At 43.8% G+C, this 144179-nt stretch overlaps 3 protein-coding genes and 2 long non-coding RNA genes across 7 annotated transcripts; 3 read left to right on the plus strand and 2 right to left on the minus strand.

The window, feature by feature from the left end:
- The first annotated feature begins 42271 nt into the window (after positions 1–42271).
- On the plus strand, positions 42272–92160 carry LOC114445435 (transcription factor 7-like). Of its 3 annotated transcripts, XM_028420501.1 has the most exons (5): positions 42272–42689; positions 42870–43023; positions 43297–43404; positions 91928–91976; positions 92059–92160. In XM_028420501.1, the coding sequence occupies exons 2-5, from the start codon at positions 42934–42936 to the stop codon at positions 92106–92108; spliced, it is 297 nt and encodes a 98-aa protein (XP_028276302.1). In that variant the 5' UTR covers positions 42272–42689; positions 42870–42933; the 3' UTR covers positions 92109–92160. The 3 variants fall into 3 exon arrangements, with proteins under 3 accessions (XP_028276302.1, XP_028276301.1, XP_028276303.1); XM_028420500.1 differs by lacking the exons at positions 91928–91976; positions 92059–92160 and adding an exon at positions 43494–43750; XM_028420502.1 differs by lacking the exons at positions 42272–42689; positions 42870–43023; positions 43297–43404 and adding exons at positions 91411–91457; positions 91731–91838.
- Positions 74886–94220, minus strand: LOC114445443 (uncharacterized). The gene is made up of 3 exons (XR_003671643.1): positions 94210–94220; positions 86711–86716; positions 74886–74979 (listed from the first exon to the last, which is right to left on the minus strand). It is a non-coding gene; the product is annotated as an uncharacterized LOC114445443 (long non-coding RNA).
- LOC114445440 (uncharacterized) lies at positions 77192–78826 on the minus strand. Its single transcript, XR_003671640.1, has 4 exons — positions 78589–78826; positions 78206–78242; positions 77723–78126; positions 77192–77654 (listed from the first exon to the last, which is right to left on the minus strand). It is a non-coding gene; the product is annotated as an uncharacterized LOC114445440 (long non-coding RNA).
- A 3923-nt stretch (positions 94221–98143) lies between the features above and the next one.
- On the plus strand, positions 98144–100835 carry LOC114445429 (dehydrogenase/reductase SDR family member 13-like). The gene is made up of 5 exons (XM_028420489.1): positions 98144–98287; positions 98371–98489; positions 98612–98735; positions 98864–99190; positions 100253–100835. The coding sequence occupies exons 1-5, from the start codon at positions 98161–98163 to the stop codon at positions 100510–100512; spliced, it is 957 nt and encodes a 318-aa protein (XP_028276290.1). The 5' UTR covers positions 98144–98160; the 3' UTR covers positions 100513–100835.
- A 1140-nt stretch (positions 100836–101975) lies between these two features.
- LOC114445430 (dehydrogenase/reductase SDR family member 13-like) lies at positions 101976–104674 on the plus strand. Its single transcript, XM_028420490.1, has 5 exons — positions 101976–102171; positions 102543–102661; positions 103122–103245; positions 103354–103680; positions 103784–104674. The coding sequence occupies exons 1-5, from the start codon at positions 102045–102047 to the stop codon at positions 104041–104043; spliced, it is 957 nt and encodes a 318-aa protein (XP_028276291.1). The 5' UTR covers positions 101976–102044; the 3' UTR covers positions 104044–104674.
- Positions 104675–144179: the final 39505 nt, after the last annotated feature.

Raw genomic sequence — 144179 nt, forward strand, 5'->3', positions numbered from 1 at the left:
AAACCTCAGCGAGGTCATGATATTCGGGGGGAACGGAAGTAAGATTAGGCGATGGGATCGGTTTGCAGCCGGAACGGGAACTAGGCGGAACGGCCGAGCGGAGGCAGTTAGTGTGACACCGAGGACTCCAACTGAGAATGCGGTTATTATCCCAATCAATGTGAGGGTTATGACTCGAAAGCCAGGGGTAGCCAAAAATGACGGGGGAGTGAGGAGAGCGGATAATGAAGAATTCAATCCGCTCGTGGTGGTTGCCCGAGGTAACCACCGCAAGCGGAACCGATAGTCGAGTTACCTGGGTAATGAGGCGGCCGTCAAGGGCAGTAGCGCACACTGGCTCCCCCAGCGGAGTGGAGGGGATATTACACCGGTGCAGGAACTCGGAGTCAATAAAATTACCGTCTGCCCATGAATCTACCAAGGCGGTCACTGGGAAGGAAGCAGAATCGAAAGTTAAAACAATAGAGAGAGAACATCTGGAGCCAAGAGAGAGATTAGCTTGACCCACCCGCATCTCCAGAGCTACGGATGGGCGCCGTCTTTTGGGCGAAGAAGACATGCGGCGACGGAGTGACCCTTACTCCCACAGTACAGGCACCTACCCTCCCTGATCCTACACTCCTTCTCCTCCAGGGTGAGGCGAGTCCTGCCCAGCTGCATCGGCTCAGAGGTGGACGGCAGAGCCGGGTAAGGGGAGGGCTCGGAGCTGGAGCTAGGGTGGCGGCCAGAAGAGGGCGTGGGTTGGGGCCGAAAAGGCCTCTCGCGACGTCGGGGCCGGAGACGGTTATCCACCTGAATGGCCAGTGTGATGAGGGCATCCAGAGTGTCAGGGGGGCCCTGACGGATCACCTCCTCCTTTACTTTGTCATTGAGCGCATTCAGGAACACACCTCTTAATGCAACCTCATCCCAACCGGCCTCTAATGCCAGTGTGCGGAAGCGGATGGAGAACTCCGCCAGGGGGTCCGAGCCTTGCGAGAGCTGGAGGAGGCGCTGGGTGGCATCACCAGCGCTGTCGGGGATCTCAAAAACACTCCGGAAGCGTTCCAGGAAGTCCGCGTGGGGTTGAAGTGCCAGGGGTCTGGCGGCGTCCTCTGCCTCGGCCCATGCCAGGGCCTGGCCGCGCAGTAAGCCCACTACATACAGGTTTCTGGCCCGGTCTGAGGAAAACCCGGCGGGTTTTAAGGCGAAGACGTTGGAGCACTGGAGCAAAAAACCTCGACAGCCCCCCACGGTGCCGTGGAAGGGTTCCGGGTCGGGGACGTGGGGATCACGGGGCTGGACCGCCGGGATCGCCGGGGCTGCCGAGAGGACATGGGCGGTTAGCTCGTCAAACCGAGTTCGGAGGTCGTGGATCAGGGCCTCTTGTCTCCTGTTGTCGACTTGGAGGGCGCGAATCGCTTGCTCGTGCTGACCCAGGAGGATTCCCTGGTGAGTGAGCGCTGGGCTTGATGGTGGGGGAGAGTCCGCTGGATCCATGTGTGACCAGTTCTTCTGTTATGTGGAATAAAGGAAGGGATCCAAATGCAGACCTCGAGGTTAGAGTCTTTATTACAAAAGGTATAACAAAAAACTTCCACTGAGGAGGAAAAACGCTCGTAGGTGCAGGTGCACGGGGAGAAACGGGTTGCTGGGTCTCACCGGGCTGGCGGCCTCCTGAAGGGGAGAAAGACAGGCGCGTTAATTCTGTAAGACAGGTTCAAAAATATTTCTAGGAGCTCAATCAGCTTACGACGCAGGGCAACTGAAGAACTGGTGAAGGTGGTAGAGGAGTGAAGGGCTTAAGAGCTGTCCAAGGAAGGTGGGGTAATTGAAGACAAGAGGCAATCAGCCACGGCAATCAGCCACGGCTCCACCCAGCAGCCCAGACAACCCCGTAGCACCTGAGGAGAGAAAGCAAAACAAAAGCAGCCAGATGGAAGAGTACCAAAAAGGGTCCCTAGAGGGAGATGATGTCTCACCACACCACATTGACTCAATAACAGTCATAACTTTGGAACTGAAACTGTTTACAAGGTCATCACCAGGAGCTGTGGGCAGGGTTGGTGATGGTACAAAAGCCTGTGTGAACAGTGCACAGGTGTTATCATTAATGTGACGCTTTCTGATCACCTTTCCTTCTACCTTGTTGGGATTAGCAGGGTTGGTCGTTTTAAACACAACACAGTAATGATCAGAAAGAGCAACATCGGTCACCACAACCTCAGAGATGTTCAGACCTTTGGAAATAACTAGATCCAGTGTATATATATATATATATATATATATATATATATATATATATATATATATATATATATAGTATATAGTATATCCAGGATCCTTGTCATGTGTTGAGTCTGTTACATGCTGTGAAAGCCCAAAGCTATCTAGGATGTTAAAGAGTTCTTTGGCACTTCCATCATTAGGATTATCAACATGAATGTTAAAGTCACCCACTAAGACAACACAATCAAAGTCAATGCACATAATAGACAATAGTTTGGCAAACTCATCAAAGAACTTTGCATTGTATTTCAGGGTTTTGTAAATAACTGCAAAGGTTGCTTGACAGGAGGATTTTAGCTGAAGAGCAACATATTCAAAAGTCAAACTTTCCATAGGATACCTTTTTGCACTGGATGCAGTCATTAAACAAGTTGGCGACTCCTCCTCCTTTCTTGTGCAATCTTGCTTCACTCGTGAAACCAAAGTTAGGAGGGGTAGACTCAATAAGAACTGCTGCACTATTGTCTTGCCCCAACCAAGTTTCAGTTAAAAACATAAAATCCAGATGGTGCTTTTGAATAAAATCATTAATTAAGAACGATTTGCCTGCTGAAGACCTAACATTTAAGGGAGCTAAATTTAATGCATTAAAATCCATGTCCTGTTTATGTTCAGGGACAGACTGTGGCTGACATTGAACAGATTTTAAATTTGATAATACAAATTACTTTTCCTTTTACTTATCAAAACATGAATTGATGAAGCTACGCTGTGGGGGAGTGCTCTCTCCCTGGGCCTCAGGTTGTTAGTGGGATTATTATGGGTACAAGTCCTCAAACAGCAGAAGCCCTGGGTGTCCTAGTACCTGATTGCAGTCTTGGTGCTGTTAAAGGCCTTAGAGGCCAGTGCTCTGGGTGGTGGCTGGGGAGGCTTAGATGGTGTGCTTAGGGGAGTGGAAGAGGGAGGGGTGGGTTGGATTGACCTCAGATGCATAATCTGGGGGGAGGATGGACTTTTTTCATTTCCAGGGCAAAAATCTTTGCTTTAAGCTCTGTGATTTCCTGAAGATAATTCCAGCAGTTTTGGCAGCGTAAGCTTGTTGTGGTTGTTGTCTTCACTAGGCTGATGAGTAGACAAAGTGAGCTGCAGCAGGTCTGTTGATTTGTTTAAAATCCAAACATCCAGTGGTACAAAACGTATCATGGGTAAAAAATTGAACTGTAAAATCTTTGGGGGGGGGAAAGAGTGAAAGATAAAAAGGTAAAAAGTAAAGTAAAGGCAGGCAGAGCAGGAGCAAGCAGAAAAGACTCTGCACTCTTCAGAAGCAAGGTCAGCAACCTGAAAAGAAGGGGGGAGAAATCAAAACACATTAAATTATCTCTCACACTTCTACATAGACAACGGGTTAGTGAGTTCAAAGTCAGCTTTATTGTCAACACTGCCATATGTGCTGGACATCAGAGAAACGAGTCAGCAGAGGTCGGGAGGCGGAGTACATGAGTGTGGTGGACTGCTTCATGGAGTGGTGTGGACAAAACCACCTGCAGCTCATTGTCACAAAGACAAAAGAGCTGGTGGTGGACTTCAGGAAGCACCAGACACTCCCAAACCCGGTCAGCATCAAAGGTACCAATGTGGACATTGTGGACAGCTACAAATACCTGGTTGTCCACATTGACCGCAAACACAGAGGCAATATACAATTAAAGCTGCAAGCAGCGATGACGGGATGAGTGCGTAAAAGTGCGGGGAGTGAAAACTGCAAAATGGCGCAGTTTTTTCAAAATGGCGGACTTCCTTTGCGTTTTAGAGGATACCTCCAAGAGTGCACCAATTTTCAGCCGTATCAATCATTTTAAATTTAAATTTAAACTTCACCTCCCTTCTATCATCATCTGACTTGTTTTTAAGTTTAGAGAGATAGACGGTGTGACAGTTTGTTTGCATTCAGGATCACACTCTCAGGTCCTTAATCCAGCATCGAGCACTTTTCAGGAACCTGCTTGCAGGACTTGATGCACGTCTGAAAAATCTTGCTTTTGTGGGTGTTTGAGATGTGGGGTCTAGATGGAGTTTCACATACACCACAACAGCGTCACCAAAATCTGGGTTTGATGCCAGTGCATGTAAAAGCAGCGTTTCAGGAGAGCCAAAATCTCTCTGAAGATCTTTAACGATTGCTTTTGCAAGTCGTTTAATGGTGTCGATGTCCAATGTGTCTGTGAAAATGACATGTTCCATCACCTTGTCTGACAGACTTTTGATCATCCTATTGATCTCTTTAGCTGGCAGACATCTCTTGTATTCCTGGTAGGCTTTCTTGTAGATCCTTATTATCACAGCAGTGACAAGGTTGTAGGTCGACCTCTGAGTTGAAGAAGACTTTGCTGCTTGTGCCTGCTGCCCAACCTGAAGCACTTCACTGTCTGTTTCAACGTCTGTTTCAAACGATGTGCCCGCAAACATGTGGTCATCATTGCTGGGGGCTGGTTGAGGTTGATGGTCTTGTTCAGAAGATGTGTTCGGCATGTGGTCATCCACAATCAGAGAAGAGGCAGCATGAGAATCAACGCGATCAATTTTCCGCACTGTTAATTCTAAACCAGAATCATCTGACCGGCTGTCGTCATCTTCTCTTTCAGGAGGCACGAGGGAATCATTCTGTTCCGGACCGGTCATTATTTTGTCAAACAAGTTTTGAATTCCTGCCAGTACATTAGACATGTCATCCCTGTAATATGAGATGTCCCTTGGTACTTTCTCCTTCCAGATTACAATCTGCTGCAAGAACTTTCCCACTGCATCCTCTGCCATGGTATACAGAACTTCAGGAGACAAGTGCTGCTGAGAAGGGCCGTTCAGTTTTCTCTTCTGAGATATGACGGTGTCGGAAACACACTTTGTCAGTGGAGTCACAGGAACTTCATATGTCCTGCTAGTCATGATGTGATTATACATCATATCCGTCAGTTCATTTGAAAACTGCCTGACTTCATTCCTGTACTTGTCCTCTTGTTTGACCAGGTCTAATTTATGAAGCAGGTCGTTGATCTTGGGCATGATGCTCTCAAAGTCACAGGAAAAGTGAGTTTTCATCACATTGATCCAGGGCACTGTGCCACTCTGATTGCCCGTTTTAGGCAATTCCGGACTTCTAACTGATGCAGAAGCCTCTGGGACATATCCGGGTAACATGTCTGCGGAAGTGTCCTCTCGATTTTGTGTCTGAGTCCGTTCCCTGATGTTCACCAAAAACTGCGGGAAATCTGTCTGAACAGCTTTCTTCAGATGCTCTTTCATTTTTTCAAAGTTTTGTTGGGCAAACTTTAAAAACTGGTCCGTTCTCTGGGGTGGGGGTGTAGTTTGTGTGTCATCTGTCTGGGTCATCTGTGAATCTAGAAAGTGTTCTACCTTGGAAACTACTTCCGTCATATCACAGTGAGGTCTGAGTGGTGTTGCATTGTCAGCTGATTCTGAAACATCTGAATCTGAATAATGCACATTGTTAATCATGGCATCGACAATATCAGCTGCTACATCCTGAATATCTGGAGATATTAAAGGTGTGGTATCAAGCTCTTCTTCAATGTCTGGTGATTTTCTGACATTTTGCATTAGAATCTCACTAACAGCTGTTATCATATGCTGGTCGGAGAGCACCCCTCGTGGGGTTTCAGGTCCGAGTGAGTGTGTGCACTCTTCGTCATCACTGAAACATAAAGGAGAGGCAGATTTTGATCTGCTGCTGCCTGATATCTCTGGTTCGTCTGTGACCACTCCTGTTGCTGAGACAGTTTCTGTATTTGCGGATGTAGAGGAGTTCTTCTCAGAGGAAAACTTCTTAGACCAACATTCCATACACTTGGTTTTCAAGTTACCTAAATATCTTTTCAGACATCCTGCAGTATGGTGCAGCATGCTTGTAATAGAGTCGCGGCAAGACATTAAGCCGCTGACATAAATAGCAGGCTCTAATGGCAGCACAGGGCATTCAATGACAATAGATAGGACATATTTCACTTTCTTTGAAACTTCCTCCTCCATCAGTCCTCCTAACTGTTCTGTACTTTCAAAGTTCTCCTGAGGGACATCCAAAGCAGATGCAAAGCTGGCAGAGATGGCGTCGCGTACTGATATGTTTAGGTCCGCAATGGTTTCAGGGTGTAAGCAAGCGTAAGCAAGCGTTAAAATGTTTCTTACAGCATTTGCAGAAATAGTCTGCACAATCTCAACGATCATGTCAGTCAGGAAAGCCCGTGTGTCCCTGTCGTAGGTTCCCGATGCTAGCATGCTCCACTGTGATGGAGAAATCCTGCTGAAAAAATCTTTCATAATGGGCAGAATTTCTTCTACCGTCGCATTGAAAGTGTTAACAATATTGCTACAAGCCATCGCAAACAATTCTTCTTTGCTTTTCTTAAAATCCTTTATAGTCTTTACGTTTTGGTAATCCTGTGGATAAGTGTCACTAAGTAGAAAACTAGTCCAGTTGCTATCAACATATGACATCATTGCTTTATGACATCATAAGAATGATGTCATAAGAAGGCCTTTATACTGATGTATATACTGATGTCATTAGAATGCCTTTATAATCTGATGACATTCAAATAACCACGCCCACTTGGGTGGCTGTCATAGTCACTAGCCAATCATAGCTTAGCAACCATATCCAGGCGTCATGCAAGCTTTCAGCGAGGTAAGCAGTGTTTGTGCAAATCAGACCAGTGTCTTTTCATTGTACTCGTTTCATCAGTATGTGTAAATCAAAATAACAGAAAGATGAAACAAATCTAAATCAGATTAGCCCCCCCTATCTGTCAACCCTAGTGACGTCCATGGTACTCCAGATCTAGCCTTACAGTTGTGGGCAGTGGTTAAATGTAATTGTAAGCCAAGTGGTCAGAGTCTTTGTGATCACAAAAATAAATCCTTCACGTAGTGTGCTTGTCATTGTTGCTGCACTGAGGACTACACAGGCATTGGAGACTTAGAGGACGCTTTGTGCACATAGAGGAGGCCATGTAGACTTTATTGCTACATGGTTTGATATTTTGATGTTCACACGCAGACGACATGTTGCACTGATGACAAGCATTGTTGGCTCCAACTGAAATGTAGTTTATACTTTTGTACATTTAATTTTGTACATTTTTTGTACATTTTCATTTTAATTTTAATTCACACACTTGCTCCTGCTTCAGTGTGTGTGTGTGAGAGAGAGAGAGACAGAGCTGCTCCATGCCACACAGCCTTCAGAGCAAATTCTCTGCTATCAATAAAGTCAAAGCCAAACAATACTGCGGCCTTTAAGGATTTCATGGGACTTGTGACTGGGTTTCAGTAGCTACCTCACCTGTGAGCACAGCTGGTTGAATGCTCACTGTCTCATAGTGCTAGTAACACTTCATATACACAGTAACAAGGCTTTGAAATATAAGAATTTACAGTTGTCTCCTAAGAAGTAATGTATTACTCATTCTCATTCTTCTGAGTTAGTGACACTTGTTAACATCATCTTGAGTCTGCCTGTAGAATGGTTGATTGACATAAGGGGCTGTGTCACACGTTCCACAGCAAGAATGCTGTACTGCCTGCAGATGCGTCTGTATATTAATCAGTTGAATATTCTTTGGCGTTGACCGATGCAAATTATTTTTAAAAATGACCAATAACTGGTTTGATTCATCGGTCGACCTCTAATCTAGAGTCCTCAAAAACTCATGGTAGGCTTCTGTCCTACCATGAGCCCTACAAATGAACTGGGAATCTTCATTTTTATTTTGAAGTCAAATCTGATTGGCTGGATTGTGGATTTCACATCAGATAGGTCTCGGCGTGTTAACTCGTTTCCCACAGAGCTGTGTCCTCTTACCTTCATTTTTAATTCTAAACACTAGTGACTGTAGGAGTACTTATGATCAGAGGCTTCTCTTTAAAGTGATCGTGGCTTCTAAAAAACGATGAGGTTGATCACAGTCTGTTTAGTGCAAAGATGCTACTAGTGCTATGCATACAAGTCATCCAGGGGAAGGATGTTGAAATTGTTCCCAATATAAAATGTCTACCTCATAAACAGCTAATAGGTCTTTTATTTATTTATTGAGTAGCTCAGTTTACTCAGCTAATGTGTTTTTTATGCATTTACTTGCAAGATGTGTTTTCAGATGTAGCATATTTTGGCTGTGTGTCTTTTTAAATTGATCTGTTGCTGTCACATAGCACTTTTTGGCTTGACTTGACACTCTATTCACTCCACTGTTTTTTAACATCTTAGTTTCTGATCCAATGTGTTGGGAGCACCTTTGTTTTCTCAGGGTTGTGGAATTTTTGTTTGTCTGTTCTATCTTGATGGAACCTGATAGCTAATGTCTGCTGCAGATCATATTGCCTTTGGGATAATAATAAAGTTCAAAATTGTTTTACACTTACCTCGCTTTGTGTTTGCTTTAGAAGACATCTGGTAAATCTTCTCCTCCTCTGGCGACAGATTATCGCCGCAATCTAATTGGTTGTTGTCATTTGAAAGTACAAAGCGGGAATCTGAACTGACTCTGCTGCTGATATCAATAACCTCTTGTGCAGCTCTGACAGGTCGTTCAGGGCTTCTGCTTCTTCTTCTTTTTGCCCGTCTCTCCTCTTTGTGGCTTTCAGCCTTCCTTTTTTCAAATTGTTGACGCTTGTTTGGGTCTGATTCTGGGCTGCGTTTCTGACTTTGTTTGGTGGTGGTCTTGTTGGGGTCGCAACGTCTTCTTCTCTTGGGTCCAGAATCTGCAATATCACCCTCTGCCTTTCTTTTTTCAGTACGGGTGTGGTCCGGCTCGTTGCTGTAGGCGCTTGAGGAGTGGCTCATGTTTTGTTTTGACATGTTTTTTTCCTGAAATGAGGGAAAACAATGTGTACTTCTGCTTTATTTTTTGTAATATTAAAAACGACATAACTACAGCTTTGATGTCTTATCATTACAGTTTCTGGCTCAGATTGGCTCACACATGGCCTCACAAAGGGAGATGTACAGTCAGTGTCATATCACAATATCATTTACAACAGGTGCACAATACAGCTCTCTGAAGCCAGAAGTGTTATTAGATTCAAACAGTAGACTATGAAGATATTCAACTCTTAAAGTCACAGCATAAATATAATATTTAAACACAAAAGATGGTAGAAATTACAGACATTGCAGATCAGTTTTAAGAAATTGTGTAAAAACATGCTTCTTCAACTGAAAGCCATTACCTGTTAGTATGCAGTCGAAAGGATGCGCTCGTAAACTCTTCGAAAATGTTGACTTACGCTCTTGTGGTCTCAGACGTGACGAGAAAATGTAACTGTGATAACGTTTGTACTGTTGCTAAGTGACGTGCAATGATCAAAGATCAAAGCCAACATTCTACACAACATTCCATACATGTTCATATATGGACAATTGCACTGATGATGATATATTTTTGATTTATTATGTTCATATCTGACTATAAATATGATAACATTACACACAAAAAACAGTTTGACCTACAAAGTGCTCACAAACTTACTGCAAACAAGGTGTTGCACTGTAGCTATAGCTAAATAGCTTGTGTCATTTACAAAGTGTTAACAGTGTCATGCAAAGGTCTCTCACCCTCAACAGCGACAGACCAGCGGCAATAACTTTTTTCCAGCTCTTATGTATATAGTGTAAATTGTCACCATACCAGTGTTCCCTTGTGTAGTAGCAGTGTATATTCTTTATGTGTGGAAGTTCACAGTTCTCCTCGTGCCTGCGTGGGTTAAACCCCGGGTGCTCCAGCTACCTCCCACAGAGATGCTTAATTAGCTGAATTGGAGCTTGGTTGGAGGTTCCAGCCTGTTTTGTAAACTCATTTTTATATAGATATATGTAAATATTTGAGTGCATGTAAATAAAATGATCAATGAAAAATCAATAAATGCAATTCTGTACCGAAAATTCACGAATGAATATAATTTTTGTAATGTAATGTAATTCTGTAGATAAATATACATTTCAATTGAAAAATTAACTTCTGGCTCTTTTTCCTTTTCTTGTTGAAACCATGGTCTGATGTTTATAGAAACTAACCAAGAGGTGGCAGAGATGTGTAGATGTAATCAATGCACTCAATAAAAGTAGTTTGCACTTTAGATCAGAGGCACATTAAAAGTGCAAATATTTCAATAAACATAGGTGTACTTCCTGTAAAGCATCATTGTGAGTCTTTACTGTTATAACTGGGTTCAGCAAACAAAGCCTCTGCTTCAGTGGGAACACTGCAGCGACTAGTTAGAAGAGGAACTTCCTGCGTGTTTTTAAATCATGTCAATCATGGTAAATGTGAGGTTTTCACAGTTTATGAGGCAAAAAGAGGATGATGGGTCATGTGTGTCCTCTAACACTGTCTTCAGATGGTGGTGTGTGTGTGTGTGTGTGTGTTGTTGCGTTTTTGTACATAATCTGTACATAACCAGCATTTATATGTAGGGGCCCCACATGGATTAAGAGAGGGCTGTAATGAGCTCTGAGAGGGATCTAAACACTAGTTAGTGTAGCCAGGTATAAAAAGACCCATTAATAATATAATAATAGTTAACTGAGTTCACTAAAAGAAAGAGACTGTTCATTTTCTGTATCTTTATTTGTTCACATCGGCAGATTGTTAGTTCTCCAATTGCATTTGAATGCACCACACGGTTCACGTTTTACCACGTGGGGGTACGTGGTCTCAGCAGTCAATCAGAGCTTACGCAGGTCACGTTCAACGTGTCGACGAAGGGCGGCGTTAGTTAAGGTAGCTGTGTGCTAGCAAGGAGACAGAAAACGGGACAAAGCCCTGGAGTCTGCCTGCAAACAAAATATTTCGCATATGCCTTGGGCCGGGCCTGGTCCGGAGTCCTGTTACAGAACGAAAGACAGAAGTTACATTGGTAAGATCAATTAAAAAAACGCTTGTTCATGCTAACCGTAAAAACCACCGCTTGTTCATGCTAACCGTAAAAACCACCGCTTGTTCATGCTAACCGCTGGCGGCCATATTAACAGGCTGCTACGAAGCTGCTGCGAAGTCCGACCCGCTGTGCTTGGCTTTGATCTACACAGAGCAGGTGAGAAATGTGCCATTTTATTATCTCTTTGTTTTTCCATGTGTTGAAAGATGGAAATGGTGATATTGGTGTGATAAGTGAACTGAAGGAAATAATGGTGCAATGTTTTGAACATATTTACGGTGTGGCTGTTTATGCAGATGTAGGTGTGTATAATTAAAAGGGGAAGTGTTTCCTTTCCTAATGCCAGTTTAATGGGAAAAGAGTTTGTTTGTGTTCTGATGAATGTAAAACGTTTTACTTGAACACAGTTGTGCTGCTCAGCTGAGTTTAAAGTAACTAGAGGGTCATTTTTAGTGCATTTCTCTCTCATGAATAGGTGTTAGAGTAAATGAAGCTCACTGCTATACTACTCTAAACCTGAACTCACAATGAGCACTGTTCTGTTATTTGCACATGGTTTGGATGTTATGATAAATTGTGTTTTGAATGTTAATGGTTACTTACACAAGTGTTATTGAACCACTGTTCACACTTACATTACAACACGAGCGTCCTTGGAATAAGGTGAACTGCAGGAACTCTACAACAAATGCACCTGAGACCATTTTTATTTTGGTTTAAGGGCCCCAACGGACATTCTTTTATTTTCTAGTGTGCACACTACTTCTTTTATTTTTCTAACGTTTTTGTTAAGTTAAAGGCTAAAAGGCAGTGAAATGAACAGTCGGTGTTTTCATCAATACAACAGAGGAAACAGTAACAGTAAAGGGAAACTGTTGTACATAGGAGCAGTTATGGCCGTACATGTAAAGTTGATATGAGGAATGTTGAGCCATTATTTTTTAACCTCAGCTTTTTATCAAATTGTCATTACAACAATGTGACTTCTGCATGAGGAGACACTGAAAAAAGCAGAGTGCAACAAGGCTGTGTTAATTTATTGATTCATTGATTTCAGTTTGACCTGATACTCTTTTTCAAGCATGTGCACTAATGCTAATAATATCAAAGTCAAAGTCAGCTTTATTGTCAGGGTTTTTGTAGGTAGTGGGGCACAGCAGGGAGAGACTTCAGCTTGTTGACAGCCTGGTGGATGAAGCTGTCCCTCAGTCTGCTGGTTCCTGATGGCAGCAGACTGAAAACGCAGTGGGAAGGGTGGGTGGGGTCTCCTGTGATGCAGAGGGCGGAGGGAGGGGAGAGGGACGCCGATGATCCTCTCAGCTGCTCTCACTATGCGATGAAACATCATCCTGCAGGTGGCGGTGCAGGCTCCGTACCACTCAGTGATGCAGCTGGACAGGATGCTCTCAACAGCCCCTCTGTAGAAGGGGCACAGGATGGAGGGAGGGGCTCTGGCTCTTCTGAGCTTGCGGAGGAAGTAGAGGTGCTGCTGTGCCTTTTTGGTCAGGGATGCAGTGTAGTTAGTCCAGGAGACCTCCTCAGTGATGTGCACACCCAGGAAGTTGTGGTGAGTTTGTAGACTGTGGTCAGGAAGTGAGTCAGCTGGTTTGTTTGGGTTTCTTGTTTTCCTGCAGGTTTTCTCAGCTCTAAATCAAACCTGTTTGTATTTTTGCAGGTCGCTCATGAGTTCATCACAACCTTCATAGAGCAGATCAGGAGTCTGGCTTCACCACTGCAGAATCTGCTGGGGGCGGACCGATGGGAAACCTGGAAAGAACTCCCTCAGTCTGTTACACAGTACATAACTGACAGCATGGTGTCCCTGCAGGAGGTCGAACTGGATTTCACCTGTGGCTGTGGCGGGAAGAAGTCAGGACAAGAATCCACCTTCAGGACCCTGCCGAGGTCAGTGACAACACATCCATCAGAGTTTGACATACTCAGATGTCCTCTGTACAGTCTGAGCTTCTTGTTTATGCTGCAGACCCAGTCAGTGAGTGCCATCCAGCCTCTCACTGCTGTTTTCTTTTCTGTCTGCAGATTCCTGGTGCTTCACCTGAGAAGGTTCAGGATCAACCAGTTCCTGCAAATAGTCAAGCTCCATGACTCAGTCAGCCTCTCCAGGAAGCTTGTGTTGACGTCCGGTCAGGTAAAACCATCACACACCTGACAACAGAGCAAACATGTGGACAGTGTGTGCTGGTATTAGTGTGTGTGTTGTGTTGAAGCTGACTGCTGTTCTCTGTGATTGTGTCTCAGGATGAGTCTAGCTACTTGGGCCCTGGAGGATGCTGGTAAGTTCACATCAGAGGAGACGCTAACCTTTCTCACATGATGACTTTGGAAAGTTTGCTGCTGTTCTTCTCCCTTCAGTTAAGTTTCATGACCTCCAGCTGATATAACTGTGTTTCTTCTCCTGTTAGGGCACTACGTCAGTGATGGAGGCCACCCGGAGGAGATGCTGGATGGTGAGCGGTGGCTCCACTATGATGATGCCCACGTCATCGAGACAAGCAGATTCTTCACCTGCAAAAAGCTGCAGAGAACTTTCTACATCCTGTTCTACCAAAGACGGGTAAGAGAACAGTGGGACAGCCAAGGAGACGTCACACAAACTGTGACACTGTTTAAAGTGTGTGTTTGTCCACAGTCAGTCTGCTGATGATTTAATGTCTGTGTTTAGATGTAGGTCTGTCTTGGTGGTTCAGTCTGTGGTTTCCAGCAGGAGGAGGTCTGTCAGCCCTCAGGAGGAAGGGTCCCCCCAGAGTCCTGGGTCCTCTCGAGGTTTCTTCCTGGTAAAAGGGAGTTTTTCTCCCTTTTAGAGAATGTTATGGTTGACTATCTCACAGACACAGAGACATCGGAGAGAGAACCTGCTTTTAAACTCCAGCAATAAAACAACAAAGAACAACCACCAAACTAACAAAGAAGAAGAACCCTTCATAGAGACAGCAGCTGACTTTGGTAAATACTAACAGGTAAGACACAAAGAGGAGGTCAGGGACAGGGACAAAAACACCTGACCCACACAAATCTGAATTTTGACCATTCAGTTATTTCCACATCAAAATAAGGCAGAGTCTGAGTGTGTCATGTCTGCTCAATCCTCCCTGTCTCTCTGCAGTACCATCATGAGTCCCCTGCCCCCTCCTGCAGCAGCTCCACAGCAGCAGCGGAGGCTTCACCCAGAAACACAGTAAGACCCTGGATAAACACACTATTACATGTTGTTTGGTTGTTGGAAACAGCAGCATCAGACAAGAGGAAGGGCTGAGTATAAAACACAAAGTACACAAGTTAGGAAGCAGACACAGCTGGACCTCATGAGGACGGAGTATAAACCACAAGAAGCAGAGCAAAGAACTCCAGAAGTACAAACAGCTGATCAAATGCCCGACCAGAGAGGAGAACACACTGGATCACTGTTACACCACAATAAACGAGGCATATCGGGCAGTGCCCCGTGCTGCTCTTGGACTATCTGACCACGTGATGGTCCATCTGATTCCTGCGTACAGACAGAGGCTGAAGCTCTCCAAACCTGTGGTGAGGACATCTAAAAAGTGGACCAGCCAGGCTGTGGAGGAGCTTCGCTCCTGTTTTGAGACAACGGACTGGGAGGTGTTCAGGGCTGCCACTGATAGTCTTGATGAGTATACAGACACTGTGACGTCATATATACAGTACTCTGAGGACAGTATTGTGCCAACATGCACCAGGGTGAGTTATAACAATGACAAACCCTGGTTCACAGCTAAACTCAGACAGCTGAGGCTAGAGAAGGAGGCCGCTTTCAGAAGTGGGGACAGAGACTGCTACAAACAGGCCAAGTACAGGTTTAGCAAGGAGGTGAGAAGTGCTAAATCACTGTACTCTGAGAAAATCCAGCAGCAGTTCTCTGCTAACGACTCTGCCTCTGTGTGGAAAGGACTGAGGCAGATCACCAACTACAAGCCCAAAGCCCCCCACTCAGCTGACGACCTGCAATTAGCCAACAGTCTGAACGAGTTCTACTGCCGCTTTGATGGACTATCAGCCAGCCCTGACACCTCTCCACACACCTCTCCACACCCCATCAACACGGACATCCACATCAAAGATACCCCATCAGAGTCCTCCTTACCCCCTCCTCCTCCCCCTCAGCTGCCCTCTCAATCCTGGAGGAGGATGTTAACAGGCTGTTCAGGAGACTGAACCCCCGCAAGGCTCCTGGACCTGATGGTGTGTCCCCCTCCTCCCTAAGACACTGTGCAGATGAGCTGACTCCAGTGCTCACAGACATCTTTAACACCTCTCTGGAGTCATGCCATGTGCCAGCCTGCTTCAAATCCTCCACCATTGTTCCAGTTCCCAAGAAACCAAGGATCACTGGTCTTAATGACTACAGACCTGTGGCACTGACGTCTGTAGTCATGAAGTCCTTTGAGCGCCTGGTACTGTCCCACCTCAAGACCATCACAGCCCCCCTCCTGGACCCCCTGCAGTTCGCCTACAGAGCTAACAGATCTGTGGACGATGCTGTCAACCTGGCTCTTCACTACATCCTGCAGCATCTGGATTCCCCGGGAACCTATGCTAGGATCCTGTTTGTGGACTTCAGCTCTGCTTTCAACACAATCCGCCCAGCTCTCCTCCAAGACAAGCTGTCCCTGCTGCATGTTCCAGACTCCATCTGCCGGTGTCTCGAAAACAAGGACCATCAGCACCGGTACCCCCCAAGGCTGTGTACTTTCCCCTCTGCTCTTCTCCCTGTACACCAACTGCTGCACCTCCAGCCACCAGTCTGTTAAGCTGATTAAGTTTGCTGACGACACCACCCTCATTGGACTCATCTCAGACGGGGATGAGTCTGCCTACAGGATGGAGGTGGACCGTCTGGTGTCCTGGTGTGCTGACAACAACCTGGAGCTGAATGCCCAGAAGACAGTGGAGATGACAGTAGACTTTCGGAAAGTGCCAGCTCCATCACCCCCCCTCACCCTGACAGACACCTCCATCTCCACAGTGGACTCTTTCCGCTTCCTGGGTACCACCATCACCCAGGACCTCAAGTGGGAGCTCACCATCAGCTCCCTCATCAAAAAGGCCCAGCAGAGGATGTACTTCCTGCGGCAGCTGAGGAAACTCAAGGTGCCAGCCAGGATGATGGTTCAGTTCTACACGGCCATCATTGAGTCCATCCTCACCTCCTCCATCACAGTGTGGTACGCTGGGGCCACTGCCAGGGACAAGCACAGACTGCAGCGTGTTGTGCGCTCTGCTGAGAAGGTGATCGGCTGCAGCCTGCCATCTATCGAGGACCTGTACGTCTCCAGGACTCTGAGGCGTGCAGGTCGGATCACAGCTGACCCTTCTCACCCTGGACACGGACTCTTTGAGCCACTCCCCTCAGGCAGGAGGTTACGGTCCATTCGGACCAGAACCTCACACCACAAGAACAGCTTCTTCCCCTCTGCTGTTGGACTGTTAAACTGTAATTAATGCACTGCTCTGCACTGTCTTCAGAAGGTCACTTTAGTATAGTCACTGCACAATGATGACTATTTGCACTGTTTACTCCATCTTGCACTACTTGCACACGAGTACCACCTCACCGATCCATGTGGTACCTGTTACATTATTACATTATTACACTGTTCCATTCGATCATATAAGGGTCTATGTTTACCATTTCATCTGCACAGTATTTTATGTTCTGTTCATTGTATGTCTGTCATGTAAATTTAGCCTTACTTTAGTTTATTTACTTAATTTTATCTTAGTTTTTATCTTATTGCATGTTAATTGTCATATGTTCTTTGTATGCACCAATCACTAAGGCAAATTCCTAGTAATGTGAACCCCCTTCACTTACATGGCAATAAACATGATTCTGATTCTGATTCTGAGTAACACACAGTCTGATCACAGACCCACAGAGGCTGATCATGTTAACAGTGACTCAGATTTACAGTTGAATACACACTCTCTGAGCCTCAGCAGGATCCTTATGACACTTTAGCAGACAGAGGACAACAACTTGTCTAATCACCTCCACATTTGTGTCCTCAGGTTCAACTTCCAGTGGTGAAGCTGCCGGACAACATCGTCCTGGTTTCTGTTATTGAACCGTAAGTAAATCACACAAACAAAGTATGAATAAACATGGCTCTTCCTCGCAGAGCAGAGGCCCAAAGTCTCGGCTGAGAAGGGCATGAAGGGCAGTGCAGCTGTGAATGCAGCTGTGGGTCAGAAGGTAAGAAACACTCTGGATCAAGAGTTGGTTTGAACTGCTGTCATCCACTCAGACTGCGTTTTGGAAGCTATCAGCCAGCACTGATCTGACACTACGAGCCACAGAATGCTGACTGCAGTTCAATTAATGGCCACAGGCACCAATATTAACAAGGCTTTTCTGATTTTGTGACACACACACTGCAGAAACACACATCACTGTGACTCTGTGTTCTACCAGCCTGCAGTTGTGTTTTAGTACATGTGCTGACAGTGAGTTGTCGTCTGTCCACAGTGGAACGCACTGTCAAAGGAGGAGCAGGCCAGATATTATGAGGAGGCAGAGGCAGAGCGGCGGCTCCATGCCCAGCTGCACCCAGGATGGTCGACAGCAGACAACTATGTAAACACACTCTGCTCACACACAACTACCACACAACTCCTCCACAGACAGTGCAAACAGAGTGTGATGTGTGATGTGCTTGATTTTAGGGCAAAAAGAGGAAAGAGGGTCAGGAGGAGGGCTGCAGCTGCAAGTAGAGGTAAACATGCTGTTTGATGCAGGTGGACACACACACAAAGTGTCACAGAGGACTGATCATGTTTGTGTTTGTGCTTCCACAGATCAAGATGGCAGACTGCTTTCTCCTGTATATACTGTGATTTTCTTGTAAATAGTTTGATTTTCTTGCTGGTATTTTTTTGTCAATAGTTTTATTTTACTTCATTATTATTAATTTATATTTATTAATAAACTTCTTTATTAAATTCACAAATGCTCTTTATTTGCTGATGAATGAGACATCTTTACAACAGAACAAATATTGTAACCATAAAGCAGACAGCCACGTTTTTTTAATTTAGAAAGTTTCAATTCATTAACTAGATGAAATATGAGTTTATGTGCAACGATACACAATAATACTATCTTCAAATGTCACAGCACTGTAGACACAGACACATTCTGATGGTAATGAGCTGTTTGCCATTAAAACAGTAGTACACTTCTAAAAACAAGCACTCTGGGAAAATGTGTCATTTTGCATGGTTATATTAAACCTGTCACTACTGTGTGGTTACATGTCTTTTCCACTAGAGGGCACTCCTCCCTAACAGTCTGAGTGAGTCCCTGTCCTCTGAAAAATCCCAGGACTGGTTAAACTGCTGTAATGCAGACTTCATGTGCCACATCCTGCCAACAATTCACTGCTCGGGTTTAAGCCACAACAATTCTTAATCTGCTGAGGTTGAGAAGAGAAAAACATTAGTGTGTGGCTCAGTAGCACAAAACCTTTGACCACAGGCCTCTCCATGTTAAATTATGGGAAAAACAAAATACATTTACAAACCTATGTACCCTATTTTCTATAGCCATCTTCTCTTCATGCCTTCACCGGCACTTGGTCAAAAAAGCAGAGAAATAAAAACTTTGTCTTACCTGTCAAAGATTTCTCTAGGAGGAATACATGTGATTGTATCAACACTGATCAAAGCTGGTGTGTGTGGCAACTGAGTGTGTGTGTGAGGGAGGTTCTTGTGGAGCTATCAATGTCAAACAACTTGGGTAGTTTGGTTTTGTTTTTTCATAGCTTTACAAGGTTTGTGTGTGAGCAGGAAAAGTGAGAAAAGAAAAAAAAAGAAATGGGCACAGAGGCCAGGACGGAGGACAGCAAGAGATCAGAGGCCAGGACGGAGGACAGCAAGAGATCAGAGGCCAGGACGGAGGACAGCAAGAGATCAGAGGCCAGGACGGAGGACAGCAAGAGATCAGAGGCCAGGACTGAGGACAGCAAGAGATCAGAGGCCACTGAGACAACTCCTGCTACACATTGTCCACATTCAGTTTAGTGTTCACCAGTGGATTTTACACTGTGGATAGCCCACTTCACACTTCACTAGAACAGGAAATATTCTTAAGATGCTATGATTATCTAAACATATCCGACCATGCTAAAGTAACTAAATATCCCACAGTGTTTACAGTTTTTTTAAAGAATTACACCTAATAATAACTGAATCCATTTGTTTAACTGAGCGAAACCGTTTGACCTTTACTTAACACACTCATCTATGTGGAGCTAACAGAGATAACCATCTTTAACAGGAGGCTGCCATCGTGTTCACATGGGAGCCGCCATTACGATGGACTACAAAGTTCAATTCCAACATAAAACGATGGCTTTCCTCATCAAACCTTCATTAAACCAAGATCTGTTAGGCCCCTGCTGACCTACTGCAACCGGTGTCTCCCTGGGCCAACACTCCCCCCTGTGGCGCAATCATGAAACTGCATGTTATTGTACTGCTGAGTCAGCACTGTCTGTGGAACCAGGAGGAAGAGGAGTAAATGAGGGATAATGGAAAAGAAGGGGGGAGAAATCAAATGATATTTTTTAGCACTCGGTGGTCTCCAGCGTCATCTTCTACGCTGTAGTGTGCTGGGGAAGCAGGATGAAGACGGCCGACACCATTAGACTCAACAAGCTCATGAAATGCCGCTGCATGAAATGACATGAAAACCCTGAAGTTTTATGAAAAGTGTTGGTCTGTGTACTGACAGCGTCACAGTGAGGGATAATGGAAAAGGCAAGGCAAGCTTTATTTATATAGCACCATATGTAGCAAGATGAAAACACAGAATGAAAACATTTTAAAACATTATATTAAGAAGGAAATTTAAATCATAAAAGGAATAAAATCATAAAAAATATCAAATAAAATCAGGATGATTAAATGAGGAGAGTGCAGTCAAGAAATTAGGAGAACGCTGCAGTAAACAAATGTGTTTTCAGGCCTGACTTAAATGAAGTGACCGTCTGAGCAGACCTCAGGTGTTCAGGAAGGCTGTTCCACAGGTGAGGGGCAGAATAACTGAATCCTGCTTCACTCTGTTTGGTCCTGACCCTGGGTACACACAGTAGGCCTGTCCCTGATGATCTCAGGCGTCTGGATGGTTCATAGGGAACCAGTAAGTCCAGGATGTATTTTGGTCCAAGACCATTCAGTGCTTTGTAGACCAGGAGTAAAATTTTGAAACGGATCCTTTGACTCACAGGAAGGCAGTGCAGTGATTTGAGGACCAGTGTGATGTGGTCCATTTTCCTAGTGTTACTCAGAACTCTGGCAGCAGCATTTTGGACCAGCTGCAGCTGCCTGACTGATTTTTTGCTAAGACCTGTGAGGACGCCGTTACAATAATCTAGCCTACTGAAAATAAATGCATGAATAAGTTTTTCTGTGTCTTGTTTGGACAGAAAGCCCTTGATCCTAGCAATGTTTTTCAGGTGGTAATAGGCAGACTTAGTAATAGCTTTTACATGGGTGTTAAAGTTCAGGTCTGAGTCGAGTATTACACCGAGATTTCTGGCTTGGTTTGTGACCTTCAGTGACATGGAGTCAAGGTAAGCACTGATCTTAGCTCTTTCATTTTTGGGGCCAAAAACAATCATCTCTGTTTTGTCAGCATTGAGCTGGAGAAAGTTCTGGCTCATCCACTCATTGATTTGTTGAGTACACTTACTTAGTGAGTGTAAGGGACTGTAGTCATGTGATGACACTGATATATAAAGCTGTGTGTCGTCTGCATAGGTGTGGTAGGAGATGTTGTGCTGTTCTATGATCTGAGCTAGGGGCAGCATGTAGATGTTGAATAGAAGTGGTCCAAGAATGGACCCTTGAGGAACCCCGCATGTGATCTTAGTTCGGTCAGACTCATAGTTACCAATTGACACAAAGTAGTCCCTATCATGTAAGTAAGACCAGTTTAACACAGTGCCAGTAAATCCCACCCACTGCTCCAGCCTGTCGAGCAGTATGTTGTGATCAACTGTATCGAATGCAGCACTAAGGTCCAGCAGTACTAAGACGGAGACTTTGGATGCATCGTTATTCTGATGTATGTCATTTAAGACCTTAATAAGTGCAGTCTCAGTGCTGTGGTGCACTCGAAATCCAGACTGAAATTCATTAAAAAGATTGTTTGGCACCAAAAATGCATGCATTTGTTGAACAACAGCCTTTTCAATGACCTTTCCCAGAAAGGGAAGGTTAGATATTGGCCTGTAGTTATTTATTGCTGAAGCATCCAGATTTGATTTTTTGAGTAGAGGTTTGATTAATGCAGTTTTCAGTGCCTGGGGAAACTGCCCTGACTGAAGAGAATTGTTAACTATCTGCAACACATCTGACGATATGCAGTTAAAAACGTTTTTAAGAAAATGTGCAGGCAGATTGTCAAGTGAGCATGTTGTGGGATTTCACTGTTTCTGTCAGTACTGTATTAGATGAGAAGGCACAAGTGACATTATGGTTTTGCCAGAGCTAGAGCTACAGACTGTTTGTCTTATTTTTAACACTTTATCTGTGAAAAAAGATGCAAAGTCATTGCATGACTTTTTAGACAGCAGTTCAGGTGGGACTGATACTCCTGGGTTTGTTAGTCTGTCTATAACAGAGAACAATGTGCGAGCATTGTTGCTGTTCCTATCGATGATCTCTGAAAAATAGGATTGTCTTGCATTTTTTAGTTCCTGGTTGTAGTTATGTAGGCTCTCTTTGTAAATGGTATAATGAACCTGGAGTTTAGCTTTTCTCCATCTGCGTTCTGCCTGTCTGCAGAGCTTTTTTGAGCTTTAACCAGTGTGGCATTTCTCCAAGGTGACTTTTTCCTTCCTGGCAGAACTTTGGTTCTGATTGGGGCAATTGACTGTTATGTGGAATAAAGGAAGGGATCCAAATGCAGACCTCGAGGTTAGAGTCTTTATTACAAAAGGTATAACAAAAAACTTCCACTGAGGAGGAAAAACGCTCGTAGGTGCAGGTGCACAGGGAGAAACGGGTTGCTGGGTCTCACCGGGCTGGCGGCCTCCTGAAGGGGAGAAAGACAGGCGCGTTAATTCTGTAAGACAGGTTCAAAAATATTTCTAGGAGCTCAATCAGCTTACGACGCAGGGCAACTGAAGAACTGGTGAAGGTGGTAGAGGAGTGAAGGGCTTAAGAGCTGTCCAAGGAAGGTGGGGTAATTGAAGACAGGTGAGGCAATCAGCCACAGCTCCACCCAGCAGCCCAGACAACCCCGTAGCACCTGAGGAGAGAAAGCAAAACAAAAGCAGCCAGATGGAAGAGTACCAAAAAGGGTCCCTAGAGGGAGATGATGTCTCACCACACCACAGTACCCCCCCCCTCAACGGGCGCCTCCTGGCGGACCCCCAGGTCTGTCTGGGTGTAGGCAATGAAAGTCCTTCACCAGGGCTGGGTCGTAGATGGCCGAACGGGACACCCAGGTGCGTTCCTCCGGACCATAACCCTCCCAGTCCACCAAGTACTGGATTCCCCTACCCCGACGTCGGGAGTCCAGGAGACGGCGGACGGTGAACGTGGGAACCCCGTCAATGATGCGAGGGGCGGGAGGCGGGGTGGAGGGAGGCTGGAGGGCGCTGTCGGAGGCCGGTTTGATGTTAGAGACGTGGAATACTGGGTGGATCCTCATGGAGGAAGGCAGGGACAGTTTCACCGTGACAGGGTTGATGATGCGCAGGATCTTGAAGGGCCCGATGAAGCGGGGGGAGAGTTTGCGGGACTCGGTCCTGAGGGGAACATTTCTGGTGGAGAGGAGAACTGGCTGGCCCACACGGTAGGCAGGGGCAGGAATCCGGTGCCGGTTAGCCAGGCGCTGATTCCGAGCCGTCGAACGGAGAAGCGCCTCTCTCGTACGTCTCCAGATCCCGCGGCAGCGGCGGAGGTGATGCTGCACGGAGGGGACAGACAGCTCCGTCTCCTGGGAGGGGAAGAGGGGGGGGATAACCCAGAGAGGCCTCGAAAGGGGTGATGCCAGTTGCTGCGCTGCGCTGGGAGTTATGGGCGTATTCAACCCAGGGGAGAAGGGCGCTCCAGGTGCGCTGGTTGCTGGCAGCCACGCACCGCAAGGCGGACTCGACGTGCTGGTTGGCCCGTTCCGTCTGCCCATTGGACTGTGGGTGGAACCCGGAGGAAAGGCTCACCGACGCTCCCAGTGCCTTACAGAAGCATTTCCACACCGCGGAAGAGAACTGAGGGCCCCGATCAGAGACGACGTCAGAGGGGATGCCGTGCAGGCGGAAAACGTGCTGAACCAGCAGATCGGCCGTCTCCGAGGCAGAGGGTAACTTGGGTAACGGGATGAGATGCACTGCTTTGGAAAAGCGGTCAATAATGGTGAGAATGATAGTGTTACCGTCAGAAGGAGGGAGGCCAGAGATGAAGTCCAGAGCGATGTGCGACCAGGGACGCCCAGGTACCGGGAGGGGGTGGAGCAGGCCGGAAGGAGGGCGGTGGGAGGCTTTACCGCGGGCGCAGGCAGGGCAGGCGGCGATAAACTCCCTGGTGTCAGCCTCCAGCGACGGCCACCAAAAGTGCCGCTGGAGTAGGTCCACCGTCCGCCTGACTCCGGGATGACAAGCCCACCGGGCAGTGTGGGTCCACTGCAACACCTGGGAGCGTACAGAGGAAGGCACAAACAGGCGGTCAGGAGGACCGTTACCTGGGTCCGGCTCCGACCGTTGGGCCTCCTTGACCCGGGACTCAATCTCCCAGGAGAGGGATCCGACGATGATGGCCGGGGGGATGATGGCCTCCGGTTCCGTGGGGGCCTCCGAGTCGGGAAACAGTCGGGAGAGGGCGTCAGGTTTAGTGTTCCTGCTGCCAGGGCGATAAGTTAGGGTAAAATTAAATCGGGTGAAAAACAGTTGCCAGCGTGCCTGGCGAGAATTGAGTCTCTTAGCTGACTGGATGTAGGCAAGGTTCTTGTGGTCCGTCCAAACGACAAACGGCAGCTCCGACCCCTCGAGCCAGTGTCTCCACTCCTCGAGTGCCAGTTTCACAGCTAGCAGCTCCCTGTTGCCGACATCGTAATTTCTCTCAGCGGGGGACAGGCGTCGGGAGAAGAAGGCACAGGGATGGAGTTTACCATCCCTCTCCGCCCGCTGGGACAGGACCGCACCCACCCCGGAGTCAGAAGCGTCTACCTCCACTATAAACTGTCTGGTGGGGTCAGGTTGAACTAAAATAGGAGTGGAGGTGAAGCGGGCTTTGAGAGAGGTGAATGTCTGCTCGGCTAGGGGTGACCAGAAAAAGGGGCGAGCAGGTGATGTAAGCTGAGTGAGGGGGGCGACAATCTGGCTATAATTGCGGATGAACCGGCGGTAAAAGTTAGCAAACCCCAGAAAGCGTTGAAGCTCTCGCCTGGAGGTGGGTTGCAGCCACTCCACTACCGCTCTGACCTTAGCCGGATCGGCCCTGATCTGACCTGCCTCAGCAATAAACCCCAGAAAACTAACTGATGGGGAGTGAAACTCGCATTTCTCTGCCTTCACGAACAGCCTATTCTCGAGGAGGCGTTGGAGGACGGCTCGGACATGCGAGATGTGTTCCTGAGGGTTGGCGGAAAAGATGAGAATGTCATCTAAATAAACAAAGACAAAACGATAAAGAAAGTCTCGGAGGACGTCGTTAATGAGGGCCTGGAAAACGGCAGGAGCGTTGGTTAGACCAAAGGGCATGACGAGATACTCATAGTGACCTAGAGCGGAATTGAACGCGGTCTTCCACTCGTCCCCCTCACGGATTCTGACCAGGTGGTAGGCATTTCGTAGGTCTAATTTGGAAAACACCCGAGCCCCCTGAAGTAGCTCGAAGGCCGAATTCATGAGGGGAAGTGGATATTTATTCCGGACAGTGATTTTATTGAGCTCCCGGTAGTCGATGCACGGACGAAGAGTGCCGTCTTTTTTCTTAACGAAAAAGAATCCTGCTCCCAGGGGAGAGGAGGACGGTCGGATGATACCGGAGGAGAGAGATTCGCCGATATACTTCTCCATCGATCCCCTCTCCGTAGGCGAGAGACTGTAAAGTCGGCTCGAGGGTAACGGGGCGCCAGGGAGGAGATCGATGGAGCAGTCATAAGGGCGATGAGGAGGGAGAGATAACGCCTTTTCTTTACTGAAAACCTCAGCGAGGTCATGATATTCGGGGGGAACGGAAGTAAGATTAGGCGATGGGATCGGTTTGCAGCCGGAACGGGAACTAGGCGGAACGGCCGAGCGGAGGCAGTTAGTGTGACACCAAGGACTCCAACTGAGAATGCGGTTATTATCCCAATCAATGTGAGGGTTATGACTCGAAAGCCAGGGGTAGCCAAAAATGACGGGGGAGTGAGGAGAGCGGATAATGAAGAATTCAATACGCTCGTGGTGGTTGCCCGAGGTAACCACCGCAAGCGGAACCGATAGTCGAGTTACCTGGGTAATGAGGCGGCCGTCAAGGGCAGTAGCGCGCACTGGCTCCCCCAGCGGAGTGGAGGGGATATTACACCGGTGCAGGAACTCGGAGTCAATAAAATTACCGTCTGCCCCTGAATCTACCAAGGCGGTCACTGGGAAGGAAGCAGAATCGAAAGTTAAAACAATAGAGAGAGAACATCTGGAGCCAAGAGAGAGATTAGCTTGACCCACCCGCATCTCCAGAGCTACGGATGGGCGCCGTCTTTTGGGCGAAGAAGACATGCGGCGACGGAGTGACCCTTACTCCCACAGTACAGGCACCTACCCTCCCTGATCCTACACTCCTTCTCCTCCAGGGTGAGGCGAGTCCTGCCCAGCTGCATCGGCTCAGAGGTGGACGGCAGAGCCGGGTAAGGGGAGGGCTCGGAGCTGGAGCTAGGGTGGCGGCCAGAAGAGGGCGTGGGTTGGGGCCGAAAAGGCCTCTCGCGACGTCGGGGCCGGAGACGGTTATCCACCTGAATGGCCAGTGTGATGAGGGCATCCAGAGTGTCAGGGGGGCCCTGACGGATCACCTCCTCCTTTACTTTGTCATTGAGCGCATTCAGGAACACACCTCTTAATGCAACCTCATCCCAACCGGCCTCTAATGCCAGTGTGCGGAAGCGGATGGAGAACTCCGCCAGGGGGTCCGAGCCTTGCGAGAGCTGGAGGAGGCGCTGGGTGGCATCACCAGCGCTGTCGGGGATCTCAAAAACACTCCGGAAGCGTTCCAGGAAGTCCGCGTGGGGTTGAAGTGCCAGGGGTCTGGCGGCGTCCTCTGCCTCGGCCCATGCCAGGGCCTGGCCGCGCAGTAAGCCCACTACATACAGGTTTCTGGCCCGGTCTGAGGAAAACCCGGCGGGTTTTAAGGCGAAGACGTTGGAGCACTGGAGCAAAAAACCTCGACAGCCCCCCACGGTGCCGTGGAAGGGTTCCGGGTCGGGGACGTGGGGATCACGGGGCTGGACCGCCGGGATCGCCGGGGCTGCCGAGAGGACATGGGCGGTTAGCTCGTCAAACCGAGTTCGGAGGTCGTGGATCAGGGCCTCTTGTCTCCTGTTGTCGGCTTGGAGGGCGCGAATCGCTTGCTCGTGCTGACCCAGGAGGATTCCCTGGTGAGTGAGCGCTGGGCTTGATGGTGGGGGAGAGTCCGCTGGATCCATGTGTGACCAGTTCTTCTGTTATGTGGAATAAAGGAAGGGATCCAAATGCAGACCTCGAGGTTAGAGTCTTTATTACAAAAGGTATAACAAAAAACTTCCACTGAGGAGGAAAAACGCTCGTAGGTGCAGGTGCACGGGGAGAAACGGGTTGCTGGGTCTCACCGGGCTGGCGGCCTCCTGAAGGGGAGAAAGACAGGCGCGTTAATTCTGTAAGACAGGTTCAAAAATATTTCTAGGAGCTCAATCAGCTTACGACGCAGGGCAACTGAAGAACTGGTGAAGGTGGTAGAGGAGTGAAGGGCTTAAGAGCTGTCCAAGGAAGGTGGGGTAATTGAAGACAGGTGAGGCAATCAGCCGCGGCTCCACCCAGCAGCCCAGACAACCCCGTAGCACCTGAGGAGAGAAAGCAAAACAAAAGCAGCCAGATGGAAGAGTACCAAAAAGGGTCCCTAGAGGGAGATGATGTCTCACCACACCACATTGACTCAATAACAGTCATAACTTTGGAACTGAAACTGTTTACAAGGTCATCACCAGGAGCTGTGGGCAGGGTTGGTGATGGTACAAAAGCCTGTGTGAACAGTGCACAGGTGTTATCATTAATGTGACGCTTTCTGATCACCTTTCCTTCTACCTTGTTGGGATTAGCAGGGTTGGTCGTTTTAAACACAACACAGTAATGATCAGAAAGAGCAACATCGGTCACCACAACCTCAGAGATGTTCAGACCTTTGGAAATAACTAGATCCAGTGTATATATATATATATATATATATATATATATATATATATATATATATATATATATATATATATATATATATAGTATATCCAGGATCCTTGTTATGTGTTGAGTCTGTTACATGCTGTGAAAGCCCAAAGCTATCTAGGATGTTAAAGAGTTCTTTGGCACTTCCATCATTAGGATTATCAACATGAATGTTAAAGTCACCCACTAAGACAACACAATCAAAGTCAATGCACATAATAGACAATAGTTTGGCAAACTCATCAAAGAACTTTGCATTGTATTTCAGGGTTTTGTAAATAACTGCAAAGGTTGCTTGACAGGAGGATTTTAGCTGAAGAGCAACATATTCAAAAGTCAAACTTTCCATAGGATACCTTTTTGCACTGGATGCAGTCATTAAACAAGTTGGCGACTCCTCCTCCTTTCTTGTGCAATCTTGCTTCACTCGTGAAACCAAAGTTAGGAGGGGTAGACTCAATAAGAACTGCTGCACTATTGTCTTGCCCCAACCAAGTTTCAGTTAAAAACATAAAATCCAGATGGTGCTTTTGAATAAAATCATTAATTAAGAACGATTTGCCTGCCAAAGACCTAACATTTAAGGGAGCTAAATTTAATGCATTAAAATCCATGTCCTGTTTATGTTCAGGGACAGACTGTGGCTGACATTGAACAGATTTTAAATTTGATAATACAAATTACTTTTCCTTTTACTTTTTTACTGATGATTTCCTTTAAAACATGAATTGATGAAGCTACGCTGTGGGGGAGTGCTCTCTCCCTGGGCCTCAGGTTGTTAGTGGGATTATTATGGGTACAAGTCCTCAAACAGCAGAAGCCCTGGGTGTCCTAGTACCTGATTGCAGTCTTGGTGCTGTTAAAGGCCTTAGAGGCCAGTGCTCTGGGTGGTGGCTGGGGAGGCTTAGATGGTGTGCTTAGGGGAGTGGAAGAGGGAGGGGTGGGTTGGATTGACCTCAGATGCATAATCTGGGGGGAGGACGGACTTTTTTCATTTCCAGGGCAAAAATCTTTGCTTTAAGCTCTGTGATTTCCTGAAGATAATCCCAGCAGTTTTGGCAGCGTAAGCTTGTTGTGGTTGTTGTCTTCACTAGGCTGATGAGTAGACAAAGTGAGCTGCAGCAGGTCCGTTGATTTGTTTAAAAAGATAAAATCCAAACATCCAGTGGTACAAAACGTATCATGGGTAAAAAATTGAACTGTAAAATCTTTGGGGGGGGAAAGAGTGAAAGATAAAAAGGTAAAAAGTAAAGTAAAGGCAGGCAGAGCAGGAGCAAGCAGAAAAGACTCTGCACTCTTCAGAAGCAAGGTCAGCAACCTGAAAAGAAGGGGGGAGAAATCAAAACACATTAAATTATCTCTCACACTTCTACATAGACAACGAGTTAATGAGTTCAAAGTCAGCTTTATTGTCAACACTGCCATATGTGCTGGACATCAGAGAAACGAGTCAGCAGAGGTCGGGAGGCGGAGTACATGAGTGTGGTGGACTGCTTCATGGAGTGGTGTGGACAAAACCACCTGCAGCTCATTGTCACAAAGACAAAAGAGCTGGTGGTGGACTTCAGGAAGCACCAGACACTCCCAAACCCGGTCAGCATCAAAGGTACCAATGTGGACATTGTGGACAGCTACAAATACCTGGTTGTCCACATTGACCGCAAACACAGAGGCAATATACAATTAAAGCTGCAAGCAGCGATGACGGGATGAGTGCGTAAAAGTGCGGGGAGTGAAAACTGCAAAATGGCGCAGTTTTTTCAAAATGGCGGACTTCCTGTGCGTTTTAGAGGATACCTCCAAGAGTGCACCAATTTTCAGCCGTATCAATCATTTTAAATTTAAATTTAAACTTCACCTCCCTTCTATCATCATCTGACTTGTTTTTAAGTTTAGAGAGATAGACGGTGTGACAGTTTGTTTGCATTCAGGATCACACTCTCAGGTCCTTAATCCAGCATCGAGCACTTTTCAGGAACCTGCTTGCAGGACTTGATGCACGTCTGAAAAATCTTGCTTTTGTGGGTGTTTGAGATGTGGGGTCTAGATGGAGTTTCACATACACCACAACAGCGTCACCAAAATCTGGGTTTGATGCCAGTGCATGTAAAAGCAGCGTTTCAGGAGAGCCAAAATCTCTCTGAAGATCTTTAACGATTGCTTTTGCAAGTCGTTTAATGGTGTCGATGTCCAATGTGTCTGTGAAAATGACATGTTCCATCACCTTGTCTGACAGACTTTTGATCATCCTATTGATCTCTTTAGCTGGCAGACATCTCTTGCATTCCTGGTAGGCTTTCTTGTAGATCCTTATTATCACAGCAGTGACAAGGTTGTAGGTTGACCTCTGAGTTGAAGAAGACTTTGCTGCTTGTGCCTGTTGCCCAAGCTGAAGCACTTCACTGTCTGTTTCATCGTCTGTTTCAAACGATGTGCCCGCCGACATGTGGTCATCATTGCTGGGGGCTGGTTGAGGTTGATGGTCTTGTTCAGAAGATGTGTTCGGCATGTGGTCATCCACAATCAGAGAAGAGGCAGCATGAGAATCAACGCGATCAATTTTCCGCACTGTTAATTCTAAACCAGAATCATCTGACCGGCTGTCGTCATCTTCTCTTTCAGGAGGCACGAGGGAATCATTCTGTTCCGGACCGGTCATTATTTTGTCAAACAAGTTTTGAATTCCTGCCAGTACATTCGACATGTCATCCCTGTAATATGAGATGTCCCTTGGTACTTTCTCCTTCCAGATTACAATCTGCTGCAAGAACTTTCCCACTGCATCCTCTGCCATGGTATACAGAACTTCAGGAGACAAGTGCTGCTGAGAAGGGCCGTTCAGTTTTCTCTTCTGAGATATGACGGTGTCGGAAACACACTTTGTCAGTGGAGTCACAGGAACTTCATATGTCCTGCTAGTCATGATGTGATTATACATCATATCCGTCAGTTCATTTGAAAACTGCCTGACTTCATTCCTGTACTTGTCCTCTTGTTTGACCAGGTCTAATTTATGAAGCAGGTCGTTGATCTTGGGCATGATGCTCTCAAAGTCACAGGAAAAGTGAGTTTTCATCACATTGATCCAGGGCACTGTGCCACTCTGATTGCCCGTTTTAGGCAATTCCGGACTTCTAACTGATGCAGAAGCCTCTGGGACATATCCGGGTAACATGTCTGCGGAAGTGTCCTCTCGATTTTGTGTCTGAGTCCGTTCCCTGATGTTCACCAAAAACTGCGGGAAATCTGTCTGAACAGCTTTCTTCAGATGCTCTTTCATTTTTTCAAAGTTTTGTTGGGCAAACTTTAAAAACTGGTCCGTTCTCTGGGGTGGGGGTGTAGTTTGTGTGTCATCTGTCTGGGTCATCTGTGAATCTAGAAAGTGTTCTACCTTGGAAACTACTTCCGTCATATCACAGTGAGGTCTGAGTGGTGTTGCATTGTCAGCTGATTCTGAAACATCTGAATCTGAATAATGCACATTGTTAATCATGGCATCGACAATATCAGCTGCTACATCCTGAATATCTGGAGATATTAAAGGTGTGGTATCAAGCTCTTCTTCAATGTCTGGTGATTTTCTGACATTTTGCATTAGAATCTCACTAACAGCTGTTATCATATGCTGGTCGGAGAGCACCCCTCGCAGGGTTTCAGGTCCAAGTGAGTGTGTGCACTCTTCGTCATCACTGAAACATAAAGGAGAGGCAGATTTTGATCTGCTGCTGCCTGATATCTCTGGTTCGTCTGTGACCACTCCTGTTGCTGAGACAGTGTCTGTATTTGCGGATGCAGAGGAGTTCTTCTCAGAGGAGAACTTCTTAGACCAACATTCCATGCACTTGGTTTTCAAGTTACCTAAATATCTTTTCAGACATCCTGCAGTATGGTGCAGCATGCTTGTAATAGAGTCACGGCAAGACATTAAGCCGCTGACATAAATAGCAGGCTCTAATGGCAGCACAGGGCATTCAATGACAATAGATAGGACATATTTCACTTTCTTTGAAACTTCCTCCTCCATCAGTCCTCCTAACTGTTCTGCACTTTCAAAGTTCTCCTGAGGGACATCCAAAGCAGAGGCAAAGCTGGCAGAGATGGCGTCGCGTACGGATATGTTTAGGTCCGCAATGGTTTCAGGGTGTAAGCAAGCGTAAGCAAGCGTTAAAATGTTTCTTGCAGCATTTGCAGAAATAGTCTGCACAATCTCAACGATCATGTCAGTCAGGAAAGCCCGTGTGTCCCTGTCGTAGGTTCCCGATGCTAGCATGCTCCACTGTGATGGAGAAATCCTGCTGAAAAAATCTTTCATAATGGGCAGAATTTCTTCTACCGTCGCATTGAAAGTGTTAACAATATTGCTACAAGCCATCGCAAACAATTCTTCTTTGCTTTTCTTAAAATCCTTTGTAGTCTTTACGTTTTGGTAATCCTGTGGATAAGTGTCACTAAGTAGAAAACTAGTCCAGTTGCTATCAACATATGACATCATTGCTTTATGACATCATAAGAATGATGTCATAAGAATGCCTTTATACTGATGTATATACTGATGTCATTAGAATGCCTTTATAATCTGATGACATTCAAATAACCACGCCCACTTGGGCGGCTGTCATAGTCACTAGCCAGTCATAGCTTAGCAACCATATCCAGGCGTCTGGCAAGCTTTCAGCGAGGTAAGCAGTGTTTGTGCAAATCAGACCAGTGTCTTTTCATTGTACTCGTTTCATCAGTATGTGTAAATCAAAATAACAGAAAGATGAAACAAATCTAAATCAGCAAACAAATGTTATGTGAGTAGTACCATCATGCTCTGTGCGAGCGCTTCACAAAAAGCCTAATTAGTTTGATTGCTGCTAGGCTTTTTCTAGCTACCTCTGAGTGAGTGAGTCTCCTCTGCAACAGAAGGGAGGGGGCGGAGGGGGGCGTTTCCATGGTAACCTCCACAGGTGTTCAACTGACTTGGAGCCTTCTCTGATTACATCATCTAAGATGGCCGCTCCTATTAGCAATGACTTGGGTTATTGGACAAGAGGGACGGACCGCACTGATCCAGCACCGACCTCCTTTGCTGTATCACTTCGGTCCACATAACTACAGGATTATTCTGAATGTAATATTACAACAAATACAACACATTCCTCACCCCCTGCTGTGCACTTATCAGTCAGTCCTTTTTGTTTAAAGTTCTAACAACTTGCTGTTTGTCAACAACCTGTTTTGGGGCATTTCAGAGAGAGATTAGGAGTAAGTAGAACAAATGTTATTGTCAACATCATTCAGTTTATTTCTTTCATGAGAAATGAAAGCTTAGCACTCAGACCGAAGTGATACAGCAAAGTCGGTGCTGGATCCTAGAGAGTAAGACTATGGTACTCCAGATCTAGCCTTACAGTTGTGGGCAGTGGTTAAATGTAATTGTAAGCCAAGTGGTCAGAGTCTTTGTGATCACAAAAATAAATCCTTCACGTAGTCTGCTTGTCATTGTTGCTGCACTGAGGACTACACAGGCATTGGAGACTTAGAGGACGCTTTGTGCACATAGAGGAGGCCATGTAGACTTTATTGCTACATGGTTTGATATTTTGATGTTCACACGCAGACGACATGTTGCACTGATGACAAGCATTGTTGGCTCCAACTCTGTAAAATGTAATTTATACTTTTGTACATTTAATTTTGTACATTTTTTGTACATTTTAATTTTAATTTTAATTCACACACTCGCTCCTGCTTAAGCGTGTGTGTGTGTGTGAGAGAGAGAGAGACAGAGCTGCTCCATGCCACACAGCCTTCAGAGCAAATTCTCTGCTATCAATAAAGTCAAAGCCAAACAATACTGCGGCCTTTAAGGATTTCATGGGACTTGTGACTGGGTTTCAGTAGCTACCTCACCTGTGAGCACAGCTGGTTGAATGCTCGCTGTCTCATAGTGCTAGTAACACTTCATATACACAGTAACAGGGCTTTGAAATATAAGAATTTACAGTTGTCTCCTAAGAAGTAATGTATTACTCATTCTCATTCTTCTGAGTTAGTGACACTTGTTAACATCATCTTGAGTCTGCCTGTAGAATGGTTGATTGACATAAGGGGCTGTGTCACACGTTCCACAGCAAGAATGCTGTACTGCCTGCAGATGCGTCTGTATATTAATCAGTTGAATATTCTTTGGCGTTGACCGATGCAAATTATTTTTAAAAATGACCAATAACTGGTTTGATTCATCGGTCGACCTCTAATCTAGAGTCCTCAAAAACTCATGGTAGGCTTCTGTCCTACCATGAGCCCTACAAATGAACTGGGAATCTTCATTTTTATTTTGAAGTCAAATCTGATTGGCTGGATTGTGGATTTCACATCAGATAGGTCTCGGCGTGTTAACTCGTTTCCCACAGAGCTGTGTCCTCTTACCTTAATTTTGAATTCTAAACACTAGTGACTGTAGGAGTACTTATGATCAGAGGCTTCTCTTTAAAGCGATGGTGGCTTCTAAAAAACGATGAGGTTGATCACAGTCTGTTTAGTGCAAAGATGCTACTAGTGCTATGCATACAAGTCATCCAGGGGAAGGATGTTGAAATTGTTCCCAATATAAAATGTCTACCTCATAAACAGCTAATAGGGCTTTTATTTATTTATTGAGTAGCTCAGTTTACTCAGCTAATGTGTTTTTTATGCATTTACTTGCAAGATGTGTTTTCAGATGTAGCATATTTTGGCTGTGTGTCTTTTTAAATTGATCTGTTGCTGTCACATAGCACTTTTTGGCTTGACTTGACACTCTATTCACTCCACTGTTTTTTAACATCTTAGTTTCTGATCCAATGTGTTGGGAGCACCTTTGTTTTCTCAGGGTTGTGGAATTTTTGTTTGTCTGTTCTATCTTGATGGAACCTGATAGCTAATGTCTGCTGCAGATCATATTGCCTTTGGGATAATAATAAAGTTGAGTTCAAAATTCAGCCTCACCTGTGCACGTTAGTCACCTTAATGCAAATTTACATTGTAAGGAAAAAAGAAATGCCCAGGTGGGATCATAAATACTGTTTTATTTTAAAAACACAGAAGAACAAAACACAAAAGAATTACATTGCTACTTTTTTATAGTAGAAAAGTTAACCGTTTATGAACACTGCTCAGACAGCATCAACGATAGTTCATCGGAGAAGCAAATATTTACAGTTTTTACACACAATTTACAATTATACAGCACAATTTAATACGACCACTTTAGTTGCCCCTCTACACAGATGGCTGGGGTTGCATATTATTGAGGCAGATCTTAAGTTCTTCCAGAGTTGCACGTTCCGTTGGCTTTTTAACCAGACACATTCGTAACAGCTGTTTGCAGCCTGTACAATAAGAGAGAGAAAGAGGAGACCCGATGTTTAAGGAATCAGCTTCCTAAACAGATCTGCTACCTTTCAGGAAAATAAGAATTGAAATGGAAACTGTTTCATACGTTTTGACAGTTTGGGGTTGATCTTGATCCGGCCACGGGTGAAGTTCTGGGTTTTGAAGACTCGATGTCCTTTTAACATCGAGTAGAAAATGGCTCCTATCTGCCAGACGGTGGTGGGACGGGCCTGATACTCTCCTTTTGTAAACCACTCTGGAGGTGCGTATTCTAGGGTTCCTGTTACACACAGTAGTAGCAGAGAAAAGAAAGAACAAAGATCAGGTGGAGCTTTGATTACATGTGAAGACCCTTATTTTTAGAGTTCACACATGAGCAATGGAGAGCAGACGGGTAACAAACCACAGAAGGTCTCGAAGGTGTTTTCAGTTGAGAACGTTGCACAGCCGAAATCGATGACGAGCAGTTTATGTTCTTTATGCTCAGTGTCCATTAGCAGGTTTTCAGGCTTGAGGTCCCGGTGAAAGATCCCTTTTGAATGTATGTCGATGGATGCGTCCACCAGCTGCTTCAGGACCGACTGAGACACAGAGAAAGTATAAAGGCACTGTCTGATTAGGCGTGACAGGAGAAGGTGTTATACAGTGGGGAAAAAAAGTATTTAGTCAGCCACCAATTGTGCAAGTTCTCCCACTTAAAAAGATGCGAGAGGCCTGTAATTTTCATCATATGTATACCTGAACTATGAGAGACAAAATAAGAAAAGAAAATGTAGAAAATCACATTGTAGGATTTTTAATGAATTAATTGGTAAATTCCTCAGTAAAAGAAGTATTTGGTCACCTACAAACAAGCAAGATTTCTGGCTCTCACAGACCTGTAACTTTTTCTTTAAGAGGCTCCTCTGTCCTCCACTCGTTACCTGTATTAATGGCATCTGTTTGGAGTCGTTATCAGTATAAAAGACACCTGTCCACAACCTCAAACAGTCACACCCCAAACTCCACTATGGCCAAGACCAAAGAGCTGTCAAAGGACACCAGAAACAAAATTGTAGACCTGCACCAGGCTGGGAAGACTGAATCTGCAATAGGTAAGCAGCTTGGTGTGAAGAAATCAACTGTGGGAGCAATTATTAGAAAATGGAAGACATACAAGACCACTGATAATCTCCCTCGATCTGGGGCTCCACGCAAGATCTCACCCCGTGGGGTCAAAATGATCACCAGAACTGTGAGCAAAAATCCCAGAACCACACGGGGGGACCTAGTGAATGACCTCCGGAGAGCTGGGACCAAAGTAACAAAAGCTACCATCAGTAACACACTGCGCCGCCAGGGACTCAAATCCTGCAGTGCCAGACGTGTCCCCCTGCTTAAACCAGTACATATCCAGGCCCGTTTGAAGTTTGCTAGAGAGCATTTGGATGATCCAGAAGAGGATTGGGAGAATGTCATATGGTCAGATGAAACCAAAATAGAACTTTTTGGTAAAAACTCAACTTGTCGTGTTTGGAGGAGAAAGAATGCTGAGTTGCATCCGAAGAACACCATACCTACTGTGAAGCATGGGGGTGGAAACATCATGCTTTGGGGCTGTTTTTCTGCAAAGGGACCTGGACGACTGATCCGTGTAAATGAAAGAATGAATGGGGCCATGTATCGTGAGATTTTGAGTGAAAACCTCCTTCCATCAGCAAGGGCATTGAAGATGAAACGTGGCTGGGTCTTTCAACATGACAATGATCCCAAACACACCGCCCGGGCAACAAAGGAGTGGCTTCGTAAGAAGCATTTCAAGGTCCTGGAGTGGCCTAGCCAGTCTCCAGATCTCAACCCCATAGAAAATCTTTGGAGGGAGTTGAAAGTCCGTGTTACCCAGAGTCAGCCCCAAAACATTACTGCTCTAGAGGAGATCTGCATGGAGGAATGGGCCAAAATACCAGCAAAAGTGTGTGAAAACCTTGTGAAGACTTACAGAAAACGTTTGACCTCTGTCATTGCCAACAAAGGGTATATAACAAAGTATTGAGATGACATTTTGTTATTGACCAAATACTTATTTACCACCATAATTTGCAAATAAATTCTTTAAAAATCCTACAATGTGATTTTCTGGATTTTTGTTTCTCATTTTGTCTCTCATAGTTGAGGTATACCTGTGATGAAAATTACAGGGCTCTCTCATCTTTTTAAATAGGAGAACTTGCACAATTGGTGTCTGACTAAATACTTTTTTTCCCCACTGTATATATCCTACAGTGACTCAGTATGTCTTGTGTTGAAAAAATGAATCTGGACTCATTAAGATAAAAAAAATCAAACCAGCATTTTAAACAACAGGCAACAGAAAGCAAACATGAACATGGTTTCACCACAGCACCATTCTAACAGCTTTACAGCAGCAGCAGTGACCTTTCTCATCTTCTATTGTAAACACATCATTTATAAAGGACTGATGTCATGAAGTGATGCAGTAAAAGGTTGAAGCTGAATATTTCTGGTCATATCAACACAGAATCACACACAGTATGTTTCATACCATTGCTTGGTGTTCCTGCAGGTATCCACCTTTTACAGTCTTAAGGTATTTATGAAGGTCCATGGCAAACGGCGGTCGTTCCATCACAAGAACTAGCTGATCATCCAGATAGTACCAGTCTAGAAGGGACACTGTGGCTGACCTCCTGACTTCTCCTGGTACACCTTCTGTTTTTAACATGTAGGCCACTTCCAAGGCGATGAAGTAGGTTTGTCCGTTGCAGTGCTGCAGAAAATAAACACACGTTATAAATGAGCTCCTACACACACAGCTGATGAATGGTTGTCAGGGAAGAAACTTTTTCCTCACCACTTTTCCCAATCTAATCATATCCTGGGGAATGTACTTGATTGCCACCTGCTCAAGACAAAAAAAATGCTTTGTTGTTCTCACTGTACGTCAGTGTATATTGCAATGTGTGTGAAGATGTGTCTTGAAGACTTACCTCTCGGTTGTCTTTTTTACGGATGCCTGCAAACACGGAACCAAATCCTCCGCTGCCGATTGGTTCAAGCTGAGTATAGGTGTTGTTAAAATGATCTGAAAACACACAGAGATGTGTTTTGTTAAGATGTTTCTACTTCTGCTCATCACAGAAATGCTTTGTTTTGTTTTTCAGATCTTTCATTTAGACGTGTGAACACGTCCCTGTGTTATTGTTTCACACTTACCTCGCTTTGTGTTTGCTTTAGAAGACATCTGGTAAATCTTCTCCTCCTCTGGCGACAGACTATCGACGCAATCTAATTGGTTGTTGTCATTTGAAAGTACAAAGCGGGAATCTGAACTGACTCTGCTGCTGATATCAATAACCTCTTGTGCAGCTCTGACAGGTCGTTCAGGGCTTCTGCTTCTTCTTCTTTTTGCCCGTCTCTCCTCTTTGTGGCTTTCAGCCTTCCGTTTTTCAAATTGTTGACGCTTGTTTGGGTCTGATTCTGGGCTGCGTTTCCGACTTTGTTTGGTGGTGGTCTTGTTGGGGTCGCAACGTCTTCTTCTCTTGGGTCCAGAATCTGCAATATCACCCTCTGCCTTTCTTTTTTCAGTACGGGTGTGGTCCGGCTCGTTGCTGTAGGCACTTGAGGAGTGGCTCATGTTTTGTTTTGACATGTTTTTTTCCTGAAATGAGGGAAAACAATGTGTACTTCTGCTTTATTTTTTGTAATATTAAAAACGACATAACTACAGCTTTGATGTCTTATCATTACAGTTTCTGGCTCAGATTGGCTCACACATGGCCTCACAAAGGGAGATGTACAGTTAGTGTCATATCACAATATCATTTACAACAGGTGCACAATACAGCTCTCTGAAGCCAGAAGTGTTATTAGATTCAAACAGTAGACTATGAAGATATTCAACTCTTAAAGTCACAGCATAAATATAATATTTAAACACAAAAGATGGTAGAAATTACAGACATTGCAGATCAGTTTTAAGAAATTGTGTAAAAACATGCTTCTTCAACTGAAAGTCATTACCTGTTAGTATGCAGTCGAAAGGATGCGCTCGTAAATTCTTCGAAAATGTTGACTTACACTCTTGTGGTCTCAGACGTGACGAGAAAATGTAACTGTGATAACGTTTGTACTGTTGCTAAGTGACGTGCAATGATCAAAGATCAAAGCCAACATTCTACACAACATTCCATACATGTTCATATATGGACAAATGCACTGAAGATGATATATTTTTGATTTATTATGTTCATATCTGACTATAAATATGATAACATTACACACAAAAAACAGTTTGACCTACAAAGTGCTCACAAACTTACTGCAAACAAGGTGTTGCACTGTAGCTATAGCTAAATAGCTTGTGTCATTTACAAAGTGTTAACAGTGTCATGCAAAGGTCTCTCACCCTCAACAGCGACCGACCAGCGGCAATAACTTTTTTTCCAGCTCTTATGTATATAGTGTAAATTGTCACCATACCAGTGTTCCCTTGTGTAGTAGCAGTGTATATTCTTTATGTGTGGAAGTTCACAGTTCTCCTCGTGCCTGCGTGGGTTAAACCCCGGGTGCTCCAGCTACCTCCCACAGAGATGCTTAATTAGCTGAATTGGAGCTTGGTTGGAGGTTCCAGCCTGTTTTGTAAACTCATTTTTATATAGATATATGTAAATATTTGAGTGCATGTAAATAAAATGATCTGTGAAAAATCAATGAATGCAATTCTGTACGAGAACTCACGAATGAATATAATTTTTGTAATGTAATGTAATTCTGTAGATAAATATACATTTCAATTGAAAAATTAACTTCTGGCTCTTTTTCCTTTTCTTGTTGAAACCATGGTCTGATGTTTATAGAAACTAACCAAGAGGTGGCAGAGATGTGTAGATGAAATCAATGCACTCAATAAAAGTAGTTTGCACTTTAGATCAGAGGCACATTAAAAGTGCAAATATTTCAATAAACATAGGTGTACTTCCTGTAAAGCATCATTGTGAGTCTTTACTGTTATAACTGGGTTCAGCAAACAAAGCCTCTGCTTCGGTGGGAACACTGCAGCGACTAGTTAGAAGAGGAACTTCCTGCGTGTTTTTAAATCATGTCAATCATGGTAAATGTGAGGTTTTCACAGTTTATGAGGCAAAAAGAAGATGATGGGTCATGTGTGTCCTCTAACACTGTCTTCAGATGGTGGTGGTGGTGTGTGTGTGTGTGTGTGTGTGTGTGTGTGTGTGTTGTTGCGTTTTTGTACATAATCTGTACATAACCAGCATTTATATGTAGGGGCCCCACATGGATTAAGAGAGGGCTGTAATGAGCTCTGAGAGGGATCTAAACACTAGTTAGTGTAGCCAGGTATAAAAAGACCCATTAATAATATGATAATAGTTAACTGAGTTCACTAAAAGAAAGAGACTGTTCATTTTCTGTATCTTTATTTGTTCACATCGGCAGATTTTTAGTTCTCCAATTGCATTTGAATGCACCACACGGTTGCTAGCAAGGAGACAGAAAACGGGACAAAGCCCTGGAGTCTGCCTGCAAACAAAATATTTCGCATATGCCTTGGGCCGGGCCTGGTCCGGAGTCCTGTTACAGAACGAAAGACAGAAGTTACATTGGTAAGATCAATTAAAAAAACGCTTGTTCATGCTAACCGTAAAAAGCACCGCTTGTTCATGCTAACCGCTGGCGGCCATATTAACGGGCTGCTACGAAGCTGCTACGAAGTCCGACCCGCTGTGCTTGGCTTTGATCTACACAGAGCAGGTGAGAAATGTGCCATTTTATTATCTCTTTGTTTTTCCATGTGTTGAAAGAAGGAAGTGGTGATATTGGTGTGATAAGTGAACTGAAGGAAATAATGGTGCAATGTTTTGAACATATTTACGGTGTGGCTGTCAGTTTATGCAGATGTAGGTGTGTATAATTAAAAGGGGAAGTGTTTCCTTTCCTTGTTCCTGATGGCAGCAGACTGAAAACGCAGTGGGAAGGGTGGGTGGGGTCTCCTGTGATGCGGAGGTCTTGGAGGGAGGGGAGAGGGACGCCGATGATCCTCTCAGCTGCTCTCACTATGCGATGAAACATCATCCTGCAGGTGGCGGTGCAGGCTCCGCACCACTCAGTGATGCAGCTGGACAGGATGCTCTCAACAGCCCCTCTGTAGAAGGGGCACAGGATGGAGGGAGGGGCTCTGGCTCTTCTGAGCTTGCGGAGGAAGTAGAGGTGCTGCTGTGCCTTTTTGGTCAGGGATGCAGTGTAGTTAGTCCAGGAGAGGTCCTCAGTGATGTGCACACCCAGGAAGTTGTGGTGAGTTTGTAGACTGTGGTCAGGAAGTGAGTCAGCTGGTTTGTTTGGGTTTCTTGTTTTCCTGCAGGTTTTCTCAGCTCTAAATCAAACCTGCCGAGGTCAGTGACAACACATCCATCAGAGTTTGACATACTCAGATGTCCTCTGTACAGTCTGAGCTTCTTGTTTATGCTGCAGACCCAGTCAGTGAGTGCCATCCAGTCTCTCACTGCTGTTTTCTTTTGTGTCTGCAGATTCCTGGTGCTTCACCTGAAGAGGTTCAGGATCAACCAGTTCCTGCAAATGGTCAAGCTTCATGACTCAGTCAGCCTCTCCAGGAAGCTTGTGTTGAAGTCTGGTCAGGTAAAACCATCACACACCTGACAACAGAGCAAACATGTGGACAGTGTGTGCTGGTATTAGTGTGTGTGTTGTTTTGAAGCTGACTGCTGTTCTCTGTGATTGTGTCTCAGGATGAGTCTAGCTACTTGGGCCCTGGAGGATGTCGGTAAGTTCACATCAGAGGAGACGCTAACCTTTCTCACATGATGACTTTGGAAAGTTTGCTGCTGTTCTTCTCCCTTCAGTTAAGTTTCATGACCTCCAGCTGATATAACTGTGTTTCTTCTCCTGTTAGGGCACTACGTCAGTGATGGAGGCCACCCGGAGGAGATGCTGGATGGTGAGCGGTGGCTCCACTATGACGATGCCCACGTCATCGAGACAAGCAGATTCTTCACCTGCAAAAAGCTGCAGAGAACTTTCTACATCCTGTTCTACCAAAGACGGGTAAGAGAACAGTGGGACAGCCAAGGAGACGTCACACAAACTGTGACACTGTTTAAAGTGTGTGTTTGTCCACAGTCAGCCTGCTGATGATTTTATGTCTGTGTTTAGACGTAGGTCTGTCTTGGTGGTTCAGTCTGTGGTTTCCAGCAGAAGGAGGTCTGTCAGCCCTCAGGAGGAAGGGTCCCCCCAGAGAGCCTGGGTCCTCTCGAGGTTTCTTCCTGTTAAAAGGGAGTTTTTCTCCCTTTTAGAGAATGTTATGGTTGACTATCTCACAGACACAGAGACATCGGAGAGAGAACCTGCTTTTAAACTCCAGCAATAAAACAACAAAGAACAACCACCAAACTAACAAAGAAGAAGAACCCTTCATAGAGACAGCAGCTGACTTTGGTAAATACTAACAGGTAAGACACAAAGAGGAGGTCAGGGACAGAGACAAAAACACCTTTTGACCATTCAGTTATTTCCACATCAAAATAAGACAGAGTGAGTGTGTCATGTCTGCTCAATCCTCCCTGTCTCTCTGCCATCATGAGTCCCTCCACAGCAGCAGCGGAGGCTTCACCCGGAAACACAGTAAGACCCTACAGGCTTGTTGCTGTGGATCCTCCTCCTCTGTGACTGATCATGATGAATCATCAATGATCAGGTGTTCAGGTCTGTGTGATCATTATTATAATCTCCGTCTGTGTATTGGGCTTTAATTCATCTGAACAGCTTCCCAGAGATGAATTTGAATTGTATTTATTCTCATAATGTAGCCTGCTTGTGTCCTCACATGTGCACACAGTGGTATCTTGTATCCTTACTTTTGTTGTTCCTGTTTTGTTCCTGTAGAAAGAGAAAACACGATGAGCAGCCATCGTCACAGCCGCACATAAAGAAACCGAGGAACGCCTTCATGCTCTTCCTCACAGAGCAGAGGCCCAAAGTCTCTGCTGAGAAGGGCATGAAGGGCAGTGCGGCTGTGAATGCAGCTGTGGGTCAGAAGGTAAGAAACACTCTGGATCAAGAGTTGGTTTGAACTGCTGTCATCCACTCAGACTGCGTTTTGGAAGCTATCAGCCAGCACTGATCTGACACTACGAGCCACAGAATGCTGACTGCAGTTCAATTAATGGCCACAGGCACCAATATTAACAAGGCTTTTCTGATTTTGTGACGCACACACTGCAGAAACACACATCACTGTGACTCTGTGTTCTACCAGCCTGCAGTTGTGTTTTAGTACATGTGCTGACAGTGAGTTGTCGTCTGTCCACAGTGGAACGCACTGTCAAAGGAGGAGCAGGCCAGATATTATGAGGAGGCAGAGGCAGAGCGGCGGCTCCATGCCCAGCTGCACCCAGGATGGTCGACAGCGGACAACTATGTAAACACACTCTGCTCACACACAACTACGACACAACTCCTCCACAGACAGTGAACACAGAGTGTGATGTGTGATGTGCTTGATTTTAGGGCCAAAAGAGGAAGAGGGTCAGGAGGAGGGCTGCAGCCACAAGCAGAGGTAAAAATGTTAAATTATGGGAAAAAATTTATATGTTTGTCCTGCAAGTCGTGAGCTGTTTCCACAGAACCTTAGCCAATGTTAGCTTACTCAGCAGTAAATACATCACTCCCTAGCTGAATGACATCAATGACATCGTGGCCACGAGATTCTGGCACAATCTCAGACACAAAAGATGCTCAAGTTACCAGTTACATCAATACAAGTTCGACAATCACAAAATACATTTACAAACCTATGTACCCTATTTTCTATAGCCATCTTCTCTTCATGCCTTCACTTGGTCAAATGTTTCAAATGAAATATATAACAAACTGCACAAATTGGGCAGATTGACAATCATGCTATGAATAAAAACAAATAAAAACTTTGTCTTACCTGTCGAAGATTTTTCTAGGAGGAATACATGTGATTGTAACTAAATATCCCAGCGTGTTTACAGTGTCTTTAAAGAATTACACCTAATAACTGAATCCATTTGTTTAACTGAGCGAAACTGTTTGACCTTTATTTAACACACTCATCTATGTGGAGCTAACAGAGATAACCATCTTTAACAGGAGGCCGTCATCGTGTTCACATGGGAGCCGCCATTACGATGGACTACAAAGTTCAATTCCAACATAAAACGATAGCTTTCCTCATCAAACCTTCATTAAACCAAGATCTGTTAGGCTCCGAGAGTTCTTGAGAATGTTTTGACAGTGTATGTACACACATTACTGACCTGTTAGAGACAGGAGACCATAGCTGTTAGCAGGCTGTGTCCCTCTGAGGGCGGAAACCCCCTGCTGACCTACTGCAACCGGTGTCTCCCTGGGCCAACACTCCCCCCTGTGGCGCAATCATGAAACTGCATGTGATTGTACTGCTGAGTCAGCGCTGTCTGTGGAACCAGGAGGAAGAGGAGTAAATGAGGGATAATGGAAAAGAAGGGGGGAGAAATCAAATGATATTTTAGCACTCGGTGGTCTCCAACGTCATCTTCTACGCTGTAGTGTGCTGGGACAGCAGGATGAAGACGGCCGACACCATTAGACTCAACAAGCTCATGAAATGACATGAAAACCCTGAAGTTTTATGAAAAGTGTTGGTCTGTGTACTGACAGCGTCACAGTGAGGGATAATGGAAAAGGCAAGGCAAGCTTTATTTATATAGCACCATATGTAGCAAGATGAAAACACAGAATGAAAACATTTTAAAACATTATATTAAGAAGGAAATTAAAATCATAAAAGGAATAAAATCATAAAAAATGTCAAATAAAATCAGGATGATTAAATGAGAAGAGTGCAGTCAAGAAATTAGGAGAACGCTGCAGTAAACAAATGTGTTTTCAGGCATGACTTAAATGAAGTGACTGTCTAAGCAGACCTCAGGTGTTCAGGAAGGCTGTTCCACAGGTGAGGGGCAGAATAACTGAATCCTGCTTCACTCTGTTTGGTCCTGACCCTGGGTACACACAGTAGGCCTGTCCCTGATGATCTCAGGCGTCTGGATGGTTCATAGGGAACCAGTAAGTCCAGGATGTATTTTGGTCCAAGACCACTCAGTGCTTTGTAGGCCAGGAGTAAAGTTTTGAAATGGATCCTTTGACTCACAGGAAGCCAGTGCAGTGATTTGAGGACCAGTGTGATGTGGTCCATTTTGCTAGTGTTACTCAGAACTCTAGCAGCAGCATTTTGGACCAGCTGCAGCTGCCTGACTGATTTTTTGCTAAGACCTGTGAGGACGCCGTTACAATAATCTAGCCTACTGAAAATAAATGCATGAATAAGTTTTTCTGTGTCTTGTTTGGACAGAAGGCCCTTGATCCTAGCAATGTTTTTCAGGTGGTAATAGGCAGATTTAGTAATAGCTTTTACATGGGTGTTAAAGTTCAGGTCTGAGTCGAGTATTACACCGAGATTTCTGGCTTGGTTTGTGACCTTCAGTGACATGGAGTCAAGGTAAGCACTGATCTTAGCTCTTTCATTTTTGGGGCCAAAAACAATCATCTCTGTTTTGTCAGCATTGAGCTGGAGAAAGTTCTGGCTCATCCACTCATTGATTTGTTGAGTACACTTACTTAGTGAGTGTAAGGGACTGTAGTCATGTGATGACACTGATATACAGTATAAAGCTGTGTGTCGTCTGCATAGGTGTGGTAGGAGATGTTGTGCCCTATGATCTGAGCTAGGGGCAGCATGTAGATGTTGAACAGAAGTGGTCCAAGAATGGACCCTTGAGGAACCCCGCATGTGATCTTAGTTCGGTCAGACTCATAGTTACCAATTGACACAAAGTAGTCCCTATCATGTAAGTAAGACCAGTTTAACACAGTGCCAGTAAATCCCACCCACTGCTCCAGCCTGTCGAGCAGTATGTTGTGATCAACTGTATCGAATGCAGCACTAAGGTCCAGCAGCACTAAGACAGAGACTTTGGATGCATCGTTATTCTGATGTATGTCATTTAAGAGCTTAATAAGTGCAGTCTCAGTGCTGTGGTGCGCTCGAAATCCAGACTGAAATTCATTAAAAGATTGTTTGGCACCAAAAATGCATGAATTTGTTGAAAAACAGCCTTTTCAATGACCTTTCCCAGAAAGGGAAGGTTAGATATTGGCCTGTAGTTATTTATTGCTGAAGCATCCAGATTTGATTTTTTGAGTAGAGGTTTGATTAATGCAGTTTTCAGTGCCTGGGGAAACTGCCCTGACTGAAGAGAATTGTTAACTATCTGCAACACATCTGACGATATGCAGTTAAAAACGTTTTTAAGAAAATGTGCAGGCAGATTGTCAAGTGAGCATGTTGTGGGTTTTCACTGTTTCTGTCAGTGCTGTATTATCTAGAAGGATAAAATGTGCCAGCTTAACTGGTGGATGAGAAGGCACAAGTGACATTATGGTTTTGCCAGAGCTAGAGCTACAGACTGTTTGTCTTATTTTTAACACTTTATCTGTGAAAAAAGATGCAAAGTCATTGCATGACTTTTTAGACAGCAGTTCAGGTGGGACTGATACTCCTGGGTTTCTTAGTCTGTCTATAACAGAGAACAATGTGCGAGCATTGTTGCTGTTCCTATCGATGATCTCTGAAAAATAGGATTGTCTTGCATTTTTTAGTTCCTGGTTGTAGTTATGTAGGCTCTCTTTGTAAATGGTATAATGAACCTGGAGTTTAGCTTTTCTCCATCTGCGTTCTGCCTGTCTGCAGACGCTTTTTTGAGCTTTAACCAGTGTGGCATTTCTCCAAGGTGACTTTTTCCTTCCTGGCAGAACTTTGGTTCTGACTGGGGCTATTGAATCAATAACAGTCATAACTTTGGAACTGAAACTGTTTACAAGGTCATCACCAGGAGCTGTGGGCAGGGTTGGTGATGGTACAAAAGCCTGTGTGAACAGTGCACAGGTGTTATCATTAATGTGATGCTTTCTGATCACCTTTCCTTCTACCTTGTTGGGATTAGCAGGGTTGGTCGTTTTAAACACAACACAGTAATGATCAGAATAAGCAACATCGGTCACCACAACCTCAGAGATCTAGATCTAGTTATCTAGTTATTTCCAAAGGTCTGAAACCTTTGGAAATAACTAGATCCAGTGTATGTCCCTTGTTATGTGTTGAGTCTGTTACATGCTGTGAAAGCCCAAAGCTATCCAGGATGTTAAAGAGTTCTTTGGCACTTCCATCATTAGGATTATCAACATGAATGTTAAAGTCACCCACTAAGACAACACAATCAAAGTCAATGCACATAATAGACAATAGTTTGGCAAACTTATCAAAGAACTTTGCATTGTATTTCAGGGTTTTGTAAATAACTGCAAAGGTTGCTTGACAGGAGGATTTTAGCACTGGAGGCAGTAATTAAACAAGATGGCGACTCCTCCTCCTTTCTTGTGCAATCTTGCTTCACTCGTGAAACCAAAGTTAGGAGGGGTAGACTCAATAAGAACTGCTGCACTATTGTCTTGCCCCAACCAAGTTTCAGTTAAAAACAAAATCCAGATGGTGCTTTTGAATAAAATCATTAATTAAGAACGATTTGCCTGCTGAAGACCTAACATTTAAGAGAGCTAAATTTAATGCATTAAAATCCATGTCCTGTTTATGTTCAGGGACAGACTGTGGCTGACATTGAACAGATTTTAAATTTGGTAATACATTTCTTGGATGATGAGGCTTTCTTTTCCTTTTACTTATCAAAACATGAATTGATGAATCTGCACTGTGGGAGAGTGCTCTCTCCCTGGGCCTCAGGTTGGTAGTGGGATTATTATGGGTACAAGTCCTCAAACAGCAGAAGCCCTGGGTGTCCTAGTCCCTGATTTAACAGCAGTCTTGGTGCTGTTAAAGGTCTTAGAGGCCAGTGGTCTGGGTGGTGGTTGGGAAGGCTTACATGGTGTGCTTAGGGGAGTGGAAGAGGGAGGTGTGGGTTGGGTTGACCTGAGCTGCATAATCTGGGGGGAGGATGGAGGGGAGATACTGCATCTTGGGGGCCTTGAGGGAGGTGTCTGGGGGGGATGCTGGTGGACGTTGCAGTGTTGAGGATAGGACCCTTGATCTGGCTAGATTAGGGGTGAGGGGGACCATTTTGATCCCAGACTTCACCAAACTCTCCCAGTGACTTGGAAACCCAAGAGGTGAAGCAGGGGGGAGATGGATATCGAGGAGTTGGAAGAGGATGCAGCTGAGGGGGTGCAGGGCTGTAGTGGAGGAGGTGAGGTGGGGAGATCCAGTGAAGCGGTCCTGCTGTTGTCCCCCTGCAGCTGGTGTTCGCTTTGCAGTGGAGCCTTAGGCTGGAGGGGTCGGAGGCGTTTTGGTGTCTCACAGAGTGGAGAAGATTATCGGTTAGCCGCCTCAGTCCACGTCCATTCAGATGAGGGCCTCGTCCTTTGAACAGGTCATCACGTTCCCAGAACAGGTTGAAGTTATCGATGAAGGTCACTGCATGTGTCTCACAGGTCAGACAGCCAAGTATTCAGTGCAAGCAGGCGACTGAATTTATTTATCCTTCTATCAATGTTTGGGAGTGGCCCGCTGATGAATGATTGGACTTCCAGTTTGTTGAGTATCTCTAAAAGTTTAGAGAAATCTTTTTTTAACAGTTCTGATTGGCCCCTGTTGGTATCAACTGCACCCACATGCAGAATGATCTGTTTGACTCCTGGGTGGTTTGACATAACCTGAGGGAGAAGTCCTGTTATATCAGTGACCGTGGCACTCAGATAGCTGCATGTGAGCGTTCTTTCATTCTTGACGTCAGTGATAGCGCCGTCTCCAAGCAGCAAGATATCTTTGTCCTTCACTTCTGACACAGATTCTCTGCCTCTGTGTGCCCGATGTTTCGCCTTCGTCTCCCTCTCTGTTTTATTCTTTATGTCCCATTTCTTATTGACTGCATTGTATACTGGCTCGTTTACAGCCAACTCAGACAATGGTTGATATTTGTTTCTGAGCTGTATGCCTGGTGATGCAGCGTATACCCCACTGATATTATCATTCATTTTTCTCATTTTGTGCCTTTTTGGTTTGGCACCAAGTGTATGCCAGGTGGCATCAGTCTGTTTAGGACCAGCTTTTATAAGTTTTGGAAAGGACACAGTGTCATCCAGGTTTAGCATATCAGCGGCAGAATCATAATTAACACTGCATTTTGTTGATGCAGATTTAGTCTTCTTACCACCGGGTGTGATCGGGAGAGTCTCATGGAGTCCTTTTTTCATTTCCAGGGCAAAAATCTTTTCTTTGAGCTCTGTGATTTCCTGAAGATAATTCCAGCAGTTTTGGCAGCGTAAGCTTGTTGTGGTGTCTGCTCCAGACATTTCTTCACTAGGCTGATGAGTAGACAAAGTGAGCTGCAGCAGGTCCGTTGATTTGTTTAAAAAGATAAAATCCAAACCTCCAGTGGTACAAAACGTATCATGGGTAAAAAATTGAACTGTAAAATCTTTGGGGGGGGAAAAGAGTGAAAGATAAAAAGGTAAAAAGTAAAGTAAAGGCAGGCAGAGCAGGAGCAAGCAGAAAAGACTCTGCACTCTTCAGAAGCAAGGTCAGCAACCTGAAAAGAAGGGGGGAGAAATCAAAACACATTAAATTATCTCTCACACTTCTACATAGACAACGGGTTAATGAGTTCAAAGTCAGCTTTATTGTCAACACTGCCATATGTGCTGGACATCAGAGAAACGAGTCAGCAGAGGTCGGGAGGCGGAGTACATGAGTGTGGTGGACTGCTTCATGGAGTGGTGTGGACAAAACCACCTGCAGCTCATTGTCACAAAGACAAAAGAGCTGGTGGTGGACTTCAGGAAGCACCAGACACTCCCAAACCCGGTCAGCATCAAAGGTACCAATGTGGACATTGTGGACAGCTACAAATACCTGGTTGTCCACATTGACCGCAAACACAGAGGCAATATACAATTAAAGCTGCAAGCAGCGATGACGGGATGAGTGCGTAAAAGTGCGGGGAGTGAAAACTGCAAAATGGCGCAGTTTTTTCAAAATGGCGGACTTCCTGTGCGTTTTAGAGGATACCTCCAAGAGTGCACCAATTTTCAGCCGTATCAATCATTTTAAATTTAAATTTAAACTTCACCTCCCTTCTATCATCATCTGACTTGTTTTTAAGTTTAGAGAGATAGACGGTGTGACAGTTTGTTTGCATTCAGGATCACACTCTCAGGTCCTTAATCCAGCATCGAGCACTTTTCAGGAACCTGCTTGCAGGACTTGATGCACGTCTGAAAAATCTTGCTTTTGTGGGTGTTTGAGATGTGGGGTCTAGATGGAGTTTCACATACACCACAACAGCGTCACCAAAATCTGGGTTTGATGCCAGTGCATGTAAAAGCAGCGTTTCAGGAGAGCCAAAATCTCTCTGAAGATCTTTAACGATTGCTTTTGCAAGTCGTTTAATGGTGTCGATGTCCAATGTGTCTGTGAAAATGACATGTTCCATCACCTTGTCTGACAGACTTTTGATCATCCTATTGATCTCTTTAGCTGGCAGACATCTCTTGCATTCCTGGTAGGCTTTCTTGTAGATCCTTATTATCACAGCAGTGACAAGGTTGTAGGTCGACCTCTGAGTTGAAGAAGACTTTGCTGCTTGTGCCTGTTGCCCAAGCTGAAGCACTTCACTGTCTGTTTCATCGTCTGTTTCAAACGATGTGCCCGCCGACATGTGGTCATCATTGCTGGGGGCTGGTTGAGGTTGATGGTCTTGTTCAGAAGATGTGTTCGGCATGTGGTCATCCACAATCAGAGAAGAGGCAGCATGAGAATCAACGCGATCAATTTTCCGCACTGTTAATTCTAAACCAGAATCATCTGACCGGCTGTCGTCATCTTCTCTTTCAGGAGGCACGAGGGAATCATTCTGTTCCGGACCGGTCATTATTTTGTCAAACAAGTTTTGAATTCCTGCCAGTACATTCGACATGTCATCCCTGTAATATGAGATGTCCCTTGGTACTTTCTCCTTCCAGATTACAATCTGCTGCAAGAACTTTCCCACTGCATCCTCTGCCATGGTATACAGAACTTCAGGAGACAAGTGCTGCTGAGAAGGGCCGTTCAGTTTTCTCTTCTGAGATATGACGGTGTCGGAAACACACTTTGTCAGTGGAGTAACAGGAACTTCATATGTCCTGCTAGTCATGATGTGATTATACATCATATCCGTCAGTTCATTTGAAAACTGCCTGACTTCATTCCTGTACTTGTCCTCTTGTTTGACCAGCTCTAATTTATGAAGCAGGTCGTTGATCTTGGGCATAATGCTCTCAAAGTCACAGGAAAAGTGAGTTTTCATCACATTGATCCAGGGCACTGTGCCACTCTGATTGCCCGTTTTAGGCAATTCCGGACTTCTAACTGATGCAGAAGCCTCTGGGACATATCCGGGTAACATGTCTGCGGAAGTGTCCTCTCGATTTTGTGTCTGAGTCCGTTCCCTGATGTTCACCAAAAACTGCGGGAAATCTGTCTGAACAGCTTTCTTCAGATGCTCTTTCATTTTTTCAAAGTTTTGTTGGGCAAACTTTAAAAACTGGTCCGTTCTCTGGGGTGGGGGTGTAGTTTGTGTGTCATCTGTCTGGGTCATCTGTGAATCTAGAAAGTGTTCTACCTTGGAAACTACTTCCGTCATATCACAGTGAGGTCTGAGTGGTGTTGCATTGTCAGCTGATTCTGAAACATCTGAATCTGAATAATGCACATTGTTAATCATGGCATCGACAATATCAGCTGCTACATCCTGAATATCTGGAGATATTAAAGGTGTGGTATCAAGCTCTTCTTCAATGTCTGGTGATTTTCTGACATTTTGCATTAGAATCTCACTAACAGCTGTTATCATATGCTGGTCGGAGAGCACCCCTCGTGGGGTTTCAGGTCCGAGTGAGTGTGTGCACTCTTCGTCATCACTGAAACATAAAGGAGAGGCAGATTTTGATCTGCTGCTGCCTGATATCTCTGGTTCGTCTGTGACCACTCCTGTTGCTGAGACAGTTTCTGTATTTGCGGATGTAGAGGAGTTCTTCTCAGAGGAGAACTTCTTAGACCAACATTCCATACACTTGGTTTTCAAGTTACCTAAATATCTTTTCAGACATCCTGCAGTATGGTGCAGCATGCTTGTAATAGAGTCGCGGCAAGACATTAAGCCGCTGACATAAATAGCAGGCTCTAATGGCAGCACAGGGCATTCAATGACAATAGATAGGACATATTTCACTTTCTTTGAAACTTCCTCCTCCATCAGTCCTCCTAACTGTTCTGCACTTTCAAAGTTCTCCTGAGGGACATCCAAAGCAGATGCAAAGCTGGCAGAGATGGCGTCGCGTACGGATATGTTTAGGTCCGCAATGGTTTCAGGGTGTAAGCAAGCGTAAGCAAGCGTTAAAATGTTTCTTGCAGCATTTGCAGAAATAGTCTGCACAATCTCAACGATCATGTCAGTCAGGAAAGCCCGTGTGTCCCTGTCGTAGGTTCCCGATGCTAGCATGCTCCACTGTGATGGAGAAATCCTGCTGAAAAAATCTTTCATAATGGGCAGAATTTCTTCTACCGTCGCATTGAAAGTGTTTACAATATTGCTACAAGCCATCGCAAACAATTCTTCTTTGCTTTTCTTAAAATCCTTTATAGTCTTTACGTTTTGGTAATCCTGTGGATAAGTGTCACTAAGTAGAAAACTAGTCCAGTTGCTATCAACATATGACATCATTGCTTTATGACATCATAAGAATGATGTCATAAGAATGCCTTTATACTGATGTATATACTGATGTCATTAGAATGCCTTTATAATCTGATGACATTCAAATAACCACGCCCACTTGGGCGGCTGTCATAGTCACTAGCCAATCATAGCTTAGCAACCATATCCAGGCGTCTGGCAAGCTTTCAGCGAGGTAAGCAGTGTTTGTGCAAATCAGACCAGTGTCTTTTCATTGTACTCGTTTCATCAGTATGTGTAAATCAAAATAACAGAAAGATGAAACGAATCTAAATCAGATTAGCCCCCCCTATCTGTCAACCCTAGTGACGTCCATGGTACTCCAGATCTAGCCTTACAGTTGTGGGCAGTGGTTAAATGTAATCGTAAGCCAAGTGGTCAGAGTCTTTGTGATCACAAAAATAAATCCTTCATGTAGTCTGCTTGTCATTGTTGCTGCACTGAGGACTACACAGGCATTGGAGACTTAGAGGACGCTTTGTGCACATAGAGGAGGCCATGTAGACTTTATTGCTACATGGTTTGATATTTTGATGTTCACACGCAGACGACATGTTGCACTGATGACAAGCATTGTTGGCTCCAACTGAAATGTAATTTATACTTTTGTACATTTAATTTTTGTACATCTGCCTTTCATCACACACTCGCTCCTGCTTCAGTGTGTGTGTGTGAGAGAGAGAGACAGAGCTGCTCCATGCCACACAGCCTTCAGAGCAAATTCTCTGCTATCAATAAAGTCAAAGCCAAACAATACTGCGGCCTTTAAGGATTTCATGGGACTTGTGACTGGGTTTCAGTAGCTACCTCACCTGTGAGCACAGCTGGTTGAATGCTCGCTGTCTCATAGTGCTAGTAACACTTCATATACACAGTAACAGGGCTTTGAAATATAAGAATTTACAGTTGTCTCCTAAGAAGTAATGTATTACTCATTCTCATTCTTCTGAGTTAGTGACACTTGGTAACATCATCTTGAGTCTGCCTGTAGAATGGTTGATTGACATAAGGGGCTGTGTCACACGTTCCACAGCAAGAATGCTGTACTGCCTGCAGATGCGTCTGTATATTAATCAGTTGAATATTCTTTGGCGTTGACCGATGCAAATTATTTTTAAAAATGACCAATAACTGGTTTGATTCATCGGTCGACCTCTAATCTAGAGTCCTCAAAAACTCATGGTAGGCTTCTGTCCTACCATGAGCCCTACAAATGAACTGGGAATCTTCATTTTTATTTTGAAGTCAAATCTGATTGGCTGGATTGTGGATTTCACATCAGATAGGTCTCGGCGTGTTAACTCGTTTCCCACAGAGCTGTGTCCTCTTACCTTCATTTTTAATTCTAAACACTAGTGACTGTAGGAGTACTTATGATCAGAGGCTTCTCTTTAAAGTGATCGTGGCTTCTAAAAAACGATGAGGTTGATCACAGTCTGTTTAGTGCAAAGATGCTACTAGTGCTATGCATACAAGTCATCCAGGGGAAGGATGTTGAAATTGTTCCCAATATAAAATGTCTACCTCATAAACAGCTATGTGTTTTTAAATTGATCTGTTGCTGTCACATAGCACTTTTTGGTTTGACTTGACACTCTATTCACTCCACTGTTTTTTAACATCTTAGTTTCTGATCCAATGTGTTGGGAGCACCTTTGTTTTCTCAGGGTTGTGGAATTTTTGTTTGTCTGTTCTATCTTGATGGAACCTGATAGCTAATGTCTGCTGCAGATCATATTGCCTTTGGGATAATAATAAAGTTGAGTTCAAAATTCAGCCTCACCTGTGCACGTTAGTCACCTTGATGCAAATTTACATTGTAAGGAAAAAAGAAATGCCCAGGTGGGATCATAAATACTGTTTTATTTTAAAAACACAGAAGAACAAAACACAAAAGAATTACATTGCTACTTTTTTATAGTAGAAAAGTTAACCGTTTCTGAACACTGCTCAGACAGCATCAACGATAGTTCATCGGAGAAGCAAATATTTACAGTTTTTACACACAATTTACAATTATACAGCACAATTTAATACGACCACTTTAGTTGCCCCTCTACACAGATGGCTGGGGTTGCATATTATTGAGGCAGATCTTAAGTTCTTCCAGAGTTGCACGTTCCGTTGGCTTTTTAACCAGACACATTCGTAACAGCTGTTTGCAGCCTGTACAATAAGAGAGAGAAAGAGGAGACCCGATGTTTAAGGAATCAGCTTCCTAAACAGATCTGCTACCTTTCAGGAAAATAAGAATTGAAATGGAAACTGTTTCATACGTTTTGACAGTTTGGGGTTGATCTTGATCCGGCCACGGGTGAAGTTCTGGGTTTTGAAGACTCGATGTCCTTTTAACATTGAGTAGAAAATGGCTCCTATCTGCCAGACGGTGGTGGGACGGGCCTGATACTCTCCTTTTGTAAACCACTCTGGAGGTGCGTATTCTAGGGTTCCTGTTACACACAGTAGTAGCAGAGAAAAGAAAGAACAAAGATCAGGTGGAGCTTTGATTACATGTGAAGACCCTTATTTTTAGAGTTCACACATGAGCAATGGAGAGCAGACGGGTAACAAACCACAGAAGGTCTCGAAGGTGTTTTCAGTTGAGAACGTTGCACAGCCGAAATCAATGACGAGCAGTTTATGTTCATTATGCTCAGTGTCCATTAGCAGGTTTTCAGGCTTGAGGTCCCGGTGAAAGATCCCTTTTGAATGTATGTCGATGGATGCGTCCACCAGCTGCTTCAGGACCGACTGAAACACAGAGAAAGTATAAAGGCACTGTCTGATTAGGCGTGACAGGAGAAGGTGTTATATATATCCTACAGTGACTCAGTATGTCTTGTGTTGAAAAAATGAATCTGGACTCATTAAGATAAAAAAAAATCAAACCAGCATTTGGGCAACAGAAAGCAAACATGAACATGGTTTCACCACAGCACCATTCTAACAGCTTTACAGCAGCAGCAGTGACCTTTCTCATCTTCTATTGTAAACACATCATTTATAAAGGACTGATGTCATGAAGTGATGCGGTAAAAGGTTGAAGCTGAATATTTCTGGTCATATCAACACAGAATCACACACAGTATGTTTCATACCATTGCTTGGTGTTCCTGCAGGTATCCACCTTTTACAGTCTTAAGGTATTTATGAAGGTCCATGGCAAACGGCGGTCGTTCCATCACAAGAACTAGCTGATCATCCAGATAGTACCAGTCTAGAAGGGACACTGTGGCTGACCTCCTGACTTCTCCTGGTACACCTTCTGTTTTTAACATGTAGGCCACTTCCAAGGCGATGAAGTAGGTTTGTCCGTTGCAGTGCTGCAGAAAATAAACACACATTATAAATGAGCTCCTACACACACAGCTGATGAATGGTTGTCAGGGAAGAAACTTTTTCCTCACCACTTTTCCCAATCTAATCATATCCTGGGGAATGTACTTGATTGCCACCTGCTCAAGACAAAAAAAATGCTTTGTTGTTCTCACTGTACGTCAGTGTATATTGCAATGTGTGTGAAGATGTGTTTTGAAGACTTACCTCTCGGTTGTCTTTTTTACGGATGCCTGCAAACACGGAACCAAATCCTCCGCTGCCGATTGGTTCAAGCTGAGTATAGGTGTTGTTAAAATGATCTGAAAACACACAGAGATGTGTTTTGTTAAGATGTTTCTACTTCTGCTCATCACAGAAATGCTTTGTTTTGTTTTTCAGATCTTTCATTTAGACGTGTGAACACGTCCCTGTGTTATTGTTTCACACTTACCTCGGTTTGTGTTTGCTTTAGAAGACATCTGGTAAATCTTCTCCTCCTCTGGCGACAGATTATCGCCGCAATCTAATTGGTTGTTGTCATTTGAAAGTACAAAGCGGGAATCTGAACTGACTCTGCTGCTGATATCAATAACCTCTTGTGCAGCTCTGACAGGTCGTTCAGGGCTTCTGCTTCTTCTTCTTTTTGCCCGTCTCTCCTCTTTGTGGCTTTCAGCCTTCCTTTTTTCAAATTGTTGACGCTTGTTTGGGTCTGATTCTGGGCTGCGTTCCCGACTTTGTTTGGTGGTGGTGTTGGGGTCGCAACTTCTTCTCCTTTTGGGTCCAGAATCTGCAATATCACCCTCTGCCTTTCTTTTTTCAGTAACTTCCTCCTCCATCAGTCCTCCTAACTGTTCTGCACTTTCAAAGTTCTCCTGAGGGACATCCAAAGCAGATGCAAAGCTGGCAGAGATGGCGTCGCGTACGGATATGTTTAGGTCCGCAATGGTTTCAGGGTGCAAGCAAGCGTAAGCAAGCGTTAAAATGTTTCTTGTAGCATTTGCAGAAATAGTCTGCACAATCTCAACGATCATGTCAGTCAGGAAAGCCCGTGTGTCCCTGTCGTAGGTTCCCGATGCTAGCATGCTCCACTGTGATGGAGAAATCCTGCTGAAAAAATCTTTCATAATGGGCAGAATTTCTTCTACCGTCGCATTGAAAGTGTTAACAATATTGCTACAAGCCATCGCAAACAATTCTTCTTTGCTTTTCTTAAAATCCTTTATAGTCTTTACGTTTTGGTAATCCTGTGGATAAGTGTAACTAGTCCAGTTGCTATCAACATATGACATCATTGCTTTATGACATCATAAGAATGATGTCATAAGAATGCCTATATACTGATGTCATTAGAATGCCTTTATAATCTGATGACATTCAAATAACCACGCCCACTTGGGTGGCTGTCATAGTCACTAGCCAATCATAGCTTAGCAACCATATCCCGGCGTCTGGCAAGCTTTCAGCGAGGTAAGCAGTGTTTGTGCAAATCAGACCAGTGTCTTTTCATTGTACTCGTTTCATCAGTAGTATGTGTAAATCAAAATAACAGAAAGATGAAACAAATCTAAATCAGCAAACAAATGTTATGTGAGTAGTACCATCATGCTCTGTGCGAGCGCTTCACAAAAAGCCTAATTAGTTTGATTGCTGCTAGGCTTTTTCTAGCTACCTCTGAGTGAGTGAGTCTCCCTCTGGCAACAATGCTCGCACATTGTTCTCAGCAACAATGCTCGCACTGTCATGGTTTCAGCCAGGTCTTTTATTTTGTAGTTCATTTTCTGTTTGTATTAGTTCTAGTTTTACTAGTCACTTCCTGTTTTATTTTGAAACTCGATCTTCCCCTTGTGTTTCAGTTCTGTTTACTTCCCCTTCCTCATGTGTGCTCCCTTCCCCCTCCTGTGATTACCTGCTCTGCCCTAATGTGCTTCACCTGTGTCCAATTGTCTTCCCGCCCTCCTGTGTATAAAGCCTGTGTGTTTCCTGCCCCTTGTTGCCAGTTCGTTTTGTGAGTCTTCCATGCGACACAGCCGTCCAAGTAGCCTTTCTGCTCTTGTGATTTTTCCCTACGTGTTCTCGAGTAAGTTTTGGATTCTTGTGTTTTTTCCTACGTGTTTTCGAGTGAGTTTTGGATTCTCTTGTGTGTGACTTGCTTTTTTGGATTTGACTACTGCTTTTTTGCCTTTGCCTTTTGGATACCTCTGCCACGTTGACTGATCACCTGTGTACCGAACCCTGGCCTATATTAAAGGAACTGAGTTTGTTTTCACCTCCGGCTAAGTCTGCGTTTGTGTCCGCCATCTCACAACCCCTGACATTACGAACTGGCCATAAGAGGACGCAGCAGACATGCAAGATGTCGGAGCGACTGTTAAAAGCCAAAATCTTCAGTGGGCACCTTTTAAAATGGTGCGCCTCTGGAGCCAGGTTTACCGGCTTAGGGAAACTGTTCAAGCCGAGTTAAATCTGTTGGACAACCTGACCTCACCGCCTACAGAGGAGAAGGAGATGTGGCGGATGGTTAACCGCAGGGTTGTCCTGCTTCAGCAACTGGGAAAATTATGGAACTGGAAAGAGCTACTGAAAGCTGGCATGGACCAAGCGCTGAACGCAGAGCCTTGGCTCCACATCTATTACATCGGGGCGTTCCAGGAAATGGAGGAGTTCACTGCTCCTGTGGCCTCCTTTCTGCCCTCCTGGTTTCCCAGTCTCCAGTTGACGCCGTTCTCCCCAGTGCCGCCTGAGGGCGGGCTCCCGATGACGTCACCACTTCCGGTTCCGCCCGGAGGCCGGCTCCCGATGATGTCACCACTTCCGGTTCCGCCCGGAGGCGGGCACCCGTTGACGTCACCACTTCGGGCTCCAGGCGGGCTCCAGACGGCGCCGCTCCTCCCGTCTCGGCCAGAGGGCGGGCTCCAGACGGCGTCGCTCCTCCCGTCTCGGCCAGAGGGCGGGCTCCAGACGACGTCGCTCCTCCCGTCTCGGCCAGAGGGCGGCCTCCAGACGACGTCGCTCCTCCCGTCTCGGCCAGAGGGCGGGCTCCAGACGGCGTCGCTCCTCCCGTCTCGGCCAGAGGGCGGGCTCCAGACGACGCCGCCACTTCCGGTTCCGCCCGGAGGCGGGCCCCCGGCGACGCCGCTCCTCCCTGCTCCGTCAGAGGGCGGACTCCAGACGTCGTCTTCTCCTGCACCACCCGAGGGTGGGTGTTTCGGTGCCACCTCCAAGGATTTATCCGCCGAGCTTGTGGATTTTTTATACCTTGGAACATTTGCAGCATTGACACTGACTGTAGGAGTGTCCTTTCTGAACTCTAGAGGGTCTTCCACCCTGGGTTCCAGCCCAGGCCCTGATGAACCCTCAGCTCCGGGTCCCAGTCCTGATCCTGGTGGGGTTCCGTCCCCAGTCTCCTATCCTAGTCCTAGTGGGGTTCCGTCCCCGAGTTCCACTCCTCATGGGGTTCCGTCCCCAGTCTCCTGTCCTAGTCCTGGTGGGGTTCCGTCCCCAGCTTCCTGTCCCGACCCCGGTGGTCCACCGCTCCCGAGCCCCTGCTCCGACCCCGGTGGTCCACCGCTCCCGAGCCCCTGCTCCGACCCCGGTGGTCCACCGCTCCCGAGCCCCTGCTCCGACCCCGGTGGTCCACCGCTCCCGAGCCCCTGTTCCGACCCCGGTGGTCCATCGCTCCCGAGCCCCTGTTCCGACCCCGGTGGTCCATCGCTCCCGAGCCCCAGTCCCGACGCCGGTGGTCCTTTGCCTCTGGTCTTCAGTCCCGACGCCGGTGGTCCTTCGCCTCTGGTCTTCAGTTCCGACGCCGGTGGTCCCTCGCCTCTGGTCTCCAGCCCTGACGCCGGTGGTCCTCCCTCAGTTCTGGTTTCCTGTCCGGACCCCGGAGGGTCCTCGGCTCTGGTTTCCTGTCCGGACCCCGGAGGGTCCTCGGCTCTGGTTTCCTGTCCGGACCCCGGAGGGTCCTCGGCTCTGGTTTCCTGTCCGGACCCCGGAGGGTCCTCTGCTCTGGTTTCCTGTCCGGACCCCGGAGGGTCCCCTGCTCTGGTTTCCTGTCCGGACCCCGGAGGGTCCCCTGCTCTGGTTTCCTGTCGGGACCCCGGAGGGTCCCCTGCTCTGGTTTCCTGTCGGGACCCAGGAGGGTCCCCTGCTCTGGCTTCCAGTCTGGACCCTGGAGGGTCTTTTGCCTCGTCTTCGGCTCTGGCTTCCAGTCTGGACCCTGGAGGGTCTTCTGCCTCGTCTTCGGTTCTGGCTTCCAGTCTGGACCCTGGAGGGTCTTCTGCCTCGTCTTCGGCTCTGGCTTCCTGTCCGGACCCTGGAGGGTCTTCTGCCTCGTCTTCGGCTCTGGCTTCCAGTCTGGACCCTGGAGGGTCTTCTGCCTCGTCTTCGGTTCTGGCTTCCAGTCTGGACCCTGGAGGGTCTTCTGCCTCGTCTTCGGCTCTGGCTTCCAGTCTGGACCCTGGAGGGTCTTCTGCTCCAGCGCCGGTCTCCAGTCTGGACCCTGGAGGGTCTTCTGCTCTAGCGCCGGTTTCCAGTCTGGACCCTGGAGGGTCTTCTGTCTCGTCCTCGCCGGCGTTCTGCCCGGACCCTGGAGGGTCCGCAGCCTCGTCTCCGCCGACCTTCTGCCCTGACCCTGGTGGGTCAGCCTCATCGTCTCCGCCGACCTTCTGCCCTGACCCTGGTGGGTCAGCCTCATCGTCTCCGCTGACCTTCTGCCCGGACCCGGGAGGGTCCACAGCCTCGTCTCCGCTGACCTTCTGCCCGGACCCGGGAGGGTCCACAGCCTCGTCTCCGCCAACCTTCTGCCCTGACCCTGGAGGGTCAGCCTCCTCGTCTGGTGGGTCGGCCTCCTCGTCGCCGCTGACCGTCTGCCCTGGACCTGGTGGGTCAGCCCCATCGTCTTCGCCGGTCTTCTGCCCGGACCCAGGAGGGTCCGTCTCGCCTTCCTCGCTGGTCTTCTGCCCGGACCCAGGAGGGTCCGTCGTCTCGCCTTCCTCGCTGGTCTTCAGCCCGGACCCAGGAGGGTCCGTCGTCTCGCCTTCCTCGCTGGTCTTCAGCCCGGACCCAGGAGGGTCCATCGTCTCGCCTTCCTCGGTCTTCTGCCCGGACCCAGGAGGGTCCGTCTCGCCTTCCTCGCTGGTCTTCTACCCGGACCCAGGAGGGTCCGTCGTCTCGCCCTCCTCGCTGGTCTTCAGCCCGGACCCAGGAGGGTCCGTCGTCTCGCCTTCCTCGCTGGTTTTCAGCCCGGACCCAGGAGGGTCCGTCGTCTCGTCCTCGCTGGTGGTCTTCCGCCCGGACCCTGGAGGGTCCGCGTCTCCATCGCTGGTGGTCTTCCGCCCGGACCCTGGTGGGTCCGCGTCTCTGTCTCTGTTGTTTTTCCGCCCGGACCCTGGAGGGGCCGTGTCTCTATCTCTGTTGTTCTTCCGCCCAGACCCTGGAGGGTCTGCAACCTCGTCTCTGGTGTTCCCCTGTTAAAAGTTAAAAGTCTGGACCCTGGAGGGTCTTCTGCCTCGTCTTCGGCTCTGGCTTCCAGTCTGGACCCTGGAGGGTCTTCTGCTCCAGCGCCGGTCTCCAGTCTGGACCCTGGAGGGTCTTCTGCTCTAGCGCCGGTTTCCAGTCTGGACCCTGGAGGGTCTTCTGTCTCGTCCTCGCCGGCGTTCTGCCCGGACCCTGGAGGGTCCGCAGCCTCGTCTCCGCCGACCTTCTGCCCTGACCCTGGTGGGTCAGCCTCATCGTCTCCGCCGACCTTCTGCCCTGACCCTGGTGGGTCAGCCTCATCGTCTCCGCTGACCTTCTGCCCGGACCCGGGAGGGTCCACAGCCTCGTCTCCGCCAACCTTCTGCCCTGACCCTGGAGGTTCCGCGTCTCCATCGCTGGTGGTCTTCCGCCCGGACCCTGGTGGGTCCGCGTCTCTGTCTCTGTTGTTTTTCCGCCCGGACCCTGGAGGGGCCGTGTCTCTATCTCTGTTGTTCTTCCGCCCAGACCCTGGAGGGTCTGCAACCTCGTCTCTGGTGTTCCCCTGCAGTTTCTCTCGACCCTGGGAAATCTCGGCCTTCTCAGCCTCTGGCCTTGCTCTCTGAGCCCCCCCAGACTTCGTCACGCTGGGTCTCTACCCAGTTTTCTGAGTTTTTGTTTTCTGGACTCTTATTAGACTGATTTTTTTTTTTTTTGCTCCCTGTATTTTTGTTCAGACTGGTGGTTTCTAGTGGAACGTCTGGGAGCCGTTCCTTGAGGGGGGGGTACTGTCATGGTTTCAGCCAGGTCTTTTATTTTGTAGTTCATTTTCTGTTTGTATTAGTTCTAGTTTTACTAGTCACTTCCTGTTTTATTTTGAAACTCGATCTTCCCCTTGTGTTTCAGTTCTGTTTACTTCCCCTTCCTCATGTGTGCTCCCTTCCCCCTCCTGTGATTACCTGCTCTGCCCTAATGTGCTTCACCTGTGTCCAATTGTCTTCCCGCCCTCCTGTGTATAAAGCCTGTGTGTTTCCTGCCCCTTGTTGCCAGTTCGTCTTGTGAGTCTTCCATGCGACACAGCTGTCCAAGTAGCCTTTCTGCTCTTGTGATTTTTCCCTACGTGCTCTCGAGTAAGTTTTGGATTCTTGTGTTTTTTCCTACGTGTTTTCGAGTGAGTTTTGGATTCTCTTGTGTGTGACTTGCTTTTTTGGATTTGACTACTGCTTTTTTGCCTTTGCCTTTTGGATACCTCTGCCACGTTGACTGATCACCTGTGTACCGAACCCTGGCCTATATTAAAGGAACTGAGTTTGTTTTCACCTCCGGCTAAGTCTGCGTTTGTGTCCGCCATCTCACAACCCCTGACACGCACATTGTTCTCTGTTATAGACAGACTAAGAAACCCAGGAGTATCAGTCCCACCTGAACTGCTGTCTAAAAAGTCATGCAATGACTTTGCATCTTTTTTCACAGATAAAGTGTTAAAAATAAGACAAACAGTCTGTAGCTCTAGCTCTGGCAAAACCATAATGTCACTTGTGCCTTCTCATCCACCAGTTAAGCTGGCACATTTTAACCTTCTAGATAATACAGTACTGACAGAAACTGTTAAACAGTTAAAACCCACAACATGCTCACTTGACAATCTGCCTACACATTTTCTTAAAAACGTTTTTAACTGCATATCGTCAGATGTGTTGCAGATAGTTAACAATTCTCTTCAGTCAGGGCAGTTTCCCCAGGCCTTGAAAACTGCATTAATCAAACCTCTGCTCAAAAAATCAAATCTGGATGCTTCAGCAATAAATAACTACAGGCCAATATCTAACCTTCCTTTTCTGGGAAAGGTCATTGAAAAGGCTGTTTTTCAACAAATTCATGCATTTTTGGTGCAAAACAATCTTTTTAATGAATTTCAGTCTGGATTTCGAGCGCACCACAGCACTGAGACTGCACTTATTAAGGTCTTAAATGACATACATCAGAATAATGATGCATCCAAAGTCTCTGTCTTAGTGCTGCTGGACCTTAGTGCTGCATTCGATACAGTTGATCACAACATGCTGCTCGACAGGCTGGAGCAGTGGGTGGGATTTACTGGCACTGTGTTAAACTGGCTCAAATCTTACTTACATGATAGGGACTACTTTGTGTCAATTGGTAACTATGAGTCTGACCGAACTAAGATCACATGCTGGGTTCCTCAAGGGTCCATTCTTGGACCACTTCTGTTCAACATCTACATGCTGCCCCTAGCTCAGATCATAGAACAGCACAACATCTCCTACCACACCTATGCAGACGACACACAGCTTTATATATCAGTGTCATCACATGACTACAGTCCCTTACACTCACTAAGTAAGTGTACTCAACAAATCAATGAGTGGATGAGCCAGAACTTTCTCCAGCTCAATGCTGACAGAACAGAGATGATTGTTTTTGGCCCCAAAAATGAAAGAGCTAAGATCAGTGCTTACCTTGACTCCATGTCACTGAAGGTCACAAACCAAGCCAGAAATCTTGGTGTAATACTCGACTCAGACCTGAACTTTAACACCCATGTAAAAGCCATTACTAAGTCTGCCTATTACCACCTGAAAAACATTGCTAGGATCAAGGGCTTTCTGTCCAAACAAGACACAGAAAAACTTATTCATGCATTTATTTTCAGTAGGCTAGATTATTGTAACGGCGTCCTCACAGGTCTTAGCAAAAAATCAGTCAGGCAGCTGCAGCTGGTCCAAAATGCTGCTGCCAGAGTTCTGAGTAACACCAGGAAAATGGACCACATCACACTGGTCCTCAAATCACTGCACTGGCTTCCTGTGAGTCAAATGAACCATTTCAAAACTTTACTCCTGGTCTACAAAGCACTGAATGGTCTTGGACCAAAATACATCCTGGACTTACTGGTTCCCTATGAACCATCCAGACACTTGAGATCATCAGGGACAGGCCTACTGTGTGTACCCAGGGTCAGAACCAGACAGAGTGAAGCAGGATTCAGTTACTCTGCCCCTCACCTGTGGAACAGCCTTCCTGAACACCTGAGGTCTGCTCAGACAGTCACTTCATTTAAGTCAGGCCTGAAAACACATTTGTTTACTGCAGCGTTCTCCTAATTTCTTGACTGCACTCTTCTCATTTAATCATCCTGATTTTATTTGATGTTTTTATGATTTTATGATTTTATTTTTTTATGATTTTAATTTCCTTCTTAATTTAATGTTTTAATATGTTTTTATTCTGTGATTTCATCTTATGTAAAGCACTCTGAATTGCCTTGTTTATGAATGGTGCTATATAAATAAAGCTTGCCTTGCCTTGCCTTGCCTCTGCAACAGAAGGGAGGGGGCGGAGGGGGGCGTTTCCATGGTAACCTCCACAGGTGTTCAACTGACTTGGAGCCTTCTCTGATTACATCATCTAAGATGGCCGCTCCTATTAACAATGACTTGGGTTATTGGACAAGAGGGACGGACCGCACTGATCCAGCACCGACCTCCTTTGCTGTATCACTTCGGTCCACATAACTACAGGATTATTCTGAATGTAATATTACAACAAATACAACACATTCCTCACCCCCTGCTGTGCACTTATCAGTCAGTCCTTTTTGTTTAAAGTTCTAACAACTTGCTGTTTGTTAACAACCTGTTTTGGGGCATTTCAGAGAGAGTTTAGGAGTAAGTAGAACAAATGTTATTGTCAACATCATTCAGTTTATTTCTTTCATGAGAAATGAAAGCTTAGCACTCAGACCGAAGTGATACAGCAAAGTCGGTGCTGGATCCTAGAGAGTAAGACTATGGTACTCCAGATCTAGCCTTACAGTTGTGGGCAGTGGTTAAATGTAATTGTAAGCCAAGTGGTCAGAGTCTTTGTGATCACAAAAATAAATCCTTCATGTAGTCTGCTTGTCATTGTTGCTGCACTGAGGACTACACAGGCATTGGAGATTTAGAGGACGCTTTCAATTCAATTCAATTCAATTCAGTTTTATTTATATAGCGCATATTACAATCAGACATTGTCTCAAAGCGCTTCACAGGAACCCCCCTAAGAGCACTGTGGCAAGGAAAAACTCCCTTTAAGAGGAAGAAACCTTGAGCAGGACCCGTCAACTTAAGGGGGAACCAGTCCTGCTGCTAGTCAGAGAGGATGAGGGAGAGAGAGAGAGAGAGAGAGAGAGAGGATGAAGGAGAAAGAGAGAGAGAGAGAGAGGAGCAAACATGATACAAACATGATACAGTACAGAGCAAACATGACAGCAAGATGAAACAGTGATATATTGTAATGATATCTATATATATCGTCGGTCCATAAGTAGGAATAGTAATTTGATAGTAAAGATGAGCAGCAGGGGCTAGTGAAGTCGATGAGCACAGGAGAGACTGCAGGTCAGTATGCAGGTCTTGAGACCTGCAAAGAGAGAGAGCGAGAGCGAGGCACAGAACTACAAGGAAGACAGTTAACACAGATTATGAGACGATATTATTACCCAGTATGATCCAGACTAAGGAGAGTGGAGGAGAGGTCAGAGGATGTTCAGAGGATCGTGTTTGTGCCCCCCGACAACGTAGAGCAAGAGAGACTTCACGGGCCGGACTGCAGGTCATCATCCAGGTCTTGAGACCAGTGTGAGCCAGACTAAGGAGAGAAAAAGAGAGGTTAGAGGGTGAGAGGGAAACTGCTCAGTGGATCATGTTTGTGCCCCCCGACAACGTAGGCCTAGAGCAGCATAGCTGTGCTACATACTAGGTCTAAGGCTAACTGTACGCCTTACTAAACAGAAAAGTTTTAAGTCTAGTCTTAAAGGTGGAGGCAGTGTCTGCCTCTCGGACCCAGATTGGTAACTGGTTCCATAATAGCGGTGCCTGATAGCTGAAAGCTCGTCCTCCCATTCTACTTCTATGAATCCTAGGAACTACTAGTAAACCTGCACTCAGAGATCTGAGTGTCCTATTAGGAACATATGGTACAATCAGGTCCTGCAGATACAATGGAGCAAGTCCATGAAGAGCCTTGTAGGTTAGAAGAAGGATCTTGAAGTGTATTCTTGAGTCCACTGGGAGCCAGTGAAGAGACGCTAGGACAGGAGAGATATGATCCCTTTGGCTGCTTCCTGTCAGAACTCTAGCTGCTGCGTTCTGGATCAGCTGCAGACTGTTGATGGAGTAATGTGGACATCCTGACAATAAAGAGTTGCAGTAGTCCAGTCTTGAAGTGACAAAAGCATGGATGAGCTTTTCAGCATCACTCTGAGAGAGGATGCTCCTGATCTTAGTAATATTACGCAGGTGAAAGAAAGCGGTCCTGGAGACCTGCTTAATATGAGAGACAAACGACATGTCTTGATCAAAGATAACTCCAAGGTTCCTCACAGTCGTACTGGAGGCCAGAGTAATTCCATCCAGGGAGAAAGTATTATCTGATAAACTAGTTCTGAGATGTTTCGGTCCAAAAACAATGACCTCAGTCTTGTCCGAGTTTAATAGTAAAAAGTTGGAGGACATCCAGTCCTTTATGTCCTTTAGACACGCCTGTAGTCTGACTAGCGGCTCCGTTTCTTCAGGCTTCATGGATAAATACAGCTGGGTATCATCAGCATAACAATGAAAGTTTATGCCGTGCTTCTGGATGATGTATCCTAGAGGGAGCATGTAGAGGGTGAACAGGATCGGTCCGAGCACAGAACCCTGTGGAACACCGTGGTTAACCCTTGTACCTGTGGAAGACACATCGTTAGTGTGAACAAAATGAAATCTGTCAGATAAATATGATTTAAACCAGCGCAGTGCTGTTCCTGTAATCCTGATCTCGTGTTCCAATCTGTGTAGCAGGATGCGATGGTCTACGGTGTCGAAGGCAGCACTGAGATCCAGTAGAACGAGTACAGAGACGAGACCCCGGTCCGATGCCATGAGGAGGTCATTGGTGACTTTAAGCAGTGCTGTTTCTGTGCTGTGATGGGCTCTGAAACCAGACTGGAAAGCATCAAACAGACTGTTACTACACAGGTGGTCGTTTAGCTGACTTACAACAGCTCTTTCAAGTAGTTTGGAGATAAAGGTGAGGTTGGAGATCGGTCTGTAGTTTCCTAGGACGTCCGGGTCCAGTGAAGGTTTTTTAAGTATCGGAATGATCACAGCAGTTTTAAAAGCCTGTGGTACATATCCTGTTTCCAGAGACAAGTTGATCTGTCCTAATATAGAGTCTCCGATCAGAGGAATAGCATCCTTGAGGAGCTGTGAAGGGATCGGATCCAGAAGACAGGTAGTAGGTTTAGACTTGCTGATGCTGGTGGTCAGCTCAGGGAGGCCGATGGGCGCGAAGCAGTCCAGAGTTAGATCAGGATCCGTTTCCAGAAGTGGCGGTGTATCCTCAGCGGTCACAGAGAGATTGTGGTTGATTTGTCCTCTAATAGTGGTGATTTTATCAGTGAAGAAGCTCATGAAGTCTTCACTACTAAGAGCTGCAGGAATGCGAGGCTCCACAGAGCTGTGGCTCTTTGTCAGCCTGGCCACGGCGTTAAAGAGAAAGCGCGGGTTGTTCTTGTTTTCTTCTATTAGTGATGAATAGTAGGCTGTCCTGGCTTTACGAAGGGCCTTCTTATACGTCAGCAGACTGTCTCTCCAGATCCTCCGGGAGTCATCTGATTTAGAGGACTGCCACATCCTCTCCATCCTACGTGTAATCCGTTTCAGTGATCGGATGTTTGAGTTGTACCACGGAGCTAGCCTCTTCTGGTTTGTAGTTTTCTTCTTCTTCAGTGGAGCAATCCTGTTTAAGACTGAGTGTAGTGTGTCTGCAGTGTTGTTGACAAAGCGGTCCAGCTCTGCAGGAGTAACATTTAAGTTGGTACCCCCATCAGTACTTGGGACTGTGGGGAGTACTGGTAGGATTGCTGTCCTAAACTGCTTTACGGCGTCTTCAGACAGACATCTGCTGTAGTAGACCTTTTCCTCAGGTGCTGGTAGGCTTTGTGCACATAGAGGAGGCCATGTAGACTTTATTGCTACATGGTTTGATATTTTGATGTTCACACGCAGACGACATGTTGCACTGATGACAAGCATTGTTGGCTCCAACTCTGTAAAATGTAATTTATACTTTTGTACATTTAATTTTGTACATTTTAATTTTAATTTTAATTCACACACTCGCTCCTGCTTCAGCGTGTGTGTGTGTGTGTGAGAGAGAGAGAGACAGAGCTGCTCCATGCCACACAGCCTTCAGAGCAAATTCTGTGCTATCAATAAAGTCAAAGCCAAACAATACTGCGGCCTTTAAGGATTTCATGGGACTTGTGACTGGGTTTCAGTAGCTACCTCACCTGTGAGCACAGCTGGTTGAATGCTCGCTGTCTCATAGTGCTAGTAACACTTCATATACACAGTAACAGGGCTTTGAAATATAAGAATTTACAGTTGTCTCCTAAGAAGTAATGTATTACTCATTCTCATTCTTCTGAGTTAGTGACACTTGTTAACATCATCTTGAGTCTGCCTGAAGTTCTGGGTTTTGAAGACTCGATGTCCTTTTAACATCGAGTAGAAAATGGCTCCTATCTGCCAGACGGTGGTGGGACGGGCCTGATACTCTCCTTTTGTAAACCACTCTGGAGGTGCGTATTCTAGGGTTCCTGTTACACACAGTAGTAGCAGAGAAAAGAAAGAACAAAGATCAGGTGGAGCTTTGATTACATGTGAAGACCCTTATTATTAGAGTTCACACATGAGCAATGGAGAGCAGACGGGTAACAAACCACAGAAGGTCTCGAAGGTGTTTTCAGTTGAGAACGTTGCACAGCCGAAATCGATGACGAGCAGTTAATGTTCATTATGCTCAGTGTCCATTAGCAGGTTTTCAGGCTTGAGGTCCCGGTGAAAGATCCCTTTTGAATGTATGTCGATGGATGCGTCCACCAGCTGCTCATTCTTCTGAGTTAGTGACACTTGTTAACATCATCTTGAGTCTGCCTGTAGAATGGTTGATTGACATAAGGGGCTGTGTCACACGTTCCACAGCAAGAATGCTGTACTGCCTGCAGATGCGTCTGTATATTAATCAGTTGAATATTCTTTGGCGTTGACCGATGCAAATTATTTTTAAAAATGACCAATAACTGGTTTGATTCATCGGTCGACCTCTAATCTAGAGTCCTCAAAAACTCATGGTAGGCTTCTGTCCTACCATGAGCCCTACAAATGAACTGGGAATCTTCATTTTTATTTTGAAGTCAAATCTGATTGGCTGGATTGTGGATTTCACATCAGATAGGTCTCGGCGTGTTAACTCGTTTCCCACAGAGCTGTGTCCTCTTACCTTCATTTTTAATTCTAAACACTAGTGACTGTAGGAGTACTTATGATCAGAGGCTTCTCTTTAAAGTGATCGTGGCTTCTAAAAAACGATGAGGTTGATCACAGTCTGTTTAGTGCAAAGATGCTACTAGTGCTATGCATACAAGTCATCCAGGGGAAGGATGTTGAAATTGTTCCCAATATAAAATGTCTACCTCATAAACAGCTAATAGGGCTTTTATTTATTTATTGAGTAGCTCAGTTTACTCAGCTAATGTGTTTTTTATGCATTTACTTGCAAGATGTGTTTTCAGATGTAGCATATTTTGGTCTTTGGTGTGTCTTTTTAAATTGATCTGTTGCTGTCACATAGCACTTTTTGGCTTGACTTGACACGCTATTCACTCCACTGTTTTTTAACATCTTAGTTTCTGATCCAATGTGTTGGGAGCACCTTTGTTTTCTCAGGGTTGTGGAATTTTTGTTTGTCTGTTCTATCTTGATGGAACCTGATAGCTAATGTCTGCTGCAGATCATATTGCCTTTGGGATAATAATAAATTTGAGTTCAAAATTCAGCCTCACCTGTGCACGTTAGTCACCTTGATGCAAATTTACATTGTAAGGAAAAAAGAAATGCCCAGGTGGGATCATAAATATTGTTTTATTTTAAAAACACAGAAGAACAAAACACAAAAGAATTACATTGCTACTTTTTAATAGTAGAAAAGTTAACCGTTTATGAACACTGCTCAGACAGCATCAACGATAGTTCATCGGAGAAGCAAATATTTACAGTTTTTACACACAATTTACAATTATACAGCACAATTTAATACGACCACTTTAGTTGCCCCTCTACACAGATGGCTGGGGTTGCATATTATTGAGGCAGATCTTAAGTTCTTCCAGAGTTGCACGTTCCGTTGGCTTTTTAACCAGACACATTCGTAACAGCTGTTTGCAGCCTGTACAATAAGAGAGAGAAAGAGGAGAGCCGATGTTTAAGGAATCAGCTTCCTAAACAGATCTGCTACCTTTCAGGAAAATAAGAATTGAAATGGAGAACTGTTTCATACGTTTTGACAGTTTGGGGTTGATCTTGATCCGGCCACGGGTGAAGTTCTGGGTTTTGAAGACTCGATGTCCTTTTAACATTGAGTAGAAAATGGCTCCTATCTGCCAGACGGTGGTGGGACGGGCCTGATACTCTCCTTTTGTAAACCACTCTGGAGGTGCGTATTCTAGGGTTCCTGTTACACACAGTAGTAGCAGAGAAAAGAAAGAACAAAGATCAGGTGGAGCTTTGATTACATGTGAAGACCCTTATTATTAGAGTTCACACATGAGCAATGGAGAGCAGACGGGTAACAAACCACAGAAGGTCTCGAAGGTGTTTTCAGTTGAGAACGTTGCACAGCCGAAATCGATGACGAGCAGTTTATGTTCTTTATGCTCAGTGTCCATTAGCAGGTTTTCAGGCTTGAGGTCCCGGTGAAAGATCCCTTTTGAATGTATGTCGATGGATGCGTCCACCAGCTGCTTCAGGACCGACTGAAACACAGAGAAAGTATAAAGGCACTGTCTGATTAGGCGTGACAGGAGAAGGTGTTATATATATCCTACAGTGACTCAGTATGTCTTGTGTTGAAAAAATGAATCTGGACTCATTAAGATAAAAAAAATCAAACCAGCATTTTAAACAACAGGCAACAGAAAGCAAACATGAACATGGTTTCACCACAGCACCATTCTAACAGCTTTACAGCAGCAGCAGTGACCTTTCTCATCTTCTCTTGTAAACACATCATTTATAAAGGACTGATGTCATGAAGTGATGCGGTAAAAGGTTGAAGCTGAATGTTTCTGGTCATATCAACACAGAATCACACACAGTATGTTTCATACCATTGCTTGGTGTTCCTGCAGGTATCCACCTTTTACAGTCTTAAGGTATTTATGAAGGTCCATGGCAAACGGCGGTCGTTCCATCACAAGAACTAGCTGATCATCCAGATAGTACCAGTCTAGAAGGGACACTGTGGCTGACCTCCTGACTTCTCCTGGTACACCTTCTGTTTTTAACATGTAGGCCACTTCCAAGGCGATGAAGTAGGTTTGTCCGTTGCAGTGCTGCAGAAAATAAACACACATTATAAATGAGCTCCTACACACACAGCTGATGAATGGTTGTCAGGGAAGAAACTTTTTCCTCACCACTTTTCCCAATCTAATCATATCCTGGGGAATGTACTTGATTGCCACCTGCTCAAGACAAAAAAAATGCTTTGTTGTTCTCACTGTACGTCAGTGTATATTGCAATGTGTGTGAAGATGTGTTTTGAAGACTTACCTCTCGGTTGTCTTTTTTACGGATGCCTGCAAACACGGAACCAAATCCTCCGCTGCCGATTGGTTCAAGCTGAGTATAGGTGTTGTTAAAATGATCTGAAAACACACAGAGATGTGTTTTGTTAAGATGTTTCTACTTCTGCTCATCACAGAAATGCTTTGTTTTGTTTTTCAGATCTTTCATTTAGACGTGTGAACACGTCCCTGTGTTATTGTTTCACACTTACCTCGCTTTGTGTTTGCTTTAGAAGACATCTGGTAAATCTTCTCCTCCTCTGGCGACAGATTATCGCCGCAATCTAATTGGTTGTTGTCATTTGAAAGTACAAAGCGGGAATCTGAACTGACTCTGCTGCTGATATCAATAACCTCTTGTGCAGCTCTGACAGGTCGTTCAGGGCTTCTGCTTCTTCTTCTTTTTGCCCGTCTCTCCTCTTTGTGGCTTTCAGCCTTCCTTTTTTCAAATTGTTGACGCTTGTTTGGGTCTGATTCTGGGCTGCGTTTCCGACTTTGTTTGGTGGTCTTGTTGGGGTCGCAACGTCTTCTCCTTTTGGGTCCAGAATCTGCAATATCACCCTCTGCCTTTCTTTTTTCAGTACGGGTGTGGTCCGGCTCGTTGCTGTAGGCGCTTGAGGAGTGGCTCATGTTTTGTTTTGACATGTTTTTTTCCTGAAATGAGGGAAAACAATGTGTACTTCTGCTTTATTTTTTGTAATATTAAAAACGACATAACTACAGCTTTGATGTCTTATCATTACAGTTTCTGGCTCAGATTGGCTCACACATGGCCTCACAAAGGGAGATGTACAGTTAGTGTCATATCACAATATCATTTACAACAGGCACACAATACAGCTCTCTGAAGCCAGAAGTGTTATTAGATTCAAACAGTAGACTATGAAGATATTCAACTCTTAAAGTCACAGCATAAATATAATATTTAAACACAAAAGATGGTAGAAATTACAGACATTGCAGATCAGTTTTAAGAAATTGTGTAAAAACATGCTTCTTCAACTGAAAGTCATTACCTGTTAGTATGCAGTCGAAAGGATGCGCTCGTAAACTCTTCGAAAATGTTGACTTACGCTCTTGTGGTCTCAGACGTGACGAGAAAATGTAACTGTGATAACGTTTGTACTGTTGCTAAGTGACGTGCAATGATCAAAGATCAAAGCCAACATTCTACACAACATTCCATACATGTTCATATATGGACAAATGCACTGATGATGATATATTTTTGATTTATTATGTTCATATCTGACTATAAATATGATAACATTACACACAAAAGACAGTTTGACCTACAAAGTGCTCACAAACTTACTGCAAACAAGGTGTTGCACTGTAGCTATAGCTAAATAGCTTGTGTCATTTACAAAGTGTTAACAGTGTCATGCAAAGGTCAAGGCAATAACTTTTTTCCAGCTCTTATGTATATAGTGTAAATTGTCACCATACCAGTGTTCCCTTGTGTAGTAGCAGTGTATATTCTTTATGTATGACCCTGTCTGTGCCATCATAAGTTAATTATCATCATGAGGCTGCAGGGAAGTGTTTAATGCTAAAAACAAAGTTAAATGTAAATAAATGTAATGTGTGCAGTGGTCAGCACCGTCACCTTGCAGCAGGTTCTGGAGCTACTGGCCCGGACCTTTCTGTGTGGAAGTTCACAGTTCTCCTCGTGCCTGCGTGGGTTAAACCCCGGGTGCTCCAGCTACCTCCCACAGAGATGCTTAATTAGCTGAAAGCCTCTGCTTCAGTGGGAAAACTGCAGCGACTAGTTAGAAGAGGAACTTCCTGCGTGTTTTTAAATCATGTCAATCATGGTAAATGTGAGGTTTTCACAGTTTATGAGGCAAAAAGAGGATGATGGGTCATGTGTGTCCTCTATCACTGTCTTCAGATGGTGGTGTGTGTGTGTGTGTGTGTGTTGTTGCGTTTTTGTACATAATCTGTACATAGCCAGCATTTATATGTAGGGGCCCCACATGGATTAAGAGAGGGCTGTAATGAGCTCTGAGAGGGATCTAAACACTAGTTAGTGTAGCCAGGTATAAAAAGACCCATTAATAATATAATAATAGTTAATAATAGTTAATAATAGTTAATAATAGTTTATAATAATATAATGCTAGTCAGTGTATGACACTGCTTGGCAGAGCAGTACATGTCAAAGGAAGAATGTAAGGAGAGGAGAAGGATATGTCGTATTTAGCGCCACCTGCTGGCAGAGGCATGTGTGTGCAGCAGTGCAGACTGTAAAAGCTGACAGGAGTGTGACTGTGAGTCAGTCAGACTGCAGATTGATGTTGTTGTAGCCGTACTGTCTGAACCTGATGACTCTTCACCTCTGTGTCCTCTCACAGAGAGAAGATGATCCTGCTGCTCCTCATCCTCACCTCCTCAGCAGCAGCACTTGAAGTGAAGGAGACACAGAGCTCCTATCAGGCAGAGGAGAACCATGACATCACACTGGAGTGGACGTTCACTGCTGACAGTCACACTTCACCTGAACAGATTTCTGTCTACTGTGAAGTTATCTTTGATCATAAATCCTTCGTCCTGTATCAAGTCTCTGCTGGAGAGGAGAAGACAGACTCTCAGGATGAACATTTTTCAGGAAGAGTCCAGAGTGACACAGACGCCCTCAGAGAAGGACGACTCAGACTTCAACTGTCCAGACTCAGGACTGAAGACTCTGGTCTGTATGTGTGTGATGTGAGGACAGCTTCTGGAGACGGCTCAGCAAACTGTCGACTTAAAGTCTCTGGTGAGTAAGTTAAAGCTGCTGTCTGCTGAGAACTGTCTGATTTCTGTTCTTCTAACTGTAACATATAATATTCTGTACAGACAGACAGCATCAGGTTCAATTCAAACCACATGTTCATTTAAACATCAACAAGTCTCAACACATTTTTGTCCTTTACAGCAGCAGCTGCTTTATTTGAGGCACAAATACAGAGACAATCTGTGAGTCCACCAGCAGACACAACCAGAGGACAGACGAGACACCATTATGTACTGATAGTAGCAGCAGTGATAGCAGCCTGTGTGTTTTTCATTCATTTTGCTGAAAGAAAACAAAAGAAACTAAAGACCAACAGTCCACAAGTGTAAATAACAAATCATCAAAGCTCTCACAGTGATCTGACCTGCAGAACCTCCTCCTTCATCTTCATCGTCTTCATCATCTAAGCTGTGAGTGGTGTGCAGACATCCTCTTCCTCCTACAGTAGGTCCAAGTCTGTCCTGAAGGGTCACCAACTGATTCAGCTTGTCATAGAATATCGAATATCTTTATTTTTGTATCTCCAATAATGTGTAATCAATAAACATTCAAACATCCAAATGGTTGGCTCCTGCCTGACACGTCACAACACAACAACTGTCCACCCAGTGTTACCAAATGCAGAAATCCAGAAACAAAAGCTGAACAAACCTGCACACTGAGCAGCTGACGACAAGTTAATAGCATCATTTATCTCCTCTTGCATTACAAGCTCCAGGAGCACGTTCCCCACAGAGGGACGCTTTATTTTTTGACCATGTCATCGGAGGGGCTCCGTAAAAATTCAACCATTCCAGCACGGCCTTGCAAGTTTAACCAATCACCGCAACTCTTCTACAAATTTGACCACTCCACTTTGTTAACCCTTTCTGCTTCCGCTTCCCGACCGTAGTCAGGGTATGGAGCCAAATCAGGCTCATAAGTTTTGTTCACTCAAAATAAAATTAATTCAAAAACTAAAACTGAAACTTTATGTTTTGATGATTTCTTTCAGTTCAAAATTTTTTTGAATCAACTTTGAAATAGTTTTGAATCAATTGTTTATTTTCAGGTTTCATTTCAATAAATATTATTTGAATTATTTACCATTTACCATCATATTTCCCTAAATCATTAAATCTTTTCAATTTTCAATAATTCAATAATTATTTTCAAATTTGCAATTAAATCATTAAATCCCCACAAAATCAACATCAAAACATAAAGTTTCAGTTTTTTTAGTGTTTGAATGAATAGAAGAGCACATCTCCAGAGACGGGCTACGTTACTCGTGCTGTTACCGCGTCATACACCAGCCCCCTGTGCTTAAGATGCAGCAAGTCACAAAATAACAACAAAAGACTGTGAGAAGCGGATCCAAGCGTTCTGCATGGAAGTAGTAGAGTAGTAGTAGTACGTTTTTACACAGCGTGGTGAGACAGGCTGTCATCCTGCTCAATTGCCGCAACAATCTCAAAATAGGCCTGTGAAATCCTGGATGGACTGTTCAATAATAAGATAACAGTGGAAAGCAAAGAAATGATAAATGATAAAATGAAACAAAAGCTTGAATCACCTGACATGAAAATGTGTGTCCCACACACTCATATTAAGTTCAGACTGCAAATCAACAGCATCACAAACATAAACAGTGGGGCCACACAGACGTTCAGTCACTTTTAGCTGTTAGCATGTCTGTAATGTGTGAGAGGACACTGAAGACAGAGCAGCATCATGACTGTGAACATGTGACACACAATAAACTGTCACCACTTTGAACAGAACTGTGGGTCAATAGAAACAAAGCAGCAGTTCAGTGTGTAAATAACAGAGGAGCTGCAGCCTGTGGCAGCTCTTCTACAGTCACACATCAGCAGTCTGCTGCAGTGACCTCTGACCTACTGCTCCTATTATGTTCTCCTCCGAACTGACACAGCAGCTCATCCATTTTCTGTCAGCAGGTGGTGCCAGAGAGTCGTTCTAAAAAGACCTTCATGAGAACAGAATGAACTCTGAAGCATGTTTGATGACACAGACACTGAGCAGTTCATTACAGTCTTTATTAAAAAGGGTTCTAGGATCAGTGTTTGTATTTAAAACATCAACGGCAAAAGAACGAGGGATTTTCTGCTCACACGGAGCAAATCTTAATTTAGTTTTTACAAACAAGACCACAGCAACATGCTGATTCAGCACGTTCATGACGTGGACTGGTTCCTAAAGTGAATAACATCATTTATCTCCTCTTGCATTACAAGAATAACTGTTGTGCAGCACAACACACTAAATGTGTGGTGAACTTTTTACAGTGTAAATACTGTTGACACGGTTTTAATAACACAGACACATAACATCAGTGGACACAGTGAACTGCAGCTCATTTGGATGAAGTATTAGAGGTTTGAAAAGTTTTGTAGGAGGGTCACAAATCGCCAAAAATGGCCGACTTCCTGTTGGAATTTCACCAGAAACAGCGTTGTATGTAGTGGGTTGTTGTTCTGAGACACAAAAGTTCAGTTTCCTTGTAAAAACAAAAAATAAAACTACAAAGACAAGCAGTACAAATCCTCCTACTGTCAGTCCAGTGCTGAGTCCTGTCCATCCTCCTGTGTCTGCTGCTGGACTCAGACTAGGACTCAGTGTTGGTCTGTCAGTGTGTGTCTGAGCACCAGCTGCTGTAAAGGACAAACATGTGAGTTGAGACTTGTTGATGTTTAAATGAACATGTGGGGAAAACACTCACCAGTGACATTGAGACTACAGGTGCCATAGCCACTTCCAGAATGTGTCCTCACATCACACACATACAGACCAGAGTCTTCAGTCCTGAGTCTGGACAGTTGAAGTCTGAGTCGTCCTTCTCTGAGGGCGTCTGTGTCACTCTGGACTCTTCCTGAAAAATGTTCATCCTGAGAGTCTGTCTTCTCCTCTCCAGCAGAGACTTGATACAGGATGACGGGTTTATGATCAAAGATAACTTCACAGTAGACAGAAATCTGTTCAGGTGAAGTGTGACTGTCAGCAGTGAACGTCCACTCCAGTGTGATGTCATGGTTCTCCTCTGCCTGATAGGAGCTCTGTGTCTCCTTCACTTCAAATGCTGCAGCTGAGGAGGTGAGGATGAGGAGCAGCAGGATCATCTTCTCTCTGTGAGAGGACACAGAGGTGAAGAGTCATCAGGTTCAGTCAGTACGGATACATTAAGTCATCATTAATGAATACTTACTTTTAAACTGTGATGCTGTTGGTCATTATTTCTGATTCTGATAAAGGCAAGAACAGTTTTGTTGCATTGATAGATAACTTTGAATGACAGTTTATATGGCTGCACACACCTCAAAAGCATTGATGATCAATCATTTACGCAGCAGACAAACTAAACTAAATGTGTCCACATGTGTCTCTTGGTGGGTCCATGGTTGTCCCTCCTGTCATGTCTTTGTTCCACACTTTGAGGTAACTAAAGTTCAAATCCATCAACGTGTGTTTGTTTGTGCTGCTAAACTCATTCTGTACAAACAGTCCAACACATTTAGTCACAACATACACTGTTCTTCATCACACACACACACACACACACTAACGCAACAACAACACACTGGCTCTTACCTTGTGTCTCTGTACAGCCAGCTGAAGCCATTCTGAGCACCAACACACACAAACTGCAGCAGGACAGAATCACAGAGTCTACACAGAACAACCCATCTCTGTCTTTTATAGAGATGAGGAAGGAGGAGATGAGAAGGAGGCGGGATATTGTCTAACCAAACCAGTTGCACAGCATTGCTAGACATGCGCTTGATGAAGGTCTACCTGTGCGGGTTGGGTGTGTGTGTGCTACCAAGTAATGCAGCTAAACACAACAGCAGATAAGTGCAGAGCCAATCACCTGCTAGGACCAGTGACAGGAGGATATTTATGTCTATTGGTAGGAAGCCAGAAAAGAATCATTAACCGTACCTGCAGCCAATGAGAATCTCTTTCTTCTGTTTTCACCTTGCTAAACTACACCCTTGTTTGACTACTTGTTCTGAACACAGTCATTTGGTAAACTTGAGGTGAATCATGGTTGGCACTGACTCAGGCAAAAAGTGACTGTGCAGACTGGGTGTGATTGTGCCCGAAAATGAACCCATTGAAACAGCAGCATTCTCTGAACAGCAGTTTGGTTTCTGTTTCTTCTTCAGACTCAGTTCCTCATGTGGTCAGTGTGTGAGGATCAATAAGAAGGTGCTGCTGCTCCTCTTTACTCAGACCTGGTTTCCTCCAGAGTTCTTCAGCAGGACTCTTCTTCTGCCTTTGACTTCTTCACTTCATCAGATCTGAACGTCTCTTCCTGCTCCTCACAGTGGACGTCCGCCACAGTTCAAGTTCATTCACCTCAAGTAGAAAATGATTTTATATAAACATGAACATCATGAATTCATAAGACATGTAAACATGATATTTAAGGTTTTTACAAAGTTATAAAGAGCTTTAGATCAGACAGAAACATTCAAATAGTCTTTTTTAGAAAGACATGTTAGAAAACCTCCTCAGTAACCAGTCGTTGTTGAATGATCTATATTATTATTATTATTATTATTATTATTATTATTATTATTATTATGGGTGATGAGCTGCTGTGTCACAGTGATGCTGCTCAGACTGATCTCATGCTGTGTGTAGCAGCTCTTCTTCACATGAATCAACACAGCTCACAGCTGCTGGTAGTTGTGTTAGACACAGTGAGAGGGTCACATGTGTGTGTGTGTCTGTGTGTGTGTCAGCAGCAGTGACACCAATACTTGTGTGAAAACACAAACTACTCTCACTTTTAACAGTGTGTGTCAGTTTCAATGCAGGAAAGACCTATGTGTGTCTTTACATCCCAGTGACATCACTGACTGACACACAATCTGCACAGATACAGTCACACAAAGCTGCAGTGTTGCATCACTGTCAACAAATCAAACCACAAAAACTCAGACAGAGAGCTGAGACTGGACCTGATGTAGGTCTGGACCTGTTAGTCTGTTGTAGACTATGGAGACAAAAACTGCACATGAAGGTGTGAGTCCTACAAGAACAACCACAACAAGATGATTACCGGTACCTGACAACACAGACCTGTTTTTAGCTCTGCCCCCCCTCAGAGAAGTGAGAAGCCACACCCCCCCACACACAAAAATCTTCAAGTCACGAGCCTCTATTGTGTCTGTTGCTGTGCTGTGATCACGTCATCTGTTCAGCTGAGAATTAACTCTTTAATGAAACAAAGAGGGCCAGCTCGCTGCTCGCTCACCTACTAGCCTGCTTTCTATTTGATTTCATGTTTTTGAGGATCAACCAAATAACAATTATTAAATCAAATAATTCCTGCTCATACTGGTTTTTGCACAGTAAAAAGCTCAAAATGAAGAGATGAAACCTGTGTAAGTCTCCTTGAATATTTTAGTCACTAACATGTAAAAAGACAGATTTTTTTCCTATTTGCAAGAAGCTTCTCTTACATTTTCCTGTCTGCTGTGTTGACAAGGTCTGCTCTGACTAGGAGGGTTTGTATGCAAGACTGAAGTATTTGTAGCCACATGAACACTGAACTATAATGACAGTAAAGTCAAAATTTAAAAAAAATGCTGAATTGTTTTCATTATTTAAGCTCACTCTGTAAAGGTTAGATATTTTTGCAGCAGCCCTGTCTGGTTGCCATGAACCAGAACCTGAACCCCCACTGTGGGGGTTCAGGTTCTGGTTCCAGGTTTCATGGCAAGGTGAGTCCCAACACAAAGTGTCTCAAACTGAGGTAGAAGCCAAGGTTTATAGTCCAACATGTCCTCCATATTAGCCAGCAGCACTGGTCTCTGCACTTCCAGGCTTTCTTAAGCAAAAAGGTAGTCTGCTGGGTCCATTTTTGGTCAGTTTGTAATGTTATGATTAGAGTTCAGGGTCCAAATGCAGACAACGATGCAAAAGTATCAAACAAAAGTTGAGCTTTGTTGAAAATAAAGCTGAAAAATCCTTACAAAAGCCACAAAGCCAATACTCAAATGATGATGACGACATAGAAAGACAGGCAGCAAGTGTGTAGAGAAAAATTTCATTATTGCGTGTGACAGTCAGTCTGTGTGGTCCAAAATAATAGTAAATGGACCGATATAACAATAACTACTAATCTACGTTGGTCGGTCACATGATCCACGACGTGCCCTCTCTGCCCTGACGTGCCCTGTAGCTGAGCGCTGCTAAGCTGGGAGACGGTCGGCCACTGCTGGTGGCGACCCTGAGGGAGTGAATAGGGCAAGCCAGAAGTGAGCGACAGGGAGCAGCTTTCCTTCTATATTGATCCCTGCCTTTGTGTTTCAGTCACTTCATTTGAACTGCTTGTGTGTGCTGATCAACACAAGCAGACACATCAGCACAGATTCATGGTGAACTGTTGTTACCTGTTGTGCAGCTTTTTTGCAGCTTTTTTGGAGGCTTTGAGTAATCTGTTCCTAATCTGTTTAATCTGATCTGTTCTGTGAAGTCTCTAAAATCTGACAGTCTATGGTCTCATTGGGAATACAGTGAACCAGAAATGTGTTTTTGTGGTTAGGCCTATAGTCATTTTGGCACAGAGATAGACAGTAACAGATGTAAACATATTTTGTTATAATAATCTTGGTTGACAGAACTGTTTTCTTTTCAGTTTGTTTTGTATTTGTCATCATTGCTTAAAATTTTATTATGATAGTTATTATTGAATCTCTCAGTAATAGTTATTGTGTTAACCCTTTACTTCTGTAGGTAAAATAAGTGCTGAAATCCAGCAGAATGCAGGAAATGGCTTCTACTTTATTAAAAATTTTCTGGGGAAGACCCCAGGTGCTCCCAAGATTTTTACAGCTTCTAAATTCAACTTAACACATTATCATCACATGTCCTAAATGTGTTTTTACATCATGTCAATCATGTTAAATGTGATGTTTTCACAGTATATGATGATGGGTCCTGTGTGTCCTCTATCACTGTCTTCAGATGGTGGTGTGTGTGTGTGTGTGTGTGTGTGTTGTTGCGTTTTTGTACATAATCTGTACATAACCAGCATTTATATGTAGGGGCCCCACATGGATTAAGAGAGGGCTGTAATGAGCTCTGAGAGGGATCTAAACACTAGTCAGTGTAGCCAGGTATAAAAAGACCCATTAATAATATGATAATAGTTAACTGAGTTCACTAAAAGAAAGAGACTGTTCATTTTCTGTATCTTTATTTGTTCACATCGGCAGATTGTTAGTTCTCCAATTGCATTTGAATGCACCACACGGTCACGTTTTACCACGTGGGGGTACGTGGTCTCAGCAGTCAATCAGAGCTTACGCAGGTCACGTTCAAGGGCGGCGTTAGTTAGGGTAGCTGTGTGCTAGCAAGGAGACAGAAAACGGGACAAAACCCTGGAGTCTGCCTGCTAACAAAATATTTCGCATATGCCTTGGGCCGGGCCTGGTCCGGAGTCCTGTTACAGAACGAAAGACAGAAGTTACATTGGTAAGATCAATTATCGGCTGAAAAAAACGCTTGTTCATGCTAACCGTAAAAACCACCGCTTGTTCATGCTAACCGTAAAAACCACCGCTTGTTCATGCTAACCGCTGGCGGCCATATTAACAGGCTGCTACGAAGCTGCTGCGAAGTCCGACCCGCTGTGCTTGGCTTTGATCTACACAGAGCAGGTGAGAAATCAGTTTATGCAGATGTAGGCGTGTATAATTAAAAGGGGAAGTGTTTCCTTTCCTAATGCCAATTTAATGGGAAAAGAGTTTTTTGTGTTGTGATGAATGTAAAACGTTTTAAAAAAACGTTTGTAAAACGTCCCCCAGAGTCCTGGGTCCTCTCGAGGTTTCTTCCTGGTAAAAGGGAGTTTTTCTCCCTTTTAGAGAATGTTATGTGTTGACTATCTCACAGACACAGTGAGACATCGCTCATCTACAGCAGACGACGGAGAGAGAACCTGGTTTTAAACTCCAGCAATAAAACAACAAAGGAACAACAACCAAACTAATAAAGAAGAAGAACCAGACCTTCATAGAGACAGCAGCTGACTTTGGTAAATACTAACAGATACTTTAAACTAATTTAGACTAATTTAATGATCTGACCTCTGTAACAATCGACTGATGCACTTTGATAATACATACAAATGTTGATCCTAAATGTTCTTGGTGGTTTTTAATCTAATGTAACATCATGGCGCCCCACGCGGCAGACGTGTTTGCGAGGAGCTCCCGACATCGACTTTGTTTATTGTTTATTTTAGTGTGTATAAGGATTGCAAATGTTCAGTGCCTGTTCACAAGGATCACGTACAGCAGAGAATCACTTCTGGACATCGGAAAAGTTTACCACAAACTAAATTCAGAACTTTTGGACTACAGCTCTCTTCTCCTCTGCACGGATCCCACCAACTCCAGCCACCACCACAAGGCCCGAGTAAACAAAGGGACCGGCGAACAGCGAGACGGAAACGGGGCAAGAGAGGAGGGCTACATGCTAGGCTAAAGGCTAGAGGCACACGACCACCACTACCCAGCCTTCTGTTAGCTAACGTCCGCTCTCTGGAAAATAAAATGGATGAGCTACGAACAAGGACAACATCTCAACGTGAGATCAGAGAGTGCTGTGCTCTTATCTTCACGGAAACATGGACTACTGCAAGTACACCGGACTCAGCCATTCAGCTTCAGACCCACACAGTGCACCGCGGAGACCGCACATCAGCCGCAGGTAAAAACAAAGGCGGCGGTGTGTGTGTCTACGTTAACAACAGATGGTGCACAGACGCTCAGGTGGTGGAGAAACACTGCTGTGCGGACATCGAAGTGTTGATGGTGAAGTGCAGACCTTTTTATTTGCCAAGGGAGTTCAGTGCTGTGTTTCTGCTGGCTGTTTACATCCAACCGCGGGCCGATCAGACCACAGCGTTAGGACTACTGCATGACATCATTGGCAAATACGAGACTGCACACCCGGATGCTGTGTTTGTTGTTGCCGGGGATTTTAACCACTGCAACCTCAGGTCTGTGCTCCCAAAATTTCACCAATATGTGACTTTTCCTACAAGGAACAACAACACTCTGGACCAGGTCTACAGCAACGTGAAGGGCGCATACAAGGCAGCGCCCCGCCCCCACTTTGGACAATCTGACCATATCTCTGTGTTCCTCTACCCAGCCTACAGACAGCTCCTCAAACAAGCCCCCCCAGTAAGCAAAACCATCAAAGTTTGGAATGAAGAGACTGACATGGTGCTTCAGGACTGCTTTAATGCTACAAACTGGGACGTGTTTAAAACTGCTGCTTGGAGAGAGGAGCACTGTTCTGTGGACTTAGAGGAATATGCTTCAGCCGTCACCAGCTACATCAGCACCTGTGTTGATAACATTGTCTCCACCAAGTGCTGCAAAATATTTCCCAATCAGAAACCCTGGATGAACTGTGAGGTACGCTCCATGCTGCATGCACGCTTCACTGCATTCAACTCTGGTGATGCTGAAGCCTACAAAAAGGCCAGATATGATCTACGTAGATCCATCAGGGAAGCCAAGAGGCAGTACAGACTGAAGCTGGAGGGATACTACAACAACTCAGACTCCCGGAGCATGTGGCAGGGCCTACATCACATCACAGACTTCCAGCAGAGGAGCAGTACGGTCACAGACAGCCACAGAACACTACCAGATGAGCTGAATGAGTTCTACGCTCGCTTCGACACCCTCAACACCAAACAGCACAGAGGGATTCTACCAGCAGAGGCAGCACAGAGCTCTTCACTCACTGTGACTTCAACTGAGGTGCGCAGGGCTCTGAAGAGGACAAACCCCCGAAAAGCAGCTGGCCCTGACAACATCCCCGGCCGTGCTTTGAGGGCCTGCTCTTCAGAGCTGGCTGAGGTTTTCACAGACATTTTCAATTTGTCCCTCTCTCAGTCATCTGTGCCCACATGCTTCAAGACCACCACCATAGTGCCCCTCCCCAAGAAAAACAAAATAACCTGTTTGAATGACTATCGCCCCATTGCCCTCACTTCCATTGTAATGAAGTGTTTTGAGAGGATAGTCATGTCCCACATCAAAGACACCATCCCAGACACCTTAGACCCCCTGCAGTTTGCATACCGCCAGAACCGTTCCACTGACGATGCCGTTAATGCAGCCATCCACACAGCTCTGTCACACCTCGAACACAAAGACACCTATGTTAGAATGCTGTTTATAGATTACAGCTCAGCATTTAACACTGTCATTCCCAGCACACTGGCTGAAAAGCTCCTCACTCTTGGACTGACATCCCCCCTCTGCCGCTGGGTCCAGGACTTCCTCACAGACAGACCCCAGACTGTCAGAGTTGGTGCCAGAATATCAGCCACAAAGACTGTGAGCATAGGAACCCCCCAAGGCTGCGTGCTCAGTCCACTGCTGTACACCCTCTTCACCTACGACTGCGTCCCCTCCCAGAGTAACACGTCCATCATCAAGTTCGCTGACGACACAACAGTCATCGGGCTGATCACTGGAGGAGATGAGGCAGCCTACAGGCAAGAGGTGGCTCAGCTGGTGTCCTGGTGCCAGGAAAATAATCTCTCCTTAAACTCTGAGAAGACTAAGGAGATGATTATTGACCCAAGGAAGAGGAGAGACCAGCACGCCCCACTCTTCATCAACAAGGCCCAGGTAGAGAGGGTGAAAACCTTCAAACTCCTCGGCACCCACATCAGTGAGGATCTCACCTGGGCTCACAACACACAGCAGATCATCAAGAAGGCTCAACAGAGACTCTTCTTTCTCAGGAAGCTGAGGAAATTTGGATTACCCTCCAAACTCCTCAGCAACTTTTACAGATGTACAGTGGAGAGCGTCCTGACAAACTCCATCACAGTCTGGTATGGGAACTGCACCGTTCAGGACAGGAAGGCTCTCCAGCGTGTCATTAAAACGGCTCAGTTCATCTGTGGAGCAGCCTTCCCACCTCTACAGGACATCTATAATGCCCGGGTCACAAAGAGGGCCCACAATATCATCAAAGACCGCACTCACCCACAGCACTCACTGTTCACACTCCTGCCGTCAGGCAGACGCTTCAGGAGCGTGAAAGCAAGGACAACCAGACTAAAAAACAGTTTCTATCCACAGGCCATCAGGCTACTGAACCACTGACATTTTTCTTTATCTTTCCACAATGCAAAAATTGCACATATTTGTTTTTGCATGTACAATCTCTTAAAATATTTGCACATTCTAAACGTCCTACCTCTGTACATAGAACTGCACATTCTGTACATAGAACTGCACATTTTGCTTACTCTATTTTATTTTTTTTTCCTATTGTTTATTCGTATTTTTATTTATTCTTATGCCTAAGTCTACTGTTTATTTTTTATTTTTTTTTTTTTTATCTTAATTTAGTTGTGTATAAAGTCATATGAAGGGAACTCGCAAAGTAAGAATTTCATTGCTCAGTGTAACTGTAAAGTGCTGTGCATTTGACAATAAACTTCTTGAATCTTGAATCTTGTATGAGCAAAGAAACTGACTCTAACAGCTGTTAAATCAAAGAAAGAGCTCAGAGATGGGTCAATATCTGAGTATTGTGGATAATCACTGACAAGGTGGAAGAAAATGGAGATTTTACAAATGCATTATTTAATAAATGGTACTATGGTGCATCCGACCCCCCTCCTCCTCCTCCTGTGCCTGCTGCACCAGACGCCCACCTGCAGCTGGACGATGGAGCCAGCCAGGGACAGGTAAGACACAAAGAGGAGGCCAGGGACAGAGACAAAAACACCTGACCCACACAAATCTGAATTTTGACCATTCAGTTATTTCCACATCAAAATAAGGCAGAGTCTGAGTGTGTCATGTCTGCTCAATCCTCCCTGTCTCTCTGCAGTACCATCATGAGTCCCCTGCCCCCTCCTGCAGCAGCTCCACAGCAGCAGCGGAGGCTTCACCCGGAAACACAGTAAGACCCTGGATAAACACACTAATACAGTGGTCCCCAACCACCGGGCCGGGGACCGGTACCGGTCCGTGGGTCATTTGGTACCGGGCCGCACAGAAAGACTGAGCAAAACATATATTTTTCATTATCTGAGTCTGAAAGCTGTTTCATTTATAAATCGATCAGATTCATCCGCCTGTGCCTTTAAGCACCTGCCCAGACGCTTGTCTCGGGATACGGCCCCAAAATTAAGCCCACAAGCAGCAAAAATGAATAAAAAAACAAACGTCTTTGGAGAGCTTCTTCGGAAAGGGGAAAAGGCCTAACGAGGAGACAGAAGAAGAGGAGCCTACCCCTTCAAAGAAAAAGAAACCCGCATTTAAAAGACTATATCAGGAGTCCTATTTAAAATACGGATTTATTGCAACAGGTGATTCTCACACACCAAGTCCGCTCTGAGTGATATGTGGCGACAGACTCGCAAATGAGGCAACGAAGCCTTCAAAACTGCGAGACCGAGCACCCTGCATTAAAAGACAAACCATGGAAGAAAACATGAACAAGAACGACTGAAGCAATTAATGACGGCCAAAACAAAATTACGGAGTGGACTGGACATAAGAAACACACTTCGGGTGTCATGTCTCCCATTATCCCTAGATGGGACCGCCTCATTGCTGGGAAAGCTCAAAGGCTCCCACTAATTAAGCATAAGAGTAAGTTGTCTCTTTATGCACTTTTTTTTCTGTGCCGGTCCGTGAAAGTATTGTTTTACATGATACCGGTCCGTGGTGCAAAAAAGGTTGGGGACCGCTGCACTAATACGTGTTGTTTGGTTGTTGGAAACAGCAGCATCAGACAAGAGGAAGGGCTGAGTATAAAACACAAAGTACACAAGTTAGGAAGCAGACACAGCTGGACCTCATGAGGACGGAGTATAAAGCACAAGAAGCCTTCAAAATGAAACACTACATCCTACTAAACCCTTTTTGAAGTAACACAGTAATCAGAACTGTCACTAGCACTGTGGACCATGTCTCCACCTGTCCCTGCTTCAGATGCAGTAATATCACCAGTTTTTTTAGCATCTGCTGCCGATTTACTACACGTTTTAGTTAAAAAGGTGAGACGCCGGCGCAGAGGGAAGAGAGCTGGTGCGCTGGTGCGCCTCCGGAGACGTGGGACGCGCACACCATTACCTGGGATTTTTCTCTCTAACGTCCGCTCACTTAGCAACAAAATGGACGAGCTGACACTGTTGATGGGAAGGAACAGGGACTTTTCTTCATCTTGTGTGTTGTGCTTCACGGAGACCTGGCTTTGTGAACAGATACCGGACTGCGCGCTGCAGCTGGAGGGATTCCAACTCCTCCGAGCGGATCGCCACAGGGAACTCTCCGGTAAAACCAAAGGTGGAGGTGTCTGTTTCTATATCAACAGTGGTTGGTGTACTGATGTGACTGTGATCTCCCAGCACTGCTCTCCTGCTCTGGAATACTTAGACGTGCACGAGGCTCAGCGTGCACTCGCGGATCAGATCCTGTGTTTGGAGCAAACATATCCGGACTCCTTAATTATTGTCCTTGGTGACTTTAATAAAGGAAACCTGAGCAAAAAACTCCCGAAGTACAAACAGCTGATCAAATGCCCGACCAGAGAGGAGAACACACTGGATCACTGTTACACCACAATAAGCGAGGCATATCGCGCAGTGCCCCGTGCTGCTCTTGGACTATCTGACCACGTGATGGTCCGTCTGATTCCTGCGTACAGACAGAGGCTGAAGCTCTCCAAACCTGTGGTGAGGACATCTAAAAAGTGGACCAGCCAGGCTGTGGAGGAGCTTCGCTCCTGTTTTGAGACAACGGACTGGGAGGTGTTCAGGGCTGCCACTGATAGTCTTGATGAGTATACAGACACTGTGACGTCATATATACAGTACTGTGAGGACAGTATTGTGCCAACACGCACCAGGGTGAGTTATAACAATGACAAACCCTGGTTCACAGCTAAACTCAGACAGCTGAGGCTAGAGAAGGAGGCCGCTTTCAGAAGTGGGGACAGAGACTGCTACAAACAGGCCAAGTACAGGTTTAGCAAGGAGGTGAGAAGTGCTAAATCACTGTACTCTGAGAAAATCCAGCAGCAGTTCTCTGCTAACGACTCTGCCTCTGTGTGGAAAGGACTGAGGCAGATCACCAACTACAAGCCCAAAGCCCCCCACTCAGCTGACGACCTGCAATTAGCCAACAGTCTGAACGAGTTCTACTGCCGCTTTGATGGACTATCAGCCAGCCCTGACACCTCTCCACACACCTCTCCACACCCCATCAACACGGACATCCACATCAAAGATACCCCATCAGAGTCCTCCTTACCCCCCTCCTCCTCCCCCTCAGCTGCCCTCTCAATCCTGGAGGAGGATGTTAACAGGCTGTTCAGGAGACTGAACCCCCGCAAGGCTCCTGGACCTGATGGTGTGTCCCCCTCCTCCCTAAGACACTGTGCAGATGAGCTGACTCCAGTGCTCACAGACATCTTTAACACCTCTCTGGAGTCATGCCATGTGCCAGCCTGCTTCAAATCCTCCACCATTGTTCCAGTTCCCAAGAAACCAAGGATCACTGGTCTTAATGACTACAGACCTGTGGCACTGACGTCTGTAGTCATGAAGTCCTTTGAGCGCCTGGTACTGTCCCACCTCAAGACCATCACAGCCCCCCTCCTGGACCCCCTGCAGTTCGCCTACAGAGCTAACAGATCTGTGGACGATGCTGTCAACCTGGCTCTTCACTACATCCTGCAGCATCTGGACTCCCCGGGAACCTATGCTAGGATCCTGTTTGTGGACTTCAGCTCTGCTTTCAACACAATCCGCCCAGCTCTCCTCCAAGACAAGCTGTCCCTGCTGCATGTTCCAGACTCCATCTGCCGGTGGATCACTGACTTCCTGACAGACAGGAGACAGCATGTGAGGCTGGGGACGAATGTCTCGGAAACAAGGACCATCAGCACCGGTACCCCCCAAGGCTGTGTACTTTCCCCTCTGCTCTTCTCCCTGTACACCAACTGCTGCACCTCCAGCCACCAGTCTGTCAAGCTGATTAAGTTTGCTGACGACACCACCCTCATTGGACTCATCTCAGACGGGGATGAGTCTGCCTACAGGATGGAGGTGGACCGTCTGGTGTCCTGGTGTGCTGACAACAACCTGGAGCTGAATGCCCAGAAGACAGTGGAGATGACAGTAGACTTTCGGAAAGTGCCAGCTCCATCACCCCCCCTCACCCTGACAGACACCTCCATCTCCACAGTGGACTCTTTCCGCTTCCTGGGTACCACCATCACCCAGGACCTCAAGTGGGAGCTCACCATCAGCTCCCTCATCAAAAAGGCCCAGCAGAGGATGTACTTCCTGCGGCAGCTGAGGAAACTCAAGGTGCCAGCCAGGATGATGGTTCAGTTCTACACGGCCATCATTGAGTCCATCCTCACCTCCTCCATCACAGTGTGGTACGCTGGGGCCACTGCCAGGGACAAGCACAGACTGCAGCGTGTTGTGCGCTCTGCTGAGAAGGTGATCGGCTGCAGCCTGCCATCTATCGAGGACCTGTACGTCTCCAGGACTCTGAGGCGTGCAGGTCGGATCACAGCTGACCCTTCTCACCCTGGACACGGACTCTTTGAGCCACTCCCCTCAGGCAGGAGGTTACGGTCCATTCGGACCAGAACCTCACGCCACAAGAACAGCTTCTTCCCCTCTGCTGTTGGACTGTTAAACTGTAATTAATGCTTCAGAAGGTTACTTTAGTATAGTCACTGCACAATGATGACTATTTGCACTGTTTACTCCATCTTGCACTACTTGCACACGAGTACCACCTCACCGATCCATGTGGTACCTGTTACATTATTACATTATTACACTGTTCCATTCGATCATATAAGGGTCTATGTTTACCATTTCATCTGCACAGTATTTTATGTTCTGTTCATTGTATGTCTGTCATGTAAATTTAGCCTTACTTTAGTTTATTTACTTAATTTTATCTTAGTTTTTATCTTATTGCATGTTAATTGTCATATGTTCTTTGTATGCACCAATCACTAAGGCAAATTCCTAGTAATGTGAACCCCCTTCACTTACATGGCAATAAACATGATTCTGATTCTGATTCTGAGTAACACACAGTCTGATCACAGACCCACAGAGGCTGACCATGTGTAACAGTGACTCAGATTTACAGTTGAATACACACTCTCTGAGCTCTGAGACACTTTAGCAGACAGAGGACAACAACTTGTCTAATCACCTCCACATTTGTGTCCTCAGGTTCAACTTCCAGTGGTGAAGCTGCCGGACAACATCGTCCTGGTTTCTGTTATTGAACCGTAAGTAAATCACACAAACAAAGTATGAATAAACATGGCTCTTCCTCGCAGAGCAGAGGCCCAAAGTCTCGGCTGAGAAGGGCATGAAGGGCAGTGCGGCTGTGAATGCAGCTGTGGGTCAGAAGGTAAGAAGCACTCTGGATCAAGAGTTGGTTTGAACTGCTGTCATCCACTCAGACTGCGTTTTGGAAGCTATCAGCCAGCACTGATCTGACACTACGAGCCACAGAATGCTGACTGCAGTTCAATTAATGGCCACAGGCACCAATATTAACAAGGCTTTTCTGATTTTGTGACACACACACTGCAGAAACACACATCACTGTGACTCTGTGTTCTACCAGCCTGCAGTTGTGTTTTAGTACATGTGCTGACAGTGAGTTGTCGTCTGTCCACAGTGGAACGCACTGTCAAAGGAGGAGCAGGCCAGATATTATGAGGAGGCCGAGGCAGAGCGGCGGCTCCATGCCCAGCTGCACCCAGGATGGTCGACAGCAGACAACTATGTAAACACACTCTGCTCACACACAACTACCACACAACTCCTCCACAGACAGTGCAAACAGAGTGTGATGTGTGATGTGCTTGATTTTAGGGCAAAAAGAGGAAGAGGGTCAGGAGGAGGGCTGCAGCTGCAAGCAGAGGTAAACATGCTGTTTGATGCAGGTGGACACACACACAAAGTGTCACAGAGGACTGATCATGTTTGTGTTTGTGCTTCCACAGATCAAGATGGCAGACTGCTTTCTCCTGTATATACTGTGATTTTCTTGTAAATAGTTTGATTTTCTTGCTGGTATTTTTTTGTCAATAGTTTTATTTTACTTCATTATTATTAATTTATATTTATTAATAAACTTCTTTATTAAATTCACAAATGCTCTTTATTTGCTGATGAATGAGACATCTTTACAACAGAACAAATATTGTAACCATAAAGCAGACAGCCACGTTTTTTTAATTTAGAAAGTTTCAATTCATTAACTAGATGAAATATGAGTTTATGTGCAACGATACACAATAATACTATCTTCAAATGTCACAGCACTGTAGACACAGACACATTCTGATGGTAATAAGCTGTTTGCCATTAAAACAGTAGTACACTTCTAAAAACAAGCACTCTGGGAAAATGTGTCATTTTGCATGGTTATATTAAACCTGTCACTACTGTGTGGTTACATGTCTTTTCCACTAGAGGGCACTCCTCCCTAACAGTGTGAGTGAGTCCCTGTCCTCTGAAAAATCTGTAATGCAGACTTCATGTGCCGCATCCTGCCAACAATTCACTGCTCGGGTTTAAGCCACAACAATTCTTAATCTGCTGAGGTTGAGAAGAGAAAAACATTAGTGTGTGGCTCAGTAGCACAAAACCTTTGACCACAGGCCTCTCCATGTTAAATTATGGGAAAAACAAAATACATTTACAAACCTATGTACCCTATTTTCTATAGCCATCTTCTCTTCATGCCTTCACCGGCACTTGGTCAAAAAAGCAGAGAAATAAAAACTTTGTCTTACCTGTCGAAGATTTCTCTAGGAGGAATACATGTGATTGTATCAACGCTGATCAAAGCTGGTGTGTGTGGCAACTGAGCCAATGTGGATGTGAGGGTGTGTGTGTGAGGGAGGTTCTTGTGGAGCTATCAATGTCAAACAACTTGGGTAGTTTGGTTTTGTTTTTTCATAGCTTTACAAGGTTTGTGTGTGAGCAGGAAAAGTGAGAAAAGAAAAAAAAAGAAATGGGCACAGAGGCCAGGACGGAGGACAGCAAGAGATCAGAGGCCAGGACGGAGGACAGCAAGAGATCAGAGGCCAGGACGGAGGACAGCAAGAGATCACAGGCCAGGACGGAGGACAGCAAGAGATCAGAGGCCAGGACGGAGGACAGCAAGCGATCACAGGCCACTGAGACAACTCCTCCTGCTACACATTGTCCACATTCAGTTTAGTGTTCACCAGTGGATTTTACACTGTGGATAGCCCACTTCACAGTTCACTAGAACAGGAAATATTCTTAACATGCTATGATTATCTAAACATATCCGACCATGCTAAAATAACTAAATATATTCCAGAGTGTTTACAGTGTCTTTAAAGAATTACACCTAATAATAACTGAATCCATTTGTTTAACTGAGCGAAACCGTTTGACCTTTACTTAACACACTCATCTATGTGGAGCTAACAGAGATAACCATCTTTAACAGGAGGCCGCCATCGTGTTCACATGGGAGCCGCCATTACGATGGACTACAAAGTTCAATTCCAACATAAAACGATGGCTTTCCTCATCAAACCTTCATTAAACCAAGATCTGTTAGGCTCCGAGAGTTCTTGAGAATGTTTTGACAGTGTATGTACACACATTACTGACCTGTTAGAGACAGGAGACCATAGCTGTTAGCAGGCTGTGTCCCTCTGAGGGCGGAAACCCCCTGCTGACCTACTGCAACCGGTGTCTCCCTGGGCCAACACTCCCCCCTGTGGCGCAATCATGAAACTGCATGTGATTGTACTGCTGAGTCAGCACTGTCTGTGGAACCAGGAGGAAGAGGAGTAAATGAAGGATAATGGAAAAGAAGGGGGGAGAAATCAAAACACATTAAATTATCTCGCACAGTTCTACACAGACAACGGGTTAATGAGTTTAACTGTTTGAACACAGAGCTGGTTCTGTATCTGTCACCAACTTTTAGCAGGAAGGTTCTCCTAATGAGCTGGTTCCTGTTCAAGTCAAAGTCAAAAGTCAAAGTCAGCTTCATTGTCAACACTGCCATATGTGCTGGACATACAGAGAGACGAGTCAGCAGAGGTCGGGAGGCGGAGTACAGGAGCGTGGTGGACTGCTTCATGGAGTGGTGCGGACAAAACCACCTGCAGCTCATTGTCATGAAGACAAAAGAGCTGGTGGTGGACTTCAGGAAGCACCAGACACTCCCAAACCCAGTCAGCATCAAAGGTACCAACGTGGACATTGTGGACAGCTACAAATACCTAGGTGTCCACATTGACCGCAAACTGGACTGGTCCACAAACGCAGAGGTCACCTGTATGTCCTAAAGAGACTCTGCCAGACCATGCTGCAGACGTTTTACCACTTGGAGGTCTCAGTGTGCTGGGGCAGCAGCATGAAGTCGGCCGACACAACACACTCGACAAGCTCATTAGAAAGGCTGGCTCGGTGCTGGGAGCTGAGCTGGAGTCTGTAACTCCTCAGTATTTTTAACAACAGGTCTCACCCCCTGCATGACACACATCAGACTATATTGTAACTCGGTGTAACTCCTCCCCTTTCTGTAGGGAGAAGAGCTAGATGATCATGTCATGTACCAATGTCATTCCCTCCAAGCTCTATATTTGTATTTATTTAGCACCTTCTCATCTCTTACAGGGGGGCTGAAGCCTCTCCCAGCTAACTACAGGTGAGAGGTGGGGTACACCCTGGATAGGTCACCAGTCCATCAGAGGGCAACATACAGACAAACAACCATACACACTCACACCTACGGTCAATCTAGAGTGACCATCTAACCTAACATGCACGTCTTTAGAACGTGGGAGGAAGCCGGAGTACCCGGAGAAAACCCACGCAGGCACAGGGAGAACTCCACACAGAAAGGCCCCAGTCAGAATTGAACCAGGACCAGTGCCACCCCCTTATATTACAGCCATGCAACATATATTATACTCAGTCACACTGATTACTGTACTTCTGATTTGGATTTATATTGACACTTACACTCCTGTACTAACACTACTACTACTACTGCTACTACTAACACACTACTATTAACTGTATTTAATGTGACTTGAAACCTGTGGCAAAAATAAATCCTTCTGGGATGTCACTGTGAGTCGACTCCACTCTAATGTTTTTATCCAGGTGAACTCTGGTGTTCTTTGGCAGCTTTGCAGAGTCTGCTCCTGAATCCACCTCCACCTGAGGGACTGAGGTACAACAAAACACAACATGAGCTGTTCAGACAACAGCAGTTGGATGTTATCACTTTACTGGTTTCCACTGAAGTGTTTATTTATGTTGTGCCTACAGCACTGACCTTTGACCTGTATATACAGCACTGACCTTTGACCTGTATATACAGCACTGACCTTTGACCTGCATATACAGCACTGACCTATAATATTAAGTAGCACTTGTTTCTTCATCAGGATCTTTCCCTCAATGCTGTAGACGGTGCAGGTGTAGATACTCATTGTCTGTACTTCAGTGTCAGACTGAGGTCTCTCCTTTGCAGTGGGTGATTCACCATCTTTGTTCGGTCTTTGTAAAACCAGTCCTGCTCTTCAGGCTGCACAGAGTCGTTCTCATACACATGGACCTATTCTGTATCTACAGCACTCACCTGTGAGCTCTAGCGTTACTTTGTGTTTCAAGACGTCTTCGGCCTTGTGGCCGGTGCAGATGTAGGTTCCACTGTCTCTCTTTGTGGGGTATTAAGGGGTCAGACTGAGGTCTCCACTTTTCAGCAGGTCTTCATTCATCTTTGTGCGGCCACAATACTGATCATCCTGATTTTTATTGTCATCACTACTGTTTGAATACACATGGACTATCATGACTGTCCACTTAACTATGGTGTCCTCTGGTAGAGGAGCCTTTGTTTTGAAGGCGATGAAGGACGATGCTGCGTCTTCTTTTACCATCACCTCCACCTGGTGGACTGAGAGGACAATAAACCACAACATCATTCAGGAACTGCAGCAGTAACATCGATTGCATCAGGAACAGAGAGACACTAGTTTTTCCTGTGTCTTCAGTCCTCACCTCGGACCTTGTCCTGTCATTTATGATCATAGGTTTTAAAATAATTACAAATGTAAACCTGTCCTTGTGTGTTCTGAAAGAATCAGTCATCTACATCACAACTGAAAACCATCTGGGCAATTAGCAGCAAACTCCACCCCTGACACAACAAATCTCTGGTTGTTTATATCCCTGCATTGGGTCATAGCATATAATATAGTAAACAGCAAGCTCATCCCTGGGTGTGTTCTTGTTCTGCCCATTTTACCAAGCATGCATCAAGGGCTGGGTTGTGTAGATAAGGGAGCAGCCATGTATCCCAGAATGCATTTCACACTATATACCACTACTATCAGTATAAATCCTACACAGCATACTGTACATAATCCATCCATCTCATGTACTTATGTCACATTTTACTGTGCAAATCAATTGATGAGAGACGGCACTGACAGCAGGACGTCTTGCTCCATGTAGGCATCATATCTGTTTAATAAATAATGATACACTTTAATATGTTATGTGCTGGTGTTCATCTGAGGTTGTATTTACCTCGTTATAACCCTGCTAATGACAAGGTGATATTTTATTAAATGTAATCACTTAAAGACAAATTCTAAAAGTAATCTTAAATTTGTGAAAAAGTCTTAACGCTAATCCCAAAGAAACCTGTACTAAAATGTCTAAATTAAGGTAACACACCTCTGCTTGATCTTGTCAGGTGGTAACCCAAATGCAAAATCCCAAAGCAAACAACCCAAACTATCAGAAACATAAAAGGACAAAGCCTAAGGACTAAACAAAGAGACTGAAAAACTGAAACCAAGCAGACAGAACAAATACACAGACAAAGCAAAGGCGAGCACAGGACTTAAATACACAAGGGGTAACAAGACACAGCTGAGAACAATCAGGAGGCAGGCAATCAACGAGGAGGGAAACCCACGAGGAAGTAAAACACACAGACAATACAAGAAGACCAGACTTTCAAAATAAAAAGGAAGTCAAATGCACAGGAGGAATAAAGCCATCACTCAAAATGTAAAAATTAATCATAACAGACATTCTCATTTCCGTATCTGAAAACACACATGCACACACACACACACACACATGCACACACACACACACACACATGCACACACACACACACACACATGCACACAAAAACACACACAATGTCAAACATCAGGACTTATTGCCTTTCCTCACCTCTACTTATTTGTAGAGACCTTGTGTAGGTCTGTGTATGTGTCCACAGGTCCCATATAACCTATTGGTAATAACGCAGGAACATTAATGACATCATGCAATGTACTCACAGTACATGTCATGTTATTACATAATACATAGACGTAGAGGTAAGGTTTGACGTAAAATTTTCATTTGGGTTTAAAGTTAAGACAAGGAAAAAACAAGGTTAAGCTGTTGGTTGTAGATGTTATTTATTTTATTTGTATACTATATAGTTGTATAGTTGTATAGCTAGGAGGAAAATGTTTAAAACTTCTAACACACCCACACCTCGGTGTACATGCTATACAGTTTAATAGCCAGCAGATGTAGACATTGGTCCATTCAGAGTAAGACTGTGTGTGAAGTGAAGTGGGTGTTCATACTTAAGTATGTGTGGGAGATTAGAAAATGAACATTACTTTGTATCTGATGCTGCATATATGTGTGTGTCATGGCTCTGGCGGTGCTTTCATGGTCCTCAGCATTATAAATACCACTGCCCATGACTCCCAGCTGTGGCACTCCTCTTCTATTTGCTCTAAACAGTGCTTATTTAAATGCATTACCGATATTGTAAACTTTAAAATATGGTACAGAGGTGACATCTGACTACCTAAACAAACATAACCTCATTGCACTGTCAACATGTTTGTCACATGGTCTGCTTTGAGCCTTGTATAAATCCCATTTATTCTGCTGTCATTTGATAACACGGAGAGCAGAGTCCCGCCCAATGAGGAAATGGGTGTGTTTGTTTGAGTGGTAAAGAATGCTCGGACTTCCTCGCTGCAGCCAGTCTGCTGTGAGGCTCCGAGGCTAGAACAATGTCGACCCTGCTGCTGGTTGTGGGTGTAGTGATAGGAGTTGCTTACATTTACAGACATGTTGTGGTGAAGGGAAAGAGCTGCACGAGCACAGCCAAGCTGCATGGGAGAACTGTGATTGTAACAGGTGAGTAAAGGCTCTGAGTTTTTTCAGATCCACACTCAGAAAATCCATCAGCAGACTTCTTTTTTTTTTTTTTTTGCATCCAGGCAGCAACACAGGCATTGGTAAGACCACAGCCATGGATCTGGCTAAAAGAGGAGCCAGAGTGATCCTGGCCTGTCGCAGTAAGCAGAGAGGAGAAGCTGCTCTTGAGGAGATCAAGAGAGTGAGTACAAACCTGATCCTCCAAAAAAGAGAGTTCTCTGCATGCAGACTGGTTAAAAATACACCCATCACATACCCCTCCATCTTAGCAGTAGCTGCATCACCTTTCTAACTGTTCACCAGGAGAGTGGCAGCAACCAGGTGGTGTTCATGCAGCTGGACCTGGGGAGTCTCAAGTCTGTTCGCAGCTTTGCAGAAACCTTTTTGAAGTCTGAGCCCAGACTAGACATCCTCATCAACAATGCAGGTTAGACTTTTCACACTTCTTTTCTAGTTTTAGTTTTACAAAGATGTAAGCAAATCCTAACTTGTTATTTCCACCTAAAGAGATTTTGATACTGTATGTCTTTCTTCTTGATTCCCCTCCCCCTCCAGGCATTTATATGCAGGGTCGAACAGAAGATGGGCTGGGCATGATGTTTGGTGTCAACCACATCGGCCACTTTCTGCTAACCAACCTGCTGCTGGACCGCCTGAAGGAGTGCGGGCCGAGCAGGGTGGTCACCGTGTCGTCTTTAACACATAACTTTGGCAATATCAATTTTGACTGCCTGAACACCCACAAAGCACTGGGACTGGGGACCTCGTCCATGGAGACACTCCGGGTCTACTCCGACAGCAAGCTGTGCAACGTTCTCTTCACCCACGAGCTGGCCAAGAAACTGCAAGGAAGCAAGGTCACGTGCTACAGCCTCCATCCAGGTCAGTGGAATGACACTGCTCAAGCATAAAAAATCTGAAATACTGCTTTCCTAAGTCCCTTGCATGGTTAAAAGGGGAGCACAGAAACTTTTAACTTTTATACAAATGGGTCCCTTGTGAGCAGCGACTCCTACTATAGGTCATATTATCTGATTATTCTGCAGTATTGTCAGCATAGCATATGGTCTAACCATGTCCTCTGCCCTCTGATGGTGTGGAAACATTTAAAAAGAGCAAACAATAAAAAAGTACAGATCCCATGACCCTTCAGGGGTGTAGTCTGAGTGGTATCAGGTTACAAGTAATTGATTGCTACTGTTTATATAATGGCTTCCCTTCTGCCTACTATATTGAAAGCTTTATGCATTTGTACCCAATAGAGATCTGAGAAAATTAGGAGACTTTACAGTAGCCTCCATTTCAATACCAGGAACAAAGGTGCCTATAAAGCTGCTTTTGGGGGTCAGTATGAGCAGTCCGGCACAACTGGAACTACCCTGTGTGTTACCCTGTCTGTCCTAGCCATTGTTAAGGTTTCAAATTTGAGTGTATTAGATTTTTTTGTGGACCTGTCCCTATGAGACTTCTGCATCCATGGTGATGATGGTTACCTTACTGTTACTGGCTGTATATGGATATGGATGGTGGCTATAAGTTTGTTCCAGACCCAGGTAATTTGTGGCCTTGACCTCTGGTGTATGTTCCCATGCTTCTGGTTTAGGAAAGTATTTTGTCAGGTTAGGCAAAGATCATGGTTGGGGTTCTGCCATTTTTGGCCACCATGGTCCAGTTAGTGTTAACACTGTTAGCACTTAAATTACAGTTGTTATGGCACATTTGCCTTTGTTTACACTCATTTCTGTTCACTTGCGAGACAAGTAGCTGAACTTTCAATGCTTTTCAGGTCATGATGTAGTAATTAGGTACAGCTGATCCATCAACCACCTTTAGCTTCAAGATGAAGTTTTAGGTTGAGAAGCTCCAGGCCATAGTTTACTGAGTTGAAGCTGATCCATGCTAAAGACCAGGCACCTAAATCCACTTTGCTTTTTGTTCTCACAGGAGCTATCAACTCTGAGCTGGCCAGGAACACAAGCCCAGTACTGCAGATCCTACTTAAGCCCCTGACTGCATATTTCTTCAAGAACACCATCCAGGGATGTCAGACGACCCTACACTGCACCCTCCAGGAGGGGATCGAACACCTGAGCGGACGTTACTTCTCTAACTGCACTGTGAGAAAAGTCTACCCCAAAGCAAAGGATGACGCTGCAGCAAGGAAGCTGTGGGAGCTCAGCGAGAGACTGTGTGGTCTTGCATAAAATACACCTTTGACTAAATCCATGCTGACAGTAAGGTTTTTTTCTATTTAATATTACTTATAGGCAGGTGTAATTGAGTTGACAGCACAAAATTAGGCAAGATAAGACAAGTCCAAAGCCCCAGCAGTCCTCTACAAACACAACTGACATAAGAACCAGCCTGACTAGAAGGTCCAAGTCACCATGACTGTGTAGGTATATCAAAAGTGTACTTATAGATATAGTCAGCTGTGTCTGGTTATGACACATATGTATATGATGCATATATATCGTATATGTATATTAACAATATGTTATGATTGAATAAAACCTAGTGTGTTGGATTTGTTCTGTTGTTTACCTTCACACCATTGTTTGTTGAATATCTACAGTATGTGTGGCCACGCTTATTCATCAATTTTTTTAATACACCTGTTTTGGTTGAATCAATAATATACCTTCATACCATGCCACATATCTTAGCATGGCTTAGCTTTCAGATAATACTAGTTGTCTCATATATATACAGTATATATATATATATATATATATATATATATTTCTGCACAGTTATCATATTATGATCTGGACAGTGTGTGTTGACATTAAGCTGGCGTGTCATTGCCTGACCCACCCACACAAATGCGGTTGTTATTTATCATGCTCATCACAGCGCTTTTCCCGAGGAATGCTTTTGTGGCAGATCAGACCACCACCCTGCACTCTGGCCTCTTTAAACACTACCATTGTGGTACTAAGCAAGAGGTTACTGCGTTTTTGAGCACAGCCCTTCCTTGACCTTTCACTGTCATTTCACTCTTCACCTCAATAAGACAGAAGACCTGCTAGACTTGATGTTCGAGTCATAGTGACTGTGCAACTTTCACCTGAGGGCTGGTTGTGCATGTAATACTATTTTGACTAATATGTTGTCCCTGTGCAAACTTCTGCTTAGGTGTAAGTGAGAGTAAAGAGGCTAGAACAGGTGCTTTGTCCCAACTATATAACAAATCATGCTTAAAAGTTTATAGCCACACTTTCTCACATTTTAGCTTTATATCTATGCAGTCAGTTACATAAAAATTCAGAAAAATAAGTAGTAATCATGGTATGCAGAAAATGTTAATAACCATGCAATAGTCACTTGTAATAAAAGCCACATCTTAAATAATGTCTTACCATGGAATCCAGACTGTTGTTTACATGCATTTTACTTTAAAAAAAATGGCTACAGCGACATCTGCTGGTACTGTAAAGTCATTTTACCGGAAGTTTTTACCGGAAGAAGCCGGTGTAGAAAACGGAAGTCCATTATAATTATAATGTACCTTTAAAACTGACAAAAAAACATATTTGTAATTTATTTACGACTCAGATGTGATCTAAAGGCAAGTCTTTCTCACCACAAAGTGTTAATATTTTACCGAAATTAAAACCTACCGGAAGTAGCGCGTCTTCAGTTTATCCCAGCGTCACAGGTTAGTTTATTCTGAAAGTTCTAACGTAAACACCGTAACTCTAGTGTAATTGACAGCATTTGTACATCAGCGGTGATGTCCGCGTTGCTTTACTTCATTGCAGGAGCAGTTTTACTTTACGTGTTAATTTACTACAATGTGTGCAGAGGAGCAAGATGCTTAAGTTCAGTGAAGCTGCGGGGCAAGACTGTCATCGTTACAGGTAACTAGCCTCTGTTATCAACTAATGCTAACATGGAAGTTAGCTTCACTATTGTGTACCATGGACCAGTCGTGCTAACATGCAGACGTGTCCCAGAGCCAACTTGTAGAGTCCTATAAGTATTGGAATACTTGTAGTTTATGAACGTTTAGCTGAAAAAGTAGAACTCATTAAACCTTTCTAACTCAGCGTTGATAAAGTGTGTCGCTAAACCACTGTATGTGCATGTGTTTAAAGTACCTTTAAATTAAATATTAATAACATGCGTACAAATCATATTTTTACACTTAACTTGCATTAATGCCACTTGTCAATAAGCCCACAGACAGCTTTACCACTAAATGCATTTCTGTTGTCGTTTGTCTGTACAGGGAGCAACACAGGTATTGGCAAGTCTACAGCTCTGGATTTGGCAAAGAGGGGAGCGAGGGTGATCATGGCCTGCCGCAACAAGGAGAAGGCTGAGGCTGCCGCCTTTGACATCCGCAGAGTAAGACCTGGAACACACACACTCTGCTGGGCCACCAGAAAGAGACATAGGCTCTCCCTGTGGAATACTAAATACCCATTGTATCATCATTATATTATTTATAAAACAAACACATGTAGTTTCTTAAGCAGCCACAGATGATGTTTATGGATTTAAAACGTCAAAAAATGAATCATACATGAAAACATCCATGTAGACATTATGATGGTTTTTGCTGTTGTGGATTTACAGTGTCAAGTACACAAGCTCTAACTCATCTCAGCTGTCAGAGGTGAAACACTCCTCCTGGCTGTACAAGACCAAAGTAAAGCAATACTTGGGAAGTTTGTAGTTACGAAAAACTTGTGGGTAGTAATTTGATAAAGCGTTACGCATAATGTAATCTACCTGCATTTTGGTGCTGGGTGGGGGGTAATTCTGGACCACATGCACCAACCTCACCAACAGTAATGTCCTCCAGGAGAGTGGGAACAATCAGGTGGTGTTCATGGAGCTGGATCTGGCAAGTTTAAAGTCTGTTCGCAGATTTGCTGAGGCCTTCCTGAAGACTGAACCCAGACTGGACATCCTCATTAACAATGCAGGTGAGGATGTGGTGAAATGCTAATTTTCATGGTGTATATTTTTTACTTATTAGGTTACTTTTTGAACATAGATAAATTAAAAGTTCATTGAGCCACTTTGTGTTCCAGGTGTGATAGGCCCAGGACGTACTGAGGACGGCTTCGGGTTGGCGTTCGGAGTGAACCACCTGGGTCACTTCCTGCTCACTAACCTCCTCTTGGAGCGGCTGCAGCAGTGCGGGCCCAGTCGCGTGGTCACAGTGGCTGCGCTCCTGCACCGTTTGGGAAACATAGACTTCCCTCTGCTGGACTCCACAAAGGATTTAGTGGTGGGTCAGACTAACTGGAACAACATTCAGGCCTATAGTAACAGCAAACTGTGTAACGTGCTCTTTACCAGAGAGCTGGCTAACAGGCTGGAGGGCACCGGTGTCACCTGCTACAGCCTGCACCCAGGTCAGAGCCAGCTACACAAAAGTTCTTGAAACTTCCACCAGACTTGATTTATGTCTAACCAGCCTCTAAACCAAGCTGCGTGTTTGTCCTCTGTTCTACCCAGGAGTCATCTACACAGAAGTGTGCAGGAACATGAGTCTGTGGCTGCGGCTTCTCATGATCCCCTTCGCCATGCTCTTCTTCCTGGACACCGAGGGCGGGTCCCAAACCACTTTGCACTGTGCCCTGCAGGAGGGCATTGAGCCTCTCAGCGGCCGCTACTTTTCCAACTGTGCACTGCAACAAGTAGGAGCCAAGGGGCGAGACGACGCACTCGGAAAGAAACTGTGGGAAGTAAGTGAGAGGCTAACCAGTCCATCCTGAGCACTCTGCTCATTTAAGGGCTGCTGTGCTTTCATATACAAGGTAGAGGATGTTCAGAATGACATGGATAAAAATGTCTGTTATATCTGGCTCCTTACACACGTGCAGAGCTTATCTAACGGCAGGTTTCCATACAGAGATGTCATGATAGCACAGTGGTTAAACGGCATCCTCTGATAGCTGTGAATGAGCTTTCATAACCCTCATATCAATTATACGTAGCTCAAACATCTATGATGAGTATGTAAGAATGCACATTTGTCAACAGATGATAGCAACATTTATGTATCTAATCCCTCGAGCTATATGTTGCATTCACATTAGAGTAACCCAAAAAACACGGTGATGGCTTCTAACATTAGTACAGTGCTGTTTCTTCACTTGTGCTATGTAGCAAAGATGGCGACCTGTGGAGGTGTGTCCATCATTTCACACTCAGATTTTAGACCATTACGAGTACACTGTCCAGCTACTCCCAAGTGTATGCAACTTTATATATGTACCTTGCTGGATGTATTTGTATGGTCTTCTCTGGAGGTTCTCCTCTTTCTTGCCATTCCTCCTTTATTTCATGGAAGTGCCTTCTTTATATCAGTTGTTGTTTTCTAATAAAGTTTTTCTAAAAGCTGAACGTCATGCCTCCTTTATTCTTCATTATGTTTTTATTATTGTTTTGCACTTGTGTTAATAGCACTTTGTCTACTTGATAAACATACACTGGAAATAGAACACAATTAGACAATATAATCAATTTGAATAACTTCACCTATTAATAGTTCGTTATATCTCATGGAATATGCTACCAGGGACTAACGCTTGAATCACCATGACACTGCGGCACATGCTGCACTAGGATGGATACTATTACTAAAAGGGACCATAAGGAAGATGCAGCAGGCTTGTTTAGTTTCACCGAAAAGAACGCTGTGACGGGAAGGACGGTGAGAACAATAGGCTGGACCTAAACTTGCAACTCTGCACAAACACAAAGGAATCACTAAGGGTAAAAAAAAGGCTGGAATGTGAAGCACAATGGACAACAAGCCTCTGGCGGGGAGTGAGGGAAAGACAAAGACTAAATACATGAGGTGGAGGGACAGAGGGAGAGGTGAGTACTCCAAAATAAAACTAGGCCTCACAGATGAAAAATTGTTGGTCAAAGCTAACACACGTTGCGATCTCCCTTGTGCTGTCAGCCTCTGGTGGACACACGCTCACCTGCCTGATCGCTAATTAGAAATACTTGTGTTCAGAGCCATGCTCTCTGCTCCATATCCAAAAGTTTAAAGGTCAATTTCATGATTTAGGTAATGCCAAAAAATGTACAACGTTGGCAAAGCTATGAAGAAATTCATATTATATAGACTGTTGTACTGTTATTGCTTTGCTATTTTATTTGGAGAATACACTTTTTGTGCAATTCTTATTTGATTGGGTTACAGTATTAATATTATTTTTATAATTATCCTTTAAAAATTGGCTCAGTAATTCATATGCCAGCATGAGATCCAGTCAACTGATCTATGGCAGGAATTAATCTGTATGAAAATGTTTAATGTTTTAAAAATAGCTTTTATTTTGTTTACATTTTTCTTCATGGACTATGTAACCAACTTTTATATGAGAGCCATTTTTGGACATTAAAAATAATCATACATAATTTACACTGCTCCAACGGGACATCGAGATGTTAGTTTCCACTATGGTCACATGGGGGCAGTAGCGTAGCACAATTCCAGCAGCAGCACACAGTGTCTCCTCCACGCTGCTCCTTGGCTGTTGTTGCTTGGAGCAAGGTTGTTAAGGACCTTAACCCAAGCAGACCTATGGATTCTGTTCATTATGAGCACTGATTATTAACACGGGTAGGCATGAAAGCCAGGTCAGTTGTGTGTGTGTTAAGAGAGGTGCTCTTGTAATTACTCAGTAGGACATTCCTCTGCTCAGGCTTCTCCTTTAACCTCAGTTTTAGTGGGGAGGAACACACTTCCACGATCGATTCCTATCTCCTCCTGCCTTCAACCATCCCTCCTCTGTCCCCTTCTTTCACCCCCGCACCTCACCCACCCGCCGCAGCCTCTGCTACATGCTGAAAGGACCTGTGGTAAAACACAGTTGCAATTTTAATGACAATCTTTTTTTATCAAGTTACAGTTGCACCTCACATCAACCAGCAAAACCATTACACGCTTAAGGTCATAGAGTTCAACATCAACCCAAGCTCTTAACACAGACAAGGATACATTTTGTTTCTGGAAATAGATGCTGCCATTAAATATTTTAAATATTTTTTTCAAGGCTGCTCATGCCACAAATAGAGTTCCATTGACCTCTATTGGGTTTGGAAGTATGCAGAATCTAATATTTGAGACCTAAAACTGGCTTGAGCTTGTGGGTTTTTCATGATTTGGGACAAAAATTATTGTTATATTTCATAGATATTGATTTGCTCTTTCATCTGCTAATCTGTTGGCCATCCATTAAACTTTATTAGCTGTTAGCATATGAGGGATGTGTTCAAAATAAATACTGTTAATAAGATCAGAAGCCAGGTGAAAAAGTGAGCTTTGGAAAAACATCGAAACAAAAAAAAAGTGGTCAGTATAAACGTATAAGTAATAACTTTGTGACCAATGACAGATTATCTGGTTATCATGGCACCTGTCAAGCAACCATTTTGTCCTCAAAGTCAATGTTAGGAGCAGAAAAATGCACTGATGACTGCATGGCCTGGTTGGAGCATCTCAGAAGGGAAAAGAGGTGAACCACGGTTCACACAAGGAGTGGTCTACTTGTAGCTCAAACTGCTAAAAAAGGTGCTGGTTCTAAAGAAATGTCTCAGAATACATAGTGCATCACAGTTTATTGTGCAGAAATGCTTTAGGGTGTTGACTTGGCCCCCAAATCCCTAAATTCTCGGTCGAGTGGAGCATCTGTGGGATGTGCTGGACAAACAAAGCCAATCCATAGATGCCCCACCTCATGGCTTACAGGAATGCTGCTAACATCTTTATGCCAGATGCCACAGCACACTTTCTGAGGTTTAATCAAGTCACAACAAGTTAAGGTTGCACCTTTGAAACAACCAGTGTATATAATCTGGTATCATCCTGGAGACACATTATAAAATGTATCCTATTGCAGCCTGACTCTATGCCATCGAACTACAGCAACACACAGGAAAAGGATTTCCAGGAGGAACACACACCTAAACTGTGTCTGTATACAACAGACTAGCATGAAAACTAGCAGGCTAGTGTCCCTTCACTAATTTTTCCAGATGCCTGCCAATCAAAAGGGGTTCAGCCTTTTACACAGTTCCACCAATCATCATGTGGAAGCCTAGCATCCTGGCCCACCCCTGGTGAGCCAGTGACGCTCCACGTCCGAGGAAATGACAATTTCTGCATACAAAATAACAGCATCAGACGTTCAGCATCCAACTGTGCCATGCACTCAAACTCATTCGAGAATACAATAAAATGTATTATTATTATTAATAAATAAACAGATTGATAAAGACTTAGGTAAACACAGTCTAGGATGCTTTTGTACTATTTCTTTTGTAGAAGTTTTAATGTCTAAGCCTAACCAAGATGTTTTTAAATGAATCACTTCTATGGACGTCACTAGATATATGGAATATTATAGTTGGTAAAAAAAACAAAACACCCAAAATGTCCAGCACATCACGTGTTGTCGCTCCATGTCCTGCTGGCTCATGAGATAAGAAAGCAGCGGTGTTTGAGGCCAAAGGTCTGCAGCTCAGGAGTGTGCTCACCACTTGCTTGATCTATAGTTCATAGATGTTCTGTCAGTCCTGCTCCACTCTGTTGTTTGAGAAGCAGCTCATTGATGAGTTGTGTGTTGTGTTTGCTTTGGGCCGGCTCCACAGCACTGCAGTACTTAGTGACTGGATTAGTGCATCAATTAGGCAGCTATTGGATGCACAGAGCCATGCAGATTGATTTAGTTGTTGGGAGAGCAGTGCGCAGGTTGTTTGTACAGGGACAATATCACAACACATCTAATACGACACAGTTCATTTTTAAAATTAGAAAAGAAGAAGAAACATACGGTTTTGTCCATGGACCACAAATCTGACAACCTTGCTGTAGACAACAAGTTCATCTTTTTGCCAGATAATTGTCACTTTAAAATAAAGCAGGTTACATGTATCATTATACAACACTGTAGCCTACATTGTGCTTAAAGGTGAATAAATGAACACTTGAAAAAGTACAGTAATTGAGCTCTGCTAACCTCCAACCTAATATAAAAATTTGTTTAATATAGTCTTTTTTAATAATATAAATGCACAATTAACATTGAAATAATGCACAATGCATTCAAAGGCTGCATAATGACACTTTCTGTGCACTGCACTGTATGTACACATATATATTTAAACATGCATCTTTTAATTGTTGTCTGTATGATGAGATTTACAGTTGTTATTTCTTTTATTTAAATAAAATAATAATAATAATTAATGCTGGAAACTCGTCAGTGATCAGGTGACCCTGGGCAGTGTTTGAATTTCATCATCAGCTGTTGTGCATGTTGACTTATTGTCATGGCTCATATGAGCTGAGCTAATGAAAGTTGTTCCAGCCGCTGAAGAAGTGGTACACCACATTCACAGGTGGATCCCACAAATGCATATTTTTGAGTATCTCTGTGATGGCGCCTGGATAACCATTCTAATATTACAGAAACGTGGAAGTCTTTGAAAATACTTTTTGAAAAAAATGCCACCAAGACCTACCCTACACCTCACATCTGCAGACTCTGCTTGCTACGCCCTGGATGAGTTATTTGAGATAAACTGAAGTACTCTAACTCACCTTTTCATTCCCAGTGGCCTTCCAAAGACACTGTTCTCTCTCATAGTCGAGAAAATATATGTTATTATATGTTTAGCAACCTTTTTTACATGTTACAGGTCTTTAGGCTCTATGGTTTATGGTTTTATTTTAGGATCCATGTATGTAGCTTCAGGAATATTATTCTTTTTTTATTTTTGTTTTTATTCCATTTCATTTTCCCAGTTATTTTTTTAAAGTACAGTATATATCCACATGCTGCCTGTTTTGCCAATGCTCCTTATAAAACATTCAGCAAAAAAATCTATATGAATATATGTGTAATATATATAAATAACTACAAACACACAAACTACTCCAATGTTAGAATAGTAATTAAAAAAATGTTCACTATAACTATTATTATCACAATATAATTTATCATTAGGTTGAGAAAGAGTTAGAAAATGCTTTATGGATGCAATGAAACTATTTCAATGTATGAAGTCAGTGGGAAACTTGGTGATATAACATCCAAACTAAAAACAGCGGGACGTTTTAATCAGAGCCATAACTCATAAAGTTACGTGGACAAGAAGCAAATAAACAACAAAGCAAAGTGTTGGTAAACTCATATACAACATTTACCCTCTTTGCCACTTCTTTTCTCCAGACACCTCTTACTTTTCACTGCTCACTCACACACACACACACACACACACACACCCTACCCGTCAAGCCCTTATCAGTAACAGTGTGGGTGTCGATAAATAGAAGCATCCTCTGGGTCTTGTTATTTCCTCTGCTGCAATTAACGTTCCCATCTGCTAACCTGTGATTCACGGTGTTTACTGATATGCTGCAGCGTGTTCTAATGCTCCAGTCACAGTGCACACCTTCCTTTCCGTTTCACAACCCCTCCCACATGCAGCTCAGGCTGTCAGCACTGAGTGTATCTCAACAGTTCTCATGGGCCTCTCTGATGTGTGTGGCTGTAATGCTGAAGAGTTAGTAAGTTGTGATTACACCATCACACCAGACCGATGCTCTTATATAGACTAAAGAATGTATATGCTAATAGCCAATCTGCTGTTATCTGCTATACCTTTAAATTAATATAAATCCATTAAAGTAATAGCAAGATTTTTTTTAAGTGTACAAACAAGGTGGATGTTTTTATTCATAAAAGCTATTACAAACATTACAGTGTAATGTTATCAATAGCTTTCAATTAATTTTGAAAGAATGCTATAACAAATGCTTTATTGTAACAGTGCAATCATCAATGTAATAGATAACACAAATAAATAATCTTTATTATACTTTTTTCCAACAGAACTTTTGTGCTGAATTAGTGAAAGAATTCATGTATTGTTTGATTGATTGTTTAACACAGCCTACAACTTTTACCTGTGTTTTCATGCCTAATCCCAACTGCACGTGGGAAGTGATATAGAAGTGATGATTCCAAAAGTCATGAAAAATAAAGCAACAGTGCCTTAAGTGGTGTTTGAACCTTAAGCCATCTACCACACTCAACATCCTTGACATGGGCTTTAGAAACTGAATCCCTTGCCAGGGAAAATGGGCTACTTGTACTACAAAAACCAGACCAAAAAACAAACTGTTTCAGTGCACACATATAACCTATAATACCATATAATCATGTGACTATTTGCTAGTATCAGATGTGTTGTCCGTGGTCCCTTGATGCACCGTGTGTGAAAATCTAGCATTGAAATGTTATCAAAATCACTTCTTTCTACAGGACTGACTTACAGGAAAAAAATACTTTGTGCACACAAGATTCTGTAAAAAACGACCAAAAATATTTGTGAGCTCAGGTAGGATCCAAATGCATACTCAAATAACAAACCAAAGTCCCAACAAAGAAAATATATCATATATTCATATGAATATGATATATTTTCTTCTTCTTCACATTCAGCATATATTCATATATATATATATATATATATATATGAATATGATATATTTTCTTCTTTTGTAATAGATTTGTCTTTATAAGTCAGTAATAAATGAGTATTATACTGCACACAGACAATTAAGGTAAACAATGGGCTGACACAGACTAAAAATGTGACTGGACTAAATAAGCCTAACACTCTGAGAGTTACAACAAATCATAAACACATTTACAACTCTCAATGGCCAAGTTTTTTTTCTCCACTCCCTGTGAACAAAGACCTATTTCAGATTTTGAGACAAATCTCTGTATGGAGCTCTCAGTGTGCAGGTGTTAATAGAGGTTTTAATCATGTTAGGTCTTTTCATTTGTCTTGTAGGTGTTTTAATTATCCTGCCTGTTACCCACTGTGTCAGGAAACGATATGAGACAAACGTGGAGAGAGAGAACATTTTAAAAGCCTCTTTAAAATGACATCCAGTCAGATCACTTAGGCAAATGAGCGCGCTCTCATGCTTTTTGCAATTTGCAATAATCTAATGAGAAAACGCTGCTTGCTGAGTGGAGACTGGAAAACAGCAACAGACTAGAAATGTTACTCCTGCAAAGAAAAAAGGCTATTAATTAGACAGAAATGATACTGCTTTGTTTGTTGCTAAGGTAATAAATTGCCAATTAGATACACAGAAAAAATGTATTTGTCATTCATTTGTGTGACATCAATTCCTCCGGTCGTAGTAACTGTATTTGAAGACTCTATGAAGACATGCTAACAATTTCCAGGGTTTTTCCAGGCTTAGGACTCTAATGCACTGCATTATATACTTACATGTGGAAGGTAGCAGTACAATCTTTTATTCTATCTCTCTGGTGTATCTCTTCAAGCGTGTGGCCAGGGCTGAGAGTCGTTGTTTAGCAGTCTCCACGGCTTCTGTTATGGACAGTCTGCTGTATTTCTTACCTGACTTCATCCCCCTTCTCTGTAGTTATCTTCTAGTTCTCTGTAGTAATTGTTCTATTGTCCTTATCGGTCATTTATTTTGTCGGTCTCCACCAGCTTCTAGCACTTGAGCTGCCATAGCATGCCCAATATTCACCACGTTTCGCTCAAAACAGGACAAAAAAGACACAATGAGCTACAGCAATGAAGCTAAAGTGATGACTGAGTTTTGTCCACCCCACTCTTTGAATAACTGCATTACCAACTATGATAAGTTTAAATAATTCACATTGTGCCATACATATTGGTTCACATCATGAATAGTTGTGGAATCCAGTTTAATTGAGAAACTCTTCCATTTGAAGAACACTTCTAATTCCTACAGACAGGTATTCCTGTTGTCTGCATTAAACAGAAACAATGTAAGAACTTTAGTGATGTTACAGTGTGTTGGCGTTTCTTCAAGGCTGCCGGAATTCTCTGCCTTTCATTGAAAATAGATTGAGAAATTCCGTTGTCGATTAGATGCCGATTGTTGTGGGTGACAAAAGCCAAACATCCAGAGCAGGCAGTCACAGATCGAAAGTAGCTACCTGTATAATTAACACCACCCTGGATATACAATAGCTTGTATGAAGGCGTTGGGCTATTTCCCCAGGAATCTCTTTGAGAACGTGCTTGTTTACACAGCTAACGCTCTGCCTTTCTTTCAATGACAACGTCAGCATTATAGCTCAGACAAACATTTTTAAAGACGTGGGGTTGCCTTTAGTCCAGGAATCTGGTCTCCTTTGTGAGAATGTTCTTGTTTACACAATCTGTTAATCAGAAGGTCAGAATTATAGATCAAACAAACATTTTTAAAGATGTGGGGTTGCCTTGAAAGTACACTCCTAATTGTAAAAGATTGTTGTTACAGAAAGAGTGGGAACTTTTGAACAGGTCAGAACATGATATGGCACTGTGTGTGTTCTTGGACATAGTGTATGGCCATTCCCATATATTGGGCTTTGGCTATATGGCCCTGGCCATACACCACCTTTAGAAAGGTGATGTTAACCTTAAGAAATTTTGTAAACCTTATACTGTATCTTTTTCTCTTGCTGTTGCTCAAGGTTTTGTTAAAAGTAGCCCAAATGATAAAGAGTGCTGCTCTCATTCTACACTCTGACAACAAGCTCAAGACAAGAAAGTGGGTGTAACAGGTGTAAGCTGAAAAGGCAGTCTATGACAGGCAGTGGTTGCACATGTCTCTACCATGGAAAAGAATTTCCCCTTGGGGATAAATAAAGGAATTATGATTCCGATTCTGATAAAAATTGCAGGCTTGATTGGTCCACAGGCCATAATAAAAAGGCACAGGGGACGGGTTCTTCCCCACGGGCCATTTTTTGTCGTACGCATAATTTTGGACCACATATTTGCCTTATCACAACATCTCACAACAGCAAGCTCCTTTGTTACTCAACAAGGATGTTTACAATGTTGGCGTGTCATTGGCTGTATGACCCAGCTACAATTACCACATGTAGTGGATTTGATACTGCACACCCAAACAAAAGCAGGGGAGTAGGTTTTTCTATACTTCTAAACATAACTTTCTAAATACATGCAGCAGTGTTGATACTGAATAAACTAACCAGTTGTCCATTCAGTACTTTAATCTGAAGATCTGCTCTTAATATTGCATAACCCTGATGCAATATGCTAGTCTGAGAGAACCAATAAAACTAGTTTTTCATGTGGCTCTCATCTATCTTGTAATACCTCTTCACTCTTCTTTAACATCCTGTTAATTGCTTTACATTGATGGTTTAATAACTCCACCGTGAAAGATCACAGTTTGCGTGACAGCCCATCAGCAGTGGACATAAAATATCTGTCAACAAGTGCGAGTGTGTGTGTGACTAACATCTTAGGTCCATTTCAATCCATAACCACCACCACTAGGTGGGAATGGACTACAATGAGGAGGGGCCATCGATATCAGTCACTAGCAATTGATTAGCTCATTGACGAAGCATTGTGCATCTGCGTGTGTATGGATGGCAGTGGGAGGAGAGGAAGAGGAGGGGAGGGCTGAGGCTGGTGTTTATTCAGGATCTCAGCCCAACCAAATTGTCTGTGGGAACAAGCAGCTGATGTCGATACTTGGGGGGACTCTGTCCATTCGAGGGCTGTCAGTCAGAATTAGGCCTCTGGTGTGGGCCTGGTGCCAGGAGGCTGCACTGTTAATAGGCCAGATGGACTGAAAAGGGACATGAACTATTGGGATATCTCTTATTTTTGAGTGACAAAGCAAAATGTTTCACATTTCTTGGAACAATGACTACTGTATCAAATTCAAAATTCTAATATTACAATTACAGTATTGCTTGTAAAACAAACTACAGACCTGGCCTACAGTTTGTTGTGTTTACAGCCTCAGAAGTTGAGCTATTTGGCTGTGGACTCTCTGTTATATTAATCAAGTTGTAGTGCATTTTATTCTTTGTTATGAACAAAATAATTGACCCCAGAACTAATGCATCAGGAAATGTGATCCCAACCCAACCATATCTTGGATTGCACTTGGCTGTTGTCGTGGAGATGGTTTAGTAAACTTTGTGGCTAATCAGCTTCGTGGTGTGAACCAAGAGGCTGATAACCATAAGTAAACAAAACATTTGCCTAAATATAGCAGTATGTCATCTGCATAGAGAAATCTCTTTATTTGGGGGACAACAGTGGCGCAGTGGTCACTGTTGTGTGTTCTTGGGCAAGACACTTCACCCTATCCCCGAGGGATAGCCTGTGGCGCACCTTGCAAGTCATTGTATGACACTGCTTGGCAGCAGCCGTAAAGAACTTCCCTCTGGGATTAATACAGTATCTAAAATAAAAAAAAAAATTATTTAAAAAATATATTAAAATTGCTATATGTAAATTGACATATACAAATATTTAGTTACATTCCACCATGGCTTTTCTGTTTCTGTGTGTGAACTAAAGTGCTGATTCATTAGCTGCAGGCTTTGGGCCCTGTAAAGTCCAGTGAAAGCATGTTGAGGTCAAGTGTCTCACTTGTAAAACTTGAAGGTTTTGATTTTGCCGGTCCAAGCACAGCTTGTAATATTAGAGCTGTAAAATCCTCCAGCTCTCCAGCATGTTTTCCAAAGACTAGCAAATACACACACAAACTTCTACACTCACAAACACCTTTTCTGGCTCTCCCAGACTCCCTGTTGACCCTTCAAGACTTAATGTACCTCTGTTTCTCCACACCCACACACACACACTCACTCAAATACAACAAATAACTTTGCTGCAGTCTTGCTCTGCCTGTCAGTGACCTTGCTTCTTTAGATCCTTGAAATGTCCCTTTTGAACAGGCTAAGCTACTTGTTTTTCATTTACTGAGGCTCCACAGGGAATGTGGTACCCAGTAGACTGTCAGTGGGTGGAATGGTTGCTATTCAAATTTGGCTTCAGCAGGCCTGTAACGGGGTTTCTGGGACATGTTCATAATCAATTGTTCAATAAATGTGGACCTGCACTGAGGTTATAACAGTGAATACATGCAGGCGTGACCGCATATCACATGTCATGTTAGGAACACACTTTCTAATAATCCTTATTAATGGCGTTTATTCATTTGCATTATTTTGCCAGGTTTTACTTCAGAAACTAAATTTTTTATTTTTATTTTTTTAAGTGTGCTTTGTGATCGTAAATTTAGTGTATAGGTTATAAACCATTATGTTTGTATTTTACCTGAATAAAATTATAAAGAAGATACTTTATGTTTAAATCCATGATTTTGTCAAAGGCAAATAATACCAAAAAATGTAAATAAATGATTGTTTACCAAGCAGTCATTTTCTGTGTTTATGTCGCATGGTCTTTTTCACAGCCCCACCCCTCTAGCATACTAACAGTAGGTCATAAGTCTATTGATTCCCATGGGAGAAGTGAACACGGTCACAGATTCCAGCAATTCCATTGCTCCACAATCACCCAACTTAACACTGGAACAATCTGTAACAACCCAAAAATAAACATATATATATATATATATATATATATATATATATATATATATATATATATATATATATATATATATATATATATATATATATTGTCCAATTATATCATACTGTAATCAATTGTCTCTAAATCATATGTAATGCATTATCTTTCACTGTTTAGGGCTTTAAAGAAAGTACTGCTGTAGTGACGTGTACACACACTGTTGCAGCAGTGGGAAGCTGTCCTGCTTCCTCCTGCCAACAGTCAGTGTCACAGAGCAAAAGGCGGTCATAGCAGCGTTTGAATTAAAACTATGGCTCGGGGCACTTTGTTGACTTATTATGGAAAACAGAGGCACTCCGCAACGCCCTCTCACACACACAAACACACACTCTCCTGTCTTTTGATAAGGCCTGTACCCTTGTCAATGAGCACACATTTTAATTAGTGTTGATTGTTGCTGGCATGTTCAATAGTTATTAATTAGAGCGGGGAGGGGTCCCAGTCTTGATTGCATGCCCGAAGCTGTGATGCAGTGTGTTGTCTCACACTCCACAATGACAGAGATGCTGTGAAAAATCAAAGACCTGTGGGAGTGGTGGGCATGTGGGGGCTGTAACCCCTAAGATATTGCCTTCTTAACTAACAACATGTTATTGAACAGCAAATTTTGGACAAGAAGACCATTGCTTGTCATTTGTTTTAGGTTAGTGTTCAATTAACCTAATAAGTATGTGGTTATGGTTTCTTTTTTTAAGTAAAAGACTTTTAATTTAGCCATTTTTTAGGTTAAAAATTACAATATTGTTTCGTTACTAAGCTTAGATTTAACTGTACTTTGTTTAATTTACTCTTCTTCCTACACTTTGCCTCTAACCCAAACCCAGAAGGTACTGGAGTTGCAATCAAGATCCCCCAGTCTGCTGACCTCTGCTTCATTGTCTCCTGGTACATCCCTCTCATTCGCCTCTAACTGCACCTCAGTTTCTCCCTCAATATCTGTAATAATGCCAAGGTGTTGTTGCTGTTATATATGTTTATTCCACCTACACTACATTCCTATCAAGAAGTAAAATTGAGTGCAGTCTGATGTTGAATTACATTAAATGGGAAAAGCTGTGGAAACAATGTGTTCACTTGTATCCTACCGGGGTTTGATTTTTGTGTAGTGAATGTGGTCATCCGGTGTTTGAATTACTGTATGAACCATCATCCTGGAAGGTGTTTTCCTCCTCTTGGTCTTAGGGTGATGAATGAAGATGGTACAGTTTCATTAGGGCCCGAGCACCGAGTGGTGCGAAGGCCCTATTGTAATTGCTGTGTTTATTTTCTATTTATTTTCTTGTTCACAGGTTAATACACACACAGCAGTTACTGCTAGTGTGTATTCCTATTATTCTTATTCCTCCCCACACACACATTATCTTCTTAACCTGCATTATAGGCCATTGTTTTAAACGCACAACCATGCAGACAGAAATGCCATGCTGCCGTGCAAATAAGATAAATAACATGAGCTGTTCAGTTTGTTTAATAAAGGAACAAGGTGTAGACCTGTTCTATAGGAAAGGTTCTTAAATGGCTTCTGTTATGATCTGGTGCTATATAGAAATTAAAAAGAAATGAAATTGACTTGACCTGATATAATGATGGAGAAACACTGAACTGATTCTTAAATATGGTGAGTGCTGTGTATTTTATGCTTATCTGGTATTTCCAGAGTGTTAAAAGTAGAAAAATTCTGAACAATGTGAACCTAGAAAGAAAAGAAAGAAAACATATATTGGTAAAGCAGTCCTATAACACTAAAACTTCAAAAAGGTGAACACCTTACAGTTACTTCACTCACCCAGGACAAACCAGAATATAAAAGTCCCGACACACACTGATCGGGACTCAGGACAATGTAAGTCAAAACCGGGACTATTGCGTTCAAACCGGGATGTCTGGTCACCCTACCTTTTGAGTACAATTAGTGTCACTCACGTAAGTAGTCTACCCAAGCAAACAAATCTAACACTTTCAAAGTAATAAATGCAGCACTTTCAGTGGACAACCCCACTACTCAACAGCATAACTGACACAAACATACATACAACTGTTCAGTTAATGGTAGGAAATATACTTGTGTGGGGTTTATGTTGATGTTGATATTTACCAGTATAATGCACTTGCTGCTGTCTATCCCATAGAAGAATATGACAGCGTGAGGTTCCTTTGGAACTACTGATGCTTTCATGAACCATGTGATCACTGTAGCGGAGACATGAAGCGTGTATATAAGCTCTCTTTACATGGCTCTGGGTTGGATAAGTTCAGGTAAATGACAAAGCAGCATCTGTCTAAGTAGGTTAATATTAAATAAGAGGAACACTGCATGCTATAGGTCAAGCTGTGATCACCTACCCTCTCATCACACACACATGAACCACAACGTGTCTATTGTGTGTTTGATAATCTGTATCACAGGATCTGTATGGTTTTTACAAGCCTATTGCAGGGATTTCATGAAAACTGATTGGTCAGTAGGCTCTTATGTGTGTTAACTCTGACAAAGGCATTTCTGGAGTATGTTACCACGGTGATTTACTCTAGAAAAAAGTGAACTAGGTGAGGGTCTAGTGCCAAGCATTTCCACCATCATGGCATGGTTTCATTTGGCTGGTTGATCGAAATCTATGGTTTTAACAATGAGTACGAAGGGTCCTGGGTTCGAATCGCTGACGAGCCATCTCATAACTAGGGATGCACTGAGTCAACTTTTTCTTCACTGCAACTAAAAAGTGGAGGTGTAGGATCTGCAGTGTCAAACCTTACCAAATTAGTTCCATTTTTAACATAGAAACAGATGTGATAACATTATTGGTTTATATGGCATAAGAAGAAGGGTTAAGACAACACAAAAAAGCAGTATATGGATATGTCCTCCATGTTAAAAGCCTTTCAGGGAAACTGGGCCTGAATCCCCCCTCTGCAGTCTATAGCCGTACCCCCAGCCATGCACTCGGACTGACCTCCCTCCCTGCGCTCCGGGGCTGACACTTCATCAAGAGGCCTTGTGACAGAGCAGGAGTGACGAGGACCATCCTCCCTCCTCCGCTTCTTCCTCCCCGTCCAGCTCTTGATGTGCCTTTTGTTTGGTGCCTAATGACAGCTGTGATGGAACCGTCATGCTCTGTGATCACACCGGCCCGCAGCCAGGCCTTTCTCACTGCTGCTGCTGCTGCTACTGCTGCCACCACTCCATCTCGAGCCACTCCCTGCACCAGAGATAGCTCTGCAGGTCAAACAGTCCCACATCTGATCTAAAGTGTCACCCTATCTAATCTCATTTTAGTGAAGTTGCTTTTGTAAATATGCATGTATGTGTGTGTGTGTATACACTGTATGTTTATGTATATGTTGCCATAAGCTGCAGATAGGGATGCCCAGTGGCTAAAAATATCATTTTCCCTGGCCCAGGAATCATCTGGAGGGTTCATTGGAAACTTGTGCAGCTGGGTGCGTTTCCTGCTGTTCGCCTGAACACATACCCCTCACTCGGAGATGGTGAGCAGCTCTGCCTATTAAAATGTAAATTCTCCCTCGCTACAGCAGCAGCAGCAGCGACAGCAGCAGCGACGGGCGAGCCCAGACTGGGCTGCAGCAGGGGGAAGGAAGGGGGTTGAAGCTGGAGGAGGTGAGAGGTGTATGCGCTATAGGCAGGATCTGTCTTTCACCTTGCAGAGGCTCCCAGATAGGCAGCATGTGGCTGTGTAATATGCTCCGCTGGCCGGGCGGATTTCAAAGCTCAGACTGGAAACAAAAGGTGACTGGGCCGTTCCTCTGATGCAAGCTCACTGTAACAGACTTTACTGACTGACGGTTTTTTCATATTTTTGTTCTTGTGTCTCGCTGCCACAAAGTCTATCCTGATAAGCTGATTTTATGACACTAATTACAAGCAGATTAGCTTAATAAATAAATCTTACTTTGAAAGAAAATGGACTTTCAAAATAAGAGAAAAAAGAAAGACTTTTTAGATATTATAATAGTTATAAAACAAGGCAGGTGGGATGAGTTATGGTGCAAATATAAGCAGTTTTATACAATATTTTAAAATGTTTAAATATATTTATATATAATATAAGACTCACAATTAATAATCTGCCAAAATAAACACAATACTGACCAAACTGTCAACTCTAAAAGCTCATAGCTCATAAGGAATTGTATAAATGTATATATATTATTATATTATAACTATAACTAAAAAGACTAGCAGAAACAAAAGCAACTGATAAACACATACACGTATATAAAAATATTGTATGACGATGAGATGAAACTATAGAAGTGTAAACTGTAAAGTCCAGCAGGCTTTATATTGGAGTGTTCAGTTTCTAACACTAGATGGCGCTGCGATCATACCACAGACGGCACATCACCCACCATGCATGTGGAGCTCAAACAGCTGGCTGTGACTGTTGTCGGCCTCTGTGTTTAATGATTTTGTGCTTGTGTTGCATTTTTATTTGTATTTATGTAACAATAGAAAAAAATTTTGAGGAAAGAGGGAAAACGTATATTTTCCTGACGCTTAAACATCTATGTTCACTAGACTGCAACATCTGTATGTGTGTGTGTGTCCAGGAGGTTTGACTCTGGGCCTCAGAGGACACAGAAGCTAATTATTCCCTGAAACACTGCTGGAATTCACCCGACGCTGTCCAGTGTGTGACAATGAGCAGCATTGATTTAGCAGTAACAGGCTGATTTATGTGGGCCTAAATGACAGTCTAATGTCCGCATCACTGACAGAGCACTGTGTCCTCTCTCCCTCTCTCTGCCTTTGGAGGTGATCAGACATGATGTTTCTGCAAAACAAAAATGTTATGCTAACATGCTGGTGCTATGCACAAAAACACTAGGGTCGACAACAAATGCATTCACCTGCAGGCACTGGGTAGCAAAGGTCTACTAGCACCTCCTGTATCTTAATCCTACCCACAAACATAACATGTAATTGTGCTGATGTCACAACACTTAAAATGTATTTATTTAACAGCTGCATCATCACACCGCTGCAGGAAACCTACAGTCTGCTAACTGTTAGAGCCACACAATGCACAGCACCAACTATATATTAGTGTTATTGTTAAAACCACTGCAGCACTCAGTGTCTGCACTGGAATCAACGGAGGCCGTGCTCAGGATGAACCTAGCACCATCAAGGGGTCATGTCTGCAAAAAGAGAGCTGCTATCGTCTTTGATGTAAATAACCACTAAAGCACCAGACTGTTGGTCTAATAAAGAAAAAAAGTATAGAGAACACTTGTTATATCACTGAAAATACTACTACTACTGCTACAATTACACAAAATAAAATAAAGGAAAAGTAACAGAAAAGGAAAATATAATACAAATAAACAAGACACGAAAAATAAAATAACATCCCAAAAGGACATTTTCCTTGCTTCTCCATGTGGTACCTGGTATTTCATTTGACAAAATAACTGAAATAAAATAACTTTATCACATTTAGAATGTGGTAAAGAAAAAGAAGTATAGTATAGTAGTATAGTATGTGACTTCTGTTTACATTTTGTGTAAATATTACTTAATTTTTATTAAATGTAAAGGTGACTGTTGTCTTTATTATGGACATTGCAAACAGTGTCCTATAAATAACATCAATATAATTCATATGTGCATTTTCAAAAGAATTTCTTGCTTTATTTCTTCTACCTTGTGGCTTTGACTGACCACAGTCTGCCTTCTGTATTTGACCATGTATTGAATCACAAGTTTGTTTAAACTCTCCATAATGGAATAAGATCTGTGGAGGCGATTGCTTTCTCAATACTGATTAGCTTACACAGTGTCTGATTTAAAAAAAAAAACAACCTGCTGCCTGAACCAGCCCAGACACATGAACCAGTTTCTCCTGCAGAGCAAACGTGAACACACTGTTCCACTCCCGAAATAAATAAACTGTGCAAAATCTATTTCAGAAAATTACAAATGAAAAAGTAATCACAACGTGAAAAGTGAAATTGGACGATCTGAGATTAAAAAAAAAAAAAATCTGATATGTTCTTGTTCTTTGTCAGTATTTTGACATGGGGAAGAAAACCAAAATGATAAAGTCCTGTAGCATTATTAAAGCATCATGTGTTCACAGTACAGTTTTAAATAATTCACTGTTACTACAGGTCGCCTCACAGCTGTGTCCTGTCCGTATGTTGGTGTCTTGACTCATAGTCTTTTTACCTTTGTCTTAGTTTTTCTGGTTAGTGTTGGACATTACTTATTAAATGCATTACACAATGTATAGCTTATTGTTACTGTATATGATAACCTTTTCCATCAATTTCAGTGCAGTTGTTAGATTATAGATATGTTTATAAATTGATGCAATGATTATTACACAATAAACACTACTGTTTGGTAGAGAAAACACCAATTAGTCCATCTAAGCTAAGTATTTTTGTCACCACAGACAGGATTCCAGATTATCATTTATTTCAATTGTATTGATCCACATATCCCGAAAACCTGTTAGACTCCATAATTATAAATATACACACTTCAAGGCAAGCCAAAGGCTCGGCACCAAAAGAGATCACACACAGCATCACTACAGAAAGTGAGCATTGTTATAGTTTACAAAATGTCAATCTTCAAAGTGTGCTTGTTAATACTAGGACGGTTTTACCTTAACCACATTACATACTGATGCATGATCAGGGTCACTCTTGTTTAGGTGGAGAATCATACTGTAGAAGGGTTGGGAGTTCTAACCATGATAAACGAGATCCACATTATGTTTTTCCTCCACCTAAACAGGTACATTTATTTTAAAGCCTAACCAAATCTACTAATACCTAGAACATTTGGACTGGTCTTATCCTCCCTCCACTGGCTCCCAGTCCAGATGAGGTTTGATTATATCACTTTTTTTGTGTGTTGACCTGATCCTCTGATATGTAAAAGCGGTAGCCACTGCACAGCTCTGGAACCCTGCTACCTGTCCATATTGGAACAGCTAACAAACCCTGTACATACACTCAACAAAAATATAAACGCAACACTTTTGTTTTTGCTCCCATGTTTCATGAGATGGACTTGAAGATCTAAACTTCATTCCAGATACACAATATTACCATTCCTCTCAAACATTGTTCACAAATCTGTCTAAATGTGTGATAGTGAGCACTTCTGCTTTGCTGAGATAATCCATCCCACCTCACAGGTGTGCCACATCAAGATGCTGATCTGACATCATGATTAGTGCACAGGTGTACCTTAAACTGCCCACAATAAAAGGCCACCCTGAAATGTACATTTTGTTTCTGCTTTATTGGCGGTCTGGGGACTCAGAACCAGTCAGTATCTGGTGTGACCACCATTTGCCTCATGCAGTGCAACACATCTTCTTCGCATAGAGTTTATCAGATTGTCTATTGTGGCCTGTGGAATGTTGGTCCACTCCTCTTCAATGGCTGTGCGAAGTTGCTGGATATTAGTGGGAACTGGTGCACGCTGTCGTATACGCCGGTCAAGCACATCCCAAACATGTTCAATGGGTGACATGTCCGGTGAGTATGCTGGCCATGCAAGAACTGGGACATTTTCAGCTTCCAAGAATTGTGTACAGATCCTTGCAACATGGGGCCGTGCATTATCTTGCTGAAACATGAGGTGATGTTCATGGATGTATGGCACAACAATGGGCCTCAGGATCTCATCACGGTATCTCTATGCATTCAAAATGCCATCAATAAAATGCACCTGTGTTCTTCGTCCATAACAGATGTCTGCCCATACCATGACCCCACCACCACCATGGGCCACTCGATCCACAACATTGACATCAGCAAAGCGCTCACCCACACGACGCCACACACGCTGTCTGCCATCTGCCCTGAACAATGTAAACCGAGATTCATCCGTGAAGAGAACACCTCTCCAACGTGCTAGACGCCATCGAATGTGAGCATTTGCCCACTCAAGTCTGTTACGGCGACGATCTGGAGTCAGGTTAAGACCCCGATGAGGACGACGAGCATGCAGTTGAGCTTCCCTGAGACGGTTTCTGACAGTTTGTGCAGAAATTGTTTGGTTATGCAAACCAATTGTTTCAGCAGCTGTCTGAGTGGCTGGTCTCAGACGATCTTGGAGGTGAACCTGCTGGATGTGGAGGTCCTGGGCTGGTGTGGTTACTCGTGGTCTGCGGTTGTGAGGCCGGTTGGATGTACTGCCATATTCTCTGAAACGCCTTTGGAGACGGCTTATGGTGGAGAAATGAACATTCAATGCACGAGCAACAGATCTGGTTGACATTCCTGCTGTCAGCATGCCAATTGCACGCTCCCTCAATGCTTGTGGCATCTGTGGCATTTTGCTGTGAGACAAAACTGCACATTTCAGGGTGGCCTTTTATTGTGGGCAGTTTGAGGTACACCTGTGCACTAATCATGATGTCAGATCAGCATCTTGATGTGGCACACCTGTGAGGTGGGATGGATTATCTCAGCAAAGCAGAAGTGCTCACTATCACACATTTAGACAGATTTGTGAACAATGTTTGAGAGGAATGGTAATATTGTGTATCTGGAATGAAGTTTAGATCTTCAAGTCCATCTCATGAAACATGGGAGCAAAAACAAAAGTGTTGCGTTTATATTTTTGTTGAGTGTATATAAGTTGTAGCTGAGGCGGTAGAGTGGTTGTCCAGCACTAAGTTGCTTCCAATGGTTGTACCATGGGTAAGTGTAAAGCTCAATCTGTTGAACCTGTGTATCTGGTTATTACATTTACTCCAATGAGCATTTTACCATTGGAAATGAAATATTATCTACATTACAGTTGTTAAAACTTGATATGTAGAAATGTCTATGTTATGAGCTGAGTAGGACGGATCAGAGCAGATTCCACTGAAGCTGGATTATATTGTCTATCCTTGGTGGTCTTAACTGCCTGCAGTGTTCCTGTAACTGGACTCACCCGTCCTAAGCTGTCCCACAATTCAGTTCCGTGGAATGGGCCTCTTCCTCCTCTCTCTAAAATGGTTTGTTCTCAGAGAGATTTAAGGGTTGAAAATGGTCCATCTGTCTTTTTTCTTTGAAAACGAATTCCAGTTCTAACCGATTGTCGGGCCTTGTGTAATTTACGAGACCACTGCAAATATCTTTTAAGTAATGAGAAGTCATTTTGGCTGCTGTTGTTGGAGCGTATCGCACAAAGGATTCCATTCTGTCTGAAATGGTACATTCAGCCACGATGAGGGGAAAAAAAAGGAGATAGGCCAAGTCTGAATGACTCTGAGGCCTTTTGAACCCCAAGTCAAATATCATTGTGTGAGCTCCTCTCCTAAGTGGCAGTCACCAAATACTGCTGTTAGTACTGATTGAAAATCCATGAGGACCTTCGTGAAAAGCAGCACAGTGCCCTTGAGAAATGATACAAAAAATGTCTCTGTCCTTCCTATCAAAATGTTGTGTCTGAGGTCTGCGGCAGACCGGCTCCCAGCTCACTCATTCAGCTGAAGAAAACACAGAGAGGCTTGAAGACAGTTCATAGACAATTTCACTTTTATTTGAAATGACTGTGACCACGACAGTTTCAATAGACGTTTAAAAGCCATCAGGGCTGTTTGGGTGCGATCAACTTTGGTCCTTTCTCTTGCTGATTTGTCACAGTTTTGTTGCTTTTGCAGAGTTTGGTTAGGTCTGTGTAATGTGCTGAAGGGTATCATCTATGCCACTTTGTTTAATGGTTACCATTTGTTTTAGGGAAATTCAACATTTTTTTAAAGCAGTACAGTGTAGAACTTTTCCTCTTTTATATGATGCCTGGAAAACCGGGGGATCACACACTCAACCCTTCCTGATGGGGGTAATCAAACCTCAACTGGACAAAACCTGTGGAGGAATATTTAGACACTTGTTTTTGTCATGCTATAATATTTAAAGACACTATCATGTCGCTCTGCACATGGCCTGCGCAGTGTGCACAGAGTGACTCTGGCTTAACATCCAGCCTGGTCTGGGTATGTCTGAAGCATGCTGCCGCTGCTGCGAGCGGGTGCACCTACAATTTATTAGACAAAAACATTGAAATACAACAATGTTCATACGCTTAAAACAGACAGGACAGTTTGTAGTTGAGCTGTGACAGACAATTTATTGATCCGCGAGGGGAAATTCAGGATGCAAACTTTTTCCTTTGTCTATTTTAATGAAGTGCTGCCACACTGCAGATGTCTCTGACATGGTAGAGGAGGACTGAATTAAAAGTATTCAGCAAAACCGGGCACGCTTCAATCTATCTGTCTCTAGTGGGTCGGGCTTAACCAAAGCAGTGAAAACAAGGGGGGTGTTCAAAGATCGACAGTTACCTGTGAAACGGGTGCGCCGAAAACACCCCCATTAGCACTATTAGTGGTATAGCAGGGTTGTCCAATAACCGGAAGGTTGGTGGTTCTATCCCAACTCCTCCCTAGTCACTGTTGTGTGTCCTTGGGCAAGGCACTTTACCTGCATAGCCTCCAGTACTCACTGGTGTATGGTGCTCTTTGCTGGGCTGCCTTGAGCAATTTCCCCATTGTGGGACTAATAAAGGATTAAAAATAAAAATTAAATAAAATAAAATAGAAAAAGTCGACCAATCAGAATTTTGGTCGAGCCAGAACATATTGACTAATAAATCGACCAGTCGACTGGGAGATTACAGCCCTAACACACACACACAACAAATTTTAGTGCTGACTATACATGACGACTGTCCCCAACTAGTGCAGACTGGTAATTGTGGATAAAATGTCGTGTCCCAAGCCACAACACATTTAAGCAAGTCTCGCTATAGACACTATAGACTTACCAGATGTACTTCATACCTTCCACGTTTATCCAATCAAAACATTGTGTTAACATTTCCAATGTGTTTTCTATTCTACATTCAGCCATTGGCAGCTTCTTTGGACACTCTGGGAACTGGTGCTACAGAATAATCCTGGCTCCCATTAGGAAACATGAGTAAGCTCCTCTGTCTTCTTCACTGCTGATGCATGCATATGGATTTGTCATTAGTCCCCTTCCCTCCCACCTCAAATCTCCAAACCTCCTCACACTGTGTCACCTCTCCATCTGCGTTCCATCTCTCCCCCCCTCTCGTCCTTCACGATGAATTGAAGCCACCACATGGGTGGCAGAGTTAAACACCTTATGATTTATGGGGCTTTAATTTGGTTAAAGCCCCATCCATTGTTTTGTGGGTAGTGGGTTGCCCCGCTGACAGTAATTTCTAGCCAGTTGGGGAAGATTGTGTATCATGAGCTAATGGCATCCTTATTTCCTCCCCCCTCCCCCATGTTTAAAACAGGAATGAGGTGTCTGTCAGTGTGTAAAAAGGCGAGCTGGTGTTTGAAATCAAGTACGAAGATAGTGGCAGAGTAGGAAACAAACAGCAGTTTCTATTTACTCTGCCAATTGCACTTGATGGCGCTGTGTGTATTGAAATGAACCGGGCTGTCTGCAGCTGGAAGAGGGCCAGGGGGCTGGCTGTCTCCGAATAGATGGTAGCAGGTAATTACGGCAGCCCGCCGCCTGATTAGAGAGCCCCTGCCCCTACCTCTCTCCCCTCAGACCTCCCTCACCTCACCTCACCTCACCTCACCTCACCGTGGACGCTCATCCTGATGGGAGTGGACAATTGAGCCAGACACTGTTTGATTGCTATCACACATATTTACTACATAGCAGCTTCATACACCTCGCTGGGTTCAAACTGCACACAGTCTGTCTCACTGATTAGTTCTTCCTGTTTGATTTGTTTGATTCTCGTTATTACTGGCATTGCTTTGTTTTATTATGTCATTTCTTTGACACTTGTCTTAAACTTTGGCATTTAGCTTTAAACTATAAAAACTGAGAGAAAGTACAACTATGCAACTATCACATAGGACATTTCTTGCACATATAAATTAAATGTAAATATATATATCAAAGGTCCATATATATATATAAAGTATAGATAAGTATAGGTACATAAGAAGAAAAAACACATTTGCATATACTAATAAATTATATATAAACCCTAGTGTCAGCCTCATTACAGCAACATGCTTGTATACAAATATATTTGAAATATATTGTCCCAATATATCTTATAGATATTTTGAGTATATGTACACATTTTACTGTGGGTTATAAATATAGATCTTCATCTGCCTAGAGACTGTTTGTGTGCCATATCAATACATCAATCACATCCTAAATTTATGGTAAATCGAGAGCTTTGCCTTTCGGCTCAGCTCCTTCTTCACCACGACAGACCGGTACAGCGACTGCATTACTACGGAGGCCGCAGCGATCCGCCTGTCAATCTCCTGCTCCATTTTTCCCTCAATCGTGAATGAGACCCCGAGATACACAAACTCCTCCACTTGGGGCAGGAGCTCTCCTCCCACCCAGAGAGGACAAGCCACCTTTTTCCGGTTGAGAACCATGGCCTCAGACTTGGAGGTGCTGATTCTCATCCCAGCCGCTTCACACTCGGCTGCAAACTGTCCCAGTGCAAGCTGGAGGTCCTGGCTCGATGAAGCCAACAGGACAATATCATCTGCAAAAAGCATGATGAGATGAAATCCTGGGGTTCCCGAACCAGACCCCCTCCGGCCCCTCGCTGTGGCTAGAAATTCTGTCCATAAAAATTATGAACAGAACCGGTGACAAAGGGCAGCCCTGCCGGAGTCCAACATGCACCGGGAAAAGGTCTGACTTACTGCCGGCTATGCGAACCAAACTCCTGCTCCGGTCATACAGGGACCTAACAGCCCTTAACAAAGGGCCGCGGACCCCATACTCCCAGAGCACCTCCCACAAAATGCCGCGAGGGACACGGTCGAACACCTTCTCCAAATCCACAAAACACATGTGGACTGGTTGGACAAACTCCCATGAACCCTCCAGCACCCTGCGGAGGGTATAGAGCTGGTCCAGCGTTCCGCGGCCAGGATGAACAAACCTTCTTGACACAGCTCTCATTGATGTGCCATCCTGGATGAGCTGCACTACTTGAGCAGCTTGTGTGGTTGTAGACACCGCCTCATGCTACCTCTAGGGGTGAGAGCACTGACAAAATGCAAAAGTGATCAAACATCAGGCAGAAAGGACGAGAGCAGAGAAATGGTCTGTGGTCAGCACCTGCAGAACCTCTCCTTTATAGGGCTGTCTTGATCACTGCCTCTCATTTCCACCTATTGTCTGACAGCAGTAAATCATCCAGTTGATTTTCTAAATAAAACAACACAAGTGGAGTCTGGTACATAAATACATGTAAAGCCAGATTTACTGTACTGTGGCTGTCAATAACTTGTTTGTGTGTTGTAAGTCTTCCTTGCAAACATAATATTTGCCTGGGCCACCCCTATGGATTACGACATCAATTTCAAGATCAAACAGCACCCACAGCATCTTCTAGGCTCCAGAGGAATCTCTGTCCTGGTGCTAGCTAGGGATCACAGAAAAGATGATGCCAGTCAAACCTATGTTTCATATTTTCAGCGAAAAATAAGGATGTCTTTGTAGCTGTTAGTTTGCTAACATTATCTGTATTTCTTATTTGCAGATGGCCACCTGTATTATGAAATATTTCAATCACACATATAGCCTCCTAAATTTAAAGTCCAGCAGTCAGCTGCTATATTTTAACACTCCACTAGCATCAATGCAGCCTACAAAGCATTGCTAAAAACCTTCAGTGTTGCAGTGTTAGTTTTTATCTGGTGACTCCTTTGATCAACTGATGCCTGTAGTAATTGCAGAAGTGATTACGACAGCTGAAGACAGCATGTTGATTAAATGTCATCAGTCACAAACTACTTTTGAGTTGTTGCTGTTTTGTGGGGAACCATTCCAACCACTGTTACTTGGTTTCAAAGGACAAGATGTAGTAATAAAAAGACAGGACACATACACTGAACAGACTGTACAACACTACATGGTACATGGTGTTTATTACATTCTTCTCTCTTTCCTGTATATTTGTATATAACTGCTACTGTGTGTAACTTTGCGCCATGGATACAAAGGTTATTCCAACATGACTTTTTATCACATGCAGCCGGAACACAGCACGGTGGAGCTGAGTGAAATTATGCTTTTCTCGATGGTTAGTGAGTCTGTCCACTTCCATATCTCTCACCTCAGGGGAGCTGAGCTCGGGATGTCTCCGGCGTGCTGTTATATCATAAAAGCAGTCATTATTAACTGCTTTAGAATAACATTTAAGGGCAAACGACTTTGAAATGGGAAACTTGATTTTTCCCCCCTCTCTTCTCACACCACATATTTGATTTAGCTACCTCTCAATAGTAATTCACTTTGATATGGTTTTCCACATAAACAAAGCTATGTGGCTGGAAGCAAGCCGCTGGCCGATGGAGTGTGTCGGCCATAAGAATCCATATCGCTGCGGCTACAGAGCACTGTCTTCACAGAAATGGAAACGGTGTCATCAGCATTAAGGGAAGGGGAATGCCCATGCTGATTGCTCTCAGTATGTCTATGTGTGTGTGTGTAAAAGATGGGGGAGGGAATGATTGTCTGTGTTTATTGAACTGTGTGTTTGTGTTTGTGTGCATTCACGCTGACTAGACACATGATAGCTTGGCTGTGTGGTGTGGATTCGTGCTCAAAACGCACTCCACTAGATGGGCGACAGTGTGTGCTGCAAACGTTTCACCTTTAGGCTGCTGCAGTCAGTCAGTGTGTGTGTGTGTGTGTGTGTGTGTTGATGTTTGTTTTCTGCCAGAGACACAGGGTTAGGGGGTTGGAGACAGAAAACAAAATGTCAATAATATAACAATAATAATCAATAATAATGCAATTAATGCACTTAATTAGGAGCCCATGCTATAATGTAATATATAATATATACAGTATGTACGTATACTGACAGGAAGTAAACTACAAATGTGCGATTAGAGGATATGCATTGTATCGTTGTATCGTTGTATCGGACATGCGTTGTTATGTAAGCACAATCTTCCATTCAACAAAATAATCTGAATGTGTATGTGTGTGTTTGTGTCTGTGTCAGTGGATGGGTCTAAAAGCCAGTCCCTCCAGGATTTCACGGGCCTTGTTTGAGATTGTTGCGGCCTAAAAGTTCTGATTTTGCAGCAGCTTTTTAAAAAAATTGCAATAAAGGTTGCAGAGTTTATAGATGCTTGTTGTAGTGAAATTGTGGGGACAATAGAATGCTGCTAAAAATAGTTGTGATTTTACCTTTTTATTTATGATTCATAGGGCAGATTGGCACGCAAGCAAGAAAACACAGCTTGAGACACAGACAAAACAAACTATGTGTCTTCCACAAACTATCCACGTTACAGGCCTGTTCTGGCCTGACTGTTCTCCTTCGTTTCACTTGCCATGCAAAACCTCCATGCAGAATGCTCTGATACTGCTTCTCGTGATCTTTTGCTGTTATTTTTGTGGACAAATGTCATACATGTGTATTACACGACAGGTCTGCTGCATAATTTTTTAACGTAACAAGGAGGTAATGAAGTTAATTTACTGACGTGTGGCTGAACGACTTGTGGGAGTTGACTGTTATAAGAGTGGCATGTTTAACACTATTTAAAAGACTGGGACTGAAAAGCATTTTCTGGTTTAGGCTTTTACTAGGGATGTCCCGATCAGATCACATGATCGGAAATCGGGCCCGATTACGTGATTTCAGAATCGATCGGAATCGGACATTACCTCCCGATCACGACTCGGATATATACTTTTTAGGGCTGTCAAAGTTAACGCCTTCTGTGCAGGGTGGCTCTGTGTCTTGTAGTGCAGGGGTATGACAGCTGCTTTTGGTGCGACAGGTCCTGGGTTCGAGACCTCGATGTGCTGCATGTGTGAAATCTCCCAGTGTGGCGGCACACACACACACAGGCCTGTCGCGATAAACAATAAATCAATTAATTGCACGATAACTTTAAATGGGCTCGATAAGTTTTTCGGCCGCGATAAATTACATTTGCGCGCTTGTTTGTTTTCCTCTCTCTCCCTCTCTCTCTCTCTCGCTGCCAAAGAGGTTGGATGACAAAAGGCGTCACTCCGGTGCGTCGTAGCGTATAAAGTGTGCAAAGTCCGGCCGTCAGATTTAATATGGCCCGCGGCTTCTGTCTTAAAATGTGTCAAACCAACAGGTAGTTCTTACTTTTTTAACTCATTGTGTGACGTTTACGGGATGTTCTGAGCAGACCACGGTCAGCTCGCTGTCTGCGTCGCCACGGTGCGTCACAGCGCTGCAGGGCTTGGACGCTGGTTACAGCAACACAGAGAGCTGTGAAGCTGCACAACACTGGTTCAACACTTCCACACAATTCACCACAAGACTAAACATGCTTATGAATACAACGTGCCATCAGAGAGAGTCCGCGTTGTACGAGTGAAGTTCTCTGCCTTCTTACTGGCGGCACTCGCGGCAGCGCCACCCAGTCTAGTTCTCTTTGCCCAGTCCTCTTGTGTCATCTCTGCTATTTTATGTGTTTCTGTCTACAAGGTGGCGTTTTTAAAATTCGCTGATGCGCATACACACATGTGCGCACAGGTGAGCCCACTCCCACCAGCAGGTAGAGTGCGTGTTGTTTGGCTCTGTTGCTCATGACGTGCTAGTTGGATTGACCTAACTCCATTGACTATGCTCAGATAAGCCATGATAATAGGCCTACCACTACTCATAATAATAATATTAATATCATTAATAATAACAATAATAATAATAGTGTTGATGATTGGGGGCCTTTCCAATGTTAAATGTTCTTTAGAAATTAAAGTTTATTGATCTTTGAAAGGGTGTACTTGCATTATATGTCATTATCATTATGTTAGTTGAACATTGATTTGACAATATTATCGCTTATCGCAATAATTTCTCTTGGCAATTAATCGCCCAGCAAAATCTGTTATCGTGACAGGCCTACACACACACACACGGGTTTTGCCGCAATGAGTGCCTTTATAGAAAGTATCGGATCGGGACTCGGTATCGGCAGATACTCAAAATCAAACGACTCAGACTCGGACTCGAGGGCAAAAAAACCTGATCGGGACATCCCTAGCTTTTACTGCTGCAGGTTATAGCAGGTTAGCATAATTAAGCAGCCTACTGTAGATATGCCTGCGTGTTTTGGACAACAGCTGCTAATGTTCATGACAAAAACACTGATGTAGATTAACATTGCATAGAATGGAAGCATTGGAATCCATGTCCACATGGTTTGATCACACCTGTTTTCAACTATGCAGCTTCACTCCTACTTACATGTTAAACCCCTCTTTACAAACCAGTGGGTGATGATGATGGCTGCTCTTGTCTTCATCTTGCTAAAGGACGCATTGGAAGGAGTGCAGTGGAAGTGAAACACCCCACACAACTGTACTCCATCCTATCTCACACTTACCCACCTATATTCTGCCATGCACTTGTATTTGGAGGTGATATACACCACCACAGCCCAGTTCAGAGCCAAAAGGCAATAAAAAAAACGCTTTAGATTTGGAAACCTCGGAGGATTTTTGTGGGAGTGCCGAAAAAGCCTTAATTCCCTTATCACTTTGTACATGTATGCTATTATGTCTTATAACACCATTTAAAGTTGCATTAGCAACTCGGGCAACCCCCCTCCCTCCTCCTCTTCCTCGTAGAGCTCCACAAAAGGCAAAAGCTTCAATGCAAAGGCCCGTCCCACCGTTTACAAAAGCGTCCGCAAAAAGCTCCACTCTTTAAAGAGTGCCACCTCCGAGAAAGCTGTAAGCACTGATCCCAGCTGTGTGTGTATTCGCAGAGGCCTCCAGAATTAATCCTGAGCAATTTTTCTGCACCACTTGTGCCTGTGATAAAGGAAGCCGGGGCATTCAAATGGGCTGGGTCCCTGGTGGCATTAAGTTCTTACCATATTGGGCTGCAGTCAGGCCTGCAGTGTGAAGAGGCAACTGGAGCAAACCATTGAGCCTTGCTGGGCTTAAAGCTCTATACCTCTATATCTCTCACACACTTAGGTCTATTCCAGCCAATCTTCCTATCTCACAGATAAGCAAAACAATACACAACGAGTGAGGAAGTCAGTCAGTATTCTCCTCTGCGTTCAATATTTCAATAGTGTCAAATCTGCTCAGTTATTGTGCGCATTTACCTTCATACCTTAACTAAACTAATTAAAGGCAAGTTAATTCAAGTGGTCATAATCTTCCCAGTCCTTTTTAAGGCTTTTTGTGACTTAGTTGCCCTTTTTCAATTTCACAGCTTGCCTCACCAATTTGAAAATACTTATTTCATTTAACCTTTTCAACCCCAGTGACCCACTGATTGTCCGTCACAAACCCACACTGTGTTGCCAAACTTTAGTCACAGCCACAAAACTTAGTTTGAAATCTGGTGGTGATACATTTCTACTCATGCTGTAATTGTTTCAGAGAAGTAGAGACTAAAGAAGAGAGAAGCACTGGTGGGAAATAATCAAACATGTAACAAAATGGGTGTGGAAATCTTATCTGTAAAAAAAATAAATAGCTGAATCCCAATAAACATAGTCCTGGAATAAAAAATTTTATGGAATAAAAAGGTATCGCACCAAAACATAGGACAGAAATTTTAAAAACCCTCTAATTCACAAGAAAGTTTTAAGCTTGCTTGAGGTGGTGTTTGACTTATGTGAGAGAACTGATGTGCAGAATGGAAGATAGAAACACATATGCTGAGTTCTGACAGCAACTTTCCAGTTTCTTATATTGTGTAAGACATGCACTAAAGAGTAAGCAAATACATTCTCAGTCGTATAAAGGATACAAACCTTACATTTTTTAGATGGTAAACAGAAAAATGCTGACTGTGAAGCTATGCTACTATTTTTTTTGCACCAACCACTTTATGGAAAAGCACCTAATTAACTAATTTTCTGCTTCACATTTAGATGAATACCAGGTTCCTGGATGGTATCTAGTGTTGAGGGCTTGCCATGGTAGCTTACTCACACTTAGCATAATTACAGTTGTGGACATAAGTTAGCACCATTACAATTTTGAAGTTGTTTGGATGAGTGGTCATCATGTTTTAGCTAAAAGTACATTTTATTTAAGCTTTTACTGCTGCAGTGTATTTAGCAATAGCTGCTTCGGTTAGCATAACAGGCTACTGTGAGAACAGGCTGAATTCAAACGCATGATTTAGAGTCACTGGCTGTCTAGTTTGAGAGTTTGAGAAAAAAACAAAACAAACCCAAACAGAACAGAGGGGGTTGGTCAAAAAGCACAACCACAAAGAAACCACTAAGACAAAAAGGCTAGAATGTGAAGCATAAAGGAAGGGAAGACAAAGACTAAACACATGAGGTGGAGGGACAGACAATGAGACACAGGTGCAACAAATTAGGGCGGGCCAGGCAATCGACAGCAGGAAGAGACACAGCAGGGCACATGGAAAGTCAAAACACCTGAAACCAGAGGGAGAGGCGAGTACTCCAAGATAAAACAGGAAGTGGAAAAAAAACCTAATCAGCAGACCTGGCATGTTTTGGACATTTATATCATTTCTGAGTTTCCCAGTAAACATTAGTATTGTGCTGTAGTAGGGTCTAACGTTAACCATGATTTTTTTTGTCTAAAAAAACTAAATCTATGTTTAAAAACATAAACCAGAATGCCATCACATAAAACCAGTCTGGATCAATGTTACAACTGTTTGCTGCTTATATTAGACTTTACTGTATCAGTTGGTAGTGGTTTGTGTACCTAGAAGGTCTTAGGTTTACTTATCACCCCCAAGACACTACAGTTCATTACAATGTGGGGATCAATACAAGTTAGGAACAATCAACAGATTAATACATCTACAATTAAACACCACAATAGTTTACTCTAAAATCTGTCTCAACTGTGGTAAACGTGTGTTTAAAAAGCTGAAAAAAGGTAGTCTGACTTTTGATTTCGCTCAATAGGTTTAATATGATGAGTGCGACTTCCTGCTTTTTGTTGTGCCTGCGGCACCTACCACACAGGACAGGGCTGTGGGTTATAGGACAAAGAGGGAGGAGAAATGTCGGGTCTGCATGGAAAAGACATGAAAATGTTTCTGGTGGTTTCCACCACCACAACTGTTGACCGAACAACAAAAGACCTAAGTTAAAACTATAGGTGAGCTTTAATTAATAAAAGCTACAGTCCAGAAACCACGGAGTATAAACAAAGAGTAAAAAGGGAAAACAACCCAATGAAGACACAGGAAATCCGAAGGGGGATGAGAACAGGAGGGAGAGCACTGGAGAGCGCAGCATCAACACAGGAACAAGACAGAGGTAAAGGAGACAAACTGACAAACCCGCAATTGGCAAAATCCGCCAAGTAGTCAGCTTTATTTTTAAACAATTATTATAGATGCTTTAAGGCTGTAAAACCCCTCACAACACACTTTATGCACTTTTACTTGCGTGGTTTACTTGATATAGTCTAGATTACACTTAACATTTCCCTGCCCACAGCTCAACCCTTTAGTCCCACAGAAAGCATTTTAGAAGAACACTTCTGATCGCTGCTTATTCAGCTAGACTGGTGAGAACATGAGTTTCCAAAAATCAAGATAAATAAACTTCTTCTAGTCCGTGGTAATTTATCTGTTGCTTCCCCTAAGCGGTTATGACTTAATATTGATGTAGTAATGATGATGATGTATGAAGGGGAGTCTGTGTCTGGTGTTTTATTTTGAAAATCCTCGTGGACACATGCCCAGGACTATGTATTTTTCTTTTTTCTTACATAGTCTTAGTGAAATATGTACAGAAGCATTCAACATATATTAGTAATTAAAAATGAAAACATGCATAACATTTACTATGGCTGGACCATTACCATATCTATGTGAAGCACCACAGCATTCCAGGCTGCCTTTATTTTAAAGAATATGTTTAACTTGTGTTTGGCAGAAACAGCCATGATCTTCCTGTGAGTTTAAAACAGCACACAAACCATGTAAAATGGGTCCATTTGAAGAAGCCATATTTTGGATTATTACGCTTGGTGTAAGCATCATGTACAGTAGCTTCACTAAAGAGATTTTAACATGCAGATTACAGAATACACAGTACACAGTCAGATGGTCTGGAGAGAGATGATATTTTCAAACTTAAAGCTGTTTAACAGGTAAATTGAAGAGCCACTTTGGATTTGAAGGGACTAAGGAGGAAGGGGTGCAGACATGGGATTTGGGCAGTGAGGGTTGAGGTCCATGTGTCTTTCTGTGTGTGTGCATTATAGAGATTCTGGGCCTTGACGTTTCCTGTGGTAGATCTAAAATGTAATCACGGCAGCCCTCGCATATGCCTCAGCTCTATAAGCCGCTGTTTTCACAGATAGTTGATCGAAGGCCGGAGAGCCGGTGAAAGATTGAGTCTTGGCCTGGCTTTGATAGATAGAGCTCTTTATTCAGACGGGGAGAATAGGGGAGTGTATGAGTGTGCGTGTGTGTGTGGGGTGGGGGGGTTCTCTGAAAGTCAGCAGAGACTGTAGAAGAGAGAAGAGGCGGCAATGCGGCTGAGGTGAAGGGGTTTTTTTTGGAGAGTGGGCACAATAGCCTATCACAGACAACCTGCCGCTGCAACAATCACACTGCTGGAGAATGGAGAGCTGTGATGGCGCTCAGCGAGACAGAAACATATAAAACTCTCCAGCCAGCCCTATTATACCCACTGTAATAAAGCCCAATAGTCTGATAGCGCCTCTCCTCTCACTTTCAAGCTATAAAAGTCAGTACTGAATGCTGCAACTGCTGCAGGAAATTTATGTCATGCTGTTTATTTGTCCTTCCACACACTTTGTAAAGAATTAGCTTCCTTTTAATGCTATTCGAGTGCAGGGTGGCTGCAGACGGAGGAGGATTTTTCTTCTGTTGTTTCTATGTTATTTTTGTGCAGACTGAATGTAAAATGTAAATGCATTACGTTAGAAAAGAAGTCATCAGCAATGTTGCTTATGCTTCGTCATTCTAGATGATGATGGAAACATATGTGGTGAAAGTGTGCCACCTGATATGCCCCACATCTCATCACATGTTAGACAGACACCCAGTCAGCATTTAATATTTCTGATCACAAGAGTTCATCTGTCAGGAAGCAAGACGTGTGGCATTGGAGCAAAAGTTTCCAAAATGATGTCCCTCTGAGATGCTGTTGCTATGGGTGCCTGGAGAAAAGGCATGAAATATAGCACCTCTGCTCTCCAATGTGTATTTAAGATGAAGCCATTATATACTGTTATTAATGAAGGGTACATTATAGTCTGACAATTCATACTTCTGATATGAAAATGTACTTTGGTATATACTGTATACTCTAACCCCAGATTTACACCGCACAAGAAAGCGTAGCGTTATATGGATGTAATAAGCACGTTTTTCTCACAACGTCACTTTACACTAGGAGCATTTCAGCAAGTGTAGTGCTGCCTGCAAGAGTGTTCCACACAAACTCACGTAGTAATCTGCCTGTTTACCCGAGTCCTCTCTACATGTATCAGGCTGGGTTACAGAGAAGTTACTGAAAACTCTGTTTACTCCATCAACACACGTACACACAGGCAACTTCTCACCTTCCACTCTAAAAACAGTTGCTGCTTCTCTCCCTGCCGCTTCCTCTCTGATATGGTCCTTATAAAAACATGTTATATCATAAAAAATGCTGTTTCTCTACTTCCTCAATGAATCTCTCCTCATACATGGCTGTGGCCGTGTTTCTGTCGGTAGCAATGATAAATCAGTGAGAGTTCAGTCTCACAGCTTTTTATTTTGAAAATCCACTGGAAACTAATTTGTTCTGGTGTGTGACTTCCTGTCTGCTTGATGTAGCTGGTGCAAATTGACGCATTTTGGGCACGACACATCTCCAAAATAGAGCTGCCGCATATCACTTACATAGCATCACGTAACTACGCTTCTGGGACGCTTTTGAAATGCTACGTGGCTAGTGTAATGCTCTCATTGACTATAATGGAAGGGCTTCACAGCAGCTGTCGCTAAACTGCAGCCATGCTGTGTAAATTCGGCTGAAATAAAATGTATTTATCATTATTATTATTATTATTACAGCAGTTATACTGAGTTTTAAATCTTAAAGTAAATTTGATATTTGCCCTAAGATTAATATTACGTGATAGAGAGATGTAAAGATAACACCTATACTGCTACGGTCGCAGTTCCATATGTTCCATACATTAAACAGAGAAAGAGAGCGGGAGAATGTTTGCTTGATCGGTGACTGTATCAACACATTATGAAAATCAGTTATATCACCTGACACAGAATCTGAAATACAGACGTCAGGGGAAAATATTCCTCCATCTTTATTCATGTTGGGGTAACAGCCACATCACTGAACATGCAATATGTCAGACAATATGTTTTGCACACATCAGGAAATCTAAAGCCACCACTGCAAACAAAAGCAGAGGAGGGACTTGGCATCTGTCGTAGAATAATCTACATAAGAAAAGACTACTGCAGCCCCCCCCCCTTTTTTTTTTCTTCCACCCTCTGCTCTCTCTCTCTCTCTCTCTCTCCATCTTTCCCCCCCCCCCCCGCCCCCAACCTCCCAGTTGGCTGACAGAGGACTCCACCTGAATGACATTTACAAATTACCCGGCCCAGAGTGCTCGGTCCCCTGACCCGTGAGCCTCTGCTCAGCACCCAGAGAGACTCGCCAGCGTTTTGTCATATAATTACTGCAAATCCCCTGAAAGTAGACCCCACCTTCCACCGCCACCAGCCCCACACACACATACACACACACACTGCTTTCCATCCCCTGGATGTATGCGGACTGATGCATGTAGGTGCATAAGAACAAACTTGCAGAGCTGAATGTTAATATGTGTGATGAGCTGCTGTCTGACTGACTGCTGAGCAGGAACATAGAACAGTGCAGCAAATGTTTGCTAGTTTTACGTAGCACACATTTTATATGGTTCATGTTTTTCTTTTTGCCATATTTTAAGATTTTTAACATTGTTTTTTTACAGAAATACAGTTAGGGAAAAAATGATTTGAACCCCTGCTGATTTTATAAGTTTGCCCACTAACAAAGAAACGATCAGACTATAATTTATATTTATATAATTATAATTATAATTGGTAAACTAAAATTAAATCAAACAATTATAAATGATTTCACATTTTATGCTTTAGTACTTGGTGGCAAAACCTTTGTTGACAATCACAGAGGTCAGATGTTTCTTGTAGTTGGCCACAAGGTTTGCACACATCTCAGCGATTTTGTCCGGCTGCTCTTTGCAGATCCTCTGCAAGTCCTTAATGTTGGGCAACTGGAACCTTCAGCTCCCTCCACAGCTTTTCTATGAGATTAAGATCTGGATACTGAATAGGCCACTCCAAGACCTTAATAATATGCTTTTTCTTGATCAATCCTTTGTTTCCTTGGCCGTGTGTTTTGGATCAATGTCATGCTGGAATACCCACACACCACCCATTTTCAATAGCCTGGCTGAGTGAAGGAGGTTCTCACCCAAGACTTGATGGCACATGGCCCCATCCATCCTCCTTTGATGCGATGCAGTTGTCCTGTCCCCTTGGCAGAAAAACACCCCCAAAGCATCCACCTCCATGTTTGATGGTGGGGACGGTGTTCTTGGAGTCAGCATTCTTCTCCTCCAAACACGGCGAGTTGAGTTGATGCCAAAGAGCTGGATTTTGGTCTCATCTGACCTCCACACTTTCAACCAGTCCTCCTCTAAATCATTCAGATGTTCAGTTGCAAACTTCAGATGGGCCCTGTGCTTTCTTTAGCAGGGGAACCTTGCGGGAACTGCAGGATTTCAGGATTTCAGGGCGTAGTGTGTTGCAAACTGTTTTCTTGGTGACTGTGGTCCCAGCTGCCAGAGATCATTTTACAAGTTCCTCCTGAGTAGTTATGGGCTGATTTCTCACCATTCTCATTATCACTGAAAATCCATGAGGTAAGATGTCGCATGGAGCTCCAGAGTAATCACACAAGCTGTTGTCACCTTCTCACCCAGCTGCTTGGTGATGGTCTCATAGTCCATTCCAGCCTTGTGTAGGTCCACAGTCTTGTGTCTGACATCCTTGGAAAGCTCTTTGGTGCTGGCCATGGTGAAGAGTTTAGAATCTGGATTAATTGATTCCTTCTGTGGACAGGTATGTTTTATACAGGTAACCAGCTGAGCCAGAAATCTTGCTGAATGGTAGGAGATCAAAAACTTATTTCAGTCATGAATTTATACCTTTTTTGAAATGCATTTTCTGGATTTGTTTGTCATTGTTCTGTCTCACTGTTCAAATAAGCCTACCATTGAAATTATAGACTGATCATTTCGTTGTTAGTGGGGAAACTCGCCAACTCACCAGCTGCATGTTTTTACACTATGCAACAATATTTCGTTACTTCCAGCAACAATATACTGTGTGAAGAAATTCAATACACATTCTGTCCTGCCTGCTAGCACTTACAATGTCACCATTTATTATCTTCCAGAGTTATTATTGTTTGACCTCTAATCTACTTTGAGTAGCAACAAGCTAAAAAGCTGCAGTGAACTTTCAGTGATGTGGCTTTACTCTGGCACAAGGAAACCTCACAGTCTGCAGCACAAATTCAAGGTGCCACTATTAAGTAATAGTGGATCTATGCAAAATAAAGCAAAGCATTATAATTTGAAAAAAAGAATCTATAATTTTTGTCTATTGAAATCTAAAGTTGGTTCCCACAAAAGCAAAAACATCAGCCTTGACTTAGAAATGATGTATTTCAGTCACCCCATTAATAAAATAACTGCCACTGTCCGACTCTGATCCGCTTGCATTCCCTCTCTCCTCCTCTCCCTCTGTGTGTGCTCGGCAGCATATGTATCTGTGATGTTTGCTTGTTGATTGCACACGACTAGGAAAATGAAAAGGATAATCTAATTGAACAACTTTAAAGCACGTGGCCCATTTCATGTAGTCTGGAACGGCCCCATCATTTCACCGTTGTTACCCAGCCGAGCGTGTCTGTGCTGAAGGTCAGCTGTCTGCCACTGACAACATGCACCAAATGTAAAATCAGCCTCCCCTCCCCCACTTTTTCCACCATCCCTCTACGTTTTCCTTCTCTTCTTGAATGCTCATCTCAGTCCTAATCCCAGCACAAACACATCCTCAGACAGCTGGCTTTGACTCATGTGCATGTGCACACTACAGAATGTGCACTGTTTAAGAATACAAGGCTCACTATTAATTTGATAATCACATTGTTTTGTGAACATATACAACATACATTGTGTGCAGTCATACTGCTTACTATGTTTTGATTTTGGGTTTTAACATTTTATATTTATATTTTAATATATATATATATATATATATATATATATATATATTTTAATGTATAACCTGTAACCTCTGGCAAAAGAATTTCCTCCCAGATTAATAAAGTTTTATCTTATCTTAGATGGTCATGGTTTGGGTTAGCACACATGCACAACAAGCAAGTATTTGTAAAACAGCAGTGAGAGAGCTGATTGTGATGGGTGTGTCCACAACATTAGTGGAAAAAGAAAAATTATGATATGACATGATATGACAAAGATGTGTTATTGTCATAAATGAAATCCAACATTTTTATGATTAAAGCTGCAAAATTTATGAGGAAAAAAACTTTAACAGAGTACTTTAAGCCCTAAAATGGCCATAGCTGCGTGCACCTTGTCACACCCTCATCTTGTGATACCATCAGTAATGCTCGCATTAATTATATTGTGATTGTGTGCTAAAAATTTCCTTATATTCCTTATATTATGTTGTTTATTTTCTTGTAAATAATTTTAATAATCTGTAAATGTATTTACAAAAATATTTTCCCTAAACTATCTGCATTGGCTTTATTTCTCTGGTCTAGTCCTACAATCATGTCTGTAATGATTTAATGTATTTTTACTGTGACATTGGTTGTATTGTCACTGTGTCAAAAAACTAGTTCCTTGCATGGCCTCTGTAGACTGTCTCTAGTCCATGTTAAAATGTCCGGCTTTACAGCTTCAATACAATTCATGAATCATCTTTTTATTCAAGGCCCAACCAGATGATGTCTGAAGCCTCCTGATGTCACTATCTGTGAAGAGAAGAGATGGTTTGAAGGTGAATTCGGCTCTCTCTCTCTCTCTCTCTCTGTCTCCTCAGCTCTCCCTGTCTGTCCCTGTCTGTGTCTCTCTCTGCTCACACACCCACTGCCTCGTATTTAAGTCTATTCACCATCTCTCTGAATGAGATCTCCCGCCAGAGAGAGTAAACAATGTCTGGCAAAGAGACAGAGAGGCATACAGAATGGGGGATTCACTCGCCTCTATTAGCATCTTGTCTGTCTCAGAGGGGAACAGAGAGCACCAGAGTGGAGGATGCTGGGAGAGCCTGCCTCAGATGACAGCCAATATCCCCTGCTCAGAGCCATGGGGGTTCAAGGGCCCGGAGTCCCTTATTTTTCTTTGCATTTTAACTTATTATTATTATTATCACCCATGAGCGGAACTTTTCTGAGTAGAAAAGTTGTCAGCTTTTATGTCCTCCTCAGCTGGTATGTCTTTAAATATCTTTCTATTCCTCTCAAGTGGGAAAAACTTCAGATCATGAGTTTACAGCGGCCTGGGCTTGCTCTTCAATTCACAGAAACGACTCCCCGGCTCTCATAAGCATGTGTGAACTCGCCCTTATCTGGCGCTCGTTTAATTTCATGATACTTTTTGAATTTGTTTTCCTTTCTTTCTTTTGAGTAAGTCTTTGATCTATTTATGTTCTCACTCAAACACTCCTCACTACTAAAGATGAAATACTTGAAAGCAGCGCGGCCAACTAACTCCATTATTTGTTTTACATCAAAAAGTTTCATTAATTATTCCATTAGCTGAAAGGCGATGGCTGCTGGGAGAATTAGACAGAAACGCAGAAAGTGGAGGAGAAGATTTTGAAAGGAGCACAAGTGGACTGCCTTTCCTCTTCCACTTTCTTCCTGAAGGAGGGACGAAGGTGAGCTGCAGGGGGACTGAGTGCAGTTTGACCGACTTGTTTTTCAAGGCCGCTGTTAGAACTTTGAAAATCATAATTATCATTAGCAAATCATAATGTATTTTCTAATTTATTCACAGCTTTTGTGGTATTACTGTACACTATAGAGATTTTTCTTTGAGTTTTAATGACTATACCCTAGAGATTGCAGAGGAAACACTTTGGACACGATTAACACAAAAGAGTACTCAGTAGGACACTGGATAAAACATCTGTTAGTCATCCTGAACACACCAACGAAATAAGAAACAATACAACTGCTGAGAATCTAGCAAGCTAGCAAGCAACATGTTGGCACATACTTCTCATACTCTCTGAATGGTCTGAAATGTGTCTGTGGTCTACAAA

The sequence above is a fragment of the Parambassis ranga genome, chromosome 13 (genome assembly GCF_900634625.1).
Source record: "Parambassis ranga chromosome 13, fParRan2.1, whole genome shotgun sequence".
Lineage (NCBI taxonomy): Eukaryota > Metazoa > Chordata > Actinopteri > Ambassidae > Parambassis > Parambassis ranga.

Excerpts from the sequence above, each read along its gene's own strand:
- LOC114445430 (XM_028420490.1), top strand. The coding sequence starts at position 102,045 with ATGTCCGCGTTGCTTTACTTCATTGCAGGAGCAGTTTTACTTTACGTG. Across the intron at positions 102,662-103,121 it reads CCGCCTTTGACATCCGCAGA|GAGAGTGGGAACAATCAGGT; the intron begins GTAAGACCTGGA and ends AATGTCCTCCAG. Across the intron at positions 103,681-103,783 it reads CTGCTACAGCCTGCACCCAG|GAGTCATCTACACAGAAGTG; the intron begins GTCAGAGCCAGC and ends TGTTCTACCCAG.
- LOC114445435 (XM_028420500.1), top strand. The coding sequence starts at position 42,934 with ATGCTCTTCCTCACAGAGCAGAGGCCCAAAGTCTCTGCTGAGAAGGGC. Across the intron at positions 43,024-43,296 it reads ATGCAGCTGTGGGTCAGAAG|TGGAACGCACTGTCAAAGGA; the intron begins GTAAGAAACACT and ends GTCTGTCCACAG. Across the intron at positions 43,405-43,493 it reads GGTCGACAGCGGACAACTAT|GGCCAAAAGAGGAAGAGGGT; the intron begins GTAAACACACTC and ends GCTTGATTTTAG.
- LOC114445429 (XM_028420489.1), top strand. The coding sequence starts at position 98,161 with ATGTCGACCCTGCTGCTGGTTGTGGGTGTAGTGATAGGAGTTGCTTAC. Across the intron at positions 98,288-98,370 it reads GAGAACTGTGATTGTAACAG|GCAGCAACACAGGCATTGGT; the intron begins GTGAGTAAAGGC and ends TTTTGCATCCAG. Across the intron at positions 99,191-100,252 it reads GTGCTACAGCCTCCATCCAG|GAGCTATCAACTCTGAGCTG; the intron begins GTCAGTGGAATG and ends TTGTTCTCACAG.